Source organism: Momordica charantia, assembly GCF_013281855.1.
Source record: "Momordica charantia cultivar OHB3-1 chromosome 8 unlocalized genomic scaffold, Mcharantia_2.0 BLBB01000008.1, whole genome shotgun sequence".
Lineage (NCBI taxonomy): Eukaryota > Viridiplantae > Streptophyta > Magnoliopsida > Cucurbitales > Cucurbitaceae > Momordica > Momordica charantia.
Genome location: NW_028275166.1, coordinates 33,410,372 through 33,553,367, shown reverse-complemented (window position 1 = coordinate 33,553,367; position 142,996 = coordinate 33,410,372). Strand labels below are relative to the sequence as shown.

Sequence of the window (142,996 nt, the reverse complement as noted above, 5' to 3'; positions counted from 1 at the left end):
TTAAACAGCAAACCACACCCACCATTACTTCGTTTCATTTGATTTGCTCTTTTTATGCATCTTAACACTGATTACTTGTGTCAATTCAATCCTATTTCAATAGGTCAAGATATGTATCTCCAACTAAATGTTGTGTGTTCAAACCCCCACTCCACATATTGTTGTAGTAAAAAGACTGCTGATTACTTTTGTTGAATATTTTATGGAATAGGTCTTTAGTCATGGATCAAATTTCATCATAATTTTCCTTCCAAAATGATTGTATTTGGAATCATTTGAAGTGAATTCTCCTCGTCTGTCGAATCTCTTTTACATAAAGATCACTTTCTCTTTCAACAAGAGTTTTAAATCTCTTGAACATGTCAAATAATTTTGATTTTTCTTGACCAAATAAACCTAAGTTTTTCAGCTGAAATCATCAATCAATAATAAAAAATAATTATTCTTACCGAAAGAACTTGGCTTGATAAGTCTACAAAGATCAGTGTGAACAGACACTAATGGTCTCATTGCTCTCGAAGAAGATTCTTGTGGAAAACTCTTTGTTTATTACTTGCGAAGCATACGTCCTTCACATAGTTAATCTGCTTGTTTGACATATGGCAATCATTTCATCATGCTCTTCCTGGCTAATAATCTCAAGTCATAGAATTTAAATGCCTAAGTCTTAAGTGTCAAATCTAAGATGAATCTCTTTTAAAAATAGCTTCAAATATTTTGCAACATCAGTTTGAATGTTTAATGGAAACATTTTATTCTTCACCATTTGGACTTTAGCTAGCAATCATATTGTCATGATGATCGCTTATTGAAAGACTATAATCTTTCATCAAAATATTATAGTCTTTCTCTAAGAGTTGTCCCAAACTCAAAATATTGTTCTTCATATTTGAAACATAATAAATATAAGAGATAATCTAATGCTTCCCATTATTCAAATTTATCAAGATCTTACCTTTTCTTTTTACAGGAATTTTGGTAGCATCATCAAATATGACATTGCCACCAACAGATTCATCAAATTCCATGAACATGGATTTACTCCCACACATGTGAGTGCTTGTTCCACTATCAAGATACCACAAAATCATAGTCTCCTCGTCTCTAAATGCTAAAAGCAAAGATGGCTCACTACTTTTAACATCTTTTCTTCAACGTAATTAGCATTTTCTTGAACTTTATTTCTGCACTCCCATGAATAATGACTGAATTTATGACAATTATATAACATTCAATTATGCTTTTGTCATACCTCTTGTCATCATTAGACCTTCCTCCCTATGAGCTCGAATAATTTTGTCTATCACGAGCTCTTGATGAATTAGAGTTGAAATTACTCTCATCAAACTTTCTTTAATCAAAGTGTCCTCGACCACGACCTCTAAAATCACCACGCCCACGATTTCTACCACGACCTCTAAAATCACCACGCCCACGATTTCTATCACGACCTTGTCCTCGGTAACCTTTTTCTTAGCTATCTTCTTTATCTTTCAACTGCAACTTTGAGTGAAAGAGTTGCTCGGTTATCTATTTGTTCTTCTTTAGAAGCTTCTCTTAATGGGCAAGTAAAGTACCCATAAGTTGATTAATTGACATTGTACTCAAATCCTTTGATTTTTCAATTGCTACAACGATGAAATTAATTTTTTCGATGAGCGAAGTATCATTTCAACTATTTGCCCATCATTTATCGTCGCACCACATCTCTTCATTTCATTTACCACGACTAGCAACCTTGAAGTGTAATATGAAATTGATTCATACTCTCCTTCATATGTAATGCTTCATAATCACCTCTCAATTTTTGTAGTCGGATCTTCTTAACCCGATCAACTTCTTTCTCCAAAATTTATCATGCTTGCATTGTGGTGGTTGCTCCAGATATCTTCTCAAAATTTGTATCATCAATGACTTAGCTTGATGGATAATGGTGAGAGCCTTATGGTCTTTCTTGTATTTTGCAAAGTTTCTCGTTTGAGCTTGATTCATGACCACATCCTCTGCTGGTTCTTCACAGCCTCTATCAACAATCTCTCATGTATCTTGTGATCCAAGTAAAGCTATGAAAGAAGCGAAATTGTTGTTTGTCATTCGCAAAAATAATTGTCTTTTAAAACTCAAGCTCTGATACCACTTTGTTGGAAGTATATCTATGTGATGGACAATCAGAAATTTAGAATCAACAAAACTAACCATCAATGGTGGCTCATTGGTTCAAAGGGACTAGGTAATTAAGAGGGAATGAGTTCAAATCCCATTATTCCAGGTACCCATGGAATCATCATCCTATTTATAAGAAAATTAATAGGAAATAAAAATGAATAATTGTTTAGTTGGTGTCAATGACGTAGATCAGATTGTTGGTCATTTTTTTATTTTAAGAAACTAGTGATGCTAGGGTTAAAATATTAGTGAAATTAATGTTGACTAAATTAAGTGGGAAAAGAATATATTATACACAAAATAAATGTGCGACGTAATTCCCATGTGCAATTTGAATTTATTAGCCTTAAAAAACTTGGTCCAAACTAGCACATTAGAGCAGCTAATAAGGACAAAATGAAGTTAGATCAATAAATTTGTTTAATCAAACGAGAAGTCAAGGAAGTTAGATAAATTAGTTTAAGAAATAAAAATAGTATGGTTGATGCAGAAATTAACCTGTTCGGATACATCTAGGAAAGCATGTCTTTGGTTTGTTTATTTCGACCTTCTTTACCTTCCACCCAATTTCGACCTCTTGTAATATAATATGATTTAAAGAAATAGGAAGGTTTGATTTTGAGTATATTATATATATAAAAGCAAGCATCATAGTTTACGATCCACTTTCTGATTAATCTCAGCATCCTTGTTTCCTTTTCAAAATGGCCCCAAGGCTTGTGCGCGGCGGTTACTGGTTCACCAGCACGGAGGCCGAGCTTCCTTCTGCTAATATTGATGCTACGTTTTTTAGCCATTTGTTTTGTGGATATGTTATTGTTGACCCTGAAACTTACAAGGTCACCATAGATTCCTCGGAGGTTATCCTAATCAATCAATTTAGTTCGACTGTCAGACTGAGCAATCCGAGAGTCAAAACTTTGCTATCCATCAGAGGAGATGGAGATGTACTCACTAAAATGGTTAGCGAGCGTGCAAATCGCGAAGCCTTTATTAATTCCTCGATTGAGGCAGCAATAGAGGGAAAGTTTAACGGCTTAGATCTCGAGTGGCTGTATCCATCTTCTCAAGATGAAATGGAAGGCTTTGAAAACGTTCTCATTGAGTGGCATAGCGCTATTGTTGAGGATGCTAAGAATTACCATAGACAACAGTTGATCCTTGTTGCTGCAGTCTCCAACTTGCCCATCGTGCGCCACAATATTCAGTATCCAATTGATACAATAATACAAACCTTGGATTGGGTTAACCTTATTTCTTATGATTTTTACACCCCAAATTCTTCGAGGATGCGTACTGGACCATCCTCAGCACTCTACAATCTCAAGACCAACTACGTGTCTATACACTCTGGTACACGAATTAATCAAACGCTAAATATATGATTTAGTTCGTGTTTTTTACTTTACAATAAGTTCGTTTAAAAATTTCAATTTAGTCTTTTAAATTTTAACATGTTTTATGATGTTATGAAGTTAGACTCTAGATAGTTTCATTTTATAGCCTGCCCTCCCCTTCGTATCTATTGATCGTTATCCATTTTTCTTCCATCCATCCTAGGTCCCCATAAAATTCTTTTTTCTTGAACTCATGAAATTGATTTCAAGTATTTTTTATAGGAAGTTAAAACGATTGTCTTCTACATGCTTTGTTCACCATAAAGGAATAACAGCTTACCCCGCTTTTGCAAGGCCTGATGGTCTACATAGACGATTTTGTGCCAAATCTAGCTGAAACTTCTGTATAGAATGTACTGTGGCGAGTCCTTCTCCTTCAGTTGTGGTGTAATTTTAGTGTGTTTGACATATTTGTCTTTTAAAGTTCTTAGAGTGCTTAGGGAGGAATATAACTATATAAGTACCTTTTTAAAAATATGTAGGTCCCCTCTTTGTGCTTAGGGAGTTTAATTTTAACAGTGTTTTAAACCTCATAAATGCTATCCCCTCTTTGTGCTCGTAATATCTTTGGTACAATACTGTGGGATCCATTTAGTTTGGTTGGAGAGAAATAATAGAACTTTTGCGGATGTCTCCAAATCTTACCACCACCTTGGGGATAACATTATAGTTTTAGCTTCCTCTTAGTCTTCTAAGTCTACTTTCTTTTATAACTACAATATCTCGTCCATTTCACTTAACTGGAGCGTTTTTACTTAGCCTCTTTATCTTTTGTACGCATGTTTCTCACATACTTGAATAAATCGTTCTAGTATCTTTTAAAAAAAATAGCGTTTTAAACCTATTAAAAGTTCTTTTTAAATTTTTAATAATCTAAAAGAGTTTAAAAGTTATTGAAAAAAGAAAAAACAGTTTACACTGGCTTTTAGATGAATCGTTTGATTAATTTTATTCTGAAAGTGTTTGCAAAATAAATACTTCACTTTACAACACTTTTTTCAATTGGCATCCTGAAATACATTTACTTTAGAGGGTTGACAGGAATTTTAGGGAGAGAATTAAACTACGTAAGAAAAAAAGTTTCTGATTCCTGCTATTAAAAAAGAAAGCTTTTAATTATTCTTTCTTCAAATTTTAAAGAAATAATAGGTGAATTTTTTACTTTTCCTACCTGGGAAAGCCATCCCTTAAATTGCTGTAAATTCATTAAATATCATGTCAAGTAAAGTTATCGCAAGTCAGTTTTATTTTCCTATCATATAATTGAAATTTTTCAAAATATAAGAAAAATTTTCGTCGCTGGAAAATTGTTTTCGTCGCATTTCCAGCGAGGAAAGTTTTTTTCGACACTGTTTTCGTCGCATTTATTTTCGTCGTTGTTTTGCAACGATAAATATTTTTTGTCGCTGGAAAAGCGACGAAAAAAACTTCGTCGCTAATTAATGTCGTTGAAGACTTTTTTGTTGTAGTGAATGAAGATTAAAATTCTTCTCAAAAAAACAAACAATGAAGATTAAATAAATAACACTTAAACATTAGGAACTCAAACATCTATCCAGCGGTAATTAAACAGCAACCACAGCCACTATTCCTTCATTCTATTTCACTTGTTGCGTTGAATTTATGGAACAGGTATCAAGTCATGGATCAACAGTTTTCCTAATTTGCCTTCCAAAAAGATCGTATTTGGAATTCCTTTCCATGGCTGGGCATGGAAACTCGCGGACGCTCACCGACACGACATCTTTTCGAAGGCCGAAGGACCAGCCGTAGGAGACAGTATTTCTTCGGACGGCCGAATCGACTACTCCAATATCAAGAAGTTTATAAAAGATAATCAGGCTGAGAATAAAAAAATGATGGGAGATATGTAATTGGGTACACATATTTTGATACAACTTGGATTGCCTACGAAAATGAAGAAACCATACCAGAGAATCTTAGATTGGCAAAGTCCCACCACGTGCTTGGTTACTTTGCTTCCAACATTGCAACCGATGATGATGTTAATACTCTTGCTAACGCAGCTAAAGCCAATTGGTGAGGTGAGGCTGGCAAAAACATTTTAGGTGGGGATTGTTGTGTTTGCTAATTGCTACTGTCTTTTGTTGTGTGTGCGTAAGATTTGAAGTTTTGGTGTATCAATAAAATGTAAGGGGGTTCTGTTTCTATTGAACTACAAGCGGTTGATGGTCGTTTTGTATCGGTGATATTGGGAATGCAATTAATTTTTAGTAGGTGACTATCATGAGATTCGAACTCGCTCTCTTTAGACCATAATGAATCAACCGTTTTATGTAATAAAAAAGAAATAATAATAAATAAATAAAACAAATTAAAACAAATTCACCCCTTGATGGGGTCTAAAGTAATTACTAAATTTGTTGACCGTGCTAGGGTATAAGTTTGTGAGTTGCATCTTTGGGTTTTTGGTACAGTAGGAGGAGGCTTTAGTGTTCACATTCAAAACCTACCGTATGTACCTTGCAATAAAGTTATAGTAAAAAAAAAAGTTGGTGAGTTAAAAAGAAATTTAGAAAATGTAGTGGGTTTTGGAAACCTATTTGATTTACTCTATTCTCAACTTAATTCAAACTTAATATGCAGTCAAAGTAACAAATACATTAGAACTAAATGGTTTGACGCCGTTTCTATCATAGGAATCCAAAGATTTTAATGAGATGGGCATTTGAATTGTCACATTTTTGTTCCTCATTCCTCAGTAATATAGACTTAGACATGTCAAATTGTCACCTTTTTGTTCCCTCAGTAATGTAGACTTAGACATGTCACGATACCCTAGTATCTTAAAATGCACATGAGAGAGGTATTTAGTTCTTTTAGATGTTCTTTGAAATATGAATCTCGACATTTTTGCCCTTCATTGTTTTTTATATATTTTCTTTGATCAATTTTTTTCATTTCTATTTTATAAAAAATTTTATGCAATTGAGTATATTTATATATTACATCTAAGTATAAAATAAATTTTAATTAAATTATATAATATCTCCCGTTACTTTTAATATTTAGAAGAAATTATTATGAATAAATTCATCTCATATAAAATTAATTATATATTTGTATCTTTTAAAAGTATCAAAGTTGAAAAATAAAATTCATATTTAATATTCATAAGGACTATACAGGGTCGGTGGCCCTTCGACCTTTATGCTCCTAGCATATTGTATCCATACCAATATTCTTTGAGACCTCAAGCCATTCAAACTATCCATTTGGAACTAAAATTTACGCTTTAGTTAAGCTTATGAACGCACTAAATGTTTGTTTGAAAAGATAAATTTTCATCTCTAGTTTCTTCCCTTTCAATATTTAGTCTTCTCAGAAGGTTGCTTTGTGTATCTAATATAGATAAAGGCATTACAATTTCTTTTATTTATTTAATTTTTTTGTCAGAATAATAAGCACACAAATTGCACCATAAACAATTGGAATGGAGTCGTATATTTAAAGTTTAATTTGTTATCATCACGGTATTAAATATTCACAAATATGTTGACATATCCATCAACGTGTCTATATATCTATGAGTTCGACATAGATATGAGGGATAAATCGACATTTCTATAACATCATAAAAAAAATTGACAAAATATGAAAAATATTAACAAAATTTCACTGATATAATTTTTAACTTATTTAAAAATTGTGGAACCATTATTCGTTAATTTAAATATCTATTTTTTTATTTTTTATTTTTATGACTTTTCAAGATTTAAAACCTTGGTTATTATTCTGCCTTTTTCAAAAATAAGTTCAAAACTTTTAATTTGTTTATTTATTTGGAATCTACTTTTTTAAAAAAAAATTTTATGATTCTAATCAAAATATTTAGAACTAAAGAAGCTAATTTTCAAAATGATTATTTTACTTTGAAATTTTGTTGGAGAACTCCAAAATATTTTAGAAACGGTGAAGTACGGACAAAACGAGAAAATTGAGAATAAACCGTCTTAAATTTAAAAAGCATAAAAATAAAAATGAGAGCAAATTCGGTAACATTTTTTTTTAATTATTATTTATTCGTTTTAAATAACCAGTCTTTTGCCATGTGCATCACATTATAACTCCAATTTATTTACTTATATATTAAAATTAATGGTGAATTTATCCATTTATATTGTATAATTAAAATTTTTGCAAGAATTAAATTAATGATCTAACAATACATATATTTTTAGAACAAAATTAATAATAAAATATATATTTTTAATCATATCCATGCACAGGAAAAGAAGACACATTCTTTCAAGAGGAAAGTTAAATAGAGACTTGTTTATATCGTTATAAAAATTGAATAAGGTTGCATTAATTATTAAACTTCCAAAATAAAAAATATCATAATAGTATTAATATAAAATAAAAAAATAAAAAAGTGAAAAGATTATTACATTGAATAATATTATGAAAAGATTATACCTTTTCGTGGATCTTGATGGTTTGTAAATATCTTCATCGTTCTTATTCACATAATTACCACAACTTTGATTATCCATTCTTTTTGAAATTATTTGAAATTCTTTAGCGAGATATAATCTTTTAAAAACATCATGATATAACAATTGAAAATAGAAAAAAGAAAGATGAAATTTGAATATAGAATTGAAGAGAAAATGATAAATATATTTGACTCTAATCTAAAAAATGACATTGATAAACTTAGAATTATCTATATGTAGTAAAATGTGAGAAAATGAAAAGTTCATATATTTAAAATTTTGAAAAAAATAAAAAGACAAATAATAGACAATTTTCTTTTAATTTAGTCTTAATAAGGCATTACTATTTAGTAAAGAAGGTGTGTGAGTTAGGGGTAGTGTTAAGGGGTGTTTAAGCGTGTGTTAATTATACCAAAAGTTTTTTTTTCCTCTATTTTTTGAGTTTTACGTGCATGTAGAATTAATGTATAAGTTTTTATTAATGGTTTTTAATTAACAAAAGATAATTTAGATATTATACAAAAAATTAAGGTTAAATTTGTAAAAAAAAAAAAAAAAAAGCTTCTTCTAAGTGAGTACTTTTTAATATATTAGAGCTAGAGATGATTCTAAATTTTGTGTAATTTTATGTCTCACTCTGACATATTATACAATGTCGGTGTAACGAAGTATTACTTAGCTTGTTAAGTCATTCAAATATTTGTGACTTTAATAATTAGGCTCTAATTAATTTATTTTAACTTTAGTTTAGATTAAACTTACTCAGTCATTGCATACCATTCATTCTAACATAGCTTGAGGACAAATTAAAGGTTGGTAAAGTTAAAAAAAAATTAATACCCTAATTTTATATAATGAAACAACTGTATTAAATTTCTTTAAATAACAAGAAATATATATATATATATATATGTCAGCAATCCTAGTCATACTCTTTCTATGTCTCATATAATACTAACTTTGACTTAAACACTTTTTTTAATATAATTGGCTGATATACTTAGTCAATAGAGAAACGTGTAATTAAATATATTGAAAACTTAAAAGGAAAACAAATCTAAATGACTAATCTAAAAGATAAAATGAAAGAAATTAATATTTATTCCTTCCCTTGAGACGAGATTCAAAAACTCATCCACCTAATTTGTTGGACTAAAAAACGAATCTAAAAGAAAAAATAAAAGAAAAAATATGTATGATTTCAAGCATAAAAGATGAAAATAGATGATTTTATAATATAATATTGACAATAAATTAGAATTAAAAAAAAACTAGGTCTTTTTTAATTAAACCAGAGGACAAGCTTTCATAGAGTTTTGGGTCATTTCTTCGCTCATCAATAATGATCCATGAAAGTAAACCACTATCCAAACAACTCAGCGGTAATTGACGTATATCTTGAGGTTGTGAGTTCGATTTTGGACCCCCACATATTCTACATGAAAAAAAACTATCCAAACAACTAGGACATTATATTATTTATATATAGAATATTTGGCTGGTTTGCATTTTTCAATAAACTAATCTTTTCACGCATGCATTACAATTTTCATCTTTTTAATTTTATCCAACTTATTAAAATTAATTTTATTTTTAAAAATGAAAATGTATTGATAGTTTTTCAACAAAATAATAAAACTTGATATAAAAAAACTTATGCTAGATTTGAATAAAATTAATATAGTAAAAATCAAATTAACAAGTTTAAAAACATTTGAACCACGTGATATTACAAAATAGGATGGCAAGAGCTAACTTTAGCATAAAAAACCAAACATAAATACACATTTTTTTTAAAAGATACCAAACTTCCATTACAGTAGGTGAGAAACATAAACATAAAGTATATAAATACATAAAAACACGTGTGCATTAAGTATATAATTTTAGTAATTTAGTTGTATTAAAATTTATATTTGATACTTTTTCTAATATGGTACATTTTTTATTTAAATTCAAAATAATCATAATCTAAAACAATCATTAGAAGGGCAAAAAAAGAAACATAAACTATTTAAAAGAAAAATATCCCTAAGCAATTTCTTCAAAAATATTAATATTAATTATAAAATAACTAAAAAACAGTTGATCAACGGCAAGAGAGGAAGATCAAATCTTAAACCTTACAATTTCTTTGTCAAATTAAAACTACCATGTAAAATTAAAGATGCCTTTGGTTATTGATGTGAAAAGAGAGAACCATAGATTCAACTTAAAAAAAAACTGTATTCAAATATGTGTTTGGTAGAAATTCTTTTTTAAAAAATAAATAATCTGAGGTGTTTTATTAACATATTTATAAGTTGTTGATTTCTAACTATAAATATATATGTAGTTTAATCTAAAATATTATTAATTAATTTATTAACCTAAATATTATAAATTTTGTAACCATTAGTATTTTACAATGTCGATTTTGAGGTCAAGGATCCAAGGATAGGCTCCTCGCTGGCAAAGGAGACCAAATTGTTTGTACTAGGTAATGACACTTTGTGTCAGAAAGTTACATGTCTATATCTCATTGTTAAAAGATGGATCTTTCATGTAACGGTTTTTTCCCCTTAAGCACAACATATCGAGGGTACAAAGGTTTAAACCCTGACCTCAACAAATAAGTAGATGTCATTTATTTGTGAGTTTATGCTCATATTACCTTTAATTTAAGAGTTAAATCTTGGATAATATAAAAATAAAAATTAGAGCCAATTGGATAACAATTTTTTTAAAGAAACACTATTATTAGTTCGTTTTAAATAATGAATCTCTATTTGGCAAGGTTGTATGTGTCCCTCTTCGTTACCACTTTGATACATTATAATGTCGGTGTTAGAGGATGTCTCCTTATCTTTTTTAAGTCTTTCAAATATTTGTGGCATTAATAATAATGAGGTTGTAATTAATACATTTTAACTTCAGTTTAGATCAAACTTATTTGATGATGTCATAGTGTATAGAGTCATCCTAATATAACTTAAGGATAAATTAAAGGGTGATCAGTGATAAGTTAAAAAAAAAATTAATATCTTATTTGTAAAAAAAAAATCCTAATTTTATAGAGTGAAACAATTGTATTAAAGAGGACTTCAAATTAAAGAGAAAAAAATTCGTCACATGCAAAGGATGCTTGTTATACTCCTCGATGTCTCCTATAATACTAAATTTACTTGAATACTTAGTCAATAGAGCAATATATTATTAAATATTTTAGAATCTTAAAAACCAAACTAGTTACTAAATTTACTTGAATACTTAGTCAATCCAGCAATATATTATTAAATATTTTGGAAACTTAAAAACCAAACTATAACTAAGTGCAGTGTATACTTACTTTAATTATCTTTTATTTTTCAAAAAATTAATTTACTTACTTTTAATTTGTTTGTATATTTGTTGTATACTTTTTAAAATGTTTTTAGAATTCAATCAAGATTTTTTAAACTCAAAAAGCTAGTTTCAATATTTTTTTTCGTTCCATGAAGTCCTAGCTTCAAGTTCTACACTAGTTAGGTAATGAGCTCCAACTCCTTGAGGTCATAGCTTCAAGTCCTACACCAGTTAGGTAACTAGCTCCGACTCCTTGAGGTCCTAGCTTCAACTTCAAATCCTACACTATTCTAATTAAACAATAACCTCTTGCATATGTAAGAGTATGAGGACAGTGTGCATTAAAACAAATTCAACCTTGATTCAATTGAAATAATTCTCATACATGTTTCTCAAAGACGAAATTGTGGGAATCTTATACACCAAATGTATCACCTATACCTGTTGTCAATTTACGAAAGAATTTGACAGCAGAGGTGGCTATCAATTAAGGAGGTAATTGACAACAATTGAAACTTGATTTTAAGATAAACAAAGGTAAGATAAAACAACAGTAATAATCCCTTTATTGCCTAAATTATGAAAGATACAAATGCCATAAATAAAAGGATTTACCAATTAATACAAATGCTTCAAAGGTCGCTAGAATTATGAGTTTAGTAACGGTCTAGTTGGTGTATATTTGTCTGACAAGGTGATAGTCAAGTTCAATGTGCTTGGTTCTAGCATGGAACACTGGGTTTACAGACATATGGAGCGGACTCATATTGTCACAAAATAGTTGTGGTGTTCGATAGAGAGGGATGCCCAAGTCGCGAAGTAAGAATGTTATCCATGTGAGTTTAGTTGTAGCACTAGCCATGGCTCAATATTCAGCTTCCGCACTTGATCTAGCTACTGTAGGTTGTTTCTTGGAGGACCAAGAGATACAATTGGATTCAAGGAAGATACAAAAGCCAGTAATACTGCGCCTTGTTGTGGAACATCCGGCCCAATCTGCATCACAAAAAACATAGAGATTAAGATTACTATGTTTGAGAATTGGAATTTCATAATTTAAAGTTCCCTTTATATAACGAAGAATGCGTTTTACAGCCCTTAAGTCTTTCTCAATGGGATGTTGCAGCTGCTGACAAACACGGATAACAGCTTGTGTAAGATCTGGACGAGTGAGAGTCAAGTATTGTAGTGATCCAACTATGCTTCAATAGTTTGTAGCATCAGTTTGGTCATTATCATAAGGATAGTCAGGGGTAGATACAGCCATAGGAGTGCCAATTTGAGATGCTTCAAGCATGTGATTTTTTATTAGTATGTCTTTAGCGTATTTGCTTTGACATAAGAAGAGACCTTGAGGAGTATGAAGAACTTCAATGCCAAGGAAATGACGACTAGATCTTTGAACAAGAGTGGAAATAAGATTTTGAAGCTCAATAGGTTGATTCCCAGTTAAAATTATGTCATCAACAAAAATAAGCATGAAAATTATGATGTTGTTATGCCTAAATATGAAGAGAGAAGGATCTGAATGGCAACAACTAAATCCAAGTTTCATAAAGTAATTTGAAAGCCTCTGGAACCAAGCACGAGGAACTTGTTTCAAGTCATAGATACATTTATTTAGTTTGCACACATGATTTGGAAGGTGAGGATTTTTGAAACGTGGAGGTTGAGCCATGTAGACTTGTTCCTTGAGATCCCATGGAGGAAGGCATTTTTGACATCTAGTTGACGTAGGGGCCAGTTGGATGTGACAGCAATGCTAAGAACTAAACAAATTGTTGCTGGTTTGACGACGGGGCTAAAGGTTTTTGCATAGTCAATCCCTTCTATTTGAGAGTAACCTTGAGCCACTAATCGAGCCTTATATTTATCTATTGATCCATCTTCCTTGAGTTTGGTTTTAAACACCCATTTCGATCCTACAATATTTATTTTTGGAGGAGGAGGAATAGGATCCCAAGTATGGTTTTTATGGAGAGCATCCATCTCTTCTTCCGTAGCTTTGTACCAATGAGGAATCTTAAAAGCAACTTTGTAGGACTTTGGTTCACTGATTGAGGTAGAGGTTAGGAAGGAAAGATGTTGGTTTGGGTGAATAACTCCGGGTGCAGTTTGGTCAAAATTAGGATGGCTTTTAAGCTTGCTTCTGTTTATCATGTGATGAATATTTTGGTTTGTCGTTGTAGTTGCTTCAGAGGAAGAATAAGTACCTACAGAACATATAGGTAAGTCTACATAAAGTTGCTCACTAATATCAAATAAATTAGAGAAGTTAGAGGGATTAGAGAGCTCATTTGTTGGAATGTGATGTTCTGCATGGGCATGAAATTCTTAGTCTGTATATGCATCAATTAAACCTGCACATGGATCACTCTCTAGCATATTACTAGTGCATTTTGAAGGATTTATTTGTCCTTCCTCAAAATTGTTCCCTTGATGTTCGACGATGGAGGGAGTGAGTTGTTCTCCATCAAGTTGATCTTCCTCAAAAGTGACCAATTGTTGTTTTGGAGCAATTGATAGTCGTTCACTGTTGGTGCTATGTCCTTCCTCAAAATTTGCTTGTTGTTCTGGTTTTTGGAAGCATGATCTTTGATCCATTCTTCAAACCTGTAAACTCAATAACTTCAAGAGTAGGTGTTATATCATGAATGGTATGTGTGTGTTTTTTATAAGGAAAAACTTCTCCATCAAAGATTACATGTCTTGAAATGTAGACTCTATGATTTTGAGGATCAAGACATCTATAACCTTTGTGAATAGGACTATATCCAATAAAAACACATGGATAAGTTCTTTTTGAGAACTTTTTTGAGCAATAACTTCTTAAGTACGGAAAACACTTACACCCGAATACTTTTTAGACAATTGTAATTGGGCTCTCTTTTAAAAAGTTGTAAAAAAGGAGATTTCATCTTTAGAGTAGTAGAAGGCATACAGTTTATCAAGAAAACAGTAGTAAAAAATGCATCAACCCAATATCTCATAGGAACATTTGATTGGAAAAGAAGTGTTAGATTGGTTTCTACAATATGCCTATGTTTTCTTTCAGCAACACCATTTTGTTGAGGTGTGTGTGGGCATGAGAATTGGTGATGAATCCCATGTTGTTTTAAGTGACTTTTAAAAGCAAGAGATGTAAACTCTCTACCTCCATCACTTTGAAAAACTTTTATCCTTCTATCAAGTTGATTTTCTACCTCCTTTTGAAACTTGATAAAGCATTGAAAAAAGTCAAATTTCCTTCTAAACGGATAGAACCATGTAAATCTAGAGAAGTCGTCAATAAAGCAAACATAATATTTAAAATTTTGACTGGAGTTGATAGGAGCAAGACCCCATAAGTCGCAATGAACCTTTTCTAAGGGAAATTTACTTAAGGTCGAGCTTGGATAAAAGGGAAGATTACAACTTTTTTCCATTTGACAGCTAGTACAAATATTTTCAGCTTTTCTCCAGCTAGACATATCAATAAGATGTTTATCAGCTAAAAATGTTAAGGCTCGTTCATTTAGATGACCTAAGCGTTTGTGCGAAATAGATGAAGAGCATTTATTAGAAGCAAAGAAAGCAGTAAAATCCTTGTTGACAGCAACTTCCTGTTCCTTTAAAGCATAGAGTCCATTTCTTCTAACTCCCTTGGCCATGATCAATCCCTATTTGTTCTTCACAATAAAATGGTCAGTAAAAAATTCAACGGAGCAGTCATCATTATCCGAGGTCAGTTTCTAACAGGTAACAAGTTCTTTTTTATATCAGGAACTACTAGTACATTATTTAAAAAGAGTTTATTGTTTCCTGAGTTTATTGTGCTCTTGTCTATGTGAGTAATTTTTAATCCTTCTCCATTGCCTACGTATACTTTATCTCTACCATTGTAGCTTTTTATACTAGTCATCTTACCAATGTTATTGGTGATGTGTGCTGTGGCTCCAAAATCAGTGTAGACTGTGGGGTCTCCATCCTCAAGAAGACTCATAGCTGCAAGCGCTTTTGGTATATCTTCGGATTGATACGAGTGGTCAAACCTATTCCAACGGTCAATAGCCACATGATTTGTTTTTCCACAAATTTGACATGTTACCTAGTCTTTAGATTTGGTAGAAAATTGTTTTGTTGGAGCAGAATGAGTGATCTCCTTATGAAAGGTCTGTTGACCAGAGTTGGAATTGTGGAAGTTTTGTTGTCTGTTTTGAAGGAAACCCCTTCCTCTAGAAGAAAATTGCCTTCCTCGAACTCTACTTCTCCCTCTTTGACTATAGTAAGCATGACTATGATTGATTTGGGAGAATTTTTCTTCTTCAACTTCAACAGATAGCATTTAATCATGTGCTTTGAGAGCCAAGATAAACTGATTAAAAGTAGGATATGTGGACTTTGACAACATTACTGTTCAAAAACCTTGATATTTAGTTCCTAGTCCTCTAGCTAAATGAAATACTTTTTTGAGATCATCCAAGGGCTTTTTGATTGCAGCAAGTTTATCACATAATCCCTTGAATTTCTTCAAGTATGCATCTAAAGTTAGAGAACCCTTCTTCAGAGTAAGAAGATTTTCACTTATGTGAATTTCACTTTCTTTGGTCATTGTAAGTAGTTGATCTTCTAGAGATTTCCATACCTGATATGATGATTCAGTACCTTCAATCATGCTTAGAATTTCTTTAGATATGATCCCTACAACCATGAGGTGAGAAGGCCATCATTTCTAGCCCATACTGTATGCAGAGAATTGATACTTGTGGTTCCATCCTTGTCTTTCGTTTCATAATCTGGTGCTTCTTCACTTGTCAAATGGTGTTCTATTCCCATGCTCCTGATTAGAGGAAGAACTTGTGATCTCCATAATAAGTAAGTTTCCAGAATTAAGCTTAATTGATATAAGACTGGTGCATTGGTGGAAAGATTGTATATTGAGAGCAGTTTCTATTTTTGCCATGAGAAGAATTTAGATGAGTTGAGGTTGAATTTCTCTAGCAGATAGCGCTCTGATACCATAAAACAAATTCAACCTTGATTCAATTGAAATAATTCTCATACATGTTTCTTAAAGACGAAACTGTGGGAATCTTATACACCAAATGTATCACCTATACATGTTGTCAATTTAGGAAAGAATTTGACAGCAGGGGTGGCTGTCAATTAAGGAGGTAATTGACAACAATTGAAACTTGATTTTAGGATAAAGAAAGGTAAGATAAAACAACAGTAATATTCCCTTTATGGCCTAAATTATGAAAGATACAAATGTCATAAATAAAAGGATTTACCAATTAATACAAATGTTCCAAAGGTGGCTAGAATTATGAGTTTAGTATCGGTCTAGTTGGTGTATGTTTGTTGCTCATTTGACATTGATTTGCTGTTTGCATTTATATGCATACCGCCCCAGGTATGAGGGCATAATGACCAAAGGACCGCCGACTCTTAGGTAATCAAAGAGAAAAAAAAAAGTTCTACGCGAGTAAGGTAACAAGCTCCGTGTTATCTGTAAAATAAACGTGTGAAATCAGATTGGAGAACTAAAAAATGTTCTAAACTGAAGTACATAGAAAACAAATAAATTGAGATTAAACTAACTTATATTTTAAAAACCTAAAAATAAAGGTTTTACGGCTCTCTTTAAAATAATTATTATCAATTTTGCATTATTTTTGTATCAGTCTCTTTAAATTACAACTTTGACACATTACAATGTTGGTGATACAAACTGGCTACTTAGTTTTCTTGAATTTATTCAAATATTTGTGACTTTAATAATTAGTATCTAATTAATTCACTTGAACTTTTATTTTGATTAAACTTATTTGATGAAGTCATGTTGTATATCATTATTCTGCTCAAGGACAAACTAAAGGTTTATTAATAATAAAGACTAAAAAAATTAATTTCCTAATTTCATAGAATGAAACAGCTATATTGATTAAAGTTGAGTTTAAATAGAAAAGATTAAGATTTCACATGCAAAGATCCTAGTCATACTCTAATTAAGATTTTACATGCAAAGATCATAGTTATATACACTCAAGTATTAACTTAAATACTTTTTTTTTAGACATTTAACTTAAATACTTAGTCAATAGAGAAATGTATAATTAAATATATTATACATTGTCAAAATGTCCTTGGTAGAAGGATACCACCTCAACAACATGTCCATGACATTGTCAAAATGGTTCTTTCATTTAAGAGAATTTTTCTTTTTACACAAAGGAATGACAAGATATCATTTATCAATGAGCTTGAAGTTATTTGCATTTGAACAGACGACCTCAAAGTAACAAGTAGATTCATATATCGGTGAGTTTGAAGTTATTTGCATTTGAGCAGCTCAAACCAGCAACTTCCTCATTCCAATATCCATACTACACTCTTCACCCATTTATTTTGTGGCTTTGCTGATATCGATCCAAAGAACTATGAAGTTATCATTCCTGCTTCGCAAGCGACCCTAATCAATCAATTTTCTTCAATTGTGAGAATGAGCAATCCTGATGTGAAGACATTGTTGTCCATTCCAGGAGACAGAGACGTATTTACTAAAATGGCAAGCGAACCCACATATCATGAAGCATTTATTCAATCCTCCATTGAAGTAGCAGCAAAAGGCAAGTTCAACGATTTGGATCTGCAGTGGCTGTACCCATCTTCTCAAGAAGAAATGCAAAACTTTGAAATTCTCCTTGGTGCATGGCGCCAAGCTGCTGTGGATGATGCTAAAACCTACCATCGACCACAATGGATCTTGGTTGCTTCGGTCTCCAACTTACCCTATGTTGAGAGTAGTATCGTGTACCTAGTTCAAGGAATCAAACAAAACTTGGATTGGGTAAACCTCATTTCTTACGACTTTTACACCCCAACTTCCTTCTCCTCTACTACTGGACCATCCTCTGCACTCCACAACCGCATAGCCAGATCATTGTCCGCAAATTTTGGAATTGACGCTTGGATTCAAAGCCTTGCCAATTTGCCTCGTAAGCAGATTGTATTCGAAATCCCTTTCCACGGTTGGGCATGGAAGCTCGCCAACCCTGACAAGAACGACGTCTTTTCAAAGGCTCTTGGCCCAGCTAAAGGATATCAATATATTTCTCAAGACGGCCAAATCGATTACTCAAATGTCAGAAAGTTTATAAAAGAGAACCATGCTGAGTATGTGAAAGATGACTCCCGATATTCAATCTCCTACGCCTATGCTGGCAGCACTTGGATTGCATACGAAAGTGAATACATCATTCCGGATAAAATTTCATCTGCAAAGTCAAGCAAGGTGCTTGGTTACTTTGCTTGGAACATTGCTGCTGACAACGAAGTCAACACTCTTGCTAGCGCAGCCCAAACCAATTGGTCCTAATTTCATTTCCTTTCTTTCCTTCTTATCTTCGATCAGCTTTCAATTCGTCCAATAAAATCAGCATGCTATGCTATGCTAGATGCTGCAATGCCTTTTAATTCTAAACAATATTTAGCTTCATGCTATTGCTATCTTTAATTGTCGCTCGTCTTTTAGTTATTGTATTTCCTACCATTCAATAAAATTGTTACTCTACTTCCTTTTCATCAACTTCCTTCTCTCCTGTTCAATAATAACTTTTTGTACAGTAATGGGGAATGCTCAATTTCTTGAAGTTTGAACATGTTTTGATCAACCCAAAAATCCTGATTCAAGGACTTAGCTTGTGAAGAGATCAATTTATAGCTGACAACGATGCCAATAATGTTTTGTTTGACCAAAGGTTTGCAATTGCATACACATACTGTAATCCAACTGGGATTGCGTACGAAGATGAAGACACCATAAGTTTCAAGATTTCAAGAGTTAAACAAAACTTGGAAATTGCTTGGTTACTTTGTTTATGAAAACAATTGAAAGAAGAGGCAAGTTTCTGTAAGAATATTCAAATCTCAAATGCTATATTTTGCTTGATTATTTTACAGAAACATTACAACCTCTATATGAATTAGCTCGCAAAGAGTAAAATGAAACTATTGAATACATATAGCAAAACCGAGGTAATTAAGAGCTAACGGTAAAAATAAGGTTTCTAAGGATAGAAATATGACAGCCTCCTTCATAAGTTGTAAAGGCGGCCGGGAAGAAAAGAGATACATTAATTTCAAGTTGAGAAATATTCCAAGTTTACCCATATATTGATGTCTGCATTTAATATGAGTTGTTCGACATTGTTTCCTCGTTGTGTTTCTTTTTTTTTTTTTTTTGGTCCGACATTAAAATCCATATTTGTTGTTGTGTGTAGCCACGAGTGCTGACTTAGACTGATTTGGTGCTAACTTCTAACTTTTGTTGAACTTCCCTTCGATAGTTTACAGTTTGGAACATGTTATTTAATTGAACCAATTCATATTTGAGCTGGAGTTATATTCACAAGCTACCCATGTGACTTTATTTTTTGCTTAATGAGCAAAAGTTAGTTACTTGGTTGGTTATTTTGGGGATAGGGAGAGACTTTGTAATTTTCTCTAAAATAAAGAGAAAGGGGTGAGAAGGGATTAAGATACATTATCATCTTCTTCTTCAGCAAGAGTGATGTCAATGTTGATTCTTCAAAAAAGAGGTTGGATGTTCTTCATCTTTGTAAAAGCTTATTGATGTGAGATGCGATAAAAGCATAAACTCACCGAACACTTGATGTAGACTAACTTGGTTGAATCACTATATTTTGATTTAGATCTAAATGTTTAATTGTGCATATTTAGTCATGAGAATCTTTTGGATTTTCTTTCTCAACAGAACATTTCAACAAATGATGAAGAACATGATAAACAACAAAATAACACACCAGCAAAATGCAACAAAATAACACACCACCAGCAGAATATATTAACACCTAAGCAAGTGATTTCAAAATAGCAGCTGTAGATCATCTACAGATCCTTGATTGGAATGATTCCATGATCAACATATAATCTCCTTCCTTATTTGGTGAAGATTTTCAGCAATCTACAGCAACTCAATTACTCAGCACAATATCCCTCGATTGCTGGCCTTTATTCATTTCTTATTACCGTTGCAGCCTTTTCTTACCTATTTTACTTTCCTTTCTTGCTTTAGTCTTTCATGTGTCTATTTATCCATCTTGGATTTAGCTTGTAAAACATCTTTTTCACACAAATCAGAACATACATCATCTCTTTTCATTGTTCCTTCAATTCTATTTCTCTAACCCATTCTTTCCAGCTAAGTTTTATAGAACTCTCTTGCTAGGGCGGCATCTAGCGAATTGACAAATAACTATGAAAATGTTAGAATTAAGAGAGAAATCAGAGGATGGCGTAGGAGGAAGAGAATGAGAGAAAATTTTCTATTGAAGGATAAAATTGTACCCAAAATAATTATGAAAACGTTTAAATTAAAAAGAGAGAATAGGTAGAAATTTTTTTGATGTTTCCCACAGTGTTTTTTAATGAGAAAAAAAAAGTAGTATATTGACTTTGATTCATTCGGTTTTGTATTGGATACCAAAGTTCCATGTATAGGTCGAACCACTTATATCACTCCACTTCGGTATTAGTAATTGTTACTTCTTTCTACCATGTCAAAATTAGAAAATATAAGTCCGATAGAAAAAGGGGTTAAGTTTAATTTGATATATCATTTAACCAAACTATAGTAACTACAATGAAACCGAGCTACGAAAGGAACTACAATGAAACCGAACTCTGCAGTTGCAGAGTTGCCATACCCCATTCTGGAACGACCTGGGGACAAGACAACCTATACGATGCTGAAGAAATTGTACAATTTAAGGTCAAAATAAGCTAAGACAATGAAATTGTGTGGTTACTTTGTCTAGGATGTTGCTGCCCAGAATGAAAGATAACACTCTTACACGAGCTCATCGATCGAGTTGGGAGTAAAACCCTATATCACTCGTAAATGTTGTTACATACCTTAGTACTAACAAAAAAATAAATAAACAGATAAGCGTACTAGTTGCTTGAACATAAAAATTTCCTTGAAATATAGTAGGATATACATAGTCAATTCTTTTGACTTTGTACACTTAAACAAAGTGGAAAAATAACATTAACCTACCTAAGGCGATCAGGTAACTTTTTTGTTTCTGGTTTGGTAGTACTTTTTTTTATTTCTAATTTTTTTGTAATATATAGTCCGTAAGGGACAACTTCATTGGCAAGAGCATGGAGCCTCGTGGTATTACCTTACTACAAGGTGTGTTCAAATCTTTTGGATGAGTTTAATACCAAAAACTTTTTATGTTTCCGATTATAGGATTAAAAAGCTAGAGAATATTATCAATTATATGGATTATCGAACCATACATAAACATTTGGGTAATTGTTCCCTATTTCTCATTTTCTTATTTCTAAGAAAGGTTCCAAGACTATATAAATTTTTTGAAACAACCAAAGTTGTTTTTTTTTCTTGTTCCGGTTTCTCATTTTTTTCATCAACATGAATTATATTATATTATATTTTTAGAATATTTAAAATTAAATATAACATAACTATTTTGTTTCAAAAAACCAATTTTAATATAAAACATTTTTAAATTTAAAATTTAAGAAGCCAATGATGTTTGCTTCAAAATATTACTAATTAAACTGAGAAAAACACAATATATATGGCTGAACTTTTATATATATATATATAGCTGACATAAGTTCTTAGCTGAAAATTGGATCTCTTGGCTTAAAATACATGGAAAACTTAACCCATTAGAGCTAATACGACAAAGGGAAGTTAGATAGATATATAAGTTAATTATTTAATCAAATAGAGTATGTGACTTAGTGGACAAAGGGAGGTTAGATAGATAAATTAGTTTAATCAAATAGAGAGATCCTTAATAGGAAATATTATAATAAAATATAAAAATGTTAAAAATCACATTTGGTCCCTGCGTACTTTAACTACAGTAACGATTTAGTCAAAAATAACGATTTAGTCACTGTAAAAAATTATTTTTAAAAGTTCAGAGAATAAATTGTTACTTTAGTTAAAGTATAGAAACTTAAGATGTACAAGTGGATAGAGTGATATCAAGAAGAGAGATCTAGCTCCATTATTTTATTGTCGTTAGTTCCATACATTAAAATGGCCCAACCAACAATCACATATTTTGTGAATGGTGGTTATTGGCTAATATAAGACAATAGAAAAAGAGATGAGAAGGCTTGGGTTAGAGAAATAACTAGGGACCTCCTATTGTTCATCATTTCCATGAACAAAATAAGAATGAATAAATTATTTAGTGGATGTCAATGACGAAGATGAGACGTTTGGTCTTTTTTAAGAAACCAATAATGATGCTGGTTAAAATATTAGTGAAATTAATGTCGACTAAATTAAGTGGGAAAAGTATATATATTATAGACAAAATAAAAGTGTGACAATAATTCTCATTTGAAATTTTAATTTCTTAGCCTTAAAAAGAACTTCGTCAAACCGAACACATTAGAGCGCAGCTAATATAGACAAAATGAAGTTAGATCAATAAATTTGTTTAATCCAACGATAAGTCAAAGGAAGTTAGATAGATAAATTAGTTTAATGAAATAGAAAGAGTATGCATAAAGCATAATATTTCTAATACCCTCCGTGGTCGAATTGAACACGGAGGGTATTAGATTCATCCTATGACAAAATGTCGTTGGCTCCATTATTCTTTGGTCCGTTTCCGTTTCGTTCGAGAGAAACGAGCGAACGTTCATGAATTGCGCTTCTTCATCCACCATCTTTGAGAAGATATTAAAGTTCTTTTGTTTTCTCTTGGACGATAAAATCTTCTCATTTTTGTAATTATATGATATATCTACTATCTCACTAAATTGGAGTGCTTTTATCTGGTCTCTGTCTTTTTGTGTAGTCCCTCACATACCCTTAATGAAATTGATGTATAAAGCATAATATAATATATAGAAAAATATATTTTTGATACACGAAGTTTGAAATATGTATCTATTTGGTTTCTGAAATTTCAAAACGAACATTTTTAGTCTCTAAAATTTTTTAATTAGTTCCTCAAGTTTCAAGATAGACATTTTTTAATATAATTTAAAGACACTTATTTCAAACTTCATCGACCAATAATTAATAATATCATTGAATAAATTAGCAACAATAGCGATAACATTTGCTGAAGATGGGAGAGGAGGGAGGGAGAGGGGAAAAATAGAACCCACAAATATAATATTAAATATATATATTTTGTCAATCTACAATTTATTTAACCACCACAGATTAGTCAACTAAAGCGAGCAGGACCATTTTATAACTCTTCCCCAGAGAAAAAAAGGTTTTGAAACTTCAACAACCAAATAAATGCTTATTACAAATTTTAATTAGGATAAAGTGTTGATTTTGAAATTTTAGGTCTAACGACAAAATATATATCTATCTATATATATATATATTTTTTTTTTCCCTATAATATATAATTTAAAGAAATAGGAAGGTATAATTATTTTCGAGAGCATACATTACATATAAAAGCAACAACCACATCAACAAACTTGTTTCCTTTTCTAAATGGCCCCAAGTTTTGTGCGTGCTGGTTACTGGTTCGCCAGCACCGAGGCCGAGCTTCCTTCTGCCAACATCGATGCTAAATTTTTCACCCATCTATTTTGTGGGTATGCTACTGTCAAACCCGAAACTTAGGAGGTAATCATTGATCCTTCAGAAGCCATCATAATCAATCATTTTACTTCGACTGTCAGTCTAAGCAATCCGACAATCAAAACTCTGCTATCCATCAGAGGAGATGAAAGCGTACTCGCTAAAATGGCTAGCGACCCCACAAATCGTGAGGCCTTTATTAAGTCCTCGATTAAGGCAGCAAAAGAGGGAAAGTTTGATGGCTTGGATCTGCAGTGGATATACCCATCTTCCCAAGATCAAATGAAGGATTTTGAAAGTGTCCTTATTGGGTGGCACAGTGCTGCTGTTGAGGATGCTAAAGATTACCATACACAACAATTGATCCTTGTTGCTGCAGTCTCCAATTTGCCCGATGTACACCACAATATTCAATATCCAATTGATACAATAATACAAACCTTGGATTGGGTCAACCTTTTTTCTTATGACTTTTACACTCCAACTTCTTCAGTGAAGTTTACTGGACCATCTTCAGCACTCTACAATCCAAAGACAGACTCTTTGTCTGTAAATTTCGGTATGAATTTAATTCAAAGGCCAAATATAGTGTGAGTGTTTCCTTTTAATTTTGTTTGTATTGTTTATCGTATGAGTTTTAACATTTTTTTTTAATTATGTCATCTTTTTGTTAGTCAGTGTTAAAATTGGCAGAGATAAACCTACGTGATGTGTTTAGTCTGTGCTTGGCATATGCCTTTTAAAGTGCTTATGGTGGAATATAAGTACTTTTTTTAAAAAAAAATGGAAAGTATTTGGTTAAATTTTAACGAGCGATTTGAACCCATTAAAAGCCATTTCTAACATTTTTTTATAATAAACGAAGTTTGAAAAATTGTAAAACAAATAAAAAAACACTTTACATTGCTTTTAGATCAATGGTTTAATTAGTTTTCTTTGGGAGGTGCTTGCAAAATAAATACTTTCAGGTTGGGGTTATAAGGAGGGCAAACAAAGTGGTCCATGGTATATATATCATGAGAACAATTAGATTTTTTTTTGAGTGAAATCAAAAAGATTATATCCCAAGCAGACAATATCATATAATCATAGAAATACTTGGATATTTAAGATACCATTCTCCTTAGCGCTCACTTTTGAAATACCTTCTTCAATTTACATCGCACAATACTTTAGAGAGTTGACCATAGCATGCTCAAGAGAGACAATTTAGAGGAAACTTTCTTAATTCCTACTTGAAAATTTTGAGAAATTGATCGATGAAATTTTGATTTTTTCCTCTCTTATGGTTTAATTCCTATGCTAAATTGCTTATTATCAACCAGTTTTAATATTCACTTTATAATTGAAAATGTTAAAACATGAGGAAATAAAAATAAATTGACAACCTTGGTTAAATTTCCTATCTTTAGTCTTATCCCATTTTTGGATGGATCTAAAATGAGTTCTTTAGGCTGCAACCAGATAAGTAGTCTATGTATTTATAAACCTTTTTTAGGAATAATATATTTTCAACTTGGAATTCTTAACATTAACTAAAAACTAAAACATATATTTAGTCTAGTTAAATAGTAAATTGCACCCACCATTCTTTCATTTGCTCTTTTTATACACTCTTAACATTGGTTACTTGTGTTAATTCAAGCCTTTCTCAACGGGTCAAGATATGCATCTGTGTGTTCGATCTCCCACATACATGTTGTTATACTAAAAAACGCCTTTGATTGGTGATTCCTTGCATTGAATTTATGGAACAGGTATCGAGTCATGGATCAAATGTTATCCTAATTTGCCTTCCCAACGGATTGTATTTGGAATTCCTTTCCACGGTTGGGCATGGAAACTTGCCGATCGTCTCCAGCACGACGTGTTTTCGGAGGCGGATGGAGCAGCAATAGGACACGATATATCTTCAAATGGCCAAAATCTACTACTCCAATATTAAGTTTATAGAGAGTAATAAGGCTAAGAATCTAAAAAATGACGGCAAATATGTAATTGGGTACACATATTTTGATTCAACTTGGATTGCCTACGAAAATGAAGAAACCATACCAGAGAAGATTAGGTTGGCAAAGTCCCACCACGTGCTTGGTTACTTTGCTTCCAACATTGCAGCCGATGATGATGCTAACACTCTTGCTAACGCAGCTAGAACCAATAATTGGCCGTGAGCTGAGGTTGCCCATATAAGTTGGAGATCGTTGTGTTTTAATTAGTTTTGTATTTTCTATTGTCTTTTGTGTTGTGTTTGTAAGATTTGAGGTTTTGCGATGTATCCAATAAAATGAAATTAGGGTCGTGTTTCTATGAACTACAAAACGGTATTATTGAGATGCGAACAATGTCTCGGAGAAGAAGGAAAGATTTCATGGTAGATGAATAAAGGACAACATTTCTTCCTAGTATTAGGTCTTTCAAATAAAAACCAAACGTTAAATTTATCATGCGCACTTAAGTCAAAAGTAGACAATATTACACCATTGTAGCATGAAACGATGGTTTGAATTTCTATATCTTGCTTATTTCGCTACTCGTTCAAGTACATTCTATTTCAGGTGTCCTTAATTGCCTAATACAACACTTCTCAAATTCATTTCTTGATCCCAATCTTCATCACTCATATTAAATTTTGTAGGACCTCTACAGGAACCACCACTAGATTCCACTCGATCACTATCTACTCTTCCCTTCAACACCTTGTGTAACGTAAATTGTATCAAACACATCTAGACTTCTTGCCACAAGCCAAAGTATATTAATCATTTCATAATATTTCTCCACATGAAAACATCAATGTGCCCATAAAGTTTGACATACATGTGTTGATATAAAACCAAACTAAAACAAGAAAAATCAAGGTTGATATGATTCAGCGAGCGTACCATCAAACTACATTGAAGATACAAACTTGATGATTTTGTTAATTTCGTTTATTTTAATTTTAGTCAGGCGCTTAGCCAATTAGGTCTTAGTTTCTTTATTTTGGACAATTATTGGCCTTAATGCTTATTTAATTATTTTTAGTTAGTTATTTTATTATTTTACCAAAATAAATTAGGATTTTAGTATTTGATGTCACCTAGGTTATTTATCGGTAAGCCATCTATAAACTTATCATTTAGGTTGTGAGGGACAGTTGAGTTTTAATGGAAATTTGAGCGTTTGAGTTGTTTCTTTCAAGCTAGTCAAGAGCGTTTGGATTTTGCAATCCTTGATCTAGGTTGCAAACTTGGAACATTCAAGATGGGGTTGTTGATCAGTCTCTCTTGTGGAGTGTTCAACATTGAGTAGGGAACTAGTTCTCCTTGCCTCGTGGTCTTCGATCAACAAGGTAACCTTCATCTAATCTTCCTTGGGATTGTGTTAAATTGATTTTGGGGTTTTAGTGTTTGTGAATTAGGGGTTCATATACCCAAAGGGTTCCTAATTCCAATATGCTAGGATTTTCATATGATTTGGTATCAGAGCTTAGGCTCTAGATTGGGTATATTCGTGTCTTTGATTTCTATATTATTATTATTATTATTATTATTATTTTATTGAGTCTAGTAGCGTCTTAGGAATTTGAATTCTTTCTTGTTGAGTCTAGCACTACTAGGGTCTTTGTGTTCATATTTTTTTAAGAAAAAAAAATTAGTCAAAAAAAAATTCATCATAGCTATTTGTCAATTTATTGGTTGATTTTGTGAGTTTTGATCTTTCAATTTTGCTATTTAAAACAGAGTAGGAACTTATATTAGAGGAAGTGCTCTGATGGGTTGATTAAAAAAAGAATCTTACCACTCTGGCAGCAGAAGGAATCGATAAAGGAAAAAGAAGAAGGGCTGAGGAAGAAAAATTGAGGCGGTGGAAAAACAAATTCAGAAGTTGTCATTCGTAAAGTCAGAAATTGTGGTACAGAGAGATAATTTAAAGAAAGATTATTGGAAATTTTCCTCTTCCCCAGTTCGTCAGTCGTACACAATCTAAGAAAAATATGAAAAGCACAGTAAACGACACAAGCAATTTATACTGGTTCACCCCAACTATGGCTACGTCCAATCTATTCTACTATGATTTTGGGATAAATACAATGGACCTCACAAACGCTCTACAAAGCTCTCTCTAGATGCTACAACAATGGCCACCTAGTTTTTAAGAACTACAATAATAGTTACTTAGGAATATGGAATGAAAAACCTCACTGACCTCAATAAAACGGGCTGCGGACAACACACTACAAAACCCTTGTTCTCCTTTCTCTTCTCTGCAAAAAGCACCACTGCCACCCCTTCAATGTTGTGCAACAACACACCTAGCCGACACTCTAATTATTATTATTATTTTTTTTTTTTTTCTTTTTTGTCTCAACACCTCACGGCTAAAGCCTTCTGAAAAACAAACTTGGTGAAGAAGGCAAAAATTAGGTTTGGGCCTTTTTGTTTTATTTGGCCCAAAAACTGCAACATTCCCATTTCTTTTAATTTGGCTCCACTCAATTTCCCAACAATCTCCCACTTGGAGACAAAATAATAATCTTGCTTCCCATGGCAACAATAGTGTCCCCTATGACTCAATATATTCTAACTGCACGAACAGTTTTCAACTGAACGACGTCTTCTTGGCACCAACCAAGGCTCAACTCCCACTGCACCGACAGTTTCTAACTTCTTCTTGGCACCAACCAAGGCTCCATCTATGATTGATCTGAGACTGAACAATCCTACGTGGTCTTGTCTCCCAAACGTTAGAGACACAATCACGTGCTCCCACTCGAACTAAGTGGTCATCGACGCTTCCTTCTTTACTCGCACCCAATGACTCTTGATGGAAAGCTTTTTCACTGATGACTTGGCACTCCCACCCAAGTTCGTTGCCACCCTAGAACTTCACCCTCGACCTTAGCACCCACTGTAGTCTTTCTCAATGCACTCTTTCGCCTACACGACTTCATCAGCTCATTAATCCATCTGACAACTGGGGCTCGAAACTGACAGTTTGTTGAATGCCTCACTGAGTTGTTCCCCTTCCCCTTTCCTCTACTTCCCAGCTATTGTACTTGAACTGATAGCGGATTCTTCTGATTTGTTCCGACTGTCAATGCTGCTAGTTCTTTCAAGTCTCCCCTGAACTATCTGCAGCCCTGTGCATGACCTGTCTCCCTAATCCTCTAGCAACACCAAACCTCAACACATACATTGAAGCTTTTCTGTGGCCAACAACCACTATGTCGGATCGCCTCATGAGGTTCCATCTATTCTCTACAAACTCACTTATGTAGCCTTCGTCATCTAGCTTCCCCACTGATATCAAATTCATCCTGAAACTAGGTACATACCTGACATCATGCAAAACTAATTCGGTCCCACTAGCAGTCCTCAGACGAACATCCAATTCCTCTGATCTTGAAGAGTCTCCCATTTTCCCATCCTTACCGCGCCATGATTTCCTACAATAAAAGACGTGAACCAACTTCTGTCTGAAGCTACATGCACCGAAACTGCACTGTCCACTACACACTCTGATGACCGGTCTACAGGTGTTGTGTTACCTTCAATACAAGCTAACACCTCCGCTGACACGTAATTTAGAGTGTCCTCATTTTCCTGATCCTCCTTACGCTTCCTGCAGTGTTTCTTGAAGTGGCCCTTCTTATGGCAGTAAAAACATTCAACTTCCCCACTGGAACTCCTACTACCCCTGTTATTCCTATGTTCCTGCTTCCCGTTGTACTTCATCTTGCCCTTCCCCTTAAATTGAGCTACCAAAACTGATTCAATTCCGTTCTCTGCCCCTAAAGTAGTTGCAGACATTTTCCCTAATTTTCTACGGGCTTCTTCAGATAAGACGGCATCACAAATAGCTGAAAATTTCAAGCTATTTTCTCCTCGCGAATTCGACACAGCGGTCTTCATCATCTCCCAACTATCAGGCAAAGATGTCAACAACCTCATAGCCTTCACCTCTTCCTCAATCTTGTCACCCATCTTTTCTAATTTGTTCAAGATATCGGTGAGCTCATTAATGTGGGAATTCACCGAGGTTCCCTCCTCCATGTGGATGTTAAAATACTTTGTCCATAAAAATATTTTTGTATTGGCAGAAGGTTTTTCATACCTGTCTTGCAAGCCCTTCAACAATTCTTTTGCAATCGTCTCTTTCACCACGAGACGGAATACCCCCAGTGCCATTCTGATATTTGCAACGACCTGCTCATCTATCTCATTCCAAGTTTTGTCTGTCATATCCGCTGTTCTCTCCCCCCAAAGTCTTGTGTATCTTCTTGCACGTAAGAAGATCATTTACTTGCATCTTCCAAAAACTGAAATTTTCTCCACTGAACTTCAGAACCACTTCATAGTAATGGTGTGTTTGATATTTGTCTCACATGACTCTGCAACCTGGCTCTGATACCACTTGTTGGAAAAATTTACTCACCAATAATATTTTCCCCTTCCACCGTTCATCAGTGAAAAACTAAGTCACACACAATACTAAGAAAAATAGGGAAAGTAGAGAAAACGACACAAGCAATTTATACTGGTTCACCCCAACTATGGCTACGTCCAGTCTTCTACAAAAACGTGTTCTACTATGATTTTGGGATAAATACAATGGACCTCACAAACGCTCTATAAAGCTCTCTCTAGATACCACAATAATGGTCACCTAGCTTCTAAGGACTACGACAATAGTTACTTAGGAATATGGAATGAAAAACATCACTAACCTCAAGAAAACGGGCTGCTGACAACGCACTACAAAACCCTTGTTCTCATTTCTCTTCTCTGGCAAAAGCACCACTGCCACCCCTTTCAATGTTGTGCAACAACACAACTAGCCGCATTCTTTTTTTATTTTTTTTTGTCTCAACACCTCACGGCTAAAGCCTTCTAAAAAACAAACTTGGTGAAGAAGGAAAAATTAGGTTCGGGCCTTTTTGTTTTATTTGGCCCAAAAACTGCAACATTCCCATTTCTTTTAATTTGGCTCCACTCAATTTCCCAACAAAGACGAAAGAAAAAAAAAGTGAGGGATCGCTATGAGCTTTGAAAGTTAAAAAAAAAAAAGGAAAGGTTTCTTCGCAGTGAGTCGATAAGAGGACAAAAAAAAAAGGGCGAAGTTTGCGTGGCGTGAAGCGAGGGAAAAAAAACTTCCAGGCGTCAAGCTCTCATAGCATTCGTCTTTCAACCTTCTCTGCTGCACATCTGTGTGGAACGAGAAAGAAAAAGAACCAAAGAAGAAGAAGTTTGGTGATTCAGTAACGCTGGGAAGGTTTGAAAAAAAAATTGGTGTGAATTGTAGCAGCTCAGTATTAAATGAAAGCAAGTGGTGTTGGGAAAAATCCCCTACTTCTACCGCAGGAATAAGCAGAAAATAATTGAGAATTTAAAGAAAAGCAATAAAATAAAGAAACACAAGAATTAACGTGGAAAAACTCCAAACCGGAGAAAAAACCACGGCCCACAAGAGAAAATCCACTTATGTGAAAAATTATTACAATCACACAGATTTCTCTCCCCGATCCCAATTACACAAAACACTCTTTCAAAGCAAATACCGCTCAGTTAACTAGAGCTGGTATACCTGGCTTAAAGTATTTCAATTGGAATGATTAAAACTCAAGCCCAAGAGCTCCTTTTATAGTAGTTGAAACACATCTCCTCCTTGTACTTTTCAGATGTGGGACAACTTCTAGCACATGGAGACCATCCTTGTATTCTTCCAGTGGGACAACTTTAATTCCAATATTTTGCCAAAACCCAACAAGTGGTTCAATTTTAATTAAGCAAGCAGGTTAAATTTTTGCTTTGATTATTAAGCAGCTGAAGCAAGCACGAGAAATTGAGTAATTGAAATTTTTGATACTCCGAATCGATTTGCAAGATCAAGAATCATTCAACTTTTTGGCTTCTAGGGCCATGAAGGCTATATGTCATTTTTATTTTGGGTTTTGGGAGAAATTGTGAGTTTTCGTTGCATCCTAATTTTTCATTGTTTCCTTGTTAATTTTACTTTAATATTCTTGTCTAGTTGTTTACTCTTTTTTATTCATCTTACATAATTTTTTGAGTTTTGAGTCTTCGATTCTTAATTCCATATATCTTATTTTCATTGTTTTCTATTTTAGTTTGCTGGATCTTGAATATTAGGTTCTTGATTCTTAGTTTTCTTATTTCATGGATTCTACTTGTTTCTTACTTGGGTTTGACACTCTACGATCATTCCTATTTTACTTGTTACTATTTACTTCTTTAGTTTCTTGGTTGCAAACTCGGCTCATCACCTTACAATTGAGACAGAATTTAATTTGTGAGAGAGAACTTCTATATTTTAAAGTGTAAACACGAGCAGACCACATCAATTGAGTGAAACATGTGAGGGACTGAATTGTGAGGTCCACTTTTCTTTCACCTTTGTTTCTTTTGCAGCCATGTCTCAACAAAGAAGAAGATGCGTTGAAAATCGAAGTATAGATACAAAACTTAGAGAAGCTTTACGAGAAGACTTGGTTGAACTATGCCAATCTCTAAGCAAATTACTTAAAGATTCTATCGAAGAATGGAGATTGATGTGCCAAGACTCGAGGAGACAAGCACACCAACCAGAACATCAACTGGACGACCAACCACCTCAAGAAGAAGTAGATCGTTCAATGATACAAGAGGAAAATTAACTGGTGATGTTTCAATAGATGAAGGAAGGAGAGCCGAAGAGAGTAAAGAAATACATCTTGTTCAATTTGAATTAGAGATAGAGAATGGAAGGCTAACACACTCAAAGAAGAAAGCGAGAAAGAAGAATTTGAGAGTAGTATACAAAATAGTGAAAAGAGAGTAGGAGAAATCAAGAGATAGATTACAACACTAAAGGAGGAGGAAGTGCCACCGTCCATATCAGAAGTACAAAGCGAAGATGTTTCTTAAGAAATATTGCTTCAAGCTTGATAATGAATCCATCGAAGTGCAAAGGTTTAGAAGGGATCCAAAAAAGCTAGATCGTTGACTTCTCATGATTACAAATTTGCTCTCCAAGGTGACAAATTAGATTCAAGGAAAAATCCTTCAAAATAAGGAGAGTATGATATGAACAGCGAGCGTACCATCAAACTACATTGAAGATACAAACTTGATGATTTTGTTAATTTCGTTTATTTTAATTTTAGTTACGCGCTTAGCCAATTAGACCTTAGTTTCTTTATTTTGGGCAATTATTGGCCTTAATACTTATTTAATTATTTTTAGTTAGTTATTTTATTTATTTTTTACCAAAATAAATTAGGATTTTAGTATTTGATGTCATCTAGGTTATTTTTTATCGGTAAGCCATGTATAAACTTATCATTTAGGTTGTAAGGGACGGTTGAGTTATAATGAAAATTTGAGCATTTGAGCCATTTCTTTCAAGCTGGCCAAGAGTGTTTGGATTTTGGAAAATTCAAGATGAGTTTGATCTGAAAATTTGAGCATTTGAGCCATTTCTTTCAAGCTGGCCAAGAGTGTTTGGATTTTGGAAAATTCAAGATGAGTTTGATCAACCTATCTCGTGGAGTGTTCAACATCGAGTAGGGAACTAGTTCTCCTTGCCTCGTGGTCTTCGATCAACAAGGTAACCTTCATCTGATCTTCCTTGGATTGTGCTAAATTGATTTTGGGGGGTTTTAGTGTTTGTGAATTAGGGTTCATATACCCAAAGGGTTCCTATTCCAATTCGCCAGGGTTTTCATATCAAAGGTCTTTAAGAGTGATGGTGTGGGGAGCATTCTAATCGCTTGAACATATATAAAATTTTTCTTTAAACATATAATAGGAATAAATATTAGAGGTGATCATCAGTCGGTCAAAGTCGGTTTAGGACTCCAACCGATGTCGACTACCGACAAATCGGTTCTTATCGATCGGAGCTCGTTGGTGTTTGAAGAGACCCTACAACTCCGGTCAATCGACTATACCTACGGTCAATCAGTTTTGGTCGGTTTAGAGATGAAGAAGTGGGGACGAGAAAAGAAAAGAATAATATATATATAGAAGTTGTGGAAGAGAAATAGGGAAGAAAAAAAGAGAAAATAACGGAGAAGAAGATGAAGAGGAAGACAAACCTCGATAAAAAAGAAGAAGAGATCCAAACAAGGAAAGAAGAAAGAACGGAAGAATGGAGAAGCATGACCGCCGTCATGGTTCCAATTTCCAAGTTCTCAATTTCTTCCACATCTTTTCATTTTTCTAAATTGATTTCCAAGAAAATAAAAAAATAAGAAGAAAAAAGTGAGATGGAGAAAGGAAAGATATGAAAGAACTCGGGAAAAAAAATGAGGAGACGGTGAAGAAAATTTTGAGAAAATCTAAAATGAAAAAAAAAAATTAATGCATTTTCCCAAAACTTCATTGCAGACTGCAGCACATAAATGTCAAGTCGACATTGGCAACTATTATTATAATATATTTAACATATTCAGTCGGTTTCAATAAAAAATAATATATCTTTTTTAAAAACTGACTCCAACCGACCCATTTATCAAACCGATCTACTGATATCGGTTCAATCGATTTTTAAGAACCTTTTGCTCATCCTTGAGAATAATATACATTATCATCAATTCGTTTGTCCCCACATGATTAAAAATATTGAAATTGCAAAATTATACATAATTGAAACAAGTTTGGGACTTTAGCAAGTGAATGCATTTCTTTTTCTTTTTCTCCTTTGGCTTTGTTGTTTCTAAAAATATAATGGTTGGTAACTATTTTGTTATTTTCTTATTTCTAGCTAGATGGTAGAAACAACAAAGAACAAAAGCCAAAATATTTATCTCTATTTGATTTCCCTCTCAAAATTATTTATCTCTAGCTAGATGTATAAAGAACCAGAACAAAAGCCATTGTGGCAGAGTACATTCCAACTATTTGAGAGGGAGATGTTGATGTATTCCAAGATAAAAACATCAACTTTGGCATGAAAAGTTGTCAGAGATATGGAAAGTATCAAAATAAATGCCTCTAGAGTGGTGTGGAGAAAATGATATATATGATCCAGAAATTCGCTATTCGAACTTGCGAAAAATATGTTAAGGACGATAGTACCCTCGTACTCCTCAAGTATCTCCACAATGATATGATATTGTCCGTTTTGGGCATAGTCTTCACGACTTTTCTTTTGATTTCACTCAAAAAATTTCATACCAATGGAGATAGTTGTCCTTATATGTACCTACCATGGATCATTCCTTCCCTTAACCTACGTGGGACTTTGTTTGCACGTCTTGCAAACCCAACAAAGTACTGGTTAATATTTAAGACTAAATATGACATAATAATTTCTCGTTGAAAATGGATGTCCTTGGCTTAAAATACATGGAAAGACTTTAACCCATTAGAGTTAATAGGACAAAAGGAAGTTGGATAGATATATTAGTTTAATCAAATAAAGTATATGACTTGGCCATGGGTATTTTATTGGGGAAATTGCAGGAATAGTTAAAGTTAATAACGCGTTTTAAAAATATTCAACCTTACGAAATATTGCAATAATGGCTAATTGATTTTTTCCGTTAAATTCTAAAATATTTTGTAGACAAAGATAGTCTTGTAACCAATTAAATATGTACGCATAATTTTAGGGATTTAGGATTTTTAACTAATAGCAAAAATAACGCCCTTTATTTTAGGGAATCAATTATATCTAATAAATGAATGAAATTTAAATAATTAACTTAAATCTAATTTAAAATTGATAATAAGAATTTGAAAGTTGATTTAAGAAAAAATTATTAAAAATGTGTTTTACCCCTCTAAAATTTCAAAATAAGGGGATAAATAAGATTATTACTAGGTAAATGATAAAATTTACTTCTTAGGGTTCTAGGAGTCCCCACCTTCTTCCCTCCTTTTGGTCTCACGCAACTTCATGCGCCCCACAACTATCGTCCTCCTCACGAAGACAATCCGCAAGCCGCCATCCCGCCACTCACCTTCAAGGCCACCATCTCGTCTTGCTGCTCACCTCATGAAGCAGATCCGTGCGCCGCTCACCTTCACGCCGCTGTCCACGAACCAAAACTAGACCTGTCGTCGCCGCACCCAATCACCACCGCACTCCCCGTTGGCCGCAACACGTACCATATCTGCTTGATGCGCCACATGTCAAATTAGATCTATCCTCCCGACGCCCGACCAGATCAGCTCAAGGCCAATACGATCCGCCGACCGCCCCAGACCAAATCCACCTACTGCCGCTTCTATATGTTTCCGATCTGTCACCCAACTTCCATCTTCTAGCAACTGTTCGAGGAAGGTAAGACCCTTTGTTCAAATTTTGCGTATTTTAGGGGTATTTAAAAAGATTTTTTTGGTTTCCTATATTTTAGGGTATTTAAAAAAATACAAGTGTGGGACCGACATGTGTCTTTTGTTTATAACTAGATGTGAGAAGTATATATCTACAACTGCAACAGACTTACTATATTTATATAACTTAAATTCTAAATAGAATCTATAGATATGATAAAAGTTAGAGGATGAACATCTCGACAATGATTAAAACCTACTGGTATATCAAGACGTTCAAAGGAATCATACAAAATCAACTTAGAAAGTGAAAAATATGTATATTTCTTGTTCGTTAATTTTTACAGTAATATTTACAAATTAGATTCAATGAGCTAACTGTACTCGTATATTTCAGGAAAAGTAAAGGGTCTCAAGATAGTTGAGGAAAACGTGTTAAGTGAGGTAATTATTGGTATATACATGTATGGACATTCTAGAGTTGTATAGTTGTATATATACATGTATTGACTTTCATATTTTGTTAATTCTTGAATTGGTACATACATGTATTGACATAATTGAGTTTCATGATGATATATACGTGTATTGAATTCTAATTTTGATTTTTCTTTAATTGGTATATACATTTATTGACCTTTTAATTTTGATAAATTTTCTAATGTTTTAAAGGACAACACAAAGTCTAATGAAGAGAATGAAATAGTGAATAATGAATTCACCGATGAACATAAGAAAAATAACTCATCGTCAAAAGAAGTTTAAGAAATTGAATCTGATGACGATACACGCCCAAAGACTACAAATTTAAGAGGCATCACCTATTTTCCTAATCGTTTTGATTTATGGGTTGTTAGACTTCAATTTTTTTAATTTACTTTTGTTGTAGATGATTTATTAAATTATAATGAAATAGGAAAACAAGAATACAAATAACTTGTGACAGCATATACTCCTTAGTAGTTAGGTATATATACCAATTGATGTAAATATGTATATATACGTTAAGAAGATACAGTAGAACAATTGCAGAACGATGAGATGAGAGATGAATTGTTGTACACAAATCGTTTAAATTAACTAAAATACAAAAGAAAGTAATTAAAATAATTAACTTGAAATCCCTTGCATGCTGTAAAATCATTTTGAATTCAAAACAAAGTTTGTTACGTGGCTGAATATAAGAAAAAGCCAAAAAGACATAGAAAAGGGTATTGTTGGAAAATTACGTTCTTTTGTAAAACTCCAAAAATATCCTTTAGCCATTTATGCAAAATTTAAAACTAATAAACATTTTTTAAAACGGATGGGAAAATTTAGCCATCCACTTCAATTTCCCCATTTTATATATATGAAATTGATCAATTTATAACCACAATATATATGGTTTAATTTCCTTCAATTCTCTCTTCTTCTTCTGCCAGTTCTCTCTAAATCAAATGGCCTGCATTACTTTTGTGAATGCTGGCTACTGGTTCACCCAGACCAATTCCCAGCTTCCAGCTTCCAGAATTGATGCTAATCTTTACCCACATCTCTTTTGTGCTCATGCTGGTCTCAACTCCCAAACTTATGAACTCTCCATTTCTGATTCAGCAAAACCTCTAATTCATCACTTCTCTCAAACTGTCAAGGAAAACAATTCTGAGCTGAAAACTTTGCTGTCCATTGGAGGAGATGAAGCAAAAGCTGAGAGATTTGGTGCCATGGCTGCCAATTCTTCCCATCGTGCAGCCTTTATTAGAACCTCCATTTCCAAAGCAAGAGAGGGCAATTTTGATGGCCTTGATCTTCAGTGGCTGTACCCTTCTTCTGTGGAGGACATGGCCAATTTTGAAGCTCTAATTATTGAGTGTCACAGAGCTGTTATTAGAGAATCCAGAAAATCTGAGGAACCACGGTTGATTTTTGTTGCTACAGTCTTCTACTCACCTCACTTGGAGAACCTTACATATCCAATTCAAGTAATGATAAGAACTTTGGATTGGGTTAATGTGATTGCTTATGATATTTTCACCCCTACTTTGTCAAGCAATGAAGTTGGACCATCCTCAGCATTCTTCAATCCGAGGAGAAGATCCTCGTCTGGAGACTTTGGTATTATTTTATAATAAGTTGTTGATTCTGGTTTTCCATTCATATGAGTTTGGTAATTTTTGTTTTTGCTACCTATATGGTGTGTTTTAATATGTTCCTTATTGTTGCTTTAGTTGTGTGTTAAAACTATTATGGGTGTTACAAATGGTATCATATATAATATAATGGACCTCCCCCCAAGTACGATGTGGTTGTCTGAGGACAAAACTAAGTGGAAGTTAGAGGGTATGTGTGACATCCAAGTAGAGGAGGGGTATATATGAATGAACCAACACCACGTCTAAATAGGAGAGATTCTTAAATCATATAAGCATGATTAAGAAATACTTAAAAGAATTGATAGTAATTATCTATATCAACAAAGTGCATATTTTTTTAGGTGGCTCAATAATACGAACTTCAAGTTAGTCGTGCTTAGCTTTGGAACAATCTTAGGTTGGATGACCAGGTGACCTAATAACCTCTTTAGTTGATTTTTCTAGAAAGCAGGTAAGTGAGGGCAAAGCATCATGTAAGGACCTATGTTGATAGATATCATATATGTTGTTGCACATCTTTCAGTACCAGAACTAATCTCTCTGTCGATACGAGAATAGCTCAATTAGTCAAAGCATTACTCACGGCCTCCCTGATCTCCGAAATCTAGCCCACCCCTTCTAAAAACATGTTTCTTCTTTACCGAAGAAACTTCACCCAACTTTCTAAATGGTAAATGAACAATTAACTAACATTGTGTTGAATTTTCAGGAATCAGAACATGGATTCAATTAGGTTTGCCTAGTAAAATGATGGTATTTGGAGTTCCCTTCCATGGTTGGGCATGGAAGCTTTACTTGTTCTAGAAATCCCCAAGTGTTTGCACCAACCCAAGTAGCAGCTCAAGGACAGGATATTTCCATGGAAGGTCTCATAGAGTATAGAAATGTTAAGAAATTTATAGCTGAGAATGATGCCAACAATGTGGTGTTGGACCAAAGGTTTGCAATTGCCTACACACACTGTGATTCAACTGGGATTGCCTACGAAGATGAAGACACCATAAGTTTCAAGATTTCAAGAGTTAAAAAAAACTTGGAAATGCTTGGTTACTTTCTTTGGAACATTTCAGCCGATGATGAAGATCAATCTCTGGCTAGGGCTGCATCCACTGAATGGATAAAATAGCCAAACTTCGTTGCCGAAATCCTCTCACGATAGTTCAACAGCGACAAAATATTTTCATCGCCAAAGGCTTTCGGCGACAAATTTGGAATCTTTAACGTAATGACGAATCTTATCGTTGTCAAAACCTGAAATATTCTTGTAGTAGGATACGATGATCAAGAAATTGTAAAATTTAAGGTCAAAGAAGCTAAGATAATGAAATTGTGTGGTTACTTTGTTTGGGATGTTGCTGCCCAGGATGAAGATAAATAGGATAAATAGTCAATTCTTTCAACTCTATACACTTAAAAAGAAAAAAAAGGTGCAAAAATAGCATCCAAGGGTAGCTTTTCTGTTTCTTGTTTAACAGGTATTTTTTTCTTATTTTTAATTTTTGAGTAATTTATAGTTTGTAAGGGGCAGTCCACTGACAATGACATAGAGCCTTATAGTATCACACCTACCATGAATTGTGTTCAAATTTTTTTAGGTGAGTTTAATAAAAAAAACTTATTATGTCCTCTCGATTATAGGGGTAAAAAAGCTAGAGAACTAGCTATCAAATAAAATTGAGTAATATAAGTCTTTGATATTTGTTCCCTATTTCTCGTTTCTTATTTTTAAGAAATTTTGAAAACAACAAAAATTGGTAGGTTCTCCGTTTCTTGCTCGGGGGTTTTTATTTTTTTCATTAACATATTTTTTAGAATATTTAAAATTAAATATAACATAACATCTTTAAATATTTCATTTCAAAAAGCCAATTTTAATATAAAACATATTGTAATTTAAAATTTAAGAAGCCAATGATGTTTGCTTCAAAATATTACTAATTAAACTGAGAAAAACACAATATATAGGGCTGTATTATGAATTTTTTAAATTAAATAGATGCCCACTAACCCTGGTTTAGTTTCCAAATCTTAAGGTGTCTCATAATCTATGCTTCATATGTCCTCTATGTGTTTTTTATTCATAACCTCATATGTTCCATTATCCATGCACCATGTGTGGAAACCCTAATGCCCCATGTCTCAATTTTCGACATTATTAGTGTCATATAAATCACACCACAAGCTTATCCATGACCTATATATAAGGTCAATATGGTGCTCATTGTTAAGTGAGAAATTAGTGGTGAGAAATTAGTGAGAAATTTGGTGGAAAATCGAGTTTGAAAATTGGTGGGAAATGTCATTTTAAATTTTCTTTTATTATTTGAATTGTTTTGTTTATTTTATTTCCCGACGTTGCCTCGTTTCGTTCCTCAATTTTACAACAGGCTGAACTTTTATATATATATATATAGCTGACATAAGTTCTTGCTGAAAATTGGATCTCTTGGCTTAAAATACATGGAAAAACTTAACCCATTAGAGCTAACAGGACAAAGGGAAGTTAGATAGATATATAAGTTAATTATTTAATCAAATAGAGTATGTGACTTAGTGGACAAAGGGAGGTTAGATAGATAAATTAGTTTAATCAAATAGAGTATGAATTAGTGGGTCATTTTAATATAGCAAAAAAAGGAAGCTTTCTTGAGCATTATTGACTATTTCGTATATATCAAATTGATTTTCAAACCACCACACATATGGTTCAATTTCCTTTAATTCTCTCTTCTTTTAATCTTCTCCCAAAATTCTCTCTAATGGCCTCCAATGATCTCTTTGTGAATGCTGGGTATTGGTTCACCCACACCAACACCCAGTTTCCAGCTTCCAAAATTGATGCCAATCTTTTCACCCATCTCTTTTGTGCTCATGCTGGTCTCAACTCCCAAACTTATGAACTCTCCATTTCTGATTCACAAAAACTCCTAATTCATGAGTTTTCCAAAACTGTCAAACAAAATAACCCTGAACTGAAAACTTTGCTGTCCATTGGAGGAGATGATGCAAAAGCTGAGAGATTTGCTGCCATGGCTGCCAGTTTTTTCCATCGTGCAGCCTTTGTTAGAACCACCATTGCCAAAGCAAGAGAGGGCAATTTTGATGGCCTTGATCTTCAGTGGCTCTACCCTTCTTCTGTGGAGGACATGGCCAACTTTGAAACTCTCATTATTGAGTGTCACAATGCTATTATTAGAGAAACCACAAAATCTAGTCTGCCAAAGTTGATTCTTGTTGCTACAGTCTTCTACTCGCCTCATATGGAGAATATTACTTATCCAACTCAAGTAATGATAAGAACTTTGGATTGGGTTAATGTGATTGCTTATGATATTTTCACTCCCGCTTCGTCAAGCAATGAAACTGGACCGTCCTCAGCATTCTTCAATCCAAGGAGAAGAGACTTGTGTGGATCCTTCGGTATTGTTTAATTTATTTAAGATTTAGGATCCGTTTGGTAATATTCTCATTTTTTGTTTCTATTTCCTCCTTTTAATAAAGAAAAATAGAATTGTATGGTCTCCAACACCCATGGATTCAAGAATGATAAAATCATATTTTTATTTATGTTAGAATAAATTAGAAACGAGAATAAAAAGAAAAAAAACATGTTTTTTAGAATGTTTCTAGAAAATGAGAAACAAAAGATACATAAATAGTTGCTAAATGCTTAGATTTCTTAATAAAATTGAAAACGAGAAACACGAAACCTAATTACCTAATTACCTGTTCTAGTTTCAAATCATTTATACATGATCCATATTACCTATTATATTCAATATTCACGGATTCGAACTCGAAAGCTTAAGTGAATAAGTTGGATATCTAGAAATCATTGTAAATGGAGAGGAAAAAACAATACAGAGGATTTTGAATACATGAGCTTTCGCTCTAATACTATGTTAAGGATGAATAAACCATCCTTCAACTCAAAATATTAAGCTGATGGATTGGATAAATTTATTCATATATTGGATATCTAACACTTATTTATGTTGAATTTTCAGGTATCAAAATATGGATTGAGGTAGGTTTGCATAGTAAAATGATGGTATTTGGAATTCCCTTCCATGGTTGGGCATGGAAGCTTAATAGTTCTGAAAATCACCAAGTGTTTTCAGCAGCCCATGGAGCAGCTCAAGGAGAGGATATTTCCATGGAAGGGCTCATAGAGTATAGAAATGTTAAGAAATTTATAGCTGAGAAGGATGCCAATAATGTGGCGTTGGACCAGAGGTTTGCAATTGCCTATACATACAGTGATTCAACTTGGATTGCCTACGAAGATGAAGAAACCATAAAGTTGAAGATTTCAAGTGTTAAAATGGACTTGGAATTGCTTGGTTACTTTGCTTCCAACATTGCAGCCGACGATGAAAATCTCTCTCTTGCTAACACAGCCTCGGATCAGTGGAGAAAGAAAACTTAGACCATGCATTGGGTGGTAGCTTGTATAATTTTAATTTCTATCTTTTCGTTAATAGAGAATAGAGGTGTATTTGTTCTGCAAACCCATGAACTTAGTTCGATGATAATTGAGATATATTCCTGATAAAAAATCACGAGTTCAAATTTTCATCTCACTTTTTTACTAAAAAAAGTTGTATTTATTCTAATTTTCTTTAAGTCATGTTGACGAATCCATTTTTTGCTTTAATGCGGACAAGATTTTAAAATGCACAAACTTAGGGTTGATTATAAGTTTGATTTTTTTGATCATGTTATCTAGATAAGTGCACAAACTTTTAAATTACTTAGAAATTTTCACCGATTTTATCTCGTTTCTTTTCATCATAATTTTAATATAACACTTCACACGTTAAATTTAATAAAACATGTAAATGTGGAGATTCGAACTCACGATCACTTGGTCGGAGATAGTTACCTAAATCAGTAAGTTCATTGTATGTAAAAAATTGTGTTATAATTTTGTATATAGCGACCAAATTAGTCACTTTCTAAAAGTATAGTAACCAAAACAAACGTTTATAGGGTGTAACTAATGAACCAAACCCATTGATAAATATAAATAGTTTTTTAATGCAAAAATATGTAGGAACGATAATTCAAACTTTGAATATATGTGTCAACCAGTAGGAATGAAAATTCAATGAATATACATACATTAACTAGTTGAGCGATGGTTAGGTGGGCAAATTCAATATATAAGTGGAAAGTATCCCTTAAGAAAGTTGAACACACCTATCTCCCATAAAAAAAAGTTGCTGACTTTGGATTCTCACGTGTGTGAAAAAAAAGGGAAAAAAAGGTACGGTCAAAGATTAATCCCCACCCCACGACTATTGAACTGAAAAAAGGAAAACAGAGTGAGAGAGAGAGAGAGCTTTAAATAGAAATGTAGATTGTAAAGGGATGTGTGGTGGGGTGGCGCCAGAGAAACCATTAGACTTGGACTGAAGCTCCGAGTTTTGATGGCTTTCATGGGTTCATTTCCCCATTTTTCTCCATCTTCACAGACCTCCCTCCACTATAAAAACCACAATTTCAAACAACCCCTTTGCAACATTTCTCATTCTGAGCATCTGTCCCCTCTGTTCGTTTTACTTCTCTTTCCTCTTTCTCTGAGAGAGAGAGAGAGAGAGAGAGAGAGAGAGAGAGAGAGAGAGAAATCTTTTACCTTCTTCACTTCTCCTATTTCTTGGGTTTTGCCTGATTAAAACATGGCCGACATTTCCTTGGAAGATGTTAGAAATGAGAATGTTGATCTGGTATGTGAATCAGACTCTGTTTTGATTGCTTTTGTGTGTTTTGTTTTGGTGGGGTTTTGAATTGAATGATTTTGTTTGTTTATTTGTGTAGGAGAGGATTCCGATTGAGGAGGTTTTTGAGCAGCTGAAATGTACCAAAAATGGTTTGTCATCTGAGGAAGGGGAAAAGAGGCTCCAAATCTTTGGCCCTAACAAACTTGAGGAGAAAAAAGAGAGCAAATTCCTCAAGTTCTTGGGCTTCATGTGGAATCCCCTATCATGGGTCATGGAGTCTGCTGCTATCATGGCTATTGTCTTGGCCAATGGAGGGGTACTCATTTCTCTCTCTCTCTCTCAAAAGCATGGATATCGACACGATGACATGTCATTTTCTAAAAATCTAGAATACGGACATGGAGATAAGAAATGTATATCATTTTTCAAGAAGTTTTGAAGTCTATAAACTTGTGAATTTTTATGCTTAAAAAAAATTGGGTTTAAATCTCATTTTAGTCACTAGACTATAAAAAAAGTTTTCCATTTTAATTCATCGGTTTTCAAAATGTCCATTTTAGTTATGAACTCTCAAAACTTCTATTTTAGTCTAACTTTTAAAAAGGAACATTTTAGTCTTTGTCTTTATTTTGATTTTAAAAGATGAGCAATGTAGTTTCAAATATATGTATTAACATGCTAATGTGGCCATGTAGAGGATTCGCATAGGCCGACTGAGACGAGTATTAACGGATAATAAGTGACAAATATAATAGTAATGGTAGATTTAAACCATTATTTTTTGTCCTATATTACTATTTAAGTCTAAGATTAACAATGATTGGAAATATGGAAATATGCCTAACAGCATGAGACTCATATTCACTTTGTAGAATTAGTATCAAACACATATTGTGCCTAAGTGTCGAAGTGTCATATCAGATCAGATGCAGATACATTACCCAAACTTAAGTGTCATGCTTCTTAGCTTTTCCCGCTCTCTATCTCTTTGGTATGTTGAGCTAACGAGATCGAACAATGCAGGGAAAGCCTCCTGACTGGCAAGATTTCGTCGGAATAGTGGTGTTGCTCATTATCAACTCCACCATTAGCTTCATTGAAGAGAACAATGCAGGTAATGCAGCTGCTGCTCTAATGGCAGGTCTTGCTCCCAAAACCAAGGTATGTATTTCCCCATAATGTTCTCTGAAAGTTCCCATTCTTTGGGCATTGCTATCCATTTTAGATGTTTATATGACTAATTTCAATGGAACTTTGTAGGTTTTGAGAGATGGAAAATGGAGTGAGGAAGAGGCAGCTATTTTAGTACCAGGAGACTTGATCAGCATCAAGTTGGGGGATATTGTCCCTGCTGATGCCAGACTCCTGGAAGGAGATCCTCTTAAGATTGACCAATCTGCTCTCACCGGCGAATCCTTGCCCGTTACCAAGCACCCGGGCGACGAGGTATTCTCCGGCTCAACTTGTAAACAAGGAGAAATTGAGGCTGTTGTCATTGCCACCGGTGTCCACACCTTCTTCGGCAAGGCCGCTCATCTTGTTGATAGTACCAACCAAGTTGGCCATTTCCAAAAGGTATGATATCTTCTGGGGCTTGCTGTTATCTTTCAGAACTTTTTGACAGCAAAATTGATGGGTTGTTTGTTATTAATCAGGTGCTGACAGCCATTGGTAACTTCTGCATCTGCTCCATTGCCATAGGAATGCTTATTGAGATCATAGTGATGTACCCAATCCAGAACAGGGCATATAGAGAGGGCATTGACAACCTGCTGGTTCTTCTCATTGGTGGCATTCCCATTGCCATGCCCACGGTGTTGTCAGTCACCATGGCGATCGGTTCTCACCGCCTAGCGGAACAAGGTGCTATAACAAAAAGAATGACTGCCATTGAAGAGATGGCAGGAATGGATGTACTATGCAGTGACAAAACTGGGACTCTCACCCTCAACAAGCTTACAGTGGACAAAAGTCTGATTGAAGTATGAACAAAAATCTTACAACTCTAGTCTTTCTAGATAACTTCGATACTCGTGAGTAAAGTTTCTGATCATAGGTGATGGATACAGGTATTTTCAAAGGGTGCTGATCCAGACACCTTGCTCCTGCTGGCTGCAAGAGCTTCCAGAGTTGAGAACCAGGATGCTATTGATGCATCGATTGTCGGGATGTTGGGTGATTCTAAGGAGGTAAACAAAATCTTATTCTAACATTCGTCGTTTCTTACCGATGGTCCTTCATCCTACCTATGATTCATAAGTTAACATGAAGCAACTTTTTTTGACATGTTTCTTGGGGGATTTAGGCCAGAGCAGGGATCACTGAGGTGCATTTCCTGCCTTTCAATCCTGTTGAGAAACGCACTGCCATCACCTACATTGACAGTAATGGAAACTGGCATAGAAGTAGCAAGGGTGCTCCTGAGCAGGTAAATGAATGTAATAATTCCATTAGCCATTTTTTCAAGTTTCTGGTTTCTTTATTAACTTCCTCTCTGGTCAATCAGATCATTGACCTTTGTAACCTCAAAGGGGAGATAAGGAAGAAGGCTCATGATATAATCGCCAATTATGCAGATCGTGGTCTCCGTTCTCTAGCTGTTTCTCGCCAGGTGAGCAATCACGAATGTGCAATACTCATGGTTAAGTTTTGTTATGGAATAAGAAAGTACTGAAGCTTTGAACTTCATCTCTATCTTAGACTGTTCTAGAGAAAACCAAAGAGAGTGCTGGAGAGCCATGGGACTTTGTGGGCTTGTTGCCTCTCTTTGATCCTCCAAGGCATGATAGTGCAGAGACTATTCGTCGAGCTCTCGAACTTGGGGTGAATGTTAAGATGATCACTGGTGATCAATTGGCCATTGGGAAAGAGACCGGTCGCAGGCTCGGGATGGGCACCAATATGTATCCATCATCTTCCTTACTTGGTCAGAGCAAGGATGAATCCATTGCCAGCCTTCCTGTAGATGAACTTATTGAGAAGGCTGACGGATTTGCTGGTGTCTTCCCAGGTAATAACATTATAAACTTAAACGAACTATAGAAAATCAAAGTGTTTTTTTTCTCATCTTTCTTGAAAAGAACATATTCTTATTAAGCTTCGATTTGCAGAACACAAATATGAAATTGTTAAAAAGCTTCAAGAGAGGAAGCACATTTGCGGGATGACTGGTGATGGTGTAAACGATGCCCCTGCACTCAAGAAGGCCGACATTGGAATTGCTGTGGCTGATGCAACTGATGCAGCAAGGGGTGCATCCGACATTGTTTTAACAGAACCGGGTCTCAGTGTGATCGTGAGTGCGGTCTTAACAAGCAGGGCCATCTTTCAACGGATGAAGAACTACACAATCTATGCAGTTTCCATCACAATCCGTATCGTGTTGGGATTCATGCTTGTAGCTCTAATCTGGAAGTTCGACTTCTCACCTTTCATGGTCTTGATTATTGCCATTTTGAATGATGGAACCATCATGACCATCTCAAAGGATAGAGTGAAGCCATCTCCCATGCCTGATTCTTGGAAGCTAAACGAAATTTTTGCCACTGGTGTTGTCCTCGGAACGTACATGGCGATCATGACCGTGGTCTTCTTCTGGCTCGCACATGAGACTGATTTCTTCCCAGTAAGAAAATATGAGCATAGTTCTAAATTCCCTAGGACAAGAATGATAGAAAAGTTGAAAACAGAATTCATCATCTAAATTTACTATTCTGTCTAATCTAATTTTCAGGAAACATTTGGGGTAAAGCCAATCAGTGATAATTTGACTGAGCTTAACTCTGCTCTTTACCTCCAAGTGAGCATCATCAGTCAAGCCCTCATCTTCGTGACAAGGTCAAGGAGCTGGTCCTTTGTCGAACGCCCCGGTCTTTTGCTAGTCGGAGCATTCCTAATAGCTCAGCTGGTGAGTTATGCTGTCTTTCCCTCCCTGAAATTTTTGATATGAATTCTCTCAGAATGATTTACATATGACGTTATCTTAATGCTGCTGCACATTTTTGTCAGTTGGCAACTGTAATTGCCGTGTATGCTGAATGGGACTTTGCTAGAATTCACGGCATCGGTTGGGGATGGGCAGGAGTGATCTGGATTTATAGCATCATCACTTACTTCCCCCTTGATGTCCTCAAGTTCATCATCCGCTACGGATTGAGCGGGAAGGCATGGGATAATATGCTTCAAAACAAGGTTTGTCAAAGCTTCATCCAATTTGAAAATGCTGAAACTGAGAGTAAAAATGGATGACTCTTCTCTCTTACTCTTTATCTCACTACACTTTGACTTGTTTCTTTACCTCAGACTGCATTTACAACTAAGAAGGATTATGGAAAGGGAGAGAGGGAGGCACAGTGGGCATTGGCCCAACGTTCGCTTCATGGCTTACAGCAACCGGAAGCCCTATTTAGCGACAGTAGTAGCTACCGAGAGCTGTCCGAGATCGCAGAACAGGCAAAGAGAAGAGCTGAAGTTGCCAGGTAAATGCAATACAATAAATGCTCAAACTCTTTTACAAGTTATGAACATTAGCATAAAATTATGTTAGGAGATATCATCATGATTATGATCCTAGATCAACTAAAGTTTCGAAAAACCCAATATTTGAGCAGTAACTTTTTGTTTCCTTCAGGATGAATCAGAACGTATGATTAAAAATAAAGCATACATTTGCAGGCTGAAAGAGCTGTTCACTCTGAAGGGTCATGTTGAATCAGTGATGAAGCTGAAAGGCCTGGATACTGAAACCATACAGCAACACTATACACTTTAAATAGACTTTCTCAATAGGAGCTGGAGATAAAGATGGAGACAAATTTGGAGGAGATATATATATATATATATATATATATATATATATCTCTCTCTCTCTTTCTCTCTCTCTATTTTTAACGATCATAAAGATGGATGCAGAAGAATGAGATTTGTTGTATCTTTTTTTTTTCTTATTCTTTTTTAAAGAAATTACACACGATACCTACAAAAAAGATAGAAAAAAGAAGAGAATTTATGTACCATGGGTATTGATTCTTTTTAGATGTTAGGGAATTCAGACATTCTTTTATAATAATAAATACCATTTATTAACTATACTCCTATTGAGACACTTTTGAAATTTGACATTTTTTGTGTGAAGCAATTTTATTGGCTGAGGCAAGCATGGGGTAAAAGGAAAGAATTTAACCCAAAATAATTCCAAGCATCCCCTTAGGTTACTTTTTGACTTCACCCTCTTATTAGATTTTCATTACATCTTAGAAAAAATTGGTATATGTTGCAGGTGTAAATGAGCCAAATCATGTGCACCAGTTCTGTTTAAAATAATATTCAACAAGCGACTTTAACGAAAAGATAAAAATGTAGAGAGAAGAGAGAAAAATATCACTTTACTAATATTCAACCCACAATAATAATAATCATAAATTGATTGAGGTGGCACAGAAAATACACCATCTTCATCCTTACATGTAAATTTGTACTGTCTTCACCAGTAGCTACACAGTGATACTACTATTCAATCTCTTTCTAGCTAAGGTTGAAATTATGTGAAGTGCTTTCTTTATAATGGGAATGAGAGAAGATGAAAATGTTACTTTACTGATGTTTCTGGTGCACGTCATATAACATTTTCTTCATCAAATGCATGTGGAAGTCAGCAGTATACTCACATATCAATCCATGGACACAATAAGAGAATTAATAACTTATCATGATCATGCCTTGCGGTAAATGACACGCCTTTCTCTTTTATATTCAACTTCATCTCTCTGGTGCATAATAATCAGAGCTCTTCGCACCTGTCCAAACAAAGATAACATAATCACAAGTTAGAACTGAAACATCAACAACTAAAGAATATACAACTGTTTGTTATCTTATAGCCATCATTTTCCTATTATTCACGGAAAAACTTTTAGCATTCATTATTTGTGAAATCAGCAGTATTTAAGAATGTTGTGGTGTTCATAGAATAAAGTAATATAGTACTTAATGATGTGTCAATATGTAAATGGAAGAAGAAGCATCTACTTCCATAATACTAGGAATTTTCCCTCATTCACCGAGCTTTTTGCTTCCTATGCAAGCAAATGTTTAATGCTAAGAATGGTCAGCTTTCTTTGGTTCAGAGAGGCTTACAATTGACTCGTTCATCCCCATTCTTGTGAGCTCGTCAATCAGCCTTCTCTCGGATATGTGGTTGCCAATTCCTATTCTTCTCTTTATCTGTGTTTCCGCTTGCTGTTTATGGGGGGAGATTACCAAATATTAGAATAAATGGTGATACTACGAGGAAATGAGCTTCTGGTTTTAGACCAACCTTTATTTCATTAGCCACTTCAGGAGTCAGATTTACTTGCTGATGAATCCCAGAGCGTGCAGCGTCCATTGTGGACACGGTAAAAAGTCTAATAGCTTCCTGCACATTTTCCTCGGTGGCAACATGGGACCTAATATCATTTTATCAATAAAGGTTAATGCAAAATCCTTTTGTTAGGTCAATTAAGACAATATTTGGGGGCGAGATTAATTTGGGAGAAAGAATAAAATATGCAATATGCAGATAGTATTCTTCTTTTTCTCTGTCAGACATGCAAACTTTCTTTTTCAACAGATTAACACAAATGGAAACTAGCAAATATAGTTGAAACAATGCTAAGGATGTAAAATAACATTTAAAATAACCAAAACTTTAATCATAATGATTAATCAATAATAATTAGTTAGCTCAATAACTAATAAATTAATGTTCTTAAAGTTGATCAATAAAAATAACAATCAAATCAATTTATTGTCTTTTTCTACTACACAATGGTTATCCTTCAAATGTCTGAAAACAGAAAGCCGCTTACAAATTTTGTTTCCGCTTTTGATGACACCAAATTTTAGCATCAACAGTCTGATATTCCAGACACTTTGGCTTACGTGGAAATTAACAGCAAAATTTTCATCTGGATGATTACAATATAAAACACAATGACAATAACTACTTACACATTTTCTTTGGCTTTAGAGAATCAATTCTTAACTTTTGGCTTCATAGTTTCAAAATGCCAAATGCAAATTCTATAATCAGTTTATATAAGTCATTCCACATGTAAAAACACGACTAAAACCTACTCCCACTACTTTGCAATTTACGAGCAACTATATTTAGCAAAACCAAACAGTTCAGATCCATATTACTTCAAGTATAAAACTTATGCTCTGAATCAATGGGAAAACTACATCACTTCTGATTAATCTAGAAACTTCGAGCATCTCAACGAAAAGTTTTCCCACAGCATTTAGTTACAAGCTATTCTTAAATTCATGACTATCAAAAAGTCATCACTCCTTAACAATATGAGAAGCTTCCACACGAAAGCAATTTATACATTTTCATAAAAAAATAAAAGCTCTTTCTCATGTTGTTCAAATTTCATTCTTAAATGGGCAAAAGCAATATGACAGGAGAAGAAGTTGGTATTGAGATAAAACTAATACTTACAACTTCATTTTCGCAAGTGCCTCGCTTAACCTTACAATAGCTTCCAGCTGTCTTACTGTAATCGGAATTGCAGCAGCCTCCCCTGTTTCATTTGCTTGTTGTCTCATGTCCTACAATGTGAGCCAATTAAGTAATCAACTCAGCAAAGCCAAACTATTTTGCAGCAAAAATTTCATAGCTGGAAGGTTAAGAATCAATTGGAATTGGAAGACACAAAAAAGATTAAGCATTCAGAGCTCAATTCATGAACAAATCAATTTAGAAAGTGAAATATTCAAGGCACAAGCTAACCTGTCTGATTTTAACATAACTATTCTGCAGCATTGTGGATGCAGACTCTGTCAAACGGGGATGGCATTTAGTTCGACAATATTGAATATACCTGCCAAAATTTCAATTCAGATAGTTGAGTAACCAGAAGGATTAGAGAAGCAGCATATATGACGACTCTCTTTATAACTTCACCTCACCTCTTTAACCAATTCTCTTCTTTAGAAGCTCTATTTTCACCCAAGGTTGCATCAGCAGATGCATGAACTTTTATTATATGGCTTGCTATAATCTGCAGTTATTATAAAATCATTGCCATTAGAACAGGGTAGAATGACACTATCCCCATGAGTTTTGGAAACAAAACCAACCTATAATCACTTCTTATTCCGATGTCAATGAAACTTAGTAATAAATAATAATACACCCTTATAAAGACAAAATTGACAACCCATTGTGCCAAAAACTCCATGACATGTCGTTTCTTGAGTTCACGTTAAAACTCAAGAAAATAGAGGCAAGTATAAATCAATACACGGAAAGAAAAAATGGCATTTTAAGTTGAAGTAATTGAAGAGCAAGCTTCACAATTACCTTGTCTTGACTGTACATCCTTATATCTTTCACAATGAAAATTAGATCAAATCTTGAGAGAATTGTTGTCTGCAAATCAATGTTATCCTGTGCCGTCTGAAACGCAGATGAACACATGGCATATTAAGCCAGACAATTAAGAAACTTAAAAAACAGGTTTTAAACAATAAATATGAATAAAGACCTTAAGGTCATCATAACGTCCTGATGGAGGATTAGCAGCTGCAAGCACTGAGGTTCTGGAATTAAGAACCGTTGTTATTCCGGCTTTTGCGATTGATATTGTCTGTTGTTCCATGGCTTCATGGATAGCAACTCTAAAAGCAGAATAAGGATTTCAAAAATTACATGAGGATCTTAGATGGAGAGAACTGAAATCATTTTAGGTTTACCTATCCTCTGATCTCATTTTGTCAAACTCATCAATGCAGACAACACCTCCATCAGCCAGAACCATTGCACCTCCTTCAAGATAGAACTCTCGCTGGATTGCACAGATATGTGAGAAAAAAAAAATCAGGCAACCTTTTTATCATGAAGGAAGAAAACAACTCCATTAAATTGAAAATGTTTTTAAAGAACAATTCAAAACCGTTAATACTTATGTACAAGCAAAATGAAACTGAGCACTCACAGAGCTGCTATCTCGTATCACTGAAGCTGTAAGACCAGCAGCTGATGAACCTTTTCCAGAAGTATAAACAGCAACTGGAGCTGTCTTCTCAACAAACTTGAGAAACTGGGTGGGGCAATTGGTGGATTTGTATCAATACAAGGGAACATGGTAAAAACAAATGACAAACTACAGTAGCATTCAGTGACTTGAATATAATATATCCGTAATCTCTTTCTTTCTTTCTTTTTTCCGTTTTCTGTAAGACGTGTATCCACAAACTCTTGAATCAACTAACCTGGGACTTAGCTGTAGACGGGTCCCCCAAAAGTAATACATTAATATCACCTCTTAACTTAACCCCATCCGGCAAATTCTGCTCATTGAAAAATTGAAGATTATAGAGACCAAATAATAATTGAAGTTAAGCATTACAGTCCATGACATACCTTCCTGGATCCTCCGAACAGAAGACAAGCTACAGCCTTCTTCACATCATCATGACCAAATATAGAGGGGGCAATCTTTGAACATATGCTTTTATACACATCAGGCTCTGCTGCAAACTTTTTGAACTCTTCTATCTGTGAGTTTTTCCACCATGTTTGTCCATTAGAAAAAGGAGATGGTAGAGTTGCACTGGAACTTATCATGTGCATACTCTCAACATGCAACATTTGAGAAATCTATAAAGAATTTGGTAACCTCGCTAAGACAAATTATTTATCGTTCAAGTTCCTAATTCTAACCAAGATTCGTCTAGGAATGGTAGAATCTTTCAAGATACACTCTGAAGTCTGACCGTAATTAAATGGCAAAGCTTAAAAGTTTGACGGTAGATCAATTAACTATACATTCCATTGTACTAGTGTGATTCTTTAAAGATGTCGCCCACATGTGATAAACACTAGCATCAAGTAGAAGATAGAATTCGATAAATTTTTACAGACGATTGAACCACTTACATCTTCTGTTGTGAAAGATGCAGGGCCTCGAGAGTTGGCTTCATTAGATTCTTCAATTCCTACAACCCTAATATAAGGCTGTCTAATTGCAACTGCTCCTTTGTGGCTGCAAAGTTAAGTTCAGAAAAAATCAGTCAGTTGCAGGAAATACAACTCAAAGGCATTGATTATGCATATCAAAGAATGATGTTTCTCACGATGCGGAAGAATTGGCAGCTTGATAAATACTATATATCCCCATGATGGTCAATCTAGTGCCTGGAACAATTGTTTGAACAAGATGGCGATCTACCGATAGAAGCATGTTCCTAGGAAGTTCCCCAGTTGGAACATCCTTCAATATCCAGAAGAAACAACGTTAGTTGCTACAGATTAGCTGCATAGAAAACTAATCTTCACCATAATCTGTTACAATCAATTCCTTACTTCTGGGTTTTCCTGCAGTTTTAATGTCTGTTGATCAACATACATGCTCTTGTCAGGAACCACAATCCAAGGATCCAGTGGGCATGGTTCTTCTCCCGCCTACATGAATTTCAAACCACGTAAAAGTTTCAGTCTAAACTAACAACTCAAACTAATTTAAAGAAAGTCATAGCGAGGGATATACCTGGGGCATATGATTACATGATCGAGGAACAATTGCCCCTCCAAGTCCTGGCCGACATGGAACTCTTACGGTACTTCTACAATTCTTGCACAATAAGGTCACATAGGTTGCCTTTGCCTTGGTCCTTGACGCAGCTATTGTGATTCCAGATATCTTAACAAGTTTTGAAATATATTGAGCCTGCCCACGATTACAGAAATATTAAGGTCCGAAGAATACTAGTAAGTATTGGCCTTTAATTGGGAAAAATGTACTTCCTTTACAGTTAGAAACTTGAACTTTAATTGCTTCTTTATAGTCTAGTTTCAGTTCAAGAAAACGGAGAAAATTCACTAACCCCAAGGGACCGCATGGAGACTGGATCCTCCTTCGACGTTAGAAGAATTTGAACATCCCCGGGCACGGGCTCCACCATTTCTCCAGTCTCACCGGCCACCTTCGTCTTGAGATTCATTAAAACCTCCGCTGCAGCAGTCTCAAACTGCCAAAAGAGGGAAATAACCAAAAACTTTAAAATTTTCTGAGAAAACCTAGAAATCAACAATCAATAACTAGACCCAATATGTTCAATTACCAAGGGCAAGTAATCGGCAGGAGCAGATCGAAGCTTCGCCGGAAGATCGGAGTCAAAAGCGTTAACGTCCTCCATATCAACGCGAAGAAATTTCGGGTTATGAAGAAGGCTCTCTCTGTAGGGGAAGACATTCTTGTCGGCTTCAAATCCACGGATGAACTCCTTGAATTTCCGAAGGACCGAGTGATGAGTGGCCTTCTCTTCGGCATCTCCGGCGCGGCCGCCGCCGGTTCCGTCTCCGAGGGATTGCGCCTGGTCGCTGTAGTAGATTCCCCCTTCATCCCAGCCCGACATTTCTGCGTCTAAGAATAAGCTTTTCCCTCTAAAACACCGAAACCCTTCTCTCTCGACGGAGCTTTCAGTTTTTTCTTCTGGGTTTAGCAATGGAGGCGAAGGCTTATGAGCGCAATAGTTTTGGCGGGAAGGAAGCACTTGGCGGGAAAATGGGTCATCTGAGTTCTCGTTAACCACGCGCGTCTGAAGGCGCGTGCTATAGTGTATTAAATTTCCTTCCAATATTTTCTTAGGTTAGTGAATTAACATTATCATACCATTGCAAAAAAAAATTGATAAAATATCATTACTATAAACTTAATATTAGTATTCATAATTTGTTACTTATTTAAAAAGAATGGAAATCTTTATTTGTTATGAATTTTTAATTTTATTTTTTTCAAAAATTCAATCGACGTCGGCATATTTTCTATTTTTCTTGACATTTTCATAATATTTAGACTTCGAAATTTCCATCGATATTTAAAACATCAGTTATATTTTTTAAAAATTTATTCTATAATAGTTTAAAGACAATAAAACAAAACATTGAACATAACTCAATATATATTATCGATTAAAAACGTAAAAATAAAAAGTCAGGAAAACAAAATGTGAATAAATTTTTTTTAATGATGGGAGTATAACATTTTAAAAATTTATTAAACACTAGTTAACTTGATAATTATAATATGTTCACTTTTTATGGATTAAATTACCATTTTGATGTCTTATCTATTAAGACTATGCTATTTCATATTCTTAAACTTTCAATTTTATATTTAATAGACATATATTTAATTCCGTTTATTTAACACTCATTTGTAACGTGACAACTTACCCGTGCCAAAGTAGATTAATTTTGGGCCAACTAACTAATAAGATGAGTTTTAAGGCTTATAGATTTAGGTTTTTAGTTCCTCGAAGTTAAGAAACAATGAAGTAACGACATTTCATGAGATCTTTCGAGTCGAGTCCATAATCAAATCTAGTAGGCTTAAATCTAAAAGGAATACATACTAATGTTCTAACATGGACATAAAGATCACCATCATATGAAGTGGTATTAGAGCCATATTCTAAATTTAACCATGTGGATGAAAGAATTGATTGTTGAGCAAAAATGTTATTATCAACTTTAACATAGCTCAACTGATTGAGACACTCGTTTACAACCAAAAGGTCACGAATTCAAATACTCACCCTATTGAAAAAAAAATGAAAAAATGAAATTCTTGGATGCTAAACAAAAATGTTGAGTTCATAGTAAAGCTCTATTAAACCAATATCATATTAGATTATTCGAGCGAAGACTCGATGTTTTTTTTTTCTATCGTCATTGCTAAAGGATGAATTCGTAAGGTATAATTTAAAAAAAATTTACGTCGACTAGAACAAAGAATGACCCGATACGAAAATAGTCCAGAATCAAATCCATAATCCAGATATAAAGATAGCACTTATTATACAAACCCCAAAAAGAATTCGATTTAGAAAAATAGAGCATGTTCACGAACATTAATATAAATAGTCAATTTGAACATATCTCAACGGATAAAAGTATAAATTCTTGACAAAAATGTCGAAGGTTCAAATCCCCACCCAACATATTTTGAACTAAATAAACTTGTATACACCAAAAACACTACTGATAATAGTACCAAAGAAATGGAAACAATATATATTGCACAGAAATTCTATAAATTACTACTTACAGACTTACAATCTATACTATTCTTTTTTTCTTTGTGGGTAAAAGTGAAACCAAAAGTAGAAAGTTCCTTCTTCAAAGTCTTATGATTTTACCTGTGGTTTTACTTCTGATAATAGCTTTAACACATCTTCCATGGATGGCCTGTTGGAAGGCCTGCTCCTAGTGCATAGCAAAGCTATATCAAGCACCTGTTTTATCTCCTCTTGTGATGACGAATTGGGAGAGAGAATCCCATTTTCTTTGTATATTTCTCTCAATAGAAGATCTCTTGCTTTGTTCTGTGTGCTCGATCCAGCAGTCGTTAAGCGACCGTTGCTTAAAATTTCCAGGATGATCTCCCCAAAACTATGAACATCAATCCACAGCTCCTCCTCTGTTGCATTGTTGAATTCGCCTGTCCCAGATGAGAATATATCAGAATAACTACTTTTGGAAAATGTTTGTGTTTTCTGAAATAAGCAATCTGTATGGACATCTTATGTAATGTGGAGAAGAAATGTTTACTGTTTGGTATACCTGCTTCTTTCGTCATGGACGGGGACGAAAATGGATCTTCGTTTAGCTGTTGTAGGAATCGGAGTCCGAATTCTGCCAGACGGGGTTCCATATTTTCATCAAATATGATGTTAGTCGACTTCAAATCTCCATGGGGGATTGCAGGATAACAGTCATGGTGAAGAAAGTGGAGTCCCCTTGCTATTCCCACCGTGAGTTTGAGTTTATTTTGCCATTCCCTTTTCACTGAAATTTTCTCTGCAAGATTTCCATTGGGCAAGTAATCATACAAAAGATAAACCATCTGTTTGTTGTAACAGAATCCCAGCAATCTGACCAAATTCTTGTGCCTCAAACTACCTAATTTGGTTATGAAATCTGACATCGGCTTCATTCTTTTTGCTTCCCATTCTATCTTCTTTACAGACACTGTGATTCCAGTGGGCAGAACTGCTTTGAAAATTGAAGCAGACAATGGTGATATCGCTTCCTTAGATTCAGTGGAGTCAAAACTCCGAAGAATATCATTAGCCGTGAATGGGGGAAGTCCAGTGAATGACACCATCTTCCATTTGCCTTTGCTCCCTTTTCGGAAGAAGAAAATCCACGCAATGGTTATCGTAGCGACTATAGCTAGACCTGCACACACTATCAGGACAAGTATAAGCTTCCCCATTCCTTTGCCTCCAAGTATTGCCAAAGAACTCGAACACGGTCGCAGCGGTTCTCCACATAGCTTTGGATTTCCAGAAAATGCACTGCTGCCCATTGACTGGAACACTTCTTTCTCAGGGATGGAACCAGAGATATCATTGAAAGAGATATTTAGCAGAAGCAAGCTCAACGAATCCCGGAACTTATTGGGTATCGATCCATTGAACTTGTTGTGGGATAGGTCAAGGATGCTAAGAGAAGGTAGATGTGCAAGTTCCTCAGGTATTTGACCTGAGAGATTGTTTTCAGACAAATCCATCCTTACAAGAGCCTGACAACTTGAAATGCTTTCTGGGACCTTTCCTGATAGATTGTTACCGTTCAATTCAATAACAGAAATAGATTTACAGAGCTGAAACTTGGGAATGTTTCCTCTTATGGCACAATCAGAGGCTGAAAAGTTTTGAAGAAGGGGTAAAGTCCACGTTTCTGCAGGAAAATCACCTCCTAGTATTGGATTATGAGAGATATTAAAGTATTGAAGGTTGGATGCTTTGTTTATAACTGAAGGGATTCCTCCAGTAAAATTGTTTCTAGAGAGATCTATGTATGAGATATCAGGAAGATGACTAAACTTCAGAGAGATATCACCCGAAAATGAGTTATCCTCTAACCGCAACCGAATGAGAGAAGAACAATTCGAGAGAGATGGGGAAAGTCCACCACTGAACTTATTTGAAAACAGGATCAGCTTAAAAAGTACACCTCCTAGACAGATATCTGGTGGGATGGCACCCACAAAATTGTTAGTGGAAACATCAACCCATTTAAGCTTTCTGTTGCTTCCCAAGTTGGTTGGAAGTGACCCGGAAAACTGATTGCTCCATATGAGAAGAGTCTCCATTGAAGGAAGCTCTGCAATGCCTTTTGGAACAGAACCAGTCATTTCATTGTACATAAGACTGAGCAATCTAAGATTCTTCAACTCTGAAAAGCTTTCTGGAATAGAACCAGAAATATGGTTATCAGAGAGATCTAAATCTACCAGAGAGGTGATTCTGCTCAGTTCCTCGGGCAAAAATCCAGTGAGCTGGTTCTTGAAAAGGAAAAGAGACTCAAGTTTTGTGAGATTACTCAGTTCTTTTGGAATTGGACCAGAGAGATTCCCACCTGCAATATCAAGATATTGAAGGTTACTCATGTTGCCAAATTCCCATGGGAGACTTCCCTGGTAACTGTTGTAGCCAATTTCCATATGGGTCACAGTTTTGAGTTTGCCCAATTCTGGGGGTAAGTTTCCACTGAGAAAGTTCCCAGCAAGATGAATGAACTCAAGTTTTTTGAAAGAACCATATTCTGATGGAATTGGTCCCTTGAAATAGCTCCCAGCTAAGTTGAGAAACTTGAGATTTTCAAGCTCTGAAAGATCAACAGGCAATGAACCAGAAAAGCTATTGCTAAAAGCGTCAAAAACAACCAAATTTTGAAGAACAGAAATCCCAAAAGGAAAGGGACCAGAAAAATTGTTTCTACTAATGTCCAAACTTCTAAGATTAGTGAGATTGAAGATTCCAACAGGAAGCTTCCCAGACAAAAAATTATGGCTCAGATTAAGATCAACCAGTTCTTTGAATACATGAAACTGCTCACCAGAAATCGCCCCACCAAGCCTCTTCATCGAGAGGTCGATTCCAATAACAATGGAGGAATTCTTATCGCACTTGATTCCAGACCAAGAACAGCCATGGATTTTCCCAGATGGGTATTCTCCAGAAGGCACAGTCCAATCGCTCAAACTGCCAAAACCATCAAAAAATTCAGATTTCAAGCTCAAAAGTGCTTCAGAGTAAGGATCAGTGGCAGATGCCGCTACAGAAAGCAACAAAAACACAAGAAATTTGGAGCACAGGCATCTAAAAACCTCCATTGGAACTCGAACAACAGCAAGAGAATGGGGGAAAATTGTAAAAAAGGAAAACCCAGAAAAGAAACAAGCCCCCCTTTCTATAATCTGCATTTGATTTTATGGGTCGATCAAAATGCATGGGGAATAGGGAAATCCCCATAAAAGGATGGAAAATGAAGTGACTGTAGAGTGATTAGTTTACATTTCATGGGAATATTATTGGGGTTGCTTTTAAGAGCAAGAGGGGTCCCTTGAGCTGTTTTGTATTAGGATGGTGTTGGCCATTTTGGAATAAAGTTTTGCAGATTTGAGAGCATCTTCTTTTTTCTAAGGGAGAGAATCCAATAATAACCATCACTGACCATTTTGAGTTGGGATTTGAACACTGCGGGGAGCCCTGAAATCCCATCAATATTGGAAAAATCCATGTTTATTTGGCAAAGGCACAAAATAAAGTTCCATTTGCTTTGTCCACTTTAGCTTAATAAGTTCAGTTTCTTGCTGAATTTTAGGTGAAAGATCTTCGAGATGGATAATGCAGTTTGATGGGTATATTTTGATTTTAAGGCTTCCTTTCTTTTTAATCAATTTTCAAACTTTCGAAAGAAGTTGTGTTTTGTTTTGTAAGATAAAAGCATAAAAAAGAAAAAGTAATAAGAAATCAATTTATTGATGAATTTTATTTTGGTAACTTTTTAAAGTCGTTAATTTAGCTTACTGAAATGTTAAATTTGATACAATATGGGTCCAAATCATAAAGAAATTAATAGATAAAAGTAATGTTTGTTTTATGAATAATATATATAATAAAACTCATAAAATTACGATGAAGAGATTGCTTTAAAGTCTTTAATGGTGGGGACTCTTCATAGTTTATTTACATTGTAACTGAAGTAATGATGGAGCAAAGATTTATAATGCATCGACCATAAAAAAACTATATGAAATGTCAATTATCGTTGAGCTATGCTCACTTTGACATAAACATTTAAAGTTTAGATAAACACAATCAATTGGATTTTATCAATCGAGACTATGAGCAAGTTTTTATTTTCTTTATGAGAAAATATTTTTATACTTTGGGATAATATGCCAGTGGCATATCATTCACCAAATTGAACATAGTTTAACTGATCAAGGATATGAATATGTTTAAGTAGACAACTATCTAAGCATTTTTGCCTTATATGTAATTTTTAAAGTGATCCGGTCTCTTTATTTTATTTTTTATCTCATTTGCTTGGATCAAAATTTTAACACAATATTATATTCAATAAATTTTTTGAAATATAGTCAATAACTTTGCATTAAAGGATTTCATTGTATATAGAATTTGTGTTAAAATTTTGTAAATAGTTACTAAAATTATGACTTTTAAAAAATACAAGATCAAACTGATATTTCGGAGTTAAAATGAACCAGAGTTCAGAGTTGAAAGTTGAAAGTATATGAATTAAAATAAATAAGTTAAAAATATAAAGAACAAAATGAATAAAAAAAATTAAAATGACATGAATCAAAATAGTATTTAAATACGACTCCAAATAAGGCAAGTACAGCCTGGAATGTTATAATTAAGGAGCAGGATCCCTTGACTTATTAGGTCATCATTTTCTAACCACAAATAAGAAGGGATCTCCTACTGAACGGTGGGAAAGATGGATGATAATATAGGCGATGCTTTTGAAAGTGAGATGGGGACAAAAGTTGCCCAAGACCCTAATTTCACTGCAATCATTCAGCAAACCCCTTTTTTAATTATTACATTATATAAAAAAGCAAAGGTTTCATTTTATATTGTATGTATTCCCTTTTTCAAAATAATTTTATTGAATGATGTTTGTCAAATATAGGGCATAGATTGGATAGGTTTGAGTTTGGTTTCTAACCAAAAAGGGGGAAGACATTAGGTTAAGACTTTGAAGCGATGATTATTAATATGAAAGTATGAAGAAACAGAGAGTAATAACTTTTTTTATATGATAAATTAAAAAGAGTAAATATAAACATCCAGTAAATAGTGCCTCTACTAATGAAATACTTTAAAAGAAGTCGAGGAAATTCATGCAGGTTAAGTTAAAATTGAATAATATCATACTAGTTTTGTGGACGAAACTTCACATGTTAAACAAAAAGTGTTGAATCTTTGATATTGCAATTTGCAGCAATGATGGTTTGTAATAAAGCTCTATCAAATAGGTGGCATGAACTCATATATAAAGATTGCTAAGCAGAGGTTCAGTGAATTATTATTTGATGTGAGAACTATTATTAAGGGTATAACAAAATATGGTAAATGTTAGATATCTCATAAAGTGATTTATAGTTGAGTTTTAATCCAATCGGGGAGGTTATACGCTTCAAAGAAAAAAAGTTGACACAAATGAAAACAAACTCTAAATATGATAGAGAGTAGACGAATAAACAGCTATATGAGAAGATACAAACATAGTAAGACAACCATAGGAAGTAGTGAATATAAATTTTAAAATGACGTGGCATCATTCTGTTATTCAATTATTGAATAGTTTATTACTACCATAAGCATAAGCACAACTTAACGATATTTATTTTTATGTGATGTATCGGTGAGAATTTAAAAGGAAAGTAAAATACAAAGTTTACAGAAAAAGCAAGGAACAGGAAATGCAATAAAAAGGGGAAATGGACATTTAAGTACAAAAGACATAAGAAACTTGTCCATTGTGCTTTTAAATATTGTCCCTTCTCCCTCAGTGTACCTAATTTCATTCCCTCCTCGTGACCAATTTCACTCCTCTTTGCAAATTCAAATTTACAAAATTTGAAAAACGATCTACTTTTCATTTTGTAAAAAGAAAAAGTTGCACATTTTATTTTAAGATTTTCAAGAGGTTGATAAAACTTCCCTTTGATCGAAAAAATTATAGATATGTAGAGAGTGAAATGAGTGAAAGAGAGTACGTAAAAAGAAATAGTGGGAAAGTTTTAGACGATGTATTAAGTTTTTTTTACTTGTTCAAATACTAAAGATTAAAATTATTAATGTCATATAGCTAAATTTTGAAGGTTCATGGACCTGAGATTTAAATTTTTTGACTGGCATTAGCTAAATTTTGTCTTTCATGAATTAATTCAAAGGATACAATGAGAATGGTTCTGTATTAAATGAGAAGTCATACTTCTATGAAGGTAGAAATAAAGGGAATCCCAAAAGAGGAAGGAAAAAAAAAACAGAATTTATTTATTATTATTATTATTATTATTATTATTATTATTATTTCCAAAGATAAAATATTATGTATATTAATAAAAGGGAACTAACAATCGTGTGGTCTCGAAGAAAGAGGTAAAAGAGAGAAAAAACACTTTTTTTTTCAGTAAAAAAGACACATCTTTTAAGGGAAAAAGGGATTAATTTGACAGGTTAAAAGAATAATGTTAGTAAAAAAAAAGACAAACCTTGCATACCTTGATTTGATATTCAAATCATAAGAGAGAGAGAAAAAAAAATGCTAAATTGCAACTATAGTTGTAAAATTTTCTTGTGAATATTGAAAAATACTTGCTTGTACTTGGTGTCATCTCATTGTTAAAAAAATATAACGTTATATTTGATCAGTCTACGAGATCAAAACAAATCAATAAACTAAATCACGATGATTCACTTTTTTGTTTTTTTTTTTAATTACCCTAAAATGATTGACAGGTTGATTCAATTAGAAAATTTACTTTTTACTGGTTGGAATTAACTTAATTTCTTAAACTCAAATAGGATTAAAAAGGTGTTTTAGAATCAATGGAAACGAAATTGAATTGATTTGTCAATACATATATGGGGAAGGTGGAACAATACTTTCTTAAACAATTTGTGAGTTTGAAACATTGATTGAGAAAGTTTTTCTTATTCTTTTATTTTCATCAACTTTTTATACATATTATACATTAGTTTAAAGGTACAAGCAATTCAAATCAATAAACAAGAACAATTATCATAAGAGATAAACTTTATGCAAATTAAATCATCCATCATTCTAAAGTTTGTCCACTGATATGCTAATAAAGTAAAGCAAGAGTAGTTGGGAGTGGGTAAAGTGATTGCAGAAAGGGCCCTCTTTTTTGTAAGCTTCAAGATGGAAAAGATTAGCCCTGCAACAGTTTTATGATTAAATATATATGAAAAAGGAGAAAAAAAATCAGATTAATAGAACTGAGCTGGTGGAATTCTGTGGCCATAAGCAAAAGAAACAATCAAGAAAGACATGAACAATGTGAAATAATTTCCAGCAGTAGTAACAGGATGAGCAAATCCCATTGATCAGATCGCTTTTTCGAGAAATAAATGTAATGTAAAATACCTTTTCAAGGAGTTGTTTGGGTGAGTTTGGTTTAAAATTTTGAATCTATGTTTTCTAGAATTCGTCAAGCCTAGGTTCGTTAGATAAATCCATGAGTTTCACCCGTACTCTAAATCCAATACCACGTATCGTTTTCTGAAAATCCAGACTTCCTAAACCTGCACCCCAAACAGATTTCCTAATGCTAAACTTCTTAAACCTTTCACCTAATCCCACGCTTAAGATGTCAAACCCACATCCAAATGCACCTAGAGAGTTCAAAAACCGATCAAACAAAAATAATGACTTGTTACTGACAGATCAATCAATTATCAAAAAGAAATGTTTGATCCCTATGTATGAGCTAGGTGAGATAGAAATGTGAAAACTAGCGATCAAACTAATAGAACTACACAGTTCCTCCAACAAATATGCCAAAATTTATGAAAGTTTTCAGAATACTAAAACTACAGAAGTATAGATTAAAATAATTCAGACGAATTTAGTGGATCATTTCATTACTGAGTAAAATTTGAGTATCTTGTAAATATTATTCACTATAACAGGATGGACATACTATCAACTATAAAACCTCACTGAAGTGACCATATCACAATAAATAAATGTGAAATTTAGCAAATGTAACATATAGAGACCTCAATTTTCCAAAGGTATTGCCGAATCAAGCCTCACACGGTTTAGCCGAACGGTTCCAAGAACATACTCAGGCAACTCTTCCTCTTCCTTTGCCTGCAATTGTCAGTAGCTGTCAGCTCCATAATACTACACAATGAATTTGACAAATAGGAATCGAAAATCTATCTATGTCTATTAATTCATAATTCCATAAGGTAAGTTGTTCCATGGAATATAAAAAATCTAATGATGAATGAACCAGTAAAAATATGTAGGTAAACAATAGTACTATGGCCAATTTTTCTGTTCGGCCATTTCCTTCATAGTTTCCCTCATTTCTTATTTTCATTTTTTTGTGTATGCGTGTGTGTGTGTGATACATAAGAATAGCAAGCATAAGTGATAACCTCTATTAGAATTGCAAGGTCAACGACTAAGCTTGTGACATATCCAAGAACAAGGCCAATAACACTTCTGGCAACTGTTGATGATCCAATATCCACATCAATCTGCAAATACATTTATGAAGTAATTAGTAAAATAACTTAAGTAGCATATTTTAGAACATGTATTACACTCTCATAAGAGTAAGGCTACAACGGCATGCTTTCCTATGAATAGCTCAAATAGATAATTAGTACACAATAATATACTCGTGTTTCTAATGGCACAAATAGCTTCGGAATTTCCTCTGTTTACTCAAGAATCAATTAGGCTTTTCAAATTCCAAGCAGTGGCAACTAGATTTGCATTTAGGATAATATGAAAAAAATTATAGGAAACCTAGCCTGATAGGCCCGAAAGACCTTTGGTATAACAATGAACAATAGAATAAAACTATAATACCAAAGCGTTCAAGAGATTATGATACTCTTTCTTCCTATCCGAATGTAGTTCTAGTATTTCTATTATTATTATTTTTTATTTTATTTTTTTTGATAATCGGGAGTCGAAATTTTACTCCCATATACCCAAGGGCACCCGCGTCCGTACCAAGGCTCGAAATTGGGAGACATCTGGGATTTTTGATATTAAGTTCACTTGAAAGTTCGAACGTGAGACATTTAAGTCGGTATAACCGAGAGACACCGAGCCCTTGCTAATGGGGCTTGGGGCGACTTCTATTTCTATTATTATAAGATGGGAACCATACTCGCGTACAAAACATTCTCCTCACTCTCACAAACTGACTTTACTCAGTCATCATAGCTGACACATAGCTCTACTCAGTCATCCTAGCTGACTTTCTTCTATCGTAAGTAAAATTCATTGGGGGCTTGGCATTCTCATCAACGTCATCTGCTAGTCTGAGTGCTAGAAGAAAAAACTCCACAAGGTAAGTAATATGAAGCAAATGATACACTACACATAAAAGTAAATATTCCTTCCTGTAAATTTTCTCGAGCTTGACATGAACTTGCTTTACTAGTAGACAATACACACTCTCCCTCCCCTCAACTTGGCAAGTCTAAGTAGCCATAAAACATCTCTGACAAAATAACACATATATGAATGCATGCTATTAAGTATTAATGTTGGGTTAGAATTAGTTACTTCAAGAAAATTATCCTGTCTGAGGTACTTGCATGTAACCGCCTTGCCCAAAAGGCAAGCCTTTGTTCCAACTGCACGCTTGACCATCCAATATCCCTATTGAATTAAACTAACCATTAGTTGCAATGGCATCAGGAATAATAAATATAAGGTAACAAGATCCTATACCTCCACAATGCTGGGAATTAATTTAAATCTAGAATCCCGGTACATGTCACTTCCATCCACAAATTTGCCCAACAAAGAATTTTTGTTTATAGGTCTATCTGCAGCATAATACATTACCATACTATAGTTTGGCTTGGCTGGAACCTGAACAGAAATGAACATAAGAAGCAGGGACACAATATAAGACAGATAAAGTGACATTTTCCATTTTTCAAAAATTAGATAGTAGCCTCTTTACCACTCTTCTCAACTCTTGAGGTTATAAAGTATAATTGCTACATATAAGCTTGTAAATAAAAACACTCTGCATTTTTTGTCTTGCTGCTCTAGAATCAAGTTCACAATTAAAAGAATAAAAAGAAAAGAAAAAGAACACTTTCACTCTAAATGTAGTTACTGCAAAATTAAATGTAAAAACAAGCAGATTTTAGTTGGCTGCACAAACCTGCAGATTAATGACAAGCATGAATGGGACCTTCTTTCCAGCTTCTGACTGATATTGGGAAAAAAAAAATAGTTACTCAAAAATTTTATTTTTCCCATTTCCTTTTCAGTGAAGGATTTTTATTAGACAACAAGTACTAGGAAATTCAAGCATTACCTTATATAAAAAGACAGGTACCGGCATACATCATCTTATCATGAACATTTTTTAGATAGACATGAAGACTAATAGATGCGAGTATGCAACTAAGCATAAAAATACTAGATAAAGAAGATCAACCAGCTGGGATGGGCATCCCCATAAAAACAGCCGTATTAAGCAGTAAAGAACATGAAAGCATCATCTCACCTCACCTGTCATGGTGTAGGATTGTACTAATAAAGATCTAAATACATGAGGGAGTACACTGCCCCTTTTGTAGAAGAGGGCTACTGACATTTAACAAAAATACTCATTAGGCATGGTTACAGATAACCAACTAACCCAAGTCTTTAACTAATAAACTAATAAAACCAACGGGCTGGTAGTTACATCAGTTTCCTTCTCTCTTAAACAAAACTCGTCATCGAGTTTAAAAGCAGTGGAGTTAGAAGGCTATGAACAATCTTCAAAATGGAAACTTATTTCTTCTTGTGGTTCAAAAATACTCCAACCTAAAATGCCTTTTTTAACTCATCAAAACAAAAAGACTCATCTACATTCTTGAAGTCTACTGTGAGGGAAAGACTTTCTGGTATTTTCTTATAGCCAACGTTTTGGAGTCCAACTGGAGAGTAAACACTCTGTTGTTGTACCTCCTTGCTAGAAAATTAAATAGTTTTTGCCTTTTAAGATTATCATTGTTATTACCCTTTATTGTTTCCTCTAGACAGTGTAGAATGGGTTGGTTTAGTCCCAATACTATTCTGTATCTAAAAACAAAATCTCCATCCAGTATGCTGAAACTTGTCTGAAATACCTCTTGGCTTAAGAAAATATTTGGTTTAGCTAATGCCTCACCATTTATAATAAGCTTATCGATATGGAAGAAATCTTCATCTCCTTCATTTTTTACACTCCTATGGTAATTTTCTTCAGTCTCATCAAAATAACCTACAAACCCATAGAAAAACTCTTCTTCTTTGCTGGAAAAATTACAATCTTGAAATATAATGTTGGCAAATTCAATTGGGTAAACTTCATTCGAATGGTGAGAAATTGATTTGGTTGAATGGGCTTGTTCTTCATCTTTCTCCTCCTCAATTTCTTGTTCAATCTCTAAGCTTTTTGTATCATCTGAAATTTCTGTCAGTCTTTTGCAGTCTTTTGAAGCATCTTCACTTTCTTGGTGGCAAAATCTACCCATCTTGGTTAAGGTATCAGTTGGATTTTTTTCTCTGTTCGTTGTTCGGAGTTTTGTACAAGAAAAATGAAAATTTTCATGGCTCCTGTTGGAGTTCCAATGGATTCCCCAGAAAAATCTGGATGTTTCTGGACAAATATTTTAGCATAAAATACCTCAGCCTTGGCTCAAAGTAATTTGGTGAAATTCATACAAATTCCAAGATTGTTGCTTGGAACTTTCTAGTTGCCAAACTTTTTTGTGTCATTAAAGCTGGGTAAGTCAATTTTCATCTTGTAATTGCTAACCTCTCGGTATTGCTGATAGTTAAGATGAAAACCCCTTCTGTCTTCCACCAACTCAACTCAGGCAGCTCGTCCTCTTCACTAGAAGAATATATTTGGATTTCATTTCTTCTTTGAAATAGAGGGTTCCAATTTGCGTTTATGTTGAAAGATTTGTGGTTCTTGCATTCTTCTTGAATCCAATATTGGTTCTTGAAGCCTTCTGGTAGAAGAGGGCTACCGACTACACTACCCTATTATAGAAGAGGGCTACTGACATTTAACAAAAATACTGATCAGGCATAGTTAACAGCCAACCAATTAACTTAAGTCTTTAACTAATAAGCTAATAAACTAACGGGCTGTTAGTTACATCATGTCATCAAGCATCTTCAGAGAGAGAAAAGAAGAATAGAGGTGCAGGCATGTTATTAATATATGTCGACACGTCGACATTTCCATCGTCATTTTCATGTATTCATGGATTCGACATCAACATAAGGGGTAAATCAATATTTCCATCAAATTACACAAAAAAAAAAATCGACATTCCATTTTAGGTGTTTTCTTTCCGGTTTATTTTGAGTCCTCCTCATTGGCTTCATGGATCTTCCCTTACCAGTTTCTCAAGAAGACATTGTTTCTTCCCTCAAATTCATCTCAAACTTATCTCTCTCTCAATTGGATGCTTATTTATCCTTTCTTAAGTTCGAGTTTGTCAATATTCGCAAAGAAATGGCTCTTTTTTTTAAGCACACTCTATAAGAAAGATGGAGATTCAAGCTGAGTGGGAAAGAGATCTTGCTAAAGGTATTAGAAATATTCGGGTCAAATATTCTCAGAAGTTTAAAGAGTTGTTTCCAGATGATAAAGATGTCTTCAACGATGTTATTGCTGTTCAAGGTTCCTGAAGCTTTTTTTTGCAGTTCATTTCTTTTGGGAGGCTCTATTTTAAAGTTTCTGTTCTGGTCTTTTATGTCATTTATCTGTCGGCGATTTTGTCTCTTGTCTTTTTTTCCTTTTTCACTCCCTTTGAGAGTTTGAATCTTTTGAACATTTTGTTCTTTGCATTAATCAATGAGAACTTCGTATCTTGTTCAAGAAAAAAAACAAAAAAAATCGACAAAATATGAAAAATATCAACAAAATGTCACTAATATATATATAATATTAATTATTTTTAACTTATTTAGAAATAGAAAAATGTTTATTTGTTAATTTTAATATTTTTTATGATTTTTTAGTTTCTCTAACTTTTATAGAAATAACCATCGACATCGACATTTTATCAATATTTCTATCGATATTTCCATGAAATTGAAACCTCAACATTTTCATCGACATCGACATTTAAAACCTTGGTACAAGAAGTGTTACCCTACCCCTTCTAACATGGGGGATTTGGTGCATATGTGAGCATGCTAGACCATATTCCAAATTATGAAGCCCTGTCTTACACTTCTTTCGTAAGCTAGAAATAATGGTCCAACATGCCAGGCAAGGTTGTGACAGCTACATAATTTATTTAGGTATCTTCAAACAAATTCTAATATTTCAGCTAGCTCTTCTATTTTTCAAGATTGGGACAAAAATTTAATTTATCCACAATTGTCTTCCTCCAGGTTCATTTCATACAAAAAAATTTTCTTGATCTCATTACCAACATTGTCCTTGCATACTCAGGTAATTAAATTGTGCTCCTACAAATTTTCTCAATCTCTTTGCTAACACATCACTCAATCTCTCCACTACTTTCTCTCTAATGATTTTAAACAATTTCTCTCTGAAGGAAGGCAACCAGTTTATTTAATTTTCCGTATTTACATTACCCATAGATTTCCTACAGTTCAAACGGAAGTTCCTAAAATCTAATGGGGAGAGACCGTACTGATTACTACTTAACTCCTCAATGTATCCCCTCCATGATTCTTCAATATAGAGCACCCCTACACATGCACCCAAAGTTGTATGCAGATCTATACACCTTTCCTATTAACCTTAAAAATCTATGGATGTATTGCTTTTATCCGCGATACACCACCAAACCAAGGTAAGCTGGGCATAAAAGCCGTCAAGTTGTCTGTTCCTAGCTACTCTGCAACCCATAAAATGATCGCATCCTTTGGTGGTACCTTTTGTGAAGACAATATTATTCTGAACCCAACCTCACGTCACAGTGGCAGACAGGAAATTTGTTGGCCAAAGAGATCAATTGGCACCCAACCACTTTTGTGAAGATAACTCACGGTTGTATAATTACCTCTTCCATTACCTCACAAAAACACTAACATAAGTAGAGCTCTGTAGATACAAGTTTTACAAAGATACGGTCTAGCTTTATGCTTAAAATAGTGAACTTTTGAATAAGTGCAATGCAACAACAAATTAATAGATTCAAATATCTACTATTTAAACAGTACATTTTTTACAACAGACACAACTTTCTCCAATTACATAAGGCAAATTCTACACGAAAAGCACCAAGGATCCATGCAGTTTTTGGTAAAGGAAAAATACGGTGATTAAGAGTAGGCAACAGAGTTTGTAAGGGGTTTCTACTTTTCATGGATGCTAAAACGTAAGTGATAATACCTGAACTAAGTTACGGGGATGCAATGCAATTCTATCAAAGCTTTTATCAACTTTGAACCAATCTACTGCTATGAGCTTGAGAAGGGGATCTCCCCCCATTACCTGAAAAATATCATACCATGTAATCTATGTCATAGGATATCAAACGACATGAACGAAGAACAATCATTTCTCACATCATTTAATTTTGATTTAGTCTGTTTGTTTTAATGGTACTTATTAGTTCTACATAAATCATGGTCCTATTCCCTGTAGATTTATAATAATTAAATACAGTGTAAAGTATCGTCGTGGATAACACTTGAAATGACAACAATTTTGTTTTATTTTTTTGTTAAAACAAATTTTTAATTGATAATATGAAAAGGGAAAAAAAATGTTCAAGGATATAAGCTTCCAAAAGAAGCGAAAAGAGAAGAAAAACAACCAAACATAGGAACCAAATGATAAGGTAATAAACGAGGTCAAAACCAAAAAAAAATCATAAAGCTAAAAGAACAGATATTGAAAAAACTTTCTGCAACAAAGCTTGCCAATCCAAAAAGACTGTCTGTTGAGGAGGAATTTTGTTTTCAAAATCAAGCTTTTTTACAAAAGAGAAAAAAAAAAGAAGAAAATTTTGTCTTATAATCTAAATTTTTTATTAATATTATTAAAATTCTACCAAAAATTTCAAAACTAATGAAAGTAGGGCCAATTTCTTTGATTGTTTTGTAATCTACTTTTAAAAATAATATCAGCATCCTAGTCAAATTTTATAACTAAAAGAATAGTTCTCAACCAAAAACTAACAATAATAAAAATTGGCTAAAAAGTGGAAAAATTGTAAACAAGCTTAATTGCTAAAAATAGAATTGTTATCAAATGGACCTTAGTAATCCTATAAGTTCCTAGCTTTTTTCTACAGAAATGGTTGTGTTTCCAGAAAAAAAACTCAATACAAACAGGAGGGAGAACAAGTACAAATCCCCAAGCAAAGAAAAGAATTCTGTAGATTATAAAGAACTCTCAAGTAGTCAATAAAAAAAAACTCTTTGGTACTAAAAGGTCAAGGAGACACAACTAGACATATCATATCTCGGGATACATTGATCTCCTAATCATTCCCCTAAATTAACTACCTAGTTGTCACAATTCCAAACTATGTGATATATCAAAAACGGTGGGTGCATAAAAAATAGAGTTTACAGTTTTATTTCAACCACTGTGTCTTCAATAACAAGCATTTTCTTCTTGACTTCCCATCATGTGGTAATAAACATTAGGAAAGAGGATTCAATTATTGGGTCATAGTTCTCATTAAGGAGAAAAAAAGGCATTTCAAGAAGTAAATTTTTTATGACAAGGAGCAGCATGAAACAACATAAAAGTTTGAGACTGCAACAGGACACTTAAGAAATCCAAATCATCCACTAATCCAAGCATAGCTCGATAGATAAGACATCAATTCCCTTCCTTGAGGTTGAAGGTTCAATCTTCCACCCTCACATTCCTCGTACTGAAAGGAAAAAAAAAATCCTGACTTATTGCAACCTTTCGGCACCATGATGCAACATTTTCTCCTTTTTCAAGGTTGCAAAAATGGCAAATATGACATTATGAACATCAAAATGATCGTCCTAACCCAGCATATATATATTTTTAATTCGCAAAAGAAAAAAACCCACCTTAGAATTGTCCTTGAGGTAATTTTTCCCCCTTATCATGAATCCTGCACCACTTGGAGAAGTCCAACAGTTTGTATCCGTATCATCCCTCCCTTTCTGCATAGAACCATGAAACTGGTTTGTTTCCAAGATGATAGGAACGACACTAGAATCTAGTTCCTTATTGGCATCCGCAGCTGCAACCATGATGATCACTATTTTATTACCAAACATTTTTCAATCAAATGTAGAATACATGTAAAAAGATTATGAATAAATAACCATAAACTATTCTCTATTGATATTCCAAACTATCAGTTCTATACTTGTGAACTTGGTCAATTCGAAATAGCAATGCATCTGTATGGATATGCATAATGCATGTATGCATGCCTATATGTGCATGCCTACACACTCACATAACATTGTTGAGAATCAAGCCAAAATAAAATTAAAAGAAATAAGGAATAAGGAATAGGTTATTGGGCCAAGCAACAAAAGTAAAAAGCCCAAACCTATTTTTGTTTCTTCTTCAACGTTACCTGCCGCCTCACTTTTAACATACTAGGAGAGAGATTTTTTTTTGTTGAGATTTCCCATAGAGGGTTTTTGTGAGAGGGTTCTTCGTGAGGTTTTACAAAAAGAAAAGTGAGAGAAATCATCGTATAGAATTGGTAAACTCTTGAAGATTCTCCTTGGCGGTTAGTGGAACTTGCAACGGTAATAAAGAACTGGACGTAACCCACATTAGGTGAACCGGTATAAATCCGGTGTCAATTTCTCTTTCTGGTTCTTTTTATTGTTTTTGTTGCTTGAGGTTTAGGTTGGTTTATCTACTCTTTGAGCATAGTTCCAATTTAATTATTATAATTGGAACCAGAACTTGATATGAGATTACTTAACATATATTGTCTATAATGCATGAAAAAAAACTCTCTCACAGTTCTATTCTAACCAGAGTTTTTTTCATGAGTAAAATCTGGGCCTAATTAACATATACAAATCAATTTGAGAGAGTGTTGGATTTAGGCCCATAAAAAATTAGGCTTTATGCAGAAACTTGCAAGATGGAAGAGATATCAGCTCTCAAGATGTGGAAGATTAACTCTCTGCACATCAGTTCTTGGCAGCATTCCCCTGTATTATCTTTCTCTATTTCAATTACCAAAAGGGATATGCAGGCAGCTCGAGAAGTGTATAAGAAACTTTTTCTGGGGAGAAATTCTGAACTTCTTCCCCGGCTAAAACTATATGGGGTGAAGTCCACCCTAAAAAGATTAAATTATTCATATGGGAGCTTTCACACAAGGCCATCAACTCCCATGACCGTTTACAGCGAAAACTTCCCTTTTTCGCCATATCTCCCCATTGGTGCATCCTTTGTAAAAGAGATGGAGAAACACAACCTCACCTTTTCCCCACATGCCCTCTATCAACAATGTTTTGGAATGAGATATTACTTGCATTCAATTGGAAAGTAGCTCTCCCATTTGATATCAAGGCGTTACTCTCATATGTTTTCGTGGGCCATCCATTCAAGAAAGAAAAGGCGATCCTCTGGAAACACATCATTCGAGCTTTCTTATAGACTTTTTGGAACGAAAGAAACCATAGACTCTTCACAGACAAAGAGCTACCTTTCACTAGACTCTTTGACAATATCATTTTTCTTGCTATGTCTTGGTTTAAAGCATCTAAAATATTTGCATCTTACGGTATGGTTTCTCTTTTGACCAATTGGAGAAGTTTCATGTAACTCCATTGGTATTTGGGATTTTTATCCCCTCTTGTAATTTCACTCATGAATGAAATTGTTTCTTATCAAAAAAAAAAAAATAAATCTGAAAGGATTTGTGAACCATCTCGTTAGATGGAATATTGCCTCTTTATATCATGAATATGGTGGTTTGGGCATTGGCAACCTCGCTCAAAGAAATAATGCCTTGTTGGCTAAATGGGGATGGAGATTTAATGTGGAAACTTCTGCATTGTGGAGGCAAGTAGTAGCTTGTATATATGGTACTTGCAGATTTCATTGGTTTGCTTATGGGCATGGGATTGGAAGTAATCGAAGTCCTTGGTTTAGCATTCAAAAACAGTGGCAGCTGGTTGAAAAGCATCCTTGCTTTAAAGTGCGAAATGGTACACGGGTTCTATTTTGGCATCATTTATGGTTGGGAGATTCAATTCTTAAAGATCGGTTTCCTGCCTTGTTCCAGGTTGTGTCGTTCCCCTTTTCTTCAGTTTGTGAGGCTTAGGATCCGGATTCTTATTCTTGGAGAATAGAAACAAGAAGAAATCTTAAAGATGAAGAATTTGAAGAGTTTTTAATACTCTTATCATATCTGAATTCAATATCCTTGCAAGAGGATGAAGATCGTGTGATGTGGAAGTTGGACTCTTCAAGATCTTTTTCAGTTGCTTCGTTATGCAAGCCTTGTAAAAAGGCCTCCTTGATGACAGATGAACAATGCTCTAGATTGTGGAAGTCGGGAAGTCCAAAAAGGGTTAATATCCTTTCTAGGATTCTTATTAATGGAAAGGTTAACACGGCTGAAATTCTCCAAAAGAAATCCCCAAATATGTGCATACAACCTTCCATTTGTGTGCTGTGTATGGCTGATGGCGAATCTCAAATGCACACTTTCTTTTGTTGTCCATATGCAGCAGGTTGTTGGAGATCATTGTTCAATTTGTTCTCTATTTCTTGGGTGTTGGATATGGAAGTCCCGAAGAATGTTACTCAACTGTTGTTCGGCCCATTCTTATCTCCTAAAGCGAGTCTTCTTTGGGTAAACGGGGTCAAAGACATCATTTCGGAACTTTGGTTTGAAAGGAATCAAAGGATTTTTTAGGAAAAAAGAAGACCTTCGATGGAGTGCTTCAGTTTGGCTAAGTTTAAAGCTTCTCAATGGTGTGCTCTGACTAGGCTTTTTGCTCTCTATTCTCCTAATATGATTTATTTATACTAATTGGGGGACTTTCATCTTTCCTATATAGTTTTGCAAAGGATGTTGACTAGATCTTTTTTCCTGATTTCATGGGTTGCACTTTTTAATTTTTTGCTATCTTTTTTCACTCCTTCGGAAGTTTGTATCTTTGAACATTTTATGTTCCTTTTCATTAATCAATGAAAAATTCGTTTCTTGTTAAAAAAAAAAAAAAAAAAAAAAATTGGGCTTAGGCCCACCACACACATATTTCCCTTTTTGTGAATATCCTCCCTTCAAACCTATAACCATTTTCCTTTTTATCTTTCCCTTCCCTTCTTTCGTGTTTCTACTCCCCAATTATCTCCTCCCTCTCTTAATTTCTCGTACTGTTAGTCTCCTTCCATAATTTCGTTCTGAACCATTAGCCTTTTCTTATGGCATCAACATCTATCATTATATCTAGGGCTGTATTTTTTACCAAAATAATAGGAAAAGAATCATGAAATATGCATCATTCTGCAAAAATCACAGTGAAAAGTTTCTAGTTTCTTATGAAAAACGAAATAGAAAAATTTATACAATATTCCATTTCACCTTTTAAAAGACAAGACAATATGTAAAGACAAACCTGATGTCCGCTTCAAAGAAAAGCCTGCTATTGCCCATGAAATATTTTTCATCTTCACTTTTAATTCCTGGAGTAGATAAGAGTAATAAATAAGCACTTGAATTTCAGGGTAAGTCAATTTTAGGAATATTACTTCAAGATTTTGACGAATGCTTAGTAGGGGAAGAAGAAATTACCCTTAATCTAATTAACTGAAGACGAAAAATACCTTATTGCCAAGTTTATCATCATCACTTTCATCTGATGATGATGATGATGAATCAGCAGCAATTGCATCATAAAATTCATCACGCAGTTCTCCATCATCATATTCACTATTTGTAACAGAGACATCGGAGATTTTTGAATGGACAACAGTGGGCAAGGATTCGAAATTTAGAGCTGGATTTGCTAAAATATATTCCTTTAGACCTGAAAATTGGAAATCCAGAAACAAAATTCCCAGGGAATGAGGATCCTTATTCATTCCTTCGAGTTTTTATTATAAAAAAGGTTTAAGTTATGTTATTGGAAGTTCAAGCGTGGTTACCAGAGGGGAAACATATAAATAGTGAACACTGATTTGGCATAGTAAAAGAACAGCATAATAACAGACCTACATTAGAATAAATATCAATAACCAAATCTAGAAAACAAACATGTATTGTTTACACTCTCTTTCACCAGTCTAAAAGTTTGACTTGGTTCAACTGATCATTTTCCTTATAGACATGAAAGCCAACTAATCAGATGAGCAGTCCAAAATACCCTTATGATTTACTTAACTAGGAGAGGGAAGAGAGCAGCTCAAACTGGGTGGTTAGTTAATCATCAAGGGAGAGAATTTATTTCTGTTAGACATTATGTTTGAACAGGTAGTTATGGTTTAATAGTTAAATACATAGATACCAGAGGATTAGGATAAGCCAAAAGTAAAAGAGAGAATTGTAAAGAAAAGTCTTAGGCCCCTCGAACCAGTCTGAGTTACAGAACATGAATGGTCCATAGTTATATATATTCTAGCTAATGAGAAATACCTAATTACTTTAATATGAATGCATTGCATCCTAAAACTGCTAAAGAGAAAGAAAATGGAAGGCAGTGGGAAATTGGTCGAGAAATAAGACAACTTCCCATGTCATGAGCTAACTAAGGCGAATTCATAAAGCATTAGTGGGCACAGGGCAAATGCTTTAAGCATGTTTTGGACTAGTCAGTTGATGTGGTTGGCACAACGTAACCAATATTTTCATGATTAGATGCATGAGAGAGAAATGTTAGAAAAGCATTGTTAACATACAGCCACAGTCGTTACCATAGTGGTAACCACATTGTGTCAGTCATTTTTTTTTCAAACAAGAAACAAACTTTTCATGAATAATATGAAAAGGAAGAAAAAAGTTCAAGGATACAAGCTCCCAAGACCCAAAGAAAGCGAAAAAAGAAGAAAAACAACCAAACACATAAACCAAAATACAAGCTGATCAGGCTTGAGAATCTAATCATGAAAATATTGGTTATGTTGGGGGCTGATTGTCCTTTAATAAGACAAGCTCCCTCCTCTGATATCTTCAATTAAATGAGCTTTGGTAGAAAGAGACGGTATTTTATACTCAAATTATTTAAAAATCCACTAAATATGTGCCTGAAAATATGTGAACTTTAGTGCAAACTAAAGAGATGTTGAAATCTAGATTTCTAGGTGAGCGATTCAGTTTTCCCTGAACTTCAACCTGATAGAAACTGATAGGGAACTAGGCATTGAAGTCTATCATTGACATAAGAAAAGAAAATTACAAGATACCAAGCATTTCAAAATACATGGACTCTCCAAAAACCATTCCCTAAATTCTGCTTGCTTTTCAAACCCCACAACTCACTCTATTCATAACTCCTCCACTTTGACAAAATTATCAAACAATTACAAATATACCATAACTAATATTCCTAACATATGTCTACCAGTATTCCTAACACAACCGTATTATCAACATTCAACTTCAGTGGGTTAGCACATTGGCACAGTTGGTTGTCCATTTCAATTACATGGCACTGCTTCAATTCATCTAGTTTCCCAAATTTTGCCTTGAACAGCTATCATAATGTCAAAAGCTCCTTATACACTGACCTCAAACTTGGAGCTACAGATGTTGTCAGAGGCTTTCTTTTGGGTTTCTTCCATCATTATAGGCAACTGCTCGTGAGACTAAAATTCTCACTCAATTGCACAACCAATCTCGTCCGAGGTTACTAGGGACCTTTTCCTAATCATTCAGACCAATTCTCTGATTCACCTATAGGTAAAAATATGGGATGCAAGTATCAGTGGGAAATCCAAACCAGCCTTGTAATTTTACTATACTAGAAGAGGAAAAGCAACTGCTCTAAAAGAGATATGAGCTGTTTCTGTTGGACATTCAGTTGGGAGGGATAGCTATGGTTGATTTTTTTTTTTCTTTTTAATAAGATATGTATTTTTCATTGATAAATGAAAAAGAACAAAAATGTTCAAAGGATACAAACTAAAAAGAGAGGACAAAAAAAGGACAAAAAAAATGAAAACATAATAAAACTATGCTAGAGATATAAAAAGATCCCAATTGATGAAAATATTATTGTAGATAGCAAACAAACTAGATAGAGAGGGAACACCATTGGAAGCTTTAGTCTTAACCAAATCAAACTGATCTACCCAACATCTTGACTTAATCTTGAAAATTCTTTGATTGCACTCAAACCATAACTCTAAAACTAATCTTTTGACTGCCTTCGCCCATGGAATCTTGGGAGCAACACAGGCTCGTGGACATTGGAAGAATAGGAGAGATTGGGCCTCATTGGCCTGGCCAAATAACATAAAGCATAAACTGAAGTCATTGGAGCATGTCCTGGAAGCTGCTGCAATGAGGCCAGTTTTAAACTTTACCCAAATAAGGATACAAATTTTCTTGGGACTCTTGGACTTCCAAATAACTTCAAATAATTTAGAAGGCATAGAAGAAGAATGGGCAAGCTGTATGGACAAATAATTGACTGGAAAAAACCTGTGAAGCATCAATACTCCAGCCTCTAGAATCTTCAGAATTACTCAAAAAAAAAACTAATTTCAGCATAGATAAAATTAAAGACAATTTGTTAATCTCAACTTCTTTCAAAACTCTTCTTGTATTAAACTTCTAAGAATGACGATCCACATCCCAGCTTCCAAAAATAGAAAATTCACACCAAGGATCTAGCCAAAATAAAATCCGTTTGCCATTTCCAAGATTCGGAGTAGAAAACCAATCCACCATCCTCCATTATCTAGAGATGTTAAAAATAAGATTAGGGGAATAGTGAACAAAAGAATCAGCAAGAGAGCACCAATGGGAAGCCTTGAACTTAGTTGAAGTGAAGCACTCGAACAAGGATCTACTTTTGCCCTTGAAAAGCCTCAAGTTCCTCTTGAACCATAACTCCAAAAGTAGAGCTTTCACAGCATAAATCCATAATAAACGAATTGCTAAGAAGGATGAATTGGCCCACAAAGTAACTGAAACAAGTTGTCTTCCACCTTAAAGTCAAAAACCCAAGCAACTTTGAATTGACTAAGAAGAGAGGACCTGAGCAACAACGGAACAGTGGAAGAAAAGATGGCTTAAATCTTACTCACTGGCCCCATAAAGAACACAAAATGAAGGAAGAAGAAACTGAAAATACGCCTGATGGCTCAATTGTCCATATTCTTTCATCTTCAACATTAGTAATCAAAGCCAAACCTAGTTCTGACAAAAGGGCAGCAAACTCTTCCATCTCCTCTTCCTTTACAGACCTTCTTGACACAATATTACAAGAATGCATATCCTGAGCCCAAAAATCCAAAACTGCTCCTAGGGGAAAAGGAGAGAGTTTGAACGATTTTAAAAAACTTTCAAGAACTGTTGATTATCAAAGTAGAGTGCCAAAAGAAGGCCCTGTTACCAAAACCGATCTTATAAGACAAAAAGGACTCCACTTTCATCCATTGCTTGGAAATATTACTCCAACGGCAGCATTTGCAAGCAATCAAACTTGAAGACGTGAACCAGCCAAAGGAATCAGAACCGTTAAAACTCTCCACCACCTACCGCCAAAGAGAAAGAGGTTCATAACCATAATGCCAACCCTATTTAGCTAGGAATGCACTGTTTCTTCTAGAAAGCCCGCCAATTCCCAAACACCATCTTCAAGGTGCATAGAAGTAATCTTCCAATTGACCAAATGCTTCAAGGGCCCTCTAGAATTACCTTCTCATAGAAAATCTCTCATAACTTTCTCGGTTGGCTTGCATATATCCGAAGGCATTTGAAATAAGGACATATAATAAGTTAGAAGATTGGCCAATACAGAATTACACAAAGTCAATCTGTCTCCCCTATAGATGAAAATGTTTCCATCTATCCAATTTTTTCATAATCTTTTCTAGAACAGGGCGCCAAAAATCAGCACTCTTTGGATTACCAACTAAGGGTAAGCCGAGATACATTAGTGGAAAAGATTCTACCTTACAATTTAACATTGAGGCTACCTGCTGGAGAGCCCTATTCTTGAATTTCAATCCACCAATATTGATATCTCATCTCCTCCAATTAAACAAAAACCATCCTAACCTCTTGTATTCCAGGATAAGATCTTCAAGATCCCTTGATAATCTTCATTGAACAAGCTAATTTTGAAGGAAGAAATTCTTGACTAGAACAATCAATCTAGTAATATGCAACAGGCCAACAATGTTTTCAGCAGCTGGAGTCCTTGAATCAATCACATAAGCTGTAATTCCACAAACTTCTAGATATTTCGAGAACTTATCATTATCAGATGGAAGATTAGGAGAATGATGGATTGGACCACTGTTGTCTGCTGAATATGGAGCAATAATAGATGGGCAGGGGAAGAGACAATGATTTCAGTTGAAAGAGGTAACTTATCTTCTTGTCATGAAGAACACAATACCTCTTCATAAGACTCTTCAATAAAATCTTCATTATTGACTTTGATTGAATTGTTGAATAAATAGGCAGTAGCGGAGTATAGGAATTAGGAGGATAAGAAGAGACCATAATCGAGTATATTTTAGCTATTGAGAAATGCATATAATCATTATTTCATAATCAGCATACCTGCAACTTGGCATAGCAATGCATAAGGAACACTCTTTTCAAACTTTGAAGGGTGAATTCTCTGCCATCTAAACCAGCCTGCCGGTTGTATCTCTAACATTTGTGTAACAAGACATTTTGGAGTGTTTGAACCCATAGATGTGTTTATGCACCTTATCTCCCAACTTGAAGCTACAAGAAAAATTAACCAAGATCACAAATCAAATTTAAATTTTCAATGCGATTAATGAAAAACTTCATCAGTACCATAAGTTCATAGAATGAAAGAGCAAGCAATGATGGTGTAGATTAGAAAATTTTAAAAATTCAGCAAATAAGATTTTAAAAGTTAGCAATTTGACCATATTAATTTGTGAAATTCCAGTTTTCTCATTTTAAAGATATAAAACAAAGAGATTATATATTTAGGGGAAGAAAGCGGAGAAACAAAAAGAATCAGGCAGGGAAAAGATAGAAGTTGAGAATAAAACATATAGAATAGCAGATCATAAGATTTCTGTTTTTACAAGAATCAAATATTGTACCAAAGATATGCACTTGAGGATGGAGGACTAGGAGGTAAGTTCTAACCTAGAGACTTTGACGGGGTGAAGAAACTTTCCAACTAGTTTTTCCTTTTATAAGAAAATGAGCTTTTCATTAATTCTTATTTTTTCACTCTTTCGAGAGTTTTTATCGTTGAACATTTTCATTCTTTTTCATTAATTTAATGCAAAGTTTGTTTCTTGTTCAAAAAAAAAAAGAGATTTACATGGAGAAAAATGAAAAAAAAAAAAAAGCATATACAAGGGCATACAAAAAGAAAAATCTACCCTATCACAGGGGGTCCACCTGAAGGAAAGGGCTCCAATCTAAAAGGATAACACCTAACTGATAATTACAAAACAACTTAGAAACCGACTCCCACTATTCTACAGGGAAGGTATTAAATCTAATAAGCTCCCAAACATAATCCCTAGATCTTTCCTCCCCAAAAGAATCTATTATTTCTCTCCAACCAAATCCCTCACAAAATATCAAAGAAACAAGTCTACCACAAAAATCTTTCCTCATCCCAAGAAGGTTGGAGATCTAAGCTACTCAAGCTCAGGAATTAGTTGAAATTCATGTCAAGTTCTCTAAGAAATTCAAATATCTATTTATGGGAGATAACGTTGGCGATTTCGAAGCTAAAGAATCTTCTGATTGAGTCCTCACATCTTGGTGGATAGTTTTGTTTTGTAGTTAGCTCGATATTATCGTTGGATTTTATTATTCTTAATGCTCCCTGTTGAGCCTATTCTATGTTTTTGTCTTGTCTTTTCTTTTTTTATCTCACTCCTCCAGGAGTTTGTATTCTTGAACTTTTTCTCCTTTTCATATATCAATGAAAAGTTTGTTTCTTGTTAAAAAAAAACCTCCTCCATCAAACCCCAGCAGTCTTTGTTACGAACCCAAGACACCTAGCACTCTTGCAAAGCACACACCACTGCAACACTAAAAAGAAAGAAAGACACCTTTAAATACGATTTAAGGGGTTGACCTTTCCACGTAAAACTTGCCACACAAAATTTCTTTTATCTTTTTTGAAATTTTAACTTCCAAAGCAAGGCAAACAGCAGGGCAGAAGGGAGGAGAGAAGGAGAACTAAGTAGGTGAAAAAAAGAACTATAGGATGGACTGGGGGACCAAACTCGAGAACCTTCCTCCTCCAACAAAAAGGAACATCCTTAAGCAGAAGAGCAATGCAGAAGCCTCCAAAGTCTCCTTGTCCGTCAAGGGACGGATGAAGCCCAAGGAAATAGAAGATTCACTCCCCCTTGACGCCAAATAAAGGCCATTGAATGCAGTCTAATATCATGAAGGTGGTACAACGAGGGAATAAAAGACAAAGGAGTTCATCACCCACCCAATGGTACTCCTAGAAATAGGTATTGTAACCATCCCCAACAGAACATTTTAAGAATGGGGAGAAAAAGGGAAAGACAGAAGAAAGCGCCTTCCAAGGATCATTAGCGCTAACCTTAAGCCCACCATACTCAATCAAAAGAATGTGGCCCATACTTGCTCACGATAATCCTCTACCACAAGGCACAAAGGGCTCCAGAAAGAACCACCACAACCATTTTACCAACGACTCATTCCTTAGTCTTAAGTTCCTGGTGCCCAACCCCTCCATCTTAAAAGGCCTAAAAGTAGTATCCCAATTGACTAAGTGAGTATCACCCCCCCCCCCCCCCCCCCAAAGGAGATCTCTCATGATTTTCTCCAAGCTCTTACTTAGACACCGAAATTTTAAAAAGAACCAAAAGTACGTAGGGATACCTTTTAAAACTGCCTAAATAAGCATAAGTCACCCTCCTTAAGAGAAAAGGGCTTTTTCCTACAAAAAGAGACACTTTTGAATCTTTTCCAGCACTGAGGCTCAAAAGGCAACCTTAAATAAGAAGATGGAAAATTACGCACTTCACACCTTACCAAGGAGGCCCAAGAGAGAAGCTTGGAAGAATCACAATTAATTCCCAAAACCAAACATTTACCTCTATTAATCTTGAGACCCGAAATCAGTTCAAAGAATGTAAACGGACGATTCAGATTAATAAAGAAATTTTCCTTCCCCAAACTAAACAAGAGAGTAAAGCTTTCCAACTTAGTCATTAACAAGAATTGAATTGCATGTGCACAATAGTGCAATAAACACTCATCAAAAGGTCCATTGATATATACACCTTTAATAGGGCCATGACCAGCTCTAAATAAATTGTAGAAGTCAAAGTACTGTCATAACCAGTAAAAAGGTTAATCACCCTATTCAAGATTTAGAAAGAAAACACAGAAAATGTTCAAAGCCCCTTTCTCCTTCTTGAACACATTATTAATCTAGGGGAGAAAAGAATGAAGGAAAGCAATAACTCATACGGTTAATCCGTGTACGTCGATATCCAGATCTAGGTGGCTTCTTTTTATGAATGGAAGGAACTTGCAATATTGCTGCATGAACAACGAGAAAGTATGATTAGGCAACAAAAAGCTCAGATATCTTCACAAGGATAGCAAATAGAACCAGCATTAGTCAAAAGCTGCCACAACCCATTCACTGATAAAGCAACAGAATTGACTTGCTTCAGGCAATCCATTGGATAAGTTCAGCATTTAAGATGACGTCATAGATAACATAAATATCTAACCTAACAAAGCAAATATCTATCCTGGCCACTAAATTGGTTGACTGACTAACATTTAGATTAGTCTCATAAACTTGATATAAACTTCTCTATACCAGCTTATAACAAGCTAAAATATTATTTCTAGGCCTAATTTCTGTTTGTCGGTATGTCAGAAAGTTGACAAAATAGATCTGTTATTGGTTGTAACTAACTACCTAGTAGCAGTTAGCTTTCCTTCATATAAATAGCATAGTAACTACCTAGATCTGGAATTAGTTCATCCCCAATTCTTTCAGAAAAGGAAACTAATCTGAAGATGAACAAGGAGCAGAATATTGTATCATGGTAATTTTATATTGGAATACTAGGTGATATAATCAAGGCTACAATTAAAATAAATAAATAAATGCAGATAGCGCAGCAAGAGTGATGAAGTGTTGGTTTTGCTATTGTTGTAGGTGGCCTCAGAAACACAAAGGTGCTTGTCATTGGTGGCTTTAAAGATGATGTTCTTTATCAATTTGCCTGGTTGTTTTTTAGATTCTTTGATTGTTTGAGCTTAAGGGTTTTGTTGGTTTGCATTGATCTTTGATGGTCTTTAGGATGGGTATTGAGTTTTTCTTGTATTTTTTAGGCTTTAGGTTGGACTGAATATGTCCCTTATTTTTAAAGCTTTTGGAACTCCCATTGTAAGTTTTCAAAATCTTTTGATTCCTTGTAAAAAAAAATTTTTTAAAAATAGCATACACTATACACTATGGTGTCAGGTACTTTTAGAAGAGGATAAACTATACAGTATGCTCTCTACTCACTTTTCACCAAAATTGACATTAAAGAATATACGCTGGTTAAGCATAGAGGCCAGAGATATTAAAATGTAAGGCAGAAGCTGAAGACATGGGAGGGAAAATGAGTCTTCTAGTGCGGCCCTTGTGATGACTGATGAGCACTTAAGGAAGCACAGAATTCTAGCTAAATATGACAAGATGCTCAAGCAGAAAAATATTGGCCCATGTGAACCCTCAAAATATCAATGTTCACGTACAACATATATTGGATGTCTCCTAGAGCTTCCTGACAATTTACATATTTCTGCTACTTTAATGTTACCTATATCAATATTCTGCCCCTAATAAGTTAACTTTGCCTTATTAAATGGGGGTGCAGCAAGCTGACATGAATTTGAGGACTTGAGTAAGTTAATATTAGAGGTGGAATCCCTTTTATCTATTGTTTGTTTGTTTTTAGAAAAAGAAAGAAAAAACTATCATGCTATAGTGGTTGAACTTAATTTTCAGAACACAAGAAACACGAATTATAATTCTTTCTACTCTCAACACCAATACCATATTTGTATTTTAATATGTAACAAAACAAGAAGGAGAAGCCACCACGTCAAGTTGTGGCCTATTTTTAAATATCCATTTGTACAAGAAAAAACATTTCCAAATTTTAAAAGTATAAATAAATATCATATTTATTTTGGAATAACATTTTTTCAAGGGTGTAGTATTTCAACAGTAACAACTCCAAGAATAACAATCCATGTTTAGTAGCAGCTTATCTGACATCAAATCACTAGAAAGTCTATGTAAAAACAGACAGTGCAACATAATTGAAATACATATATCTTCTCTTACTATATGTTCCATCTTGTCCTCGAAACCATTGTCTGGAGAAGACAAAATCTCTCTTGCATTGCGATCTGCTGTCAGAACAGAATTTGGAAACATGTGAATAAAAATCTGAACTGGAACTTAAATACAAGCTGAGAACAAATAAAAAACATAAACTAATAACCTTAACAAGTAAGTTTGTTAAGGTAAAGATTACAATTATACAATTGATATTAGTAGAATATTAAGGTTAAGGAAAAGTAAACATGACAATATTAGCAGTGATCTGAATGATTTCATCGGCACTGCTAAGCAATGTCACCAAATTGTAAGTCTTGTAGCATTACTGGCTAAGATACGTGGGATCATTCGTCCCATAAAGGATTTCATAATGTCCATCATAAGATTCAACTAGTTCCAAATCACTTATCAGTGTATCCCACCTGCACACATTGATAACAAAGTCAGAACTCGGAGATTGTGACCATGCAATCAAAACTTTAAAAGAGATACTGGCAACTTACTCATATCTCTTACTCCGGTCAAAGTTCAGAATTATATCAAAAACAGTATCCGCATGAGCATCAACCACACCAACAGACTTCACAATGACCCCTTTACCGCTCTAGAAATAAATAAAATCACTGAAGCAAAACTCGGAAACCATTTATGTGGCCATTTTAAAATAAAAATCAAGTAGTTGCATCAAACATTTTTATGTTCTGCTGGAGCATCATGTACATGTGTTTTCTCAATGAAACTTTTGACTTATATTGGTGATAGGAAACATTATGCTGATTGATACCTTACTGTCAGCAACATCTTCAAAAATTCTTACACCTGAAGCCCAAAAATAGGGAATTGTAAAAATTAAGGAATACTTGGAACAATATCACTATTTCTATTTTAACAATCACCGTCAATTATTCAAACATGTGGACATCCAAGCACAGAGCAGTCATTAGGAACACGGTTCTACTGATTAATCACACAGGAAACACATTATTCCAACACTAATGCATTATCATTCAATATTTCAGAATAAATTAATTATCTCTCCTAGTCCGATGCTCACAGGATTACACATAATTAGTAATACTAGAAAAGAACCCCAAAACAAGATCTTCAAGAGAAGGCCAAAATGGATTCAAGCCCCACAGAGGATCCCATTGGGATCAAATATAGTACTAACCTAACGAGTACAATATTCTCACAGAGGACTGAGATTTACTCTATAAGACAAGCCACCCTAACTTTCCAATACATACTACATTCATTTATTCTGTCTACATCATTATGAATGCTTGGGAAATTGATTAAGATGATGGTACCATTAAATGTGCGAACACATTTCCACTTATGTCTTTCAATTGCATCACCAGAATCCCCTTCAAAGAAGCCATCTGGACCCACATCAGTATTCAAGTTTGAAGATTGACGCAAAAGTGTCTCAGGACCTGAGCATAAAAGATTAAAATGAATGCAAGGACGGAAGTCTGCTTCTCATGAAATGAGTAGAATACATGCCAACAGGGCAAGGGAGCAAAACTAGTTACAAGGTTAAGAACTTTTCTTTTCTACAGGAAAAGGAATAGCTATGCACGATGTAAAAAAAAAGTATAAAATATGAATATGATCAAATGAAATAAAATGAATTACGTACTGCTCATACCGAGGCATTCATAGTTAATATCCTCGAATTGGATGCAAACAACATTGAACTTGAAACGAAACAAAATAAATCTTAAAATGCAACATCATTGATTTTTTCCTTCCAAAAGCTAGCCATAAAAAAGGTAAACATTGGCTGAATTGAAAGGCCTACGTGACTTTTTAGTACACATGCACCTAATGACACCATGGCCCAGTCACCATCACTTATATTTTCAATTTTTCAATCTCGCACTACACCTGATATACCAAATACATCATGTGCATTTACTTTTTCTTGGTAAGGAACATATTAATTACCAAAAACTGTACGAGAGAATCAACCTAAATTTTCAGTATTCAAGTACAAGAATGTCCGGTTATGCAACTCTATGCACGCACTATGGTATATTGTTACTGATGTCAACCGTGCAAACCTCCTCCAAATTATTTATTGCAGTGATTGATTGCCACTGTAAAGCTTTAAAATGTATTAAACATTGCAAATAAAATATTAAATAATAGCTTTAGTGACTAACTAGTAATGTAAAATTAAAGCGAATACCATCATAATATAGGACATATAAGCCAAGCTACCTCACCTTGCCCAATTTTTATTAGCTTTCTTAATCCATGTGCATACCGTCTCACTATTGGTCTGTGGTCATCCAGATTTATCCTACCATAATATGAAGTTAATTAAAAATAAGAAACCGGCCAAGGAATGCAGAGAATTAAGCTGGTTAAATGCAAAGTTAGGCCATCAAAGGAACAATCCTAAGAAATAAAACACAAGGATGTTACAGTGCAGAATCAGACATCCAATTGAACCAAACCAAATCCAATCAATGTTACAAATAAATATCAAATTATAGCTACTTTCCAGGACTAGCAGTTATCCATCATTTTCTATTGCACAACTGACAATGGGAAGCTTAAAACAATCACAAAATAATAATGGTGAAGGTAACAACGCATGCTATTTGTGGACTCATCATTCTTAAGTGTCTGGAGTACAATTGCGCTGTACGATTTCTTTCATATTTGGTGCAAAAAATTATAAATCTGTGAGATCAGTCATGCCCCAATCCTGGATTACAGGGAGGATACAGAGGAGCTTGATCTTAATCTTCCATTCTTTGGTAGAGGGGAATATTCTTAGGCAGATTGGTTTTGTCATTTGTGGCTATGTTGTAGAACACTTGGCAAGAAAGTAGGAAGATTTTTTATGATAAAATTTATGGAAAACTTCCAATCTCTTTTAAAGAAAAGAAAAGAAAAAAAAGATTTGGTATTTTGAGCATTTCAACGTCACTATGATTTTACTATTAAATTGTTCCTGGCATTCCATTCTCTACTACAAATGAGATTTTCAATGTTTAATGAGTCACCTTCAATTGGCCATCAGTTTGAAAATGGCATGTTGTGCTAAGTTGTAGGTAGTGTCAAACTTCTTCCATGAAGTTTTCCGAAAATGACTAAGAAATTGACTAATTCTATCTAATGTAATTGATTGAGGGGCATCATGCAATCAAATACTTTTTTTGAAAAAATATGCTTTCTATGATGACCGAATCAGAGGTCTTTGTTGTCTACATAATCTTGTTTGAAAAAATAGTGACATTTGAAACTCCTTTCCTCTTGTGGTATTTATTTTTCTTTTAAGAAAATACGAACTTTTCATTGATGAAATGGAAAGGAACAATAATTGTTCAAGGATACAAACTCTCGAAAGAGTGAAAAAGAAAAATAAAGACAAAAATACAGAATCTAAACGACTAAACAACAGAATTACAAGGCCTAATAAAAACATCCCAATTGTTCAAAATAAGAGATAAAGGGTAATGAGAGAATGGTTCAGAAAGAGAACACCAATGAGATGCTTTGAGCTTGACGGAGAGACAATTCAAGCAAAGATCTTCTTTTACTCTTAAAAAACCTCGAATTCCTTTCAAACCAAATTTCTGAAAGAAAACTCTTCACTTCATTAATCCAGAGAAGTCTTGTCGTGGGTGACAAATGCGTGACTCCACTTAACAATTGAATCAGATTTGCTTCAACCCTCAAATCAAAAACCCAACTGAGAAATCCAGCCTAGAGTGCCAAAAGAACAATGGAAAAACAAATGATCAATATCTTCCCCACTTGATTCACAAAGAAGACAAAAAGAAGGAAGCAATGAAGCTGTAGGAAGTTTCTTTTGGATCAAATCAGCAGTATTTAACTTCCTTTTTAGCAGAATCCAAGAATAGATATTAACTTTCCTTGGGCTTTTAGACTTCCATAAGGCTGTAAATAATTCCTTAGACATCGAAGAGGAATTACACAATCTGCAAACTGAATTTACGGTATTGGTCCTCCTCATTAGTAATCGAAAAGGAGCTAATCACATGTAACAGGCCAACAAACTCCTGTAGCCCATCTTCCTTCCAAGGTCTTCTCAAAATAATGTTCCATGAACCAGTGGCAATGTCCCAAAAATCGGCAACAGAACCATGAGATAATAAGGAAAGCTTAAACAATCTGGAAAAGCTTTCCTTTAATGGACTATGAGTAGTCCAACGAGAATGCCAAAAGTAGACCCTACTGCCATAACCAACTTTTTAGGATACAAAGGCCTCAACACTCCTCCATTGTGCAGAAATTTTCCTCCATGGGCCACAGGAACTCCCAGGTCTCCTTGAATTCGTAAACCACCCATGAGGCTCAACACCATAAATGCTTGCCACCACTTGCCTCCAAATTGACATAGGCTCACAACCAAACCGCTGGCCTCATTTGGCTAGAAAAGCACCAATGCCTAGACCGTCATCTCCCAAATAAAGAGAGGTAACTTTCCAATTGACCAAATGCTTCAAATGCCTCTTGAAATTACCTTCCCATAAGAAATCCTGCATGGATTTCTCAATCATCTTGACAATATCATTTGGCACACGGAAAAGGGACATATAATAAGTAGGGAGGTTAGCAAAAACTTATTTACGCAAAGTCAATCTACCTCCATGAGATAGATTGAACCGCTTCCATCTATCTAGTTTTTTCCCCACCTTTTCAAGGACTGGCCTCCAAAAATCAGGGTGTTTATGGTTGCCCCTTAAGGGCAAACCGAGATACAAAATCAGGAACGAGGCCGCTTGAGCATTGGAGCATTGGACTAGGATAGATAATTAAGGTGCAGATTGCTACACAGTCTTTGAAAAGAAAATTTGAGAAGAATAAGAAAGAACTGGATCGAGAAAGAATCTTACGTGATAGATGTTGACTGGACAACATAATGGTGATTACCACATTTTATGCCCATGACGATTGGAAAGATATTTTATTAGCTTTAAAAAACAAATATTCTCAACACTGTCAAATCAATCAACTCATGGTTGACAAAGCCTTAATGAGATTTGAAGATGGAAGATATTGTAGTTTATGGAAGCTGGATTGAGATTCATGACCTACCAATTATCTTCTGGAATCATCAATGCTGTGAAGATTTATGAAGCTACTTTGGTGGTTTGATTCCTCCAAAACATTGAACATGATTGATCGCACTGATATCCAAATATTCAGTTGAGAACTTCTTCCATAATTCATCTCTGAAACCCATATCCAGTCAAGAACTCATAGCTTGATCTTCTACGTTTGGGTGGAGATCCTAAAAATATTAATTTTTGGAATCCCACTAAAGAAAAAATCATGAAGAAGCTCGATAGATGGAAAAAGTACCAGTTTTCTCGTGGTGGGAGATTGACTCTTTGCCTCTCGGTTCTTGGCAGCATTCGCGTTGTACTTCTTAACAATATTCCAAATGCCAGTTCTTATCAGCAAACAGATTGAGCAAAGTTTGATAACATTTTTTTGGGGATAGTTAGAAGAGTTCATTAAAGCATTTGGTTAGGTGGGATATTGCCTCTTGTTGCAAGGAAGAAGATGGTTTGGGTCTTGGGAGATTGTTGCGTAAAACCATGCTTAGCTAGCTAAGTGGGGCTGGCGGTTTAGTATAGAAACTTCAGCCCTCTGGAGGCAAGTAATGGCAAGCATTTATGGTATTGACCATTTTAATTGGAATGTTTCTGGGAAAAAATTGGTAGTCATCGTAGCCATAGTTTTGTATTTAGAAACAGTGGTCATTGGTGGTAAATTTCACTTTTTTCAGTGTTAAGAATGGTAAACGAGTCCTATTTTGGCACCATTTATGGTTGGGGGATTCTATCTTAAAGGATAGGTTTCCAACCTTATTTCGGATCTCTTCTCTTCATTATATATCAGTCCATGATGCTTTGGACTCACATTCTTCCTCTTGGAGAATTGAAATTAAGAATGCCCAAGGATGAAGAACTGGAAGTTTATTTAACTTTGTTGGACTTAAACAGTTTATTTAACTTTGTTGTCATGTTTAAGTCCAATTCAGCTCTGTGACGATGAGGATTAGTTGAAATAGAGTTTAAACTCTTCAAAATCCTTATTGGTTAACTCCCTTTGTAATCGTAGAGCTGGTTTTTCATCTCTCCAAATGATTTTGTTTCAAGATTGTAGAATTCGTCCAGTCCAAAAAGGATGAATGTTCTATCATGGATTCCCCTTAATGGGAAAGTAAATACCACAGAAACTCTCCAAAAGAAGCTGCCTAACATGCTCCTCCATCCTTCTATGTATGTTTTGTGTGCTGCCAATTGCGAAGACCAGGTGCATTTGTTCTTCTTCTATCCTTATGCATCAGTTTGTTGGGATCTCTTCTTTCATATGTTTAATTTTGCTTGGGTAAAGGATAAGTCAATATCTTCGTCAACTTTTCAGCTCCTATTTGGTCATTGGTCATTTCTTATCGTCTAAAGCGAGTTTTCTTTGGGTAAACGGTCTTAATGCGCTTATTTCCGAGTTATGGTTTGAGTGTAATCAAAGGACCTTCAAAGGGAAAAGCCGTTCAGCTTTCGAATGCTTCAATATAGCTGAGTTCAAAGCTTCACAATGGTGCACTCTCTCCGATCTCTTTGCAAACTATTCCTTTAGCATGGTTTGTTCTAATTGGGAGGCATTTTTGTGTAATGCTTAGTCTTTCTTTCACTATCTGTACTAAGTTTGGCTTGATTGTATCTTTTTTTTTTCTTCTTCTCCTTCATTTCTCCCTTGGGGGTTTGTATCTTTGAACAATTTTTGTTTCCTTTACATTTCACAATGAAAAGTTCGTTTCTTGTTCAAAAAATATGATGGCACTTCAAAACTGGTAACGTACTAAACCAGTTCCTGTGCATCATTAACAGTAAATACAGGAAGCAACTGATGTAACTAACCTTTAATGAAAGTTAGTTAGCGTTTAAGGTTGTTAGTTAGTTAAGTTAGCTGCGTCTTAGTTAGCTATAAATACCAATGTCTTGTATCTTTGAGAGGATTATGAAATAAACTTCTTCCTTTTCAGATTGGATTACATCAAGTTGGTATCAGAGCAACGAAAAGATTCGTGGGCTATCGAAAATGGCGGGAAAGAAAAGTGCTCTTTTAGGATATTCTTCGCTCGCCGAGAAAGAGACGGAGGAAGCTACCGTCCTCTCTCCACGATCCACAACCACCCGAGTGCTGATGGTTGAGGGGCTGTTGAAACCTCCAACGGAATGTGGTAGAGATTCGTCAAATCCTAAATGTGATCGTGGACAAGTTAGACAAGCTGGAACCCCGCAAGAACAGACAAATGGGCATCGAAGAAGGGAGCAAGGAGTCAGAATTGGACCTGAAACTCAGCGACCAGCTCCAAGAAGACAGCAAGAACCCCTCCCTATTCAAGAACCTAACCCTGTGCATCAACAGAATCAAGAGTGGCCAGTCCATCAACATCAAGATTTTCCTCCCTTTGCACCAAAACACTTGCAAGAACTTGTCTTGCTCCAGCAGAGACGTTATGACTAGCAAGAAGATGGCCATCCCAATTGGAGACTTGACCGTTTCTATCGCCAATAGCGTTATCAGGACAATTCTTCCAGTGACGAAGATGATTTACAGACATGGGACAACAATAGGGGACCGCGTAGACGACGGGAACAGAATGAATACAAGATGAAAATTGACATTCCGACCTTTAATGGAAAGATAGATATCGAAGGTTTTCTCGAATGGGTGAAAAATGTGGAGAATTTCTTCAGTTATATGAACACGTCGGATACTAAGAAGGTTCGTCTAGTGGCGCTCAAGCTTAAGGGCGGTGCATCCGCGTGGTGGGAGCAACTTGAAAGCAACCGACAAAGATTTGGGAAGACTCCTACCCGTACTTGGGAGAAAATGAAGAAATTGATGCGAGCCAGATTCTTGCCTATTAACTATGAACAGATTCTGCATAATCATTATCAAGACTGAAAACAGGGGACAAGATCAATTGATTACATGGAGGTGTTTCACCGCCTGGGTGCAAGAACTAATTTGGGAGAAAGTGACCAATACCAGGTTGCTCGCTTCATCAATGGCTTGCGGGCTGACATCAAAGAAAAGCTTCAACTTCAATCCATTGGGTATCTAAGTGAAGCAATTGCCACAGCAGTGACCGTCGAGAATCAACGAGCCACCAAATTCAAATACCAATACCAGCGACGGAACGCAGGTGATGTTTCAACCAAGAAAGGTTTTCTTTCCCCTGGTTTATCCTCCACACAGGCTACCTCTTCAGGTTCCAAGAACAAAGGTGGTGTTAACGCTCTTCCAGCAGAACAACCAGTTAAAAAATCAACGAATACATATACTAGACCTACCCTGGGTAAATGCTTTCGGTGCAGGCAGGTAGGCCATCTTTCCAACGAATGCCCACAGCGGAAGACATTAAATCTAGTAGAAGATGCTCCAGACAATGAGCAATATTTTCTCCACGAGTCCGATGATGACATTACATACGTTGAATCCGACGAAGGTGAACAGGTGACATGTGTGCTAGAACGCATCCTATTGACTCCCAAAACTAATTTACTTCCCCAACGACATTCCCTGTTCCGAACCAGATGCACGGTCAATGGGAAGATATGCAACATCATCATCGACAGTGGCAACACAGAAAACGTGGTTTCCAATAAACTAGTCACAAGGATCAAATAACTTGTGACGTTATTGATATGGATGTATGCCACATCCTCTTGGGAAGACCATGGCAATATGACACTCAGGCTCTACACAAAGGCCGCGAAAACACCTATGAATTTTCATAGATGGGGAAAACCGTTGTTCTATTACTTTTACAGAATCGACAAGATGCAACTACGGCTAAAGGTCATTTGTTTCATGTGTGCAGTGGCAAACACCTCTTTTTGCACCGATCCAAGCACCTGCTAGCCTTGGTAATCAAGGATTTTACATCTGGAGAGGGATTACAACCAGAAGTTCATCCGAATGTCCAAACACTTTTGGATAAATTTCCTGAACTCTTTAATCCGCAGGACTCTCTCCCACCTTTGAGGGATATACAACATCGTATTGATCTACTACCCGGAGCTACATTGCCCAACTTGCCACACTACAAGATGAACCCTACGGAATACAAGATCCTACATGATCACATCACTGAGTTACTGCAAAAAGGGCATATTCAGCCAAGTTTGAGCCCTTGTGCAGTTCCTGCCCTCCTCATTTCTAAGAAAGACGAGTCATAGAGGATGTGTGTTGATAGCAGAGCTATCAATAAAATTACAGTGAAATATCGATTTCCTATACCACGGATTGGAGAACTTCTAGATCAACTCAGCGGTGCAGCTATTTTCTCCAAAATTGACTTTCGAAGTGGATACCACCAGATACGAATCCGCCCAGGAGACGAGTGGAAAACGGCGTTCAAAACAAATGAACGCTTATTTGAATGGTTTGTCATGTCATTCGGCTTATCAAACGCGCCTAGTGTCACGATCGTACATTTTTCAACCACGCGGCACCATGATCTAAGCTCGACCATGGCCAGCCTTACGGGGATCTCTAGCCCCAATTCACTTTTTGCGCCCTTTGTGGCTTCGTCGGACCTTAGGCAAGGTTCTTTTGTCCTCGACCAAGCTTCGCTTCACGTTTCCAACCACCTTGGTTCTCGGCCGTCCTGCTCCTACGATGAGCCAGGACCTTACCGGAATGAGTTCCGACCTTGAATAGGGTCAGAACGAGCTTAAAACGCCAACCGGGTACAACCAAGAGATTCCTGCCACTTAATTATGTCAAAACTAGCTTATCGGGCCCATCGGAGGCCTCTAAGACCATTCCTGCCGAGAAACTAGTCAATAACGGGCTAAACGACCTTACCAGGTGCTGCCGGGATGATTCCTGCCAAGATCCAGACAAGGAATGACTAAACTTGACAACCGGGATGAGTCTTGCCACTTACCGGGCCAAGACTAGTTTTTTCTCACTTACCGGGTGCCCACCGGTACTGTAGGATGCCACCCCGAGCATCGAGATGTCATCAGGCTTCATTGCTCACTTGGGCACTCATACCGAGAACCGATCCATGGACTTGTATTTATGATCGGGACCTTTCGGACATCCAGCCATCCAGACATTATCGAGGTACGACGACTCTTGCACCTGTGCCATGTCGTTCGAGCATACTGTACCGCATAACGGCCCCTATGTGCAACCTCCAACCCATGGGACGAGGCGCAATGCCGGCACACTCGTGCCGCCCGACACTGTCCTTGAGATTCCCATTCTCGAAGGAAGACGCCCAAGACCTTGGTCTTGCAACGCTCGCCCACGCCATGACACACGCATGTGCCATGGGGTAGCTCACTTAGGCCACAGGGCCCAGGGGTGGTGGAGAGCTGACACCATGCCTCCCCCAAAGGTACATTCTAAGACATTCTTGGTCTGGCAGGCATGTACATACAAAGTGGCGAGGAGTCACTCGTTAACGTAGAGTGCACGTCTAAACTCCGATTGACACGAAACTTGGCGTGCTTGCATATCTCACTAATATGCATCTAACTCTAAAGCCGCTCGTCCAAACTCTCGATGGAACCCCGACTTCTAGGGTCGTGGCCCGAGACCCCAACTGACCCCCGTTGAGCTTGTCACTGATACCACTGACATCGTCTTCGCCTTGCATTCTGCGTACGCCTTCTCTAGGCATTCTTATGCACATCCATGAGGTGTGATGGGTGACGCATCATCCTCCTTGGTCGCATCACGACACTTCTCTCTCGGCCCTCAACATGGCCCGACGGGCGACACTCTTCTCTAGGCATTCTTATGCACATCCATGAGGTGTGATGGGTGACGCATCATCCTCCTTGGTCGCATCACAACACTTCTCTCTCGGCCCTCAACATGGCCCGACGGGCGACACATGAGTGTCGCCACCACTTGTCCACTACGTGGGCGTCAGAACCTACTCTCTACTAGTATGGTTGTGACACCTAGCACCTACATGAGGTTAATGAACCAGGCTTTGCTTCCCTTCCTAAATAAATTTATTGTTGTCTACTTCGATGATATTCTAATCTATATAACTCGGGAAGAACACCTCACACATCTGCATACCTTGTTTACAACACTCCACACAAATAAACTAGTCATAAATCTTAAAAAATGCATCTTTTTAACTAAGGAGATATCATTTCTAGGATTTTTTTTGTTAGTAATACTGGGGTGCGAATGGATCATTCTAAATTTCAAGCTATTTCATAATGGCCTCAACCCCGAACTATTAAAGCAGTACAGTGTTTCTTAGGGATAGCTTCTTTTTATAGAAAATTCATAAACAATTTTAGTACCATAGCAGGACCTTTAACTGACTGCCTAAGAAAAGGAAACTTCCATTGGGGACAACAACAACAGGATAGCTTTGAAACTTTGAAAACTAAGCTCACCCAAAACCCTGTCTTACGTCTCCCTGATTTCACCCTCCCATTTAAGGTCGTGGTAGACGCATCCAGCATTGGAATTGGTGCTGTCCTATCCCAAAACCAACACCCTATTGAGTATTTCGGAGAAAAATTTAGCCTCTCTCGTCAGAATTGGAGCACATATAAGCAAGAGTTATATGCCCTTGTTAGAGCCCTAAAACAATGGGAACACTACTTATTAAGTCAGGAATTTATCCTCTTCACATATCACTTTTCTCTTAATTCCTAAAAATCTATTAGCCGCATGCACGCACAATGGCTCTCATTCCTCCAACGCTTCGATTTTGTCATTAGACATAAAAACGGAACATTAAATAAGGCAGCAGATGCCCTTAGTAGAAAAGGGGCACTCCTAACCGTTCTCCAAGGAGAAATTACAGCCTTCTCGGATATACCCATATCATATACTAATGACCCTGACTTTCATGAAATTTGGACCAAATGTGTTGATCACACCCATACAGATTTTCATTTACTGAATGAATACCTCTTTAAAGGAGACACCTTATGCCTTCCCCACACGTCTTTAAGAGAAGCAGTAATTATGGCCTAGCCGGCCATTTTGGCAGAGATAAGACTTTAACTCTTGTAGCAGCTCGGTTTTTTTGCCACAGCTTCGAAAAGATGTTTTTAGCTATGTCTCTAAATGTTACATTTGTCAAAATAATAAAGGTCACAAACAAAACACAGGGTTATATATACTTCTACCCACTCCAAGTACAATTTGGGAAGATTTGTCTATTGGATTTTGTGTTGGGATTACCAAAGACCCAACGGGGATATGACTCAGTATTTGTTGTAGTCGATCGGTTTAGCAAAATGACTCACTTTCTAGCTTGTAAAAAGACTTCAGATGTTGTTTATGTGGCTAACCTATTTTTCAGGGAAATAGTTCATTTACATGATATTCCAAAGTCAATTGTCTCTGATAGAGATGTCAAATTTTTAAGTCACTTTTGGAAGACCCTATGGAAAAAATTTGACACCTCTCTTAAGTATAGCACCACCAACCATCCTCAAACGGACGGCCAAACAGAGGTAACTAATCGAACACTTGACAACCTCATTCGGTGTCTGTGCAACGACAAACCTAAACAGTGGGACTTGGCCTTGGCATAAGCAGAATTTGCATTTAATCATATGAAGAATAAATCTACAGGGAAGCCTCCCTTTGAAGTTGTTTATACAAAGCTCCCTCGTTTAACTGTAGACTTGACTAATATTCCTTCTAATGTGAATTTTAGCCTAGAGGCAGAGCAAATGGAAGAGAGGATAACAAAATACATCAAGATGTCTTCAATCACAAAGCTATTGCCAAGTATAAAGCAACGGCGGACAACAAGAGAAGGGCAACAGAATTCAAAGAAGGCGATCTTGTTATGATACACGTATCAAAGAGAAGATTACCAGCTGTATCTGTCCATAAATTACAACAGAAGAAGTTTGGCCCCTTTGAAGTTTTACAAAAGTATGGACAGAAAGCTTATAAAATCAAACTCCCTTCGGAATTGAACATCAGTCCCATCTTCAACGTTTCGGACATTTATCCTTATGATCCTCCAGATTCTTTCGCCTTGGCTGTGTAACTCGAGGGCGAGTTCCTTTTTGAGAGGAGGGAAATTGATGGGTTAGTTAGCGTTTAAGGTTGTTAGTTAGTTAAGTTAGCTGCGTCTTAGTTAGCCATAAATACCAATGTCTTGTATCTTTGAGAGGATTATGAAATGAACTTCTTCCTTTTCAGATTGGATTACATCAGCAACTATCTTTAATGGGGTAAGTAAAAGAAGTAATAACATATTAACATCAGAAAGTCAACCTTTTTTAACAGATGCCCCCCCTCCCCCCGACACAAACACACGAATGAAAACACCAAGATTTCACTCAAAACCATTGCATAATTAATAAATAAATCATTCACCCAACCAGATAAACTCATTGAACGACTTATATCAAAAAAGAATCTTAGAAAACCTTCATGCAGAGATTTTAAAGAAAAATGCTTACTCTTCCTCCATGTTCAGTTTGTTTCGGTTGTTATGTCCTCTGGACAGCTCATACTCAGCCTATCAAATTAGCAGTTCAATTGATTAAACACATGATAAATAGCGTAACACTTTTTTTACTGCTGCTATTTATACTAATTGAAACATTACAATGTAACAGAACCAAGTGTCTTTCATCTCAAACAACTTCCAAGTTGCATTCTCATTAACAGGGAATTAAATTTGTCAGCTGTTCTGGTTTCCTTCATTGCCAATCCAGACACGAAACAGTATTAATTAACCAAACAGTTGAGATTTTTGTACCTGTTGCTTGGCATGATCAAATGCCTCCATCCATTTTCTGACCTCTCCAGCCGTAGCACAGGCAATCTTAAGCAAAAGGACACACATTAAAGGAACAATTTTTTTCCTTGATGCATGCCATAAATATTTTTGTCGACTAAAAAAGAAGTTCCGTTGATTATAGATTAATTACATGGAAAAAGAAACATAGCAAAGGAGTGTATGTTTTATCCACCAAAAAAGCAGAGAAAAGAAAATGCAAAAGTCATCTATGGAATCCCAAAAATATACTCATATAGCTACCAAAAAACAACTATGGCCAAGGAATAATTTTATAGTCAAATTTCACATCTATTTATAAGAAATAGTTCCATTAAAGAAATAGAAACTTTAGGAGATCCTCATAATAGAAACTTTAGTAGATCCTCAAAACTCGTCTTATTAGAAGATGGAAAAAATCCCCAACAGGAGAGGTTTACATTGATTCAGGGAGTCTAGTGTAGTACCCCTACATATTACCTTTCCTGTTAAGGTTGCACGTGTTGGCAGTCGGTGGGTTTTTCTTTTTAAAGAAAACATTTTTTCAGGAGGAAAATGTTCAAAAGAAAAAGAGAGAGCCCCTTACCCCCAAAGAAGTTAGAAAATTACACATCAATTGGATGAAATAATACAGGAGGAATAAGTTCTAAAAAAGAAAAGGAAAATGATTCACAGATGAAATGTACAAAAAGAGTTCGTAAATAAAAACTCTAGCCAACATAATTACAGAAAGGCTTCCAGATTGGCACAAATGGAATAAAGGGAATCATTATAAACATAATATCTGGAAAAACTTATTATAAACTATTTTGTATTTAGGGCTGCCCTCGGGTGGTAACCCTAAAAAAAGAATTATTTCTAGAACCCCATCAAATAAAAAAAATCATGAAGAAGCTCGATACGTGGGAGAGATATCAGCTTTGATGTGGAGGCAGGTTGACCCTTTGTCTCTCGGTGCTTGGCAGTATCCCCTATATATTACCTTTCTTTGTTCCAAATGCCAGTACAGGTTAGTAAGCAGCTCAAAAATTGTTTGAAAACTTTTGAAATCATGCTAACTAAATTTGGCGTTTTAGCGTTGAGACTACAGCTCTTTGGCATCAAGTCGTGGCAAGTACTCGGCTGGAATGTCTTAGGAAAAAAATTTGGAAGTTGCCGTAGTCCTTGGTTTAGCATTCATAAGATACAAAAAGGGACCATTTTGAAAGAAGGGCTTTATTTTATTTGTTAATGTTGCTGAAACTCAAATTCTCTATAAATAATGGAAAAGTAACTTTTTTCCAATTAGCCTAATGATTTTCTCCTCCTAAATAGGTACCCTATGAAAACCTCGGCAGCTTATCAAAATTTCAGGAAGAGAAAAGAAAGACAAGAATATCTTGGAAGTTAAAAAATGACATTTTGAATCAAGGTTAACCGCCCCTTTTTTTTAGAACAAGATACAAACTTCTCGTTTAAATAATGAAAAAGGAATTACAATATTTTAAGGTACAAACTTCCAAAAAGAGTGAAAATAAACCATAAAAATAAAACAAAAGAGAACAAATGAAAAGACAAATCAAAGTAAATCGAAAGACAATCTGTGGATAACCAAAAGCTTGCTCAAGAAACTCCATAATAGATGCTGAAACGAATCTTCGAATAGGGAAGAAAGAACCGAAGGAAATCGCCAAATCTTTGCTAAAAGAATGTTGTACTCCATTATCCATTCAAAAAAACAACTCCAAGCTTCTTTTATCTTAGCTTCTTCACAAACAGCCGAATTTATTAACCTTTTTTCCAACTCCTTTTTAAGACTGGCAAGTTGATCTTCATTGGAAGAGAAACCCAAAAAAGTAGGATTTGGCAGGCTTTGTAAGGTAATTAACATCTATAAAATCCATTAATGGCCAGAAAAACCAGCCTTGATGTTGTCTTCAGGAAAGCGAAGAAAGAAATGTCGACTGATAGAGGCTGCAAAAAGCTTCAACTTCCTTAAAAGCACACCAAACAAATTGATACAAATCGAAAAGACTTGAAGAAAATCATCGCGCTAAAAACCGGGAGTCGAGACAGACGCTTCATCTCCAAAGTCGCGCTATCAAATGACCTGATTCTTCATACTCAAGAAAAACCCAATACTCCAAAAAGCTCAAAAACTAGAGATAGCACCCATAGGATTGGAGGATATCCTATAAGTGAGATGAAATCTGTCCTTAAAAGGAATACCTTCCGCCCAAGGATGAGACCAAGACTGTGTTCTTTGACCGTTGCCAACTTTGAAGTGACTAAAGTGCTCCACCTTTCTCCATTTTTTGGATATATTTATCCATGGACAGCGGCTACAACCATTCCTTTTTTCTAAAGTACACCAATCTAAAGGATCCACTCCATAAATGCTCTCAATCACCTTTCTCCAAATGGCCGAAGTTTCCAAACAGAACCACCAGCCCCATTTAACCAATAAAGCATTATTCTTCTTTACCAGCCCACCAATATCAATACCTCCATCAATCAAGTGCTGTGAATAAATCTTCCAGTTCACCAAATGCTTCAAAGGAGCCTTAGCATTGCCTTCCCAAAAGAAATTCCTCATGATCTTCTCAATATCCTTGCTGATTTTTTAGGGCAGCTGAACAAGGAAAGGTAATATAATGGAACGTTTGAAAGAACTGACTTACAAAGGGTTAGGCTACCTCCTCTTCAGAGTTGATATCGCTTCCATCTGTCAACTTTCAGAGCAATTCTTTCAAGAACGGGCCTCCCAAAAGCTGCAGATTTTGGACTACCCCCAAGTGGTTAATCTAGATATAAAAGCAGTAGAGTCTCCTTCTTGCACTTGAATTTAGAGGCAACCTCCGAAAGACGAGTCTGAGGGATATCTATACCGCAAATGGCGGATTTGTCCCGATTTACCTTCAAGCCGGAAAGCCATCCAAAGGCTGAGATGGTCTTGAACAGATTGCTCACTAAAGTATCTTCCTCTTTACAAAAAAAGTAATGTGTCATCGGAGATGAGAAATATGAAGTGTTTTTTGGCCAATTAAGAAACCTTCAATGAATCCCTCTGAGTGGGCACTATCCAATAGGCTACTCAACACATTGCTAACCAAGATGAAGAGAAAATGTGAGAGAGGATCACCTTGTCTCAATTCTCTTGAAGCTCTGCCGCCCTTAGAAATTAAGGAGTCTGTCCATTTATTTAGTTTGCAATGAACTTTCCGCATCGTGTCTAAACAAAAGCCCAAACGCTTTGGAGTGCCTCCAGGAGGGAGGCCCCAGTAGTTAGAAGGCAACAAATCTTTGGTGCAATTCCAAACCTGTAAAGCTGTATTATATCAAGCCACTCACAATTTAGAGAGGTTGACTATAAGACTAGATGCCCTTTCAAAAGTCTGGATAGTATTCAAGAGATCAATTAACTCTTACTTGCCGGCCTTGTTTTGGACAGTAGAACGGGAGAGGGGGAAGGGAGAAGCAGGGCTCAAATGCCAAGAACAGATGAATGATCTCTGAAAATTATAATTGATATGAACTTCATCTTTTCCAACCGTGTAGCTCTCTGTAGAAATAGCTTCAACATTTTCTAAGATTAACCTACCGAAACAATTCGCTTCAAACAAAAAAAAATGGGAAAAAGAGATCTACTTGCTTAAGAGTAAGACCCCTAGTAGGGATGATAAAGCCACAAGCTAAGGCAACCTCGAGTCCAACTCTCCCATCTAGCACAAAAGCTTCTCTTAGGTAGATGAAAGAATAGTACTTTCAAGTACATGAAGATCTAGGAAAGCACATTTCAGTTTACAATGAAGAGGCAGAATTCCACAGCTAACTCACTAACGAGTTTTTTATTACCAAGAATTGTACTTTAAGGTTCAAGAACTAGAGTTTCTCAGATTTATCATCTGTTAAGAAGGAACTACAGCTCATGTAACCAAAATTAAAGCAACCATGGAATGTAAGGAACCTACAACAATAAAAGATGCCAAATAATGATATTTTCAGCCCACTGATATTTTCAACCAAAAGAATCTTTTTTTTCTTCGTGAGTTGCGACATTTTCAAAGAATATATGCAAGAACATCCTTGGAATTTTTTGAGTTAGTTCGTGAATCCTAAATGAAATGAAGGGCTTACTCTAACTGCTGCTTATCGGCTTTAATTTCACAAAGATATTGTTAGCAAACTTTCCCGTGCAGCTTTATTTAATGGTGTATGTGGGTGGCAAAGGATATAAATTTTTTTGACTTTCAGGTAATCTTCATAGCTTCTAGATAGCAAATTTTCAAGAGAGAATTTTAAGTGATCATCCCACTTCGGTGCTGTTTGAAAGTTGAATTTTAAATTTGTTTTTTGTAGTATTTATAAAATGTCACTGCTTTTTGCCAATTTTGCTATCGATTCTTGTATTTTACAACAATGTCAATAACTTTTATTCACTCTACAGATAACCATATCAATAAACTCTTCCAATGTTGAACTTTCTTGTCGAGTTTGAATCAAATTAAAAATTAGTTGAACCTTAAAAGACTACTAGATAATCCACAAGAAAATTTGGCCTAAAGCTTAAGCGACAAAGGACAAAGTAGAAAAATTATCATAGTTGGCCCAATCGTAAAAGGGACAAGTTGTAAGCCCAGATGTCTTTGATATCATTGATTCAAACCAAGGTAGCCACCCGCCAAACATAAAAAACATGCTATTGAACAACCAAGCTACCAAGTTTTCAATTTTACTAAATTGCATTAAGAATAATTATATCTCAAACACAATAATCATGAGAATAAATACAATCACTTACTTCTCCTTTTTTGGAATCATCCAATCGATTATAAATGCGTAAGACATAAACATCCTGCAATAACAAACATAAATCCGATGTTTAGCTTTTATTATCTTCCGTAGATCATTAGGATTTTAATGTAATGATACTGTGTGATCGATTGTTAAACTTCACCACAAAAGATATTGTCGTCGAACAGTCTTGTAAAATGAATTTGATAATCCAACAATAAAATTACAAATAGATATACCATTTCCTTACCCCACGATTAACTTTTCGACGTCCCAGCTCTTCAACCATAAGTGACGGCCCCACAACACCCCTCCTGATGGGTTTCTACAAAAAGAAGTACAAATGAACACGTATTAAAATTAAATAAAATAAATTATCACAACGTAAAGACATTGACAAGCACGACATAAATAGAGAAATGCAGAACCAAGATCTGAATGCATTATGAGTGGTTAATTCCATGAGAAGGACAAGACTCTAATCCAATCAATACCGAAGATACCTTACAGAAAAGTGGAATAAGAAAAAGGAAAAGCAAAACAGATATGTGATAGGATAACACGAGCACACAGCTCAACAAATTAAATACTCAGTTCACCCATAAATGAAAACTTCCAAAGTTGAAACCTAGAACTAGATTTATTCTTTATTATGGAGGAAGTCATATTCCCTGAAGAAGAATGAAAGTACAAGAGAAAAGGCTAAAATACAGCCAAACCAATACCTAAGGCGTCTAACATATAAATAAATCACAAGAACTGTTTTCACATGTAGGGGGCATTGAATCTTGATGCAGGTATTCAATAAAACTAAGAAAAGAGATTCTGGCAAAGTTCACCATACTAACTCCTTGTCATATGGACGTATAAAGCATGGCTCTTAATAGTTATATAAAAAAATCTACTACAAAAAATTGCAAATATGCTATGAGAAATTTAAAATTCTAAATTGCCCAACTCATCCTTAAGTTTTGGATTTGATGTTGCACTGTTGGAATTTAAGTACGTCAGACAAAATTCATGCCTTTCAATTTTAATCAACAAGAACTCTAGTATGTGGAAATTTATACCTATACTATAAATATACATATAGTGAAGAAACTTTGTTCTCTGACAATACTTTCCTCATACTTTTAGTAAATTTCTAAACTAATATTAATAATTAATATCTCAATTTTAAAAGTCTAAAACATTAAACTTCGTGATAATTAATAAATATTTATGATAATGTTGTACGGAATATCAATCTATTTGGAAAAAAATTTATAACAAATCTTTTTAAATGGTTCAAAATTGAGCACAAGGTATTCGTATATCACCATTAGTGTTTTAATATTCTAAAATATTTTTCTACATTATATATTTTATTTTTAGTACACCAAATGTTGGGATGTGAGATCTGAACCTCTAACCTCAAGGGAACCAGTTATATGTTTTTACAGGTGAGCTGAGCTCAAGTTGGTAATTACACCGCCAACAAGAGCTTAGCTCAACGATAATTGGCACTAGTCTGTTATCAAGTGTTCATGGGTTCGAATCCCCCTCCACTTGTTGTACTAAAAAAATAGTTGGTAATTAAACAATGCTATTAACTTATACTCTTATAGTAATTGCATGCTTATAAATTACCATTGAGTCATTACTCAGTACTGACTATCTTCACATTGGAAATGGTGAATCGGTTCAAGGGTCATCAATTTTCTTCATGACAAAACTTATTGCCCTTGCCAAGGAAAGAATACTTGGATCTGAAACTAGTTTGAATGTTTTAAGACACCTTCCAATAAGTAATAAGATGAATAAGTTGTCCTCATTTAAAAAAACAAACAAACAAGAATAAGTTCGTAACTTTCCTCCCCTTCCTGTTCTTGGTATTCTTGTCACCACCGGATGGGGGGATCCGTGATCGTACATTCTCGATCCCTGACCACCCCAATCCTAAAATTTGCTAATGTCCTGACAAGGAATTGGAAATCTGATCTTAAAATAACAATAGGATGCTTGATCAACCTCAATATGAAATTGTTTAATAGTAAGAAAGCCAAAGAAACGAATAGAAACGTTTAATTTCCCGCAACGCAGTGTACCGAGCAATCAATTAATTCCAATAAAGAGAATAAACATTCATGATTCACACGCACGTCTTAGCAACACCACCGACACATTCAAACAATAGGAAGAATAGAAAATGAAAGAAACTCTTACAATGCCGGGATTCTCGTGAGGATCACGCTTATACAACTCGACATACTTGCGACGAATAAAGAGGAATCGAAGATGGCAGTACTCGTGGCCAATAGAATTGACTCCGATATGATACACCCAGCCGAAATACTCAAACGAACCCCTCTCCTCCCCTCCTCTTCCTCCGGCGACACTATGTGTCGGCCCTTCGCTCCCGCTCCCGCTCCCCGCCTTCTTCAACGACGACGTCTCCATCCCCAGCTCCCTCCGGCGGGAAAACAGGTGATTCTGATCGGAAATCAGGCGAGAAGATGATCGGGAGACCTCCCCCAAGATGTTTGGATAATGGGAAATTTGGGAGAGAAAATCGAGAGCCCGCGTGATTGTGAATCTTGGAGGGAGACGGGGCTGATTCCTCCACCTACAAGATTACAACCAAGGTGGAAAATTATTCCGCGTTCTACCTCTGACCAACGAACGAACGAACAACCGTTCCTTCATTTTTTATTTTTCTTTTTCCTTTTTCTTTTTCTCTCTCTTTTCTTAATACTATTTTATTTCTGGTTTTATTTTAGCCCATTATCCTTTCATATTTTAATTTTCGTACTTTTAGTTTTTATTAATTTAGTATATATACTCTCAAAACATATATTTTTGTTACCATTTTTTTTTATAATTTATTTTAATCATATTTGAGCGTAACATTCATCCACTGCAACTTCTTATAATATAGTCATAAATATATATTGAAGAGTTTTTTTTTTAAAACAGTGTATTAAAGAGTTTCTTATATATAAAATTTGTATCTAAAGTTTGAAAATACAGATAAAATGATTTGTAGAAATTGATGTATCCAATAGAATAATATTAAATTAAATAAAAATTTAAAATATAGATATTAAAATAGATAAATAAATAGATTAAAATAAACAAAAACATAAATAAAAATTGAGTTCCAAGTCTAGGCTCTTTTTCTTATGTTTGAAAATAAACAATCGTGTTAACTTTTTTTTTCCTTAAAACTTCACAAATATTTTTAGTTTAGTCCCGATTCCGAATTTTAAAACAAAAAAATTATCTTATTCTAAATCTTTATTGTTTATTAATTATTTATTGATTCTTTTTACCTAAATTATTTATTTATTGAGTTTTGATCCATTATAAACCAACAATTTTTAATTGAATGGAAAAAGTTCTCATGTCACAATCGATAATGTAGTATACATTCCTTTAGCACTTTTTAGAAAAATAAAATATGTTTTTTATTGTGTTATTCTCGATAATCCCATGAATGATTGGGTTCACTTTTTTTTTCAAGTGGATTTTGAAGTTTAGTTTATCTTTTTAACTTTCAAATTATTGCGAAAAAAGTATTGTAGTTTTAAGTTTTTAACACATTTGTCTAAAAAACTACAATATTTTGAATTTCAACCTAAATTATATATATATATATATTATAAATAATTTCATGTGTATTTTGTGATGGTTAAAGATAATTTAGGTATATGTATATAGTGTCTATATATATAATGTTATAAAAATAATACTTATTTTCTATAACAAATAACAATGGATAGACAATATGAATAATAATTGACATTTATCTCATTAAAAAGTTATGAATTCGAATATCGTTACTCTATGAATAATAATTGACATTTATCTCATTAAAAAGTTATGAATTCGAATATCGTTACTCTATTATTGTACTATAAAAATATTATTTGGAGGATAAATAAAAAAATTAAAATGAGTATTTGCCGGACAATCTATTATCAATTGAGAAATTTGATTAATGTCCGATTTTCCTTGTCAATGCCAATTATTTCATAAACTTACATTTCTAAATAAATATTACACCGCAAATGATGATATTCTCAGAATCTCAATAAAAATATTTATTTATTTATTGTATTATTTATGGATATTAAATAAAAAAAACTACAATAGTAAATACTATAAAGGTGGATTAGACCGGCTGGTCGGCCATGACTTTTGGTCGCGTGACGCTGATGGATTGCCACGTAGTCTTTCTTTTTTTAGCCCAATAATTTAATTTAATTTAATTTTTATGAAACGCCCAATAATTTGATTGACTTAACTACTATGTGGACCCATTATTTATGTCAAATAATTAAATTACATTTATATTGCTGCTACCACTATTCGCTTTTTTATTGGAAAATAAATAAATAAATAAATAAATATATATATATATATATTTTTTTTTTTTCGTTCGTTTTGCATTTTAAAATCTCAATTTTTAAAGGTGGATGATGCCAAAACTTAAGTCCATTTTCCATTTTTCTTTTACAACAAAAAGGGTTAGGGAATTCGAACCGATAATCTCGTGTTAGAGGCAAGTGTTAATTCCTGCTGAGTTAAGTTCATGTCGGTTATTTAAGTCCATTTTCAATTTGGTCTTTAATTTTATCATTCATGTATTAAAAATTTTCAATTAAGTCATTCTAAACAAACACAAAATAGTTATTTTTTTTAATACAACATATAGGGATGAAAATTTGAACTTACAAATTTTTGGTTTAAAGATAAATGTGAGCTATACTTAGGTTAACAAAAGTTGTTAAATTGTATGTAATAAAAAAGTTTATTTATTATTAAGTTATGATTTTATTAACCCATTTAAATACGTGAACATGTCACCTGGTGCTGCCCAACATCTAAATTAACTTGTTTGTCAACAAAATTTTATTCACTAATTAACAAAAATCAATTTTTTTTCAAGTGATTGGTTGCATGACATGTTAGTTAAAACTAATACTGTCGTTTGAGAATCAAGAAATATACAGACTCGTCTTAAATAAGTTTCAAAAGATATATATCATTAACTAAAATTCTTTGTTTAAGGTATATCTAAAAAAATATATATATAGTTAAAACATATATCATTAAAATGTCATCATTTCAAATGAACTAAAAAAAGAACTCTCGAATGTTAATGAGTCAATTTTTATCTTTATTTTTTATTTTTTTTGAAAATAATGAGCCAAACTTATATTTAACCTAAAAATGTTAGAATAATACTTAGGCTACTAGGTTTAGTAGTCATCTCATGTTTGTACTATAAAAAAAATAGTATTTTGATTATCACTATATTTTTTATAAATAAAAAAAGTGCTAGTTTACTGGCCATTGAGTAGATATAGTCAAAACGAGCATAGTTAAGTGGTAATTGACATATTCAAATATATTTAGTAATGTTGTCATTTGTTTTGTTTCTTATTTTCAATATTATCAAAAAATGTAGGTGTTTGAAAACTATTTATTGTTTTTGTTTCTCATCTTTTTTGAAACAGGGTTGCTAAAATTTTTTTTGTCTTCGAATCAGCCGCGGAAGGATGAGCGACATTGGTCCCTGAATTGAGCCATTTTTGGAAGATACCGAAGTTAATAGCAATCCCACTGCCCCACATTTGAATTATTTTGTTTTTTAATTTGGCTTTCCGTACTTACCTCCTCAACTTTAATTTAATCCATATACTAATAAATTGGTATTAATTGGACTAACTTATGTGCACCTCCATTTGGTTGTCAAGATAACTAATCAATGAGTAGGTATAGTCAAAGCGAGCATAGTTGAGCGACAAATGGCATATACCTCTAACTATGAGGGTGTGAGTTCGATCCCCCACTCTCATATGTTGTAGAGATAACCAGATTTCCTAAGTGTATCAAGATTCGAATTCCACATTTCCTAGAAGGTTCAGAATTGAACTCCTATAAATAGAGAAGTAATCCAAACCTTAAAGAGATGCTCACGACACTTTACACTTTAATCAGCAATTGAGGAGTGAACGTTAGTGGTCCCTTGGAGCCATAATTTGGCTTATGTCTTCGAATCAGCAGCGGAGCATTCGCATTGTCCGCCATTTTTGGAAGATACCGAAGATAATACCCAACATTTGAAATTTTTTTTTTTAATAATTTGGCTTTTGGTCCTTACCTGTTTAACTTTAATTTAATCCACATACTAACAAATTGGAAATAATTGGACTATCTTAATTCGTAGGATATGGCTAGTATGGTTTGAACGTACTCCCTTTAAACTATTTAGTATTTATATTGACTCTCAGTGGTCACACCATGATGATTTAATTATTGATAAATCGATGAAAAACTAAAGGTGTGTTTAAAAGTGATAGTAGAATTAGTGATATTTGAAAAAAGACTTATTTACCAAAATCACCATTCAAGTAATACATTAAAAATCAATTTAAAGTGATTTTAACTTTTTCTAAAATCAATTTCTTAATTATCAAACATGGTTAATGGAAAAGAAAATTATTTTAACAACGACAAAAGTGATTTTGACCATACCAAAATCACTCTCAAACACACCTCAAATGTATTTATAAATTACACAGAGTAAATCGTTATATGAAAAAGATCAACACTTAATTTTGATAAGATTTTTTTACGATACAAACTAAATTGATAATAATTTGTGGTTTTTAGTCGAGATGAAAATTTAAACTCACAGCTTTTTTTCGTTTTAAGGAGAGATTTTTTAATTAATTTACCTATGTATACGCTTAGATTTTACTTTTATGTCTATTAATTTACGTTTTAGTGCGAAAAGCAACTATGTATTTTATTATAAGCACATAAGTAAATTAAAAAGGAAAAAACATACATCCAAAATTGAAGAATTAGGGAAAGAAAAGAGTAAAAAAAGAAAAAAGAAAAAAAAAACCATATTATGCCGGAGCTCCTAGGGCACGTCGGTTGACCCATACAACACGTGTCAATATTAGGAGCTTTCCGGGAACATCAAACATGCGCGGTACTTTTCTTGCGCGTCGCTTTTACTTTGTCCCAATTATGATTTTTTTACTTTACACTTCTGCCCTTCCTTTTTCCATAAATTACATATTAGCCACACGGTTACCCACGTCGACACGTCTCCAAATCACATCCTCGTAAATTCAGCCAACAAAAGTATAAACCAGTCCTAATTAGTTTTAAATTATTATATTTTAATATCTTATCTTTAGTCTTAAGTAAACGGATTTTAAAAATAAAATAATTATTTTTAAAATTTCAAAAATTTAAAATAAACCTTTTGAATGTTGAACTACTAAAACAAATCTAAATTAATCTAAATTAGATATATTGAAAGTGCAAAATTAAAATATATATTAAATTTAACAGTCGAGGACCAAAAAATTTTAAAATTTCTTTAATTTCTAAATTTTAGAGGGGTTGATAAAGATAATGTTTGTTGATATAAATCCACGACAAACAAACGCAAAAAAAAAAAAAAAACAATAAACTATGGTGGGCGTGGAGCAAGTAACGACGTAATTCCTCCAATCAAATTCGTCCGTGACACAGTTATATCAATTGCGGGTGGTACACGTCACGCCCATGAGGCGGTTCACGATCGCACGTGTGGTTCGTGCGGAAACCTATCGAGAAATCTCTATATAAGCTCCGTTTCATTTCTCGATTATGCATCCCTGAAAATCCTCTTATTAAAGAAGACGATAATATTCTTCCATCTCAATTCATCTCTCTTCTTGCTTTCTCTCTCTTCTTCTTCCTTTCGTTCTGGCTTTTACGTTTCTTCACAGAAGAGATGGCCACCGTAATTCTTCCGCCGCAGGACTGCCTTGGGAACGGGCTTCGCCGCCAAGGTCTGGTTCTCTCCGCTCCATTAAAATCGCGGCGAAATTCTAAACCTAACCCTAGTTCTTCCACCAACCCTAACTTTAACCACGACGTGTCTTCCGGCCGGCGACGGAGGAGCCCGGCGGTAGGAGTTAAGTCTAATCGTCAAGCCAACAGAGGTCGGAGTCGGTCGGGAGAGCCGTCCACGGCGCCGTCGGCGGCGGCAAAGGTTTCACCTAAGGCTCTGGTTATGGGCCAGGTCAAGATCCTGAAGCGTGGGGAGATGTTGACTCCGGATCGAGGAGTTGGTGGTGTTGATTGTGGCAAGCGGAGGTTGGAATTGAAGGCCGACGATATGGATTTGGGTTTAGGATCCACTGATCGGTTGGGTCCAGACCCGGATTTGATGCAGAAGCAGGTTGTGTTTTCGGAATTGAAGGTTGCCGATGGGATCTATGCTGGATCGGGCGCTTTCTTTGCCTCACCGCCACCGAGTTCGGTACCGTTGCCGTCGTTTTTAGGCAACAACGGCACCGCAACAAGCGACCTGCGGCGGTTGCTGCGACTTGATTTGGACTGATCACGTCGAGCAAAAGAAGTGAACAATCCAAAATGGTCTTGGACGGTCGGGGGCTGGGTTTGATTACTCCAGAATTCAGTGATGACAGAATATGATGTGTTCTTACTTTCGATGGTGATTGTTCGGTTTTACCTCAGCATCTCCCTTTATTTTTTCAACAGGGAGATGTCTGAGTTGCGAGCAGATGAACTGGCTGAAGTGAAGCAACATGGCAGTTCTTCTAGGTTTCTGTTACTCAGATCGATTAGGGTTCTTAGGTGGATTTGATTTTCTTTCTCATAGAACAACATAGCTCTACTTTACATCTCTCTGAGCGTTTCGTTATAGTGGGTCTTTGTTGGTGACTTGGTGTGGGTTTTCTTAGAAGCTAATGGGATTTTAAGTTTGGTGTGGGTTTTCCTATAGGAGTTTCTTAGATATATGCTTTGAACTAAGCTAGGTTTCGAAGAATTTGAAGTTGCGTATCTTTGCTTTGTTTCTCCAGACAGATTTCAATGTATAAAATCATACAGAAGATTTGGTTTCTTTCTCTGTAAATGATTGCACTTAAGAATCTATTTTGCTTGCAGCTCTAGCTCAAAAGATACCGCTCAAGAAGCCCCTGAATTGAGTTAAAAAAAAAAGAATCAATTCAGTCCTACAAGTTCTTTTAAGATTTTAAGGGTGTTAGTGTTCTTACCAGATTCCCGACGACTTCTTAACTTCGTTTCTGCCAGTATATCAAACACAATAGCAGTAATTGGATCAGAGAGCAAATTTTGGTGGTAAAAAGGTGAAGAATTGAAGTTTCTTATTGCTCTTCTTATTACCTTTGTTTTCCTTGAAAGGCGTTATTGATATCATCAGTGGATGGTCTGCTGGGAAACTTGGATAGCATAACATACCTTTCCTTACCGGAAGATTCATCCACCCTTTTGTAGAGTTCATACCCATATGGGTGAGACATCCTAAAACAAACATTAGGAGATTAAAGCATAACCCACAACCTGAATTTGATTCAAATATTTATGATGTGTGAAGGAAATCATTTAACTTCTTGCACGAACAGGTTCAGTGCTCTATTTCCTAGTCCAAGCACAACTTATTCTCTAGGGCGCTACTCATTTTCCAATCAAATTCATATTTTATAAGCAGACACTGAAGTTGGGGTTATATATGGAATTCGACAGGAGTTTACAGGCTCAAGAAGCACTCAACTTTAACATTTGGATAATCTCTTAATTTACCTGAGAGCCCCCATGATTGGATACTGTGTTCCCGCATAATAGAGAAGCCGAAAGAAATAACAGATTTGGAATGATGCTGCATACTCCAACCTTTTGTCACGACCCATTGTCTAAATAAAAAGGGGAAGCATCAGAATCGTGCTCTACTCGGAAGTCATTCCAAATCGATGTTTTTAGTACTTACTTGCATGATACCACTCGAACCAGGTAAATCCTGAAAATTTCAAAGAAATTCATCATCAAATTACACGATAAACACAAAAAGTAGTGAGGTAACATGATCCAATTCACAACGAATGTCTACTTAACACAAAAACATCATGTTATTTTCATTATTTCGTAATTTCAATTGATGTCTCAATGTCTTCCCCCTTCAATTTACTTCGATATCCGGTGACTTCTTGTATTAATGGTGGCTTCACCGGCAACACAGAGTGGTGCTGAGCCTATAAGAATCCTTGCCTCTCCTTCGTTCTCTCGCGCGCCAAAGCAAAGGATAGGGATTCCGTCGTTCTCCCACGCGCCCAATAAAGCGAAGGGTAGGGATTCCGTTTATGGTGTGAGCTTCAGTTCCAAAAATCACCTACTCAAAACTATATATTTTTGGCAAGATGATCCCAGCACAGATTAATAGGCATTGCTAGAATCTTACAAAGTGTCCAATTAGGTTTCCCAAATGTGCGATAAAAAGGAAGGATATTTTATATATGTAGTTTTTTTTTAATGAAAAAAGATCATATACTAAAAAGCATTGATGACCCTAGCAGGAATGGAGGTTATTTGGAATGATCGAAACCGTGGAGTCCGGTCTTGGCATTCGCAATCTCCCCAATATCACCTATGATTTGTTCTTGTTCACTTTGTTTCATTACCAACTACGAGAGGGGAACTGTGTTTTATGTATCTCTTGGGTGTCTCAAGTCTGTCTGTCTGTCTTTGATTAAAACCACACTAAAGCTTGAAATTTTGTAGGGTAGTAGCTAAACTGTGAATGTGAGAAAGGAACGTACTACAGAAGATTGAAAGTGAATATTTTTTCCAACTCGCAGTTTCTACTCTGCTTTCTTACTTCATTTACGGTTATCTCATGGCTTTTATGGTTGCAAGCGCCTCGACGTCATACTGCTACTAGGATGAAAGACAGTATTTCTAGCAGAAAATCAAATCAAGTCAAGCTTAGAGTCACTTGGAAACAAACCTTGAGCCTAGGATTTACGAGAATTTCTAGCAGAATATCAAATCAAGCCAAGCTTAGAGTCACTTGGAATCAAACCTTGAGCCTAGGATTTACGAGAATTTCTAGCAGAATATCAAATCAAGCCAAGCTTAGAGTCACTTAGAAACAAACCTTGAGCCTAGGATTTACGAGAATTTCTAGCAGAATATCAAATCAAGCCAAAGCTTAGAGTCACTTAGAAACAAACCTTGAGCCTAGGATTTACGAGAATAACAGGTCGGTCAGCAGCTGCATCTGTCATCGCTTTCATATCCTGCATTCACTTAACCTCATCATCTTTACAAAGCTTCATCCTAAATCAGAGAGTTTCACTTCCCTATTAAATAGAGTTGAAAATATCTAGTGTTACTTACGTCAATAATACAATTTCCAACAGCATTTTGAGGCGCTACTAAGACGAACATGTCATCTTGCTCATCAACTTCTTTTGCACCTGCATTTACAAAATGAATGTGAATAATTTGGCAATCAAGTTCTCTGCAAATAGATGGAAATCGGGGAATGACTTGATTGATGTTTGCATTAATGCTCCCATAGTATGTATATCTCGATGTGTATGTTGGGACAAACATTATAAGGCCAAACCAAATGAAAAACCTTATATATATAAATCAGAAGGTGAACAAATTCAAAGGTGAGATTTTTTTTTCTTTGAACAAGAAACAAACTTTTCAAAGGTGAGATATTACTTTTAACTTAGTTCTTTTGATTCTCTTGGATCATGCAGGGTATTCCAACCTGTTGGATGAGATGCACCTAGAAACTACAGATGTAGTTGAAGGATCTTCCTTGCTCTCCATAGAACAGATTCACGTCATTAACATTAATCTCAGATACCAGTTGTGGGATACTTCTATGTAAGAAGAAATTGAATGGAGTAAACATGCATACTCCATGGAGTTTAAGAAGGAATTGGGAATTTCTTTCATAAGACTTCTGTTGGAAAGAGTGAGAGATCCATTTGTATACTCGTTCTTGGTGATGGCCATGGTCTAACTTCGGATCATGACAACCAAATAGAAGGACTGGGTTTCCTTGGAGAGGCTTTATTCAAAGGATTCTGCAACTAGATTTATCCTGTAGGATCTCTTGACACCCATTCATCAAGCAGTTATTGGTTATTACTTCAAGTGCATAGGTCTTGTTGGGTTCTTGGTCGTATTTTTCAAGTCTAGTCTCTTTATTTAAGAATTGTTCAAGCCTAGTTAAGACCTGTTTAGTTCTAAACTTCTAACCTCCTTTAGTCTTAGATGACTGTCACGAGAGTGGCAATATCAGGGCTGTATAAAGAGTCTGAAACAACGGGTCATCTATTCAAAATAGGTGAAGAGAAATCCTCTATCTTTTCAAATTCTGTTGCACCACACCTCAAAGGAACTTACCAAAAAATTTGGCAGAGGGCCTTCTACAAAACTCCCCACCAATTTCCTTCGGAACTCCAACATAGCCAAAAACACTACGTATCCATGTTCGTTCTTGCCTACAGGAATTAGAAACAACTACTCTTGCTACTGTTCCCAAGTTTTAGAATTTCACCGAAAGACACAAAATAGACACTCCATTCCTGTCAACGTGCACAGGTGCAAACTAATGATGCATAAACTAATCTTTCATAAATTGATTACAGTACCAATTGAACCAATCTTGACAAAGGTCCCAAAAGCACCATAGTCGCCCCAGTCCATGTATTCTAAGATTCTCCGAGTTCCAGCAAGCTGCAGTGGCATTCCAGAAAGTGCACCTTCCCCCATGGATCCTTGAATGCATACCTTGAAGATAGAATTTCAGAGGGTGGAAACCAGCACTCTGGTCTTGAGAGAAATCAGAGAAGTTACCTTGACACGTCTTCCATCATCAGCAAATGAAAGGGCAATAGTCCGAACAAGTTCCATAAGTGTACCTATTCGATAGACATCCTGTGCATTGTAGATGTGGTTAACTCATTGTTTTTAGGGGAACCAGGAGAAGTAAGCTTCCTACCATTTCAGGATTAAGCTCAGGAATATTGATCTCCACCTGTTGATTGAGATTCAAAAGAAACATAAATGATCAGACTCTGAAGACATGTTTTGATGACAATGTGAAAATCTATGGGGTACATCTCCCACTCATGGACCCTATTGTTGCCTTTCAATTCCTAATGGATTGCACAAGTATAACATTAAAGGCTATCGAAGTGTCACATAATTTATGAAAGATACATTCACTACAACGAAACCATTCATAACACTGAACTGAAGTAAAAAATGCAACAGTCTTAACAATTCAAGAGCCCTTAAACTCCACGTGCATCAGAAAGGCAGAAAAAATATATTCCAGTACACAATAGAGTAAGAACACTGCACATGGAAATAATAACAGGATCCAACGAATTCAAAGAAAGAATCAGCTGTTTTTAGCTAGAACTGTATAGCCAAATTGCAACTCCACAAAATGTGACTTGTACGAAGCTTGTGGGGGCAGGATATCCAACCTCAAAATTTACTAAAAGTATGCCTACGGTATTTTATTAGAAAGAATCAAGAGAGGACAATATATCAAGGAGGGATATGAATTCTATAACACAGGAAAATAATCTTTTTCTGAATAACATTAAGGTCAACACCAAACCTTTAATCTAGTTCTACCATCTTTTACAGCTCGCTTGGTAGCTTCAAGCACATCATCGTAAAAATATTTCCTGATTTCTCTGGAGTGAGGAATGTTATTCAATCTAGTTGGAATGCCTCTCCAGCTATCCTGTAGAAAGAGAAAAGATGAATATGTACACACATATATTTATATATTTGAGGGAATCTTATTACAATATCACATATATGCGTATAAATTCAAGGGAATCTTATTATAAATGTCCATTATAAACACATGATTTCCGAAAAATAATTATCATTTCAAATTTCCTATTCTCAATCTTTCAGAGCATACCTGACCTGAAGTACTCTTGAATCCAAGGGTTGATTTCCCTAATACACAAGAAATGCAGGGTGCGATTTGATAATAATACAAACAATCTCATACTGATATAAACAAGAAGTATGCTCCATTGTCTGATAAAATCATTACTTACTAAAGACGGTAAATATTAACACTTCTTAAATAAAAACCCATGAACCGTTTATTGTTTCAGATTACATTCTTCCAGCGATGAAAATGCATAATAAGTCTGGACAAAGAGATTCCCACGTAAACTTAACTAAAGCATAGGCAGATTTGACCCAAGAAATGCACATAAAAAAATAACAATAATGATGCGTAAGTTGTCAGATAGGGGCTAGAGCAACTTTCTCCAGAAAGACTTGTGGCCCAGATGTGGACAAGAAAGAAATAGGTTTTCTTGTATGGAGGAAAATGTCTAAGATCAGATTAAACATTTCAAAGAAACAGCAGCAACTGAATATCATTAAATCCAAAATTATAAAGACAAGCTATACTGAAGATACTTCCAATTATTTGGTAAGAAATTGTAATGAACTTCACAAGAACACAAACAATTACCAAACTTCGTAGCTTTTTCTTTCTGCATCTGTGATAATACTGATGATATTTCTTCAAAAATTTCTTCTTTGGAACGGCTTCCATCAATCTGTATTTACAGATTGTAGAGCATTATGATCATTACAATTTAATATTCATAGAAAAAACAAAGGTTAGAAATGAACTCTAGAATTAGACAGAAGATATTGATAGAATCCGAACAACTAACAATATATTGAAATACAAAAGAGAATAACTACAATACTCCCAAGTAATTCGAGGTACTTGGACCCTCCCCTTTCTTGAGTGTCCTTACTCAAGCCTAAACCATACTCACTAATTGACTACCTTCATCCTTTCCCTATCACCCTATCTAGAACCAATCCCTAACTCAATGACTAACATACCCTTAACAAACAAAAACAAGAAGGTATACTAATTAAGTACCTTCTTTGTAATATTTAAGTATACTGGTGCTATTGCCTCTGCATTACGTTTGTAAATTTCCAAACGCTGCTTCACCTGAACGTGAATCACATAAAGTAATTGTAAAGGTGCCTAAAACGAGTGCATAGTCAGCCAATCCTACATACAAAAACAAGCACATAGCACCATTTTCTGAAAATATTTAAACAATTTATTAGAAGTAACTAACTTTTTCCTCAGTGTCATCAGGCCGGGTGACAAGTCTCCCTTTAATTTCCTCTGTTTCTGGGGGAAAATATTTCAGATGGTAAATCTTTCCTGTCTCTGGGTCAAGCCTTCGACCAATGCATCTGTCGATTAGAATTTCATCAGGAACCTGAGTATTAGAAATTTAAAATCAAACAAAAATATAGAAATGGTTATCTAAAAGACTACAAGAACGATATTCATTATTGACCTCACTGATATACTGATGAAGAAGAAATTTGAATTTGCTCAAAACAGAGCCTACTCCTTGTGCTATTAACAACAGATTTACAGTCAACTTATACGAAAGAGCCTATCCACAGGAAAATGAAGTCAAATGATTTGAAGCAGCCGGCCAAAAGGGGGGAAATATAAACAAAGACGGAATGTGAATTCAAAGGGTATAAAACTGAGACTTATTTCAAACATAATGTACATCATTGATAAAATAAAAAAAGGGATGTATTTTGCTTTAAGTGGTTATCTTAAATGTTCTTTCTAGGTAGTGTCAAAATTTCAATAACAGGTTTAAGAGATGATGAAAGTCCAATAGATAATCCACAAGAAGTAGTAAATGAGTCTATGGATGTATAAATGGTCTAAATTCTATCTTGCCTTCAAGGTAGAATCATATCTTGAATACCATATTCTGTCGTGAATTTGAATGAAGTGTAAGATCTCTTGATATCAAACTGTGAAGTAAGTCTTAGGCATTTAGTTTAATAAAAATAACTTGCAAAATGACTGCTTCATGGATGTATGAATAACATTGTAAGAATTGAGAAGCCTTCTACGGGATGCATTGAACTTTCATTACACAGTTATCACCCAACTTCCAATATAGATTCATTAAAAATTCTTAATGCCGCTTTTCACCACCAAAAAGTAATGCCTCAAGAAATGGAGATTAGTATATGATGTACATACATCTAAAATAAGATAAACATCTGGTTTAATCTGCAACCTCTGCAAACTTTCTGCTTGCGAAAGGGTTCGAGGATATCCATCTAAAAGCCACCCCTTTTCTGTTGCATCCTCACATGATAATCGTGTAGTCACCATCTACAAATCAAAATAAGCTCGTACCATGAATACCACGCAAACAAGAAAGTGAATGTTAAGCTAGAAAAAGCTAGATCCACATCCTACTGTAGTCACAATTTCATCAGGAACTAGCCGTCCAGAATTCATGAACTCCTTTGCTTTATTTCCAATTTCGGACCCAGCTGAAATTTCTGCTCTTAATATGTCGCCAGTTGATATATGCACAAGGCCAAACTGAAGAATGAAGAGAAATCAATCGAGTAAGTAAATGACACTAAATAAAATAATAAACTACAGTAATAAGCCTTTTGACATTTTCTTCTACCAAACAAGTTAAGAATGAGACAAAGGTAATTTTCTTTCTTTCTTTCTTTCTTTCTTCTTTTTTCCGGTACTTGTATAAGTAATTGTTGAATTGCCAGTGATCTCAATCCTCAAAAACCAGCGCAAAGTTTGAATCGTGTCAACATTGTTGCATAATAACTAATTGCAACCTTTCATTGACAATCAAAATATGATAATATGGAAATATCCTGCTTGTGTTAATTGTCAGCTACATAATTTTCTATCTAAATAATAAAATCTCAGCAAGCAGACTCGAGTCATTACATTTGTATCAAGACCCCATGCTATCCATATTCACTTTGAACAACTAGTGTGACATACATATTTTGAGCTAACAAATATCCAATAAGTGTCAGAGCGTCAGAGTGTCCAACATGGACACATTATCCAAACTAAATAGTCTATGCTTCTTAGCCCCATGGTGCTGATATAGCTCTCACATCATACGGCCAATTCCAAAAACACTTATATAGCTCAAGAAGTTTCAAATAGTATCCATGATATGGTTGTAACTAATGTTGAATAGATCAATAAATATGAAATCAATGTTGGTATACTTCATGTTTTCTTGGTTATGTATTCATGTGGTTATAATTACTTTACTTGACTATTTTAAAATAATAACATACAAATTACAGACCAACACATATCAAGTAGGATTTAGGATGTTAAACTTATGATTCTATGAAGGAGAGTAGAAGTCAAATTGCAAATTCCAGTCTCAGAGCTGTCATTTACTTCACATTTTACACCCAGATCCTATCAATGAAATCATAACTTATTGGTCTCAATTAAGTGAAAAACCGATAATTAAGCGTTCACGAAGGCATTTGATCCACATTTCAGGCTAAATTACATATTCCGGAACAACTATTTAGTCTATTTTAGAGGATGTTTTAGTAACTAACTGATAGGATTTCCTTCTGAACACGAGTCACTAAAAGAACTTCAATTACCTTCTGAACGATCAACTCGCACTGAGTTCCTTTGCCGGAGGCTGGAGCACCCGATATCATCACCTTTAGCGGCTCCCCAGCTGCACAGTTCACCTTCAGCCCCTAACAAACACACGATCTCACATGACATAACGAAACACAACGATACGGACAACGGAAATCCAGAAACCAAACCTTCAATTTAGGGATTCGCCTCGAACGGGAGTCGGCGAAGATAGAGGAAGAGCGAAGGCGAGTAGGACGAAGTGAGGATGGTCGAATAGAGAGAGATGAACAGGAGGAAGAAGAAGACGACATGTAGAAAGAAGGTCCTGCAAGAGGTGCGATTGAGGGCGCGGAAGAGACATTGCTGGAATGTACGGAAGGAAGTGAAGTGGACGCCATTGTTTCTGGCTTGTGCTGTGATCACACCATGGGAGTTGGAACTGGAACTGGCTGAAGCTGTGAGGATAACGGTGAAGCAATTTAGTGGTGTAGTTCAAATGGAGGATCGAGAAAAATTCAATGCGACGAAATTTTGGAGGGGAAATTATTATTTTGTTGGACGATATCAACAAAACCGCGAGAGAGAAGATTCGTCACTCAACAAAGAGATAAGTGGGGAAGATGAACTAACAAACAAAAAGAAAATAAGCTCATTGAAGACTGAAAATAGCTAACTAAGTTAAAATAAAAATAAAATAAAATAAAAACTTCAATGTAATTCAATTGATTAAATTACTAAATTAGGAGACATATTTTTTATCTTTACAATGTCTGGAATTATATATTATTGATAGGTAGGAGAGAGAAATTATATATTATTGACAGGTAGGAGAGAGAAGTGAATTTTTTTTATTTAAGAAAAAAAAACATAATTGTCTTAGCGGTGGATGATGGTCAGTGAGAAGATTGCTGTCATATGGTTGGGAAGGAAGTAGTGTATAATTTAGTCTATGCATAGATTTAAATACTCAGTACTAACCATGAATGTTCATATCAAATTTAAATTTTTGAAATGCAGAAGAGAAATGTAAATTAAAAAAAAAAATTTAATAAATAGTTGCAACATTTTCAATGGTAGTAGAAGATGGGACTTGATTAGTCAGTGTTTAGTTATTGTTCATGTCATGATTTAGCTATAATATAATAGACTTTCAGTATATATATATTTTTAAATGCAATATAGCAATTGTGGGTGAAGATTTCAACCTTTGAGCATGTACCAAATTTTGTTCGTACTCTTATAGATTGACATTAGTAATAAACAAATTAAACTATAATTGAATTAATCTTTTGCTTCATTCACTTGAGTTTTAATGTAATTGACTTTATTCATTTTATGCCTAAGTTGCCTCTTTGTGAAAGTTTTACGATAATTTTAATGTTAAGACTTCATTCTAAATTTTTAGAGTGCAATAACTAAATCAATTTTATTTTCTAAATTAACAGGTGGGCAAGATCAAGAGTCGAGACGTTAGTATTTCGAATATAGCTCAATGGATAAGACACTTATTATCCTCGCAACAATTGATAATGCGATACTCACATCTCATAATTATTAAATTAAAATAAAATTGAGATTTTCAATCTCATCGAACACACATATGAGGAAAGAAACTATCCATCCATAGATTAACTTTTTCATAAAAAAATATACGTTTGAAATTAATTTTAAATTATAAATTTTATTGAAATTGTCATATTATAGGTAGCTATTCTCAACTAAAAGAAGTTCTAAATATAACGGTTGCTGTCAACATCATTAATGATTAATGAAATGTTGAAACATCGTTTGTTTTTGGGAACCAATGTTGAAACATTGTTAAACTTTGGTGTCAACATTTTGTTAATACTATTATCATTAACCATAAGAATAAATAAGTAATGCACAATATTCAACAACCTAATTCAAACTATTTTGAATGTTTTACTTTCAAAATTCAAGAATAAAGTCGCAACTAAGAGTCCAATTGATAACGTTTAGACTTATTGTTATCTATTTTTTAATAATAAATAAAAATACAATTGTATTTAGTAATAATTGAAAAATGAGAGAAATATGAACTATTTAAAAAAAAAAATTAGGTATGAACAAAATAGAAATCAAGAAACAGTAACCTTACCTAAATTTTCAAATACTGTTCCCCACGAGTTTGTTTTTATGAAAATCAGTTATTTGATTATATAAAAAAAAAGGCATATACTTTTTGGAGGTGGAAGATCCCCCACCAGAAAATATACTGCAAGTGTAACAGACCAAGATATCTATCAAAAACATGAGAGCAGAAGAAATTGTACCCTTTCTTTTTTTTTTGGCATTCTAAAGCATACAGATACAGATAGATCTCAGCAATTAAAAGTACATACTAAAATTCCACATAAATGTGTTACAAACTACCATTAAAACATCTAAAGTATGAGAGCCTAATGTGCCAGAATGCAAATCAGAAATCTGTCTGTATCAAAATCCAGGCAACAATCTCCCTTAAAAACACAAAGAAAATAATACATCAAAACTGGACGGTATTATTGTTGTCGTCTCGTTGAAATGAATCGACGAAAACTAATATATCATATCGTAATAATAAAACAATCCATACAATTTGTATTCTTTGATCACCCCCCCTAAACTGCCACTGATCTCTTGTTCAGCTTCTAAGAAACTCCATCAATCCAACTTCACTGAAGAGAATAAGTAATGCACAAACCAGAATGAAGAAAGGAACCCAATTGTGCCAGTTGCGAGCATGATCGCAAACACCATTAGAAAGGAGTACCCGAGGTAGAGCGTGGAAGAGATCGGGCCGCTCAAGCTCTTGAGATCAAAGATGAGATAGTTAACGGAATACAAAAAGATGTATATGGCAACTGAACCAGATGCAAAGAAGGACTTCCACCACCATTTCCAATCCTCCACACAGAGATGCATGTAGGTAAGAACCAAAGAAACTTCAGCGCAAACAACCACGAGAAGCATCATAACGATGAAGAGAAACCCGAAAACATAGTAGACACGGCCCATCCAGATACTAGACATGATGAAGAACAGCTCAATGAATAGGGTTCCAAAAGGAAGAGTGCCAGCACCAAGAACTAACAACCAGGATGGATATTTTTGAGCAGGAATTTCCCGAGGAATTTGATTGGTACGGACTGGGTACTCGATATGAGGTGCTTTGGCCCCAAGGTAACCGCCAACAAGTGTAAGCGGGACCGAGATGCAGAACCAAAGCAAGAGCAGAATAACAAAAAGGGAAAATGGAATGGCTCCAGTGCTGTGACTACCCCATAAAAGGAAATTCAGAGTGGTTAAGATCAAAAATGCAATACCAGGAAAGAAGCATGAGACCTTCCATGAGACAGAAATCCAACCTTTGCTGTCACCACAACCGATCGTCCTCCATAAACGAACAGCGAAATAACCAGCTGCAACGCCAAGAATCATATAGAAAAATAGCATACCAGTAATCAGGGTCCCACGAGATGCTGGTGACATGAATCCTAGGGCAGCAAATAATATGGTCACAACTGCCATTCCAAGAATCTGAACCCCATTGCCAACCATAATACATAAGAGTGCAGCATTTGAAGGAGCCCTGAAAACATCTCCAACAACGAGCTTCCAACCAGATAACTCTTCATTCATCTGAGCTTGTGCCTCCTTGTCAAGCTCCTCATACCGGGTCAGATCCCGCCTAACAGTCCTCAAGAAGATAACAAAAACAATACCAGCAAGAAAAGTTATCACCATCATAGAATTCATGATTGAGAACCAGTGGACTTTGGATCCCTCCATCTTAAGATAAGCATCCCACCTTGATGGCCATTTGATATCACTCTCTTCAAACGTAACTTCATATGTAAAAACAATTGGCTGGCCTTCCTTGATAGGCATCGACACGGTAGTGGGATCGCACTGTATAGCGCTAGGATACTTTTGGTACATGTTCAAGTTCTTCACCTGATCAACATTGTGCACAATGCTACAAGGTACCACCTCAAACCCAACAACCATATACCCAGGCACGTCCGATCCTTCTTTCCCAATTGTCGGGATCAACTCAGCAGCATCACCAGTCCCCATCACTCGTGCCATATTGGCCTCCTCGTATTTGTGAACAAGGACCTTGAATTTCAAATGGTTAAACACATAGTAGGCATCCTTAACCTTAACCCCAACTGGATAACCAGTCCACCTTAAGACATAACCTTCCTTCTGAGTATAACGGATCGCAGGTAAATTGTCAAGAATCAAATTGACCTGATACATTTCATCAATTCTCTCCTTCATGATCTTAAACTGATCGGACGTCAATGGATCTGAAGCACACGAAAAGATATCCGTCTGATTTGTGAACATCTTAAATTGATAAGGCGAATTCTCAATTCGATCTCCCATCAGGAGCTCACCAAGGTTTTCAGCACTGTCCTTAACACCCTCAGAAGGCTTACAAAACGGTAAACTGTAATAGCCAAAGGGCATTTCGGTCTCGATAGATGTGAGAGAATTCACCTTCACAGACAACAAGTCGCCGACAATGTAATTGTGAGGATAGCTACCAGGAAGGTAAAATCCATGGCCGAGTTGAAAAACCAGAGAACAAGCTAAAATCCAGATCCGAAATCGACTGAACAACTTCATTCTCGATAGACCCATATTAGATTTGTAACGGATCTGAAAACCCCATATCAGAAAAATCAATGCCAGAAGCAAAACAAAACGAAAACACAATCATTCAATCGAATTCGTATAAACATTCAAAATCCAGAATAAATGCTATAAACATACAAAAACTTCAAATGCACCGATGGTAACAAAACGACGAACTTAAATCAGAATGTCCTTTGCAAGAAATGATCCGACTGACCTGTTACAGAGATCGATACAATCTCCCACCGGAACGAAAATGGGCACCGACAACAGCAGCAGAAATTGGAGGCAGAGGCCAAGATTTGGAAACAGAAGAAATGGTTATGGCGGAAGAGAGACAAGTTCGTGGAAGGAGAAACGTTGGGTATATAATGAGCAAAAGAAATTTCGGTTTCTGGGGCCTGCAAAGTGCCGGACTCGTATGCCTTTGCATTTATTTATAATATTTAGTATTCTTTATTTGAAAAATATCCCTTTCTAGTCTTCCCTTCTGTTTGACAATTAGCCCCGCTATTTTTCCAAACCGTGTATTTAAAATGGTCCCAAAATAAAAATAACGCTTTTATTTTAAAAAATAAAATTAGGCTTTGTATTAACTTATTAAGCTAAGCGGTTCATTGGTTTAGTTTTAAAGGTCACTATTTTGGCTTACATTTAGAAAAAGTAACTATTTTAATTTCTATTCGTAAAATTTGTGTTACACCATAAAAATCTTTAATATAGATTTTATAACTGAGTTTCTAATTATTTGTGAGAGAAAGTATTATGTTAAAATTATGATCGAAATAAATTAGATGAAAATAGAAAATAAGGGATCAAGATGGTCGCTTAAAAAAAATATAAAAACTAAAATGAATAAAAGTTATAGGAATGAAAATAAATATTTTAGACATACAAGAAGGATTAAAATGAAGTACAACTAAAGCACCAGTATTAAAATATATTAAAATATTTTAAAAATATCTTGATTTTTTTTAAATACGAAAAATAGGAATCTTTGGAAACATATTTTTATGTGTTGAAAATCTTACTATAACTTTGAAACTGTTTTTGAGAAAGTCGTTTTAATTTAAAATTCCGATACTAAGCCTCAATTTTTGGGATTAGAAATAGAAGATGTTATCGACCCGAATATTTTTCTTAAATAAACCATTAATATTGGGTCAAGCTTTTTTTCTTTATCTTTTTAACGAAGTCAACACTATGGTAATGAAATCTGAAATATGACACAATTAAATATTTATTGATATATTCCATAAAATAAATGATCAACTAAACTCTCTCTCTCTTTTTTAAATATCCATGAGTCTTCGAACCAACTTACATGCACCTTGACTAATTTCACGGGACAACCATCTGACCCTACAACATTGTTCTGTGACCCTACTCTCTCATTATTTTGTAAGAGTTTAAAATCTTAGTTTGGTCGTTTTTCTAATGCAGGCTAAAACAATGGTATATTTTAATAAGATTAACAATGTTAGTGTTATAAATATAATATTGTGTTAAGTTCAATTGAAGCAAAGAAATCACTAAGCTGGTTAAACCACACTACTTGACCATGTTGAGGCCGTCAGACTGACAAAATTGATCAGACATAATTCATATGAGTTAGTCCATCCGAACCATCCTTAAGAGGTTTCCTTTATAAATAGGATAGAGACACTTAGGCATCTGAGTGTGTTGAGTTTAGCAACATATTAACGTGTTTATACATATGTTTTGCACATAAATTCTCATCCATCGCCAGCAGATAGAAAATAAAGTTATTATCAAACAAGAGCTGAATTCGTTTTCTTTTTAAGTATTGCACCTACGTGAGCAATGAAGTATCACAAAAGTTATCCTGGATTATTTGAATTTTAGACCTTCAAAAAGTTTTAGAATTTAGCATTAATTGGGCATTAAGGTTTCTGTTGCCTTTATTACACTTTTGACCGTTTCCGTTGACTTTTTTATTACAAACCTCTACAGTGATAAATTAATTTAATATATGTTGTAATAAAAAAATCAATATATACATAATCATAAAATATTTCTTTTCCATTTTCAAAAGGAAATAAAAATAAATAAATAATAAAGTATATATATATATATATATATTTCTTTCTTTTCCTATAGAAAATTTTAAGTGAATCAAAATAATAATGGAATAAGGACAAAAAGGTACTGTAATAATCCATTAAGATATTTTTTCCAAACAAGAAAAAGTGCAGTTTGAGTTGAACTAAAATCATTGAAATTTCGTGGAAAAAAATCATTTAAATCATTTATATTCAAATAATGAACTTTCTTAATAATTCATATTATCATAGTTTTTATTTTCCATCGAGATAACATATTATCATAGTTATCTACGGTATTAATTTTGTTGGTTAACAATCGATATTTTCACATATTTATAGGTTCAACATCAATGTAAGAGGTGAATCGACACTCTGTAATAGTAAAAAAATTGAGAAAATATAAAAAATTATCAACAAAATATCACTAATATATGAACATAATATCAATATTACTAATTTTTAACCCATTTAAACATGTGTGAAATGCTAATCTGTTAATTTAAATATTTATTTGGAATGTCTTTACTTTTATAATTTTTCCTAAAAATATCCATCCTGATTGTCTTTTTATCCATATTTCTATGGACAATCATGGTTACCCAACCTTAAAAGTACTATAATTTAATCAATAAATAAAAAAACATATATTTCCAAGTAAAAAAATAATAATTATTTTCCAAGTTAATATAATCATCAACTCGTGAAACGTGATGAATAAGAGCCCATTTGATTATGACTTTTATATTTTGCACTTAAAAAAAAACCTCATATATTCGTTTTTCCTTTTTTAATTTGCAATCTTTTTCAATATCTCAATCAAAGTTTTCAAAGTTAAAAATAAATTATGAATAAACAAATTTAATAAACAAAAATAAAAATGACATTATCAAATATCAACTAGGTTGAACAATGCTATTACTCTTGTTTTTCGATATAAAATTTTTTACAACTATTTATTTTTGAAAAAAAAAAAGAAACCATTATTTCTTCTTTCTTCTTTAGGAAACTTGTCTTTATATTTCTCATATTTGTAAAAAATATATAATCACAACGAGATAAGTATTAAAATTGAAATCTGATTATAGGTATACTTTTTATTTTTAACTATGGAAAAAAAATATTTGGTTAATTTTTTGAAGAATTAATAATAATATAATAACATTCTATTTAATAGTGGGTTGACTTGCATAATTTTTGGATCTATGTTGCATTGGGTCTTTGGCATTTCTCTTAACGTGCGAGCAACTTAGCCTTCAAGAAAAAGAATGGTCTTATTCCAACTTGAATCTTACTCCACATGGTCCAAAATTAAAAAAAAAAAAGTATATATTATTACCATATCATATAGATATTCTGTTAAATATTTTAAACAAGTATCTAAAGTATTGAAACAAACTTTTTCTCGCAATGTTTAAAAAATTAAAAAATATATTTAAAGTATACCACTTATTTTTCGCTAGTTTGAGATCATCTAAAATCACCCAAAGCTTTCGAAGATATACAATTTTTTTAGTACAATATGTGAGGGTGGATGATCGAACTCCAACCATGAGGTCGTGAGGCATATGTCAATTACCACTGAACTATACTTGCTTTTAGTCGAAAATATACGATTTTAAAGATTACGATAACATGGAAAATATTTTATATTAACCACAATTCTAACACACTTTTTTTTTGTAAAATATATTATTTGACAATTTAAGTATATTGTATACCTATTATACATACATACTATACCTTTTTTTTTTTTAAATTCATATAACATAGTATAAAAAGTTTCAACTTCACCTTTAAAGTACTGTTAGACGCTAACGTTGAAATTTGATAACAAAACAAAATATATTTTAAAATATTACAAGATAGAGAGTTGGAATTTAAACCTATAAATTATGAATAGAAATGCCTTAATAAATGTGAGGGTGGACGTTCTAAATTTCAACATTTAAAGAATATTTAAGTACTTTAACGTTTAAGTTAGGCATAAATTGGTTTTAAAAGACACGTACATATTACATCAACATTTAATTAGCAATGTCAATGATAAAAATAACATAAAATCGAAATTTTAAATCTACGGAATAAATAAATAAAAACATAAAAAATTAATTAAAGACTGAATTTGTAGTTTTTTTTAGTACGTAAAGATTGAATTTTCTATCTCGATGCTTTTAACTTTGGTGACTGAATTTGTAAAACAATCTTAATATTCCCAAAGAAAAAGAAATTATACCTATAGGTCACCAACGGATATGAATATTGAATACGACGTCGGAGGGAAAATAAACAAAAAAGAAAAGAAAAAGAAAAAAGAAATAAATAAAGTAAAATTAATAGCCACCGACGCAAAACGAGTTCGAGATGTAGACCCGTGGAGGAGCCCATGCCGAATGCTAGTGCGCACATAACGGTGAATTATCATAAATGAACCGACCAATTACAGTTTACAACTGCCCAAAGAACTGACCTTAGGGTGAAACTTAAAAATAATAATAAAAATAAAAATCAATAAACTCAAATAAAAATTAATTAAAATTAGTCGGTTTAATCAACAAATAATGGTTAGTTTTGTTGATGCAGGATTCTGAACGAGGTGAGGTGAAAGGTCGGTTGAGTTGTTGACCTGCCAACAGAATATTGCGTCGGTTTAGTGTTCGGCCATGTACACTCTTAGGTTAGCGCTTAGTTCAAGTTAGTATTGAGCTGAATTTAGTTAGAATGTGTAGAAATTGCATATATTTTTTAAGGGTGAACCACACCTTTTGTAGGAGTGCTTTGAGAAATGTTGTACTCCTGCCACTTTGGCGCTCCATATATGTTTGGTGTTTAATAGATTATATGTCAGTGGTATCCGTGTTTTCAAGTCGGTGTCGAATTGAGCTTTTACTAGGTCAATTAGATGCGTCTTTGTCTACCCATCTTGCTTGTCCTTGCCTATCAAAGCCATGTGATTCTAAGTGAGAGGGATCATGTGGTAGGCTTTGGGTTAGAGTTTCGAGGCTAATTCAATTATCCTTTAAAAAAATAATTATTATTTTCGAAATCAATTTTTCATATTTCTTAAATCAACAAGTCAATTCATAACGATATGCATTTGCTTGGTCGATTTTTAAATGTGAGCAAGAATATGTCTTCTTTGAGTCTTGCTAACTGAACAATGTGTTCTTGACTAAATTGTCACATGGTGATCATGCGGCCCTTTGAGATATCTATCTCAATTTTGTTAATCTAATTCTCAATCTACCCAATTAATTTGAGTACATATGAGAAAAAACATGCTATTGTCTATCATGTTAATAAAAATTAGTCTATTCATAACTCCCATACCATCTCATAATTAATTATTATATCACTTCCTTTTATTAGTACAACGTGTGCGGATGGAGATCAAACTCACAACTTCTTGATTGGAGATATATGTCAATTACCGTTGAGCTATGCTCGCTTTCATTATATCACTTCTTTTAATCTACATGATTATTTATTACAATATTTATTTCAAATTTAATAATTACAACACGAATTCATGATTATTTTATTTAAAATTGGAAAATAAAAAAAATAATTCATTTTACTTTTTTTACAAACAAAAAAGTAGTTATATTTGAAATTAGTACAATACAATAATGTATATTACAATAATAAAAAAAAAAGGTAAACAATTGCACATGAAAAATTACTTGTACAAATACAATTCTCAAGAAAACAAACTATTGAGCATTAATGGAATGTGGGTTCTAGAAGGTAACATGTGAGTGTAGGTATGGTTGGTAAGAAGAGTTTGTTAACAAGAAATAAGAAAAATGTGATTTCGAGACTCTCTCTCTCAAGGACATATTGAGTTGTCTTGTTTCTCACTCTTCTTTCTTTTCCTTTTCTTTCTTTTCCTTGTAAATTTCATACTACACTTTTTCGAATATAGATATATCAATCAAACACTTCACTAATAACGTAACCAGATATTCATCTAATTAGGAGAGTTTCTCATATACTTGAAATAGATATATGATATTCATTAAAAAAAACCTAAAGCATATATGATACGATACATTTAAAGTATGAGAGAAATTTAAATTTTATAAGTTGGAAGCCTAGATTTATCGATCCATACGGAATTTGTCCATCAATCATAGAAATTTCGTGTTTTAAAGTAAATGTCAAATTATTATTATTTAAAAATGTTAGAATCCATATAAATGAATTAAATTTACCCAACCCATCAGCTTAAACTTTTGGGTTGAGTGGTGGTTTATTCATTCTTAAGATGGTATTTGAGTCGTTTCCTCCCCATTTATTATGATTTCCACTTGTTGGGTCTTGATGTTGTTTTAAAGTTTTGGATTGAGTGGTGGTTTATTCATTCTTAAGAAAAAAAAACAAGTGATAAAACAATTTTAAGATTTTTTTTTTCTAATTGCAAAGTAGAATAAGTCATTCTCGTTATACTCCATACAATTTGAAAATGAAATGAGAATATATATTTACTTTATATCGAGCGGACGAATATAAAGAATAAATATAAAATATAATTATCTAACACTACATAGCTTAGTATTTATCAATATGATTGTAACATTATCGATCTATATTATATCTGATAAGTTATCTCATTATGGTATGAAAGAGAAAATTAGGTAATATAATATATTAATTACGAATGAAAACTCCTAGGAAGATTTGAACTAAAAAATAAAAACAAAAACGTTAATTTGAATATAACTTTTGAGTTATATTTTGAAAACAATGATAAAATGAACTTCATAAGGATCTAGTTTTTTGAACAATTATGCTTGCTTATTAGCAATTTTTTGTTTGTTTTATTTTATACTTTTTAAAAACAATTGATAAATACTAAGTAAATTTAAATAAAAACTAAAAAATCGTTTACAAAATATTACATTTACTTCTTAATTTTTAGCTAAAACCAAACATAAAATTGTGAGCAAATAAATATATAGTTTTTAAAAGTGGAAAATCAAAACAAAAATCCTTATCAAACTAGATATTAATGTTCAAATCTTCTTTAAGTTTTTTAACTTCTAAATCTAGTTAAAAAAAGTATGATCATCCAACGAAAGAAAATGGAAAAAATACTTAAAAAGAAATAATAAATATATCACGAATCTTGCACAAAACCCTTAACATAAAAGAAAATAAATAAATAAAATAGAATAAGAGGAGGGCAAAATTGACTTATTTTTGGATAACCAATTTTCCCTCTCTTTCTCGCCTAACACAAACACAGAAAAAACCCCGCCTCCCATTTCGCCCAGGCGGCATTTCCCATTTTGCCCTTTGGCGCCTATAAATACCGCTCCGTCACCCCCGGCCCCCGTTGCCCACCACCGCCTCTCTCAGGCATTTTCTCGAACACCTGCGGCGTCCGTCCCCTGGTGGTGCGCTTCCCCGCTCCTCCCTCCTCCGCCTTCCCCCTCCCCTCCGATGGCCGCCGACGGTCTCCTCCGCGCAGTCTACGAGGGCTGCATCGCCGGCTGCGACTTCGAGATCGACCGCCGCCCCTACCACCGCAACTGCGGCTGCGCCCTCCACAAATCCCGCCGTCAATCCCACTGTCCCCACGCCAAATCCAAATCCGTCTCCTATCCCATTCACCGCTCCTGGAGTGAAGGCTGCTTGGCGCTCGTCGCCTCTGCTTCTTCTTCGCCCTCCTCTTCCCCGGTCGTCGGCAAGACGACTCAGCCTGGTGCCGTTTTGAGCGACGAAGATGACGACGCTCTACTGTATGTCAGGAATTGAATCCAATTTTAAACGATTCGTCTTCTTTTTTTCTTTTTTTCTTTCTTTCTTTCTTTTCATATTTCAACAATTTTCCTCTTAGATTTTGAATAATTGGGAACCAGGTGAGATTATAATTGTGAATTTTAAGTTTTATGTGATGATCTGAAAAAAAAATATTGGATCCATCCATGTCTCGAGTCTTGTAAAACTCGCCATCAAATAGATGGTGGGGATTGAAAAATGGTCTTCTCTGTGTTTGGAGAACAGTTGCTAATTCAGATACTTAATCTTACGTTTTTTAGTGTATATATAGTGTCTATACACATCATGTTTTCTTCGTTTTTGCTGATTGTGTTCTTGATTTTAGTAATCTGCCTTGCAAATTATCTTTTCGGCAGCATCTGCTTTATGATTGTTTGTTTCCTTTTTCTTTTTCCCCTTCTACTGATCAGTTTAAAAAATGATCTGGCGACGGGAATGATAATGAATTGAAATTGAAGCTGTCTTCATGATCTTCATGAAGAACAAAGAAAAAAAATGATAAAAAGAATAAGAAAATCATAAAGAGAACTAGTTTATATTAATTTTCAACTCGCCCTCCAATATTTTAAAACTTGTAATTTAATCTTTAATCTTTCAAAATTTTGGAATCAGATCTCTATTTTTTTTTTTTTGGAAATAAAATAGAAGAAGAAACCAGATCTCAACTTAATAACAACATTAATTTCTTTTAATAGAATGATAACTAACATTTGAAATGGTGCTAATCTTAATACTTTATTATGGGAGTTTTTTTTTTTTTTTTCTAATCTCTAATTTTCAGGAAATCTAACTCATGAAATTATAAATCTTAAATATCATTTTATTATTTAATTAACGGTTTAAATCTTATTTGGCTTTTAAACTGTGTTAAAAAAAATACATGGAAAAACCATATTAATATATATATATTTTTATTTTTTTATAATAAAAACCTTAGACAGAGTCATATACCTATAATTTGAAGTATTTAAAGTTGCATAATGGGTTAGATATTGGATTTCTAGATGTATTCAACTTTTTATTGGATAATTAATTATATGAATCAAGGGGCCTCGAAACCTGATATAAATATAAGGAAAATATTTGGCTCCAATTTTGTCCTTATCACCATGACAATTGAGAGAGAAATGTAAAAACAAAAAATATTTTAAAAAAGTAACTGAGTTGTCAAATATTTAATGGTGGTAAGGACAAGGTAGGAACTAAGTATTTTCCTAAATATAATATTAGCAACAAGATTTATAACTTACTTTTATGCATAGGGATACCGGTCAATATCTCCCTAAAAGTTGGATCTTCATATGGCTACATTTTGTGCATGTTGTGCACTCATGTTTCGTTTTGATTTCACCATAAATCATAGTAATTGTTATGTTAGAGTCGAAATCATACAACACAGCTCGTACTTGGTTACTGTCCTACGTATGCTTCCCTCTCCCACTCTTCAAGTCTAAAAACGCTCTTTGAATTATGTACCTTTCTAATACCTAATGCAGCACTCCCTAATGCACTACCCTAACTTGGTTGGCACTTGACTCAACTTAGATTGAACTACTGGAGCGACTTCTAATCCTTGTTATAAGTAGCTAATTATTTAGGTTATTTAGTTTTTGTTTTTTCCCCTCTGGAATATAACTTCTTCTCTTGAGGTTAGATATTGATTAATGAGGTCAGAAGTGTAAAAACCGACTGAGGTATAATTTGATAGAATAAAGTATTGTATTTTAGAGCGAGGGCCCACTGTGTTGTCTGTGGTCACGAATCCTCCACTTCCCTTCAATCTCCACTTCCCTCCCCCGCTTTCTCTCTCTCTCTCTCATCCAAATTCACCATGTTTCTTCCTCGCTCATTTCCCGACCATGGCCTACGCTCTGCTTCCCGCCGCCGCGGCCGCGCTTTTTCCCCCGCACCACCACCGTCGCCCCTCCCCCAACAACGCCATCCCCCGCCGCTCCCTTCTCCTTCTCTCCACCTCCCTCTCCCTCTCCCTCTCCACCGCCGTCGATCCCCCTCCCTCCCCGGCTTCCCCGCCGCCCGACACCACCATCACCGACCGCGTCTTCATGGACTTCAGCCTTTGCCCTACCAACTTCCTCCCCAACCGAGACAACGCCGATGACGGCGCCTCCACCACCGCCGCCGACCTCTGCTCCGATTCCATCCCCCTCGGCCGCCTCGTTCTCGGCCTCTACGGCCGCATCGTCCCTGTCACTGTCGCCAATTTCAAATCCATGTGCACCGGATCCTGCGGCTCCTCCTACAAAGGGACTTTGGTCCACAAAATCTTCCCCGGGCAATTCTTCCTCGCCGGGCGACAGGGCCGCCGCGACAGAGGAGAAGTCCGGCCGCCGCTGCAGTTGGCGAGAAACACCGAATCGGTGAAGTCGGATTCGTTCTTGCTATCGCACTCCAGAGGCGGCGTGGTTTCGCTGTGCCTTTCGGAGAACGACGATGAAGACGAATTCAAACTGGATCCGAATTATCACAATGTGGAATTCTTGATCACCACCGGCCCCGGCCCCTGCCCCCAGCTCGATGGCAAGAACATCGTCTTCGGAGCGGTGCTTGAAGGTACAACAATTTCGAACATCTCTCTCACAAATGCCCAAATTAAATTACAAATTCCTTGTTTCATTTTGATGAATCAACTTAGTTTCAACTTTCAGCTCTCAATTTTGTCCTTGATAGTTTGAATAAATCTCAAGAATCATCAAACCCTAATACAATTGTTTTGATACACTAGCTAGCTCTTGTAAGTTGCAATAATGGGTTGTTGGATTTGTGCGTGAAATACTTGAGGGGGGTTTTCAGGATTAGATGTTGTGGCGGCCATAGCCTCAACTCCAACATACAAACCATCGGAGAGAATCAGGCAATTCAACGATTTGGCTGAGTTTTTGGGAGATGAAAGAGCTCAAAATGCTCGAAATATTTGGAACAGACCTCTCAAAACTGTTTATATCAGTGACTGTGGGGAACTCAAAGTTGCTAATCCTTCACTGTCTCCCTCTCTGCCTTAACATACACATTCAATATTCCTTGCTTCCACTTCGTACACCACCGTTCGCACGGGTGCTTCCTTCTGAGACAGAACACACTCCTACCGATGCATTTTTACATCCTACAACTTCGGCAGAGCGTTGAGCCCCGTTCATCTCTTTCGCGCAAGAGTGTTCATTATTCTCAAGCTCAAGGTTCCATTTCTTTCCCTTCCTCATCTTGTTATTTCTTCTTCTGTGAAAAATGAAAATTCCATCCCATGTTCTTATTTTTGTTTCCTATTCACCTCTGGTTTACTTTTGGTTGACCATTGTTTCAGTTCGAAACATTTGGAATTCAAATTTTGATGTCAATATTGTTGGTGACGTATTTTATATGCTAAAGAAACAAATTTCGTTGATGTTCGTTCACTCTCAAAGTTTGTTGTTAGTTTTCGTTTCTATTTCTTTCTTTGTGCATTTTTTCCCAGCAAATAACTAAATAATTAGTTTGGATGCTCTAGTTTGTGCGTAATAACAATTTGTTTGATGTTCACGAGTTTTGACTTGTGGTTGTTGTGCTTAACAAGTGTTTGTGTTAGATTTTTATTTAATCTGTTCAAATAAATGGTGTTCATGTTAAGGATTTCACCTCGAAAAGATTAAGGGACATACCATAAAGTTTACAAGATAAAACAAATCACTCCTCTCGTCGTCCTTTAATTTTGGTTTTGAGGTAGAACCATGTGATTGCGTGAATATTAAGACAATTCATGCAGAAAGCATAAAAAATTTACTGACGGGCTGCAAAGATAGTGCTTCGGTACCTTTTTACATCTTTCTTGGTGACACTCTTTGTATTGTGAACATCTTGGAAGCTACATGTTGTGGTTAGATCCCGAGTCCGAGCTACACATATTCGTTATACATAACAAAGTGTCCAATATGTGCTGAACGCTGACACGATATCCCACAATTTTTTTTGCTGAGTACAATAATAGGTGAGGGTTTAAACATATGACATTTTAATCAATGAAACCTAATCAGTTGAACTAAGTTTAGGGCGACATATTTCATATTTTTTCACTTTGACAAAAGAGATTGGATATTAAGAAAATAGGACTGAAATTGGGTTGCAAGAGACAATGCACTATGATAGCCTACTGAGAGCTCCCTAAAAAACTATTCAATCCTAACTCTCTCCGAAAAATATGTTGCAAATGTTGCAAGTAATTACAAATATTTTCACTGTATCCTTGTTAACTTTTGTTTTAATAACTCCATTGAATACCTCCAATACCTAAAATATAAAAGAAGAAAATCCATGAAGTCAAGGTTCATTTTTTTGTTTAAACTGCCATTTTAGTCCTAATTTTTCAAATGTCTCTTATATTTTCAACTTTTATTTAAGTTCTTATATTTTTGAAAAGTTTCAAAGTCAACGTCCCTATATTTTAATTTATTTTTGGCTTACAAACATTACTTTAACCCTCTTTTGTTTTCTTATATAAATTTTTAAACATTTTTAAAACCTAGGATAAGTTTTGAAAAAAAAAGAGTTAGTTTTCAAAACTTGGTTTTGTTTTTAATTTTGGCTAAGTATTTTTAAAAGAGGTTAAAAAAATATTAATGAAATTGGTAAAAAACAAGTCTAATTTTTAAAAACAAAACGATAAAAAAAGGAAATGATTATCAAACAAGACTGTAATTTTTTAAAAGGTACCATTTATTTTCTAAATCTAGTGGAAAATTCATTTGTGTTTTTAGAAAATTTGAAAATACTAAAGAAATCCTAAGAGAGTAAGAATAGTTTTAAAAAAGAAATGGCAGATTTTTTTGTTAAACAAGATGGTTACTAAACTGACTGAAATTATTTTGTTTTTTTTATGATTAAAAATGGATCGAAATTATTTTAATTAAGGGAATTACGTAAATGATAAGATAAAATGTGCATTTTTAATTTATATTGGTATTTTTGCTCTACGTTTAAGACCATTTTCTTAACCCCTCCAAACAGTATAATTTATCGAATAATGAAAGCATATTTAACCATTAATCAAATATATATATTTGTAAGAATGAAATAAAATTTGAGGAAAGAGAAAAAGACAATATTGCCCTTCGAACAATACATGTTAAAGTGTATTTACCGTTTTTAAAATAAGTAATTTTAACAAACAAAAATACTCCAATTAAAGCATCGTATAAGCGCTTCTCTGCCCATTTGCACTCCGGGGAGGAGAAATGTTTTCTTTTTTTTCTCTCAAATTATGCTCACGATGACGAAATTTCGAACCTACGGCAGAAGTGAAAAAAATATAATCTCGTTATTTTTCTAAATTGTATATCAGAAATGAAAATAATTATATCATTTACAATTATTTTCAAGTTCAACAATTGGAGCGAGAAATTGAAATATCCAAAACTCCTTCGCAATTATTTATAAAAGAGAGGACCCGCAATATATGGCATAGTGCCTGCAACCCCGTACATGGGCCAACTCAATCGTAACCGTTCTGATTAATTATTGATTTTTTAGAAAAAAAAAAGCTGGCTGCAGAGAAATTTAAATAAATATTCTTAAATATTTTTAAGAATATCTGAGTGATATCATTAAAAAAATTAATTATTATTGTCGAAAAAGAGTCAATTATTGTGAAAACATGCTGTCATTAAAAAAGATTATTGTGAAAACATATAATTGAATATACATGTGAAATAATAAACACACATCACATGATCTATTTAATAATTTATGTATTCTTAATCATCTACAGAAGAGAATAGATTTCTGATGTGATATTTTTATTAATTGTGATTCAAAATAACTATTGAAACAATAATATTTGATAATTTAAAGTGAACAAGTTTCAATAGTTGTTCATTGTTGTATTTGTAAAAAAAAAAAAAAAGGTATGGAAGCTGATACGGAAAATGCACACATTAGTTTGTGCTTTGGTTTTCTAATTTCATCTCGGACCTTCTTTGAATATTATGTTCATGATTTAATTTTAAAAGTAGAGCAAACTAGTGTAAGATCGGGAAGAGTTTATGAACATTATTATATTAATTGTAAAATAAATAATTGAACGCTGTTTAAATGGCAATCCTAACTTGGAAATTTGTTGCCATAGGTAGAAGAATCTCCAAACCAGAACCACTTAATTAATTATATATATTAACCAAGAACAGTATGAAAACTCTGTTGCGAAATCCGAAAATGCTACATAAACACAGGCGCATATATATATATATCCATGAAGAAAAAGTTATGCAAAAGGCATTTTCAGACATCTATCCATTGAAAGTCCGACGAAATCTACCTTTTGGAATTTAATCGCTTCCGCTCCAGTATACGTCGTTATAACCACCGTACCGTTGGCCACAATTTTTTAATCGAGCAAATTAAACGATAGGCCGCGAATTAAACCTTGAAAAGACCACCTCCAAATCCATTTATCTGTACGCCGTGGTTATCTCCCTTGACGTATTTGACGAGGAAGACGGCGGTGTCTTCGGCGGAGAAGCCGGTAACCTAGACGAGAAGTTCCTAAGCGGAAACTCATCATCGACATGGCCTTCATCGTATCCTTCGTCAAAATTGAGCGAGTAACTGTGCGCATCGTAGTGAAAATCAGCCGACGCCGAGTGACGGCGTCCATGGCGGCCGAGCCGGGAGATAAAATGCGGACGCCTGTCCTTGTTCTCAGGACTGGATCTGGACTTATCCTTGGCGGAGGAACACCGCATGAGCGGCTTTGGCATATCGCCGTCGGAGGATATCGACATCCGCCGGTGGTGGTGGTGGTGGCCGTTCCGGTGCTTACGGAGGCAGCAAGACAAACACAGAGAGGATTTGAGCATCTCCTTGAGAGAAGACGGCGAGGAATTTCCCTTGTGTTCGTTGGAATCGTCCATCGATAACTGAAATCGCTCAGAGAAAATCAAAGAATATATCACAGAGAGAGAGGGGGGGGGGGGGGGAAGGGGTCGTTTTGGGAAAAGCAACGATAAACGAGTTTATATATATTCGGAGGGAGGAGGGTGAAATTACGAATAAGGGCACCTTGCGTACGAGGCACCGGATTTTCATCGTTCCGGATTAGGGGCGGGTGCGAATTTGGAATGGAATGGAGGGGTACTTTTGTCATTTCGCTATCCTTAAGAGTTGTGGCCTTGAGTCGTTGCATTTTCTCCTTTTGAAAATTATGGGGCCAGCGTGGATAATTTTGATGGGATTTTTTCAAATAAAGAAAACCTAAATTAATCAACTTTTAAATATAAATATAAAGCTAAATTACATTTTTATGCTACATACTTGAAGTTAAATTACATTTTCGTCCTGCCGATGAAACTATTTCTTGGTTCGACGCCAGCTTCTTAAGTTTGTAAATTATTTATACTCATAGAAAATGAATTTCACAATGTGAAAAAAAAAAAAGAATTTCACGATGTTGATGTGACATTTTGGATTTTTTGTTATCTTATTTTACTTTTTATTTATTATTATTATAATTATTTTTTACTTTTGAAGTGATGAGAGCTCGAACCTGTATCTTGGGTGTCAACACCCGAGGGTGCTACCTTATCTTACTTATGAATTATGACTAATGGTTGAAATGTTAAGTATAAGTAAACAAAGAATAGAAATATAATCAAACGTTTAAGAGTATTAAAATTAAATCGGAACAAGTGGCTTATTTGATAAACGGTTTTGTTTTTAATTTCATGTTTTTAAACTTATGCTTGCTCAATTGTAATTTCTTCTATTTTTATTATAATTAAATACATTTGAGTTTTTGGTGAAAATAAGTTTTTAAAAACTAATTTTTCTTTTTTTATTTATATTATATTTTGGAAAAAGTAGATAACAAAATAAACCAACACATTAATAGAATTGATATTCATCAGATTAATTTTAAAAAATATAAAACAAAAAACGAAATGATTATCAAATAGG

The 142,996-nt window shown here is 34.7% G+C and overlaps 13 protein-coding genes and 2 pseudogenes across 26 annotated transcripts; 9 read left to right on the top strand and 6 right to left on the bottom strand.

Moving 5' to 3' along the window:
- The first annotated feature begins 2,825 nt into the window (after positions 1–2,825).
- LOC111013111 (class V chitinase-like) lies at positions 2,826–5,798 on the top strand. The gene is made up of 2 exons (XM_022287486.2): positions 2,826–3,519; positions 5,196–5,798. The coding sequence occupies exons 1-2, from the start codon at positions 2,871–2,873 to the stop codon at positions 5,435–5,437; spliced, it is 891 nt and encodes a 296-aa protein (XP_022143178.1). The 5' UTR covers positions 2,826–2,870; the 3' UTR covers positions 5,438–5,798.
- An 11,671-nt stretch (positions 5,799–17,469) lies between these two features.
- On the top strand, positions 17,470–18,707 carry LOC111012959 (class V chitinase pseudogene; annotated as a pseudogene).
- Positions 18,708–23,883: 5,176 nt separating this feature from the next.
- LOC111012958 (class V chitinase-like) lies at positions 23,884–28,252 on the top strand. Its single transcript, XM_022287271.2, has 2 exons — positions 23,884–24,516; positions 25,715–28,252. The coding sequence occupies exons 1-2, from the start codon at positions 24,123–24,125 to the stop codon at positions 25,900–25,902; spliced, it is 582 nt and encodes a 193-aa protein (XP_022142963.1). The 5' UTR covers positions 23,884–24,122; the 3' UTR covers positions 25,903–28,252.
- A 9,410-nt stretch (positions 28,253–37,662) lies between these two features.
- Positions 37,663–39,484, top strand: LOC111012956 (class V chitinase pseudogene; annotated as a pseudogene).
- Positions 39,485–41,079: 1,595 nt separating this feature from the next.
- LOC111013129 (class V chitinase-like) lies at positions 41,080–42,875 on the top strand. Its single transcript, XM_022287515.2, has 2 exons — positions 41,080–41,778; positions 42,366–42,875. The coding sequence occupies exons 1-2, from the start codon at positions 41,118–41,120 to the stop codon at positions 42,785–42,787; spliced, it is 1,083 nt and encodes a 360-aa protein (XP_022143207.1). The 5' UTR covers positions 41,080–41,117; the 3' UTR covers positions 42,788–42,875.
- An 868-nt stretch (positions 42,876–43,743) lies between these two features.
- Positions 43,744–49,171, top strand: LOC111013016 (ATPase 8, plasma membrane-type). Of its 2 annotated transcripts, none has more exons than XM_022287335.2 (14): positions 43,744–44,087; positions 44,179–44,397; positions 45,105–45,242; positions 45,342–45,656; positions 45,737–46,063; positions 46,151–46,270; positions 46,387–46,509; positions 46,588–46,692; positions 46,782–47,091; positions 47,192–47,706; positions 47,815–47,988; positions 48,090–48,272; positions 48,384–48,559; positions 48,756–49,171. In XM_022287335.2, the coding sequence occupies exons 1-14, from the start codon at positions 44,040–44,042 to the stop codon at positions 48,850–48,852; spliced, it is 2,850 nt and encodes a 949-aa protein (XP_022143027.1). In that variant the 5' UTR covers positions 43,744–44,039; the 3' UTR covers positions 48,853–49,171. The 2 variants fall into 2 exon arrangements, with proteins under 2 accessions (XP_022143027.1, XP_022143028.1); XM_022287336.2 differs by having other exon boundaries at positions 48,712–49,171.
- A 268-nt stretch (positions 49,172–49,439) lies between these two features.
- MCM5 (Minichromosome maintenance (MCM2/3/5) family protein) lies at positions 49,440–55,581 on the bottom strand. 2 transcript variants are annotated; one of them, XM_088127948.1, is made up of 18 exons: positions 55,194–55,581; positions 54,957–55,100; positions 54,620–54,799; positions 54,436–54,534; positions 54,207–54,343; positions 53,995–54,115; positions 53,494–53,628; positions 53,343–53,420; positions 53,066–53,170; positions 52,824–52,915; positions 52,616–52,748; positions 52,432–52,527; positions 52,038–52,129; positions 51,859–51,949; positions 51,568–51,677; positions 50,398–50,527; positions 50,217–50,318; positions 49,440–49,876 (listed from the first exon to the last, which is right to left on the bottom strand). In XM_088127948.1, exons 1-18 carry the CDS (start codon positions 55,485–55,487, stop codon positions 49,793–49,795), a joined length of 2,223 nt encoding a protein of 740 aa, XP_087984074.1. In that variant the 5' UTR covers positions 55,488–55,581; the 3' UTR covers positions 49,440–49,792. The 2 variants fall into 2 exon arrangements, with proteins under 2 accessions (XP_087984074.1, XP_022143029.1); XM_022287337.2 differs by having other exon boundaries at positions 54,010–54,115.
- A 1,420-nt stretch (positions 55,582–57,001) lies between these two features.
- MOL1 (Leucine-rich repeat transmembrane protein kinase family protein) lies at positions 57,002–60,574 on the bottom strand. Its single transcript, XM_022287487.2, has 2 exons — positions 57,697–60,574; positions 57,002–57,574 (listed from the first exon to the last, which is right to left on the bottom strand). The coding sequence occupies exons 1-2, from the start codon at positions 60,344–60,346 to the stop codon at positions 57,261–57,263; spliced, it is 2,964 nt and encodes a 987-aa protein (XP_022143179.1). The 5' UTR covers positions 60,347–60,574; the 3' UTR covers positions 57,002–57,260.
- Positions 60,575–64,103: 3,529 nt separating this feature from the next.
- Positions 64,104–107,934, bottom strand: LOC111012939 (ENHANCED DISEASE RESISTANCE protein (DUF1336)). Of its 6 annotated transcripts, none has more exons than XM_022287251.2 (23): positions 107,435–107,934; positions 105,480–105,554; positions 105,237–105,290; positions 100,439–100,504; positions 100,137–100,195; positions 88,890–88,966; positions 87,969–88,094; positions 87,443–87,477; positions 87,162–87,262; positions 86,985–87,080; positions 86,662–86,729; positions 84,774–84,845; positions 81,876–82,046; positions 76,967–77,169; positions 76,759–76,825; positions 73,219–73,394; positions 71,552–71,653; positions 67,355–67,402; positions 66,910–67,053; positions 66,742–66,837; positions 65,595–65,696; positions 65,208–65,301; positions 64,104–64,363 (listed from the first exon to the last, which is right to left on the bottom strand). In XM_022287251.2, the coding sequence occupies exons 1-22, from the start codon at positions 107,666–107,668 to the stop codon at positions 65,209–65,211; spliced, it is 2,265 nt and encodes a 754-aa protein (XP_022142943.1). In that variant the 5' UTR covers positions 107,669–107,934; the 3' UTR covers positions 64,104–64,363; position 65,208. The 6 variants fall into 6 exon arrangements, with proteins under 6 accessions (XP_022142943.1, XP_022142945.1, XP_022142942.1 ...); XM_022287253.2 differs by lacking the exon at positions 64,104–64,363 and adding an exon at positions 106,859–107,185 and having other exon boundaries at positions 65,043–65,301; positions 107,435–107,575; XM_022287250.2 differs by lacking the exon at positions 64,104–64,363 and having other exon boundaries at positions 65,043–65,301.
- Positions 107,935–112,900: 4,966 nt separating this feature from the next.
- On the top strand, positions 112,901–114,149 carry LOC111013161 (uncharacterized). Its single transcript, XM_022287559.2, has one exon. The coding sequence runs from the start codon at positions 113,013–113,015 to the stop codon at positions 113,622–113,624; it is 612 nt and encodes a 203-aa protein (XP_022143251.1). The 5' UTR covers positions 112,901–113,012; the 3' UTR covers positions 113,625–114,149.
- Positions 114,065–123,189, bottom strand: LOC111013160 (adenylate kinase family protein). 5 transcript variants are annotated; one of them, XM_022287557.2, is made up of 20 exons: positions 122,753–123,185; positions 122,579–122,671; positions 121,383–121,511; positions 121,161–121,295; positions 120,445–120,546; positions 120,217–120,363; positions 120,009–120,083; positions 119,583–119,670; positions 119,013–119,050; positions 118,698–118,826; positions 118,068–118,103; positions 117,923–118,003; positions 117,718–117,856; positions 116,441–116,520; positions 116,275–116,340; positions 115,035–115,064; positions 114,851–114,960; positions 114,434–114,571; positions 114,304–114,333; positions 114,065–114,225 (listed from the first exon to the last, which is right to left on the bottom strand). In XM_022287557.2, the coding sequence occupies exons 1-20, from the start codon at positions 122,960–122,962 to the stop codon at positions 114,201–114,203; spliced, it is 1,881 nt and encodes a 626-aa protein (XP_022143249.1). In that variant the 5' UTR covers positions 122,963–123,185; the 3' UTR covers positions 114,065–114,200. The 5 variants fall into 5 exon arrangements, 4 of the variants coding, with proteins under 4 accessions (XP_022143249.1, XP_022143248.1, XP_087984423.1 ...); XM_022287556.2 differs by having other exon boundaries at positions 122,579–122,680; positions 122,753–123,184; XM_088128297.1 differs by lacking the exon at positions 120,009–120,083 and having other exon boundaries at positions 122,579–122,680.
- Positions 123,190–124,906: 1,717 nt separating this feature from the next.
- LOC111013071 (Endomembrane protein 70 protein family) lies at positions 124,907–127,636 on the bottom strand. The gene is made up of 2 exons (XM_022287438.2): positions 127,429–127,636; positions 124,907–127,235 (listed from the first exon to the last, which is right to left on the bottom strand). The coding sequence occupies exon 2, from the start codon at positions 127,215–127,217 to the stop codon at positions 125,229–125,231; it is 1,989 nt and encodes a 662-aa protein (XP_022143130.1). The 5' UTR covers positions 127,218–127,235; positions 127,429–127,636; the 3' UTR covers positions 124,907–125,228.
- Positions 127,637–134,597: 6,961 nt separating this feature from the next.
- On the top strand, positions 134,598–135,324 carry LOC148209940 (uncharacterized). The gene has a single exon (XM_088127995.1). The coding sequence runs from the start codon at positions 134,720–134,722 to the stop codon at positions 135,032–135,034; it is 315 nt and encodes a 104-aa protein (XP_087984121.1). The 5' UTR covers positions 134,598–134,719; the 3' UTR covers positions 135,035–135,324.
- A 1,489-nt stretch (positions 135,325–136,813) lies between these two features.
- On the top strand, positions 136,814–138,468 carry LOC111012955 (Cyclophilin-like peptidyl-prolyl cis-trans isomerase family protein). Of its 2 annotated transcripts, none has more exons than XM_088127103.1 (2): positions 136,814–137,629; positions 137,802–138,012. In XM_088127103.1, the coding sequence occupies exons 1-2, from the start codon at positions 136,918–136,920 to the stop codon at positions 137,822–137,824; spliced, it is 735 nt and encodes a 244-aa protein (XP_087983229.1). In that variant the 5' UTR covers positions 136,814–136,917; the 3' UTR covers positions 137,825–138,012. The 2 variants fall into 2 exon arrangements, with proteins under 2 accessions (XP_087983229.1, XP_022142961.2); XM_022287269.2 differs by having other exon boundaries at positions 136,830–137,629; positions 137,870–138,468.
- A 1,695-nt stretch (positions 138,469–140,163) lies between these two features.
- On the bottom strand, positions 140,164–142,007 carry LOC148209939 (uncharacterized). 2 transcript variants are annotated; one of them, XR_015793043.1, is made up of 2 exons: positions 141,360–142,007; positions 140,164–140,332 (listed from the first exon to the last, which is right to left on the bottom strand). XR_015793043.1 is itself a non-coding variant. In XM_088128069.1 (1 exon), exon 1 carries the CDS (start codon positions 141,952–141,954, stop codon positions 141,493–141,495), a length of 462 nt encoding a protein of 153 aa, XP_087984195.1. In that variant the 5' UTR covers positions 141,955–142,007; the 3' UTR covers positions 141,180–141,492. The 2 variants fall into 2 exon arrangements, 1 of the variants encoding a protein (XP_087984195.1); XM_088128069.1 differs by lacking the exon at positions 140,164–140,332 and having other exon boundaries at positions 141,180–142,007.
- Between the last annotated feature and the right edge of the window lie 989 nt (positions 142,008–142,996).

Excerpts from the sequence above, each read along its gene's own strand:
- LOC111013111 (XM_022287486.2), top strand. The coding sequence starts at position 2,871 with ATGGCCCCAAGGCTTGTGCGCGGCGGTTACTGGTTCACCAGCACGGAG. Across the intron at positions 3,520-5,195 it reads CTACGTGTCTATACACTCTG|GTATCAAGTCATGGATCAAC; the intron begins GTACACGAATTA and ends TTTATGGAACAG.
- LOC111012958 (XM_022287271.2), top strand. The coding sequence starts at position 24,123 with ATGGCTAGCGACCCCACAAATCGTGAGGCCTTTATTAAGTCCTCGATT. Across the intron at positions 24,517-25,714 it reads CTCTTTGTCTGTAAATTTCG|GTATCGAGTCATGGATCAAA; the intron begins GTATGAATTTAA and ends TTTATGGAACAG.
- LOC111013129 (XM_022287515.2), top strand. The coding sequence starts at position 41,118 with ATGGCCTCCAATGATCTCTTTGTGAATGCTGGGTATTGGTTCACCCAC. Across the intron at positions 41,779-42,365 it reads AGACTTGTGTGGATCCTTCG|GTATCAAAATATGGATTGAG; the intron begins GTATTGTTTAAT and ends TTGAATTTTCAG.
- LOC111013016 (XM_022287335.2), top strand. The coding sequence starts at position 44,040 with ATGGCCGACATTTCCTTGGAAGATGTTAGAAATGAGAATGTTGATCTG. Across the intron at positions 46,064-46,150 it reads TGGACAAAAGTCTGATTGAA|GTATTTTCAAAGGGTGCTGA; the intron begins GTATGAACAAAA and ends TGATGGATACAG. Across the intron at positions 47,092-47,191 it reads ATTTGCTGGTGTCTTCCCAG|AACACAAATATGAAATTGTT; the intron begins GTAATAACATTA and ends TTCGATTTGCAG.
- MCM5 (XM_088127948.1), bottom strand. The coding sequence starts at position 55,487 with ATGTCGGGCTGGGATGAAGGGGGAATCTACTACAGCGACCAGGCGCAA. Across the intron at positions 54,535-54,619 it reads CATGTAATCATATGCCCCAG|GCGGGAGAAGAACCATGCCC; the intron begins GTATATCCCTCG and ends AAATTCATGTAG. Across the intron at positions 49,877-50,216 it reads TGGGGATGAACGAGTCAATT|GTGCGAAGAGCTCTGATTAT; the intron begins GTAAGCCTCTCT and ends TTGTTTGGACAG.
- MOL1 (XM_022287487.2), bottom strand. The coding sequence starts at position 60,346 with ATGCAGATTATAGAAAGGGGGGCTTGTTTCTTTTCTGGGTTTTCCTTT. Across the intron at positions 57,575-57,696 it reads GTCCATGACGAAAGAAGCAG|GCGAATTCAACAATGCAACA; the intron begins GTATACCAAACA and ends CATCTGGGACAG.
- LOC111012939 (XM_022287251.2), bottom strand. The coding sequence starts at position 107,668 with ATGGAGACGTCGTCGTTGAAGAAGGCGGGGAGCGGGAGCGGGAGCGAA. Across the intron at positions 100,196-100,438 it reads TTGATCATGCCAAGCAACAG|GCTGAGTATGAGCTGTCCAG; the intron begins GTACAAAAATCT and ends CTAATTTGATAG. Across the intron at positions 87,263-87,442 it reads AAGATGTTGCTGACAGTAAG|AGCGGTAAAGGGGTCATTGT; the intron begins GTATCAATCAGC and ends ATTTATTTCTAG.
- LOC111013161 (XM_022287559.2), top strand. The coding sequence starts at position 113,013 with ATGGCCACCGTAATTCTTCCGCCGCAGGACTGCCTTGGGAACGGGCTT.
- LOC111013160 (XM_022287556.2), bottom strand. The coding sequence starts at position 122,962 with ATGGCGTCCACTTCACTTCCTTCCGTACATTCCAGCAATGTCTCTTCC. Across the intron at positions 118,004-118,067 it reads CTGAGCTTAATCCTGAAATG|GATGTCTATCGAATAGGTAC; the intron begins GTAGGAAGCTTA and ends TACAATGCACAG. Across the intron at positions 116,341-116,440 it reads TTGGAAATTGTATTATTGAC|GATATGAAAGCGATGACAGA; the intron begins GTAAGTAACACT and ends AAGTGAATGCAG.
- LOC111013071 (XM_022287438.2), bottom strand. The coding sequence starts at position 127,217 with ATGGGTCTATCGAGAATGAAGTTGTTCAGTCGATTTCGGATCTGGATT.
- LOC148209940 (XM_088127995.1), top strand. The coding sequence starts at position 134,720 with ATGGCCGCCGACGGTCTCCTCCGCGCAGTCTACGAGGGCTGCATCGCC.
- LOC111012955 (XM_022287269.2), top strand. The coding sequence starts at position 136,918 with ATGGCCTACGCTCTGCTTCCCGCCGCCGCGGCCGCGCTTTTTCCCCCG. Across the intron at positions 137,630-137,869 it reads CTTCGGAGCGGTGCTTGAAG|GATTAGATGTTGTGGCGGCC; the intron begins GTACAACAATTT and ends GGGGGTTTTCAG.
- LOC148209939 (XM_088128069.1), bottom strand. The coding sequence starts at position 141,954 with ATGGACGATTCCAACGAACACAAGGGAAATTCCTCGCCGTCTTCTCTC.